General features: G+C 40.2%; 5 protein-coding genes and 2 long non-coding RNA genes across 9 annotated transcripts in view; 3 read left to right on the forward strand and 4 right to left on the reverse strand.

Moving 5' to 3' along the window:
* LOC122876238 overlaps positions 1-5,575 on the reverse strand; it is a 5,666-nt gene extending 91 nt beyond the window's left edge. Inside the window, exons 1-3 of the long non-coding RNA XR_006378041.1 lie at positions 5,454-5,575; positions 3,736-3,861; positions 1-2,822 (exon numbers count right to left, since the gene is read on the reverse strand). The exon at positions 1-2,822 is cut by the window's left edge and continues 91 nt beyond it. This is a non-coding gene — a long non-coding RNA (uncharacterized LOC122876238). The remainder of the gene's footprint in view (positions 2,823-3,735; positions 3,862-5,453) is intronic.
* Positions 5,576-45,253: 39,678 nt separating this feature from the next.
* prodhb (proline dehydrogenase (oxidase) 1b) lies at positions 45,254-60,634 on the reverse strand. Its single transcript, XM_044196638.1, has 14 exons — positions 60,077-60,634; positions 58,890-59,098; positions 56,351-56,385; positions 56,128-56,262; positions 55,807-55,871; positions 55,595-55,711; positions 55,337-55,410; positions 54,564-54,645; positions 53,575-53,667; positions 52,740-52,886; positions 51,620-51,795; positions 50,597-50,695; positions 50,359-50,447; positions 45,254-49,216 (listed from the first exon to the last, which is right to left on the reverse strand). Exons 1-14 carry the CDS (start codon positions 60,449-60,451, stop codon positions 49,026-49,028), a joined length of 1,887 nt encoding a protein of 628 aa, XP_044052573.1. The 5' UTR covers positions 60,452-60,634; the 3' UTR covers positions 45,254-49,025.
* A 1,824-nt stretch (positions 60,635-62,458) lies between these two features.
* On the forward strand, positions 62,459-81,400 carry scarf2 (scavenger receptor class F, member 2). Its single transcript, XM_044196336.1, has 11 exons — positions 62,459-63,196; positions 65,388-65,446; positions 65,544-65,645; positions 66,296-66,815; positions 67,349-67,567; positions 67,816-67,944; positions 68,283-68,386; positions 69,752-69,866; positions 70,187-70,284; positions 76,125-76,280; positions 77,556-81,400. The coding sequence occupies exons 1-11, from the start codon at positions 63,087-63,089 to the stop codon at positions 78,791-78,793; spliced, it is 2,850 nt and encodes a 949-aa protein (XP_044052271.1). The 5' UTR covers positions 62,459-63,086; the 3' UTR covers positions 78,794-81,400.
* Positions 81,157-87,120, reverse strand: LOC122876265. The gene is made up of 2 exons (XR_006378049.1): positions 84,850-87,120; positions 81,157-83,633 (listed from the first exon to the last, which is right to left on the reverse strand). It is a non-coding gene; the product is annotated as an uncharacterized LOC122876265 (long non-coding RNA).
* A 2,058-nt stretch (positions 87,121-89,178) lies between these two features.
* Positions 89,179-93,465, forward strand: selenoe (selenoprotein e). Its single transcript, XM_044196341.1, has 4 exons — positions 89,179-91,382; positions 91,716-91,792; positions 92,063-92,141; positions 93,105-93,465. Exons 1-4 carry the CDS (start codon positions 91,275-91,277, stop codon positions 93,246-93,248), a joined length of 408 nt encoding a protein of 135 aa, XP_044052276.1. The 5' UTR covers positions 89,179-91,274; the 3' UTR covers positions 93,249-93,465.
* Positions 93,466-93,594: 129 nt separating this feature from the next.
* Positions 93,595-96,352, forward strand: zgc:112294 (transmembrane protein 17A). Of its 3 annotated transcripts, none has more exons than XM_044196338.1 (4): positions 93,595-94,133; positions 94,678-94,784; positions 95,417-95,530; positions 95,731-96,352. In XM_044196338.1, exons 1-4 carry the CDS (start codon positions 94,007-94,009, stop codon positions 96,130-96,132), a joined length of 750 nt encoding a protein of 249 aa, XP_044052273.1. In that variant the 5' UTR covers positions 93,595-94,006; the 3' UTR covers positions 96,133-96,352. The 3 variants fall into 3 exon arrangements, with proteins under 3 accessions (XP_044052273.1, XP_044052275.1, XP_044052274.1); XM_044196340.1 differs by having other exon boundaries at positions 95,857-96,352; XM_044196339.1 differs by having other exon boundaries at positions 95,812-96,350.
* Positions 96,353-112,674: 16,322 nt separating this feature from the next.
* On the reverse strand, positions 112,675-138,477 carry LOC122876574 (calcium-binding protein 7). The gene is made up of 5 exons (XM_044197083.1): positions 137,196-138,477; positions 119,797-119,940; positions 119,550-119,662; positions 117,318-117,468; positions 112,675-115,565 (listed from the first exon to the last, which is right to left on the reverse strand). The coding sequence occupies exons 1-5, from the start codon at positions 137,302-137,304 to the stop codon at positions 115,435-115,437; spliced, it is 648 nt and encodes a 215-aa protein (XP_044053018.1). The 5' UTR covers positions 137,305-138,477; the 3' UTR covers positions 112,675-115,434.
* Between the last annotated feature and the right edge of the window lie 5,702 nt (positions 138,478-144,179).

The following is a 144,179-nucleotide window of genomic DNA, read 5'->3' on the forward strand; positions in this document are numbered from 1 at the left end:
GCTTCCTCAGATTTGCCATGTGGCTAAACCACACTCTTGAAGTGGTGTCATATTATCTTTTTTCCACATAAACTCAATCTGACTGCAATTTGAGAAGCACTGGGCTTCAATGGCCTGTTGATGGGGTCAATACTTGTGCTGTGTGTTAGTGTGCTGGATGGAGGGAGTCTGTCTCTTCATGGCTGCAGTCAAGATATGGTAGATTGGAGGCCAAACCGCAGGTCCTCTCAGGTCTCTGCTGGGTGCCTGGGGCATTCAGAGTTCAAAGTCCACAGCGCAAAGACATCTGAGGAAGACACAACGCTGGATGACTGAGAGGCTATCTAGTGTGTGTGAAAGAATCCATGGGGATATCGGGTTGGGAAGGTGAGGAGGAATGGAAGGATTGTGATAAGGATAGAGAAGGAGATAAGGAAGAAAGTTCATGTGTCTGTTAGAGAGCAGACTGTCAGAGGGATTGAGAGCCAGAAAAAAAAAAACAGAGGCCAAGTGAGTATGTACCATCTCTTCATCGGGGTCTATGGGTTGTGCTGTGTGACAAACATCATTTTTACACAACATGTACAGTACACTTAAGAGAACATGGAGACCGTGGGATTACAGTTTTCTGTACTGTGATTATATAGCGGAGAATTCTGCTAAAGTGTCCCACTTCTGGGGTTAGGGATTAGGGATTTGTAAACGGGAAAATGTGAGTGAAGCCTGTTGGTCAGATGCAAAACAGTGGGCTCTGTGTAGAGGGCTGTGTACCTCAGCGCTTTGCCCTGGTGTTGATCTGCTCCTAAAGGGATTTAATACATGTACTTTACCATCTCATCCTGTCACTTTGCACACACCAACACACACACACACACACACACACACACACACTTAATACAGAGGTTCTGCGTCATGCACCACTAGGTTTTAACCCCTTGCCTGATAAACAGTACTTTTCCCAGATGGTAATCTCAGTTTCTCTAATCTGCCTCTTTGCAGGTTTTGGAAACTGCGACCAGCTATTACCAATATGTTCCCACAATCCCTTTCTTGTTCAGCAATTAGAAGGCTATATTGTAATTAATTCTGCTTTAATGTGCTTCTCTGTCACAGTGACATTTCCCTTCTCTGTATTTTGTGCAGTGTATAGCTCTCTTCCATACACTCCAACCTCTAAAGGTCTGTCTGTATCATGTCAAAATGTGTATCATCCACTGACTGCAAGCCACTAAACTCATAATCTAACTCACAGCAGCAAATTCTATTGTAGTCATGCCATTGTAAGGGACACAAGTGAATATGCGGTGACAATTGACCTCTGTGTACTATGTTTTGGTAGTCATGGGGCATCAGTGATCAATAGCAGGCTAATCGTGAGCGCAGTGCCTGTCTTTGTTATTGACTGTGGAATGGAAAAAGTCTAGACAAAAAAAGCTGCTCTTGACCTCATTTTGGTGCACTGCAGTACATTTTGATAGCTGTAGTTGAAATTGAAAGTTTATATTTAGATACAGAATGTTGTGCAAAATCTTTTTTACTGGAGAGGGCAAGTACCTCACCTCTGAAACATTTACAAGTCGATGCTTGTATCAGCATGTTCCATCCTGTATATTGTTTAGGACAAGGGAACAGCATACAGCATTTGTCACTGAGGTGTCACTGGTGTATAACAAGCCGTGCCAGCTGAAAATCCCCCCGCTTCAAAGTCTATGTTGGTTTAAACCTGCTCTGCACTTGTCACCTTCAAAACAACAACTCTAATCTCTTCAAATGGAATTGCTTGACATGTCTCACTACCGTTACACAAAAAGTCTTTGCATTTTTTCCCCCTTTTCTCTGAGTCTTTTGCTGAGGCATGCAAAAGTGTGGACCACTCTGAGTGCCGACATTTGTTATTCTTTTTTTGTAATATAATTTAGTTGAAAAGAGAAGGTGCACTGGCGATCAATAGCAGGTCAGCCAATGATGGATGGCGCCGCGATTACTAATTTCACTGCGAGACAAATAACTCTGCACTCGGCCCTCAGAGCTGAGAAATGGAGAGAGAAAATGGCAGACCAAGCTACACGGGGAGCCTGGGCTCCCCAATCCACTTCCCTATTCACATGACCATTCATCTCCATTGCTTCTGCACTCCCAGCTTTCACTCTCACTCTCTGAGGGATCATAATGACTGCTGGGATAATCACATGTGGGAACCTGTGTGTCTACCATCGCTGCGCTGACTTTACCATGACTTACGCAGCTCTAACTTTAGTAGCTACAGAAAATCAGGTCAGCTCAATAGCATTCGATTTCCACTGTGCTATGTGTTATTGATGCACAATAATAGGAATGGTTAACAATGAGGTACCTGCATTGTGCTGCAACCCGAGACAGGTATCGACCGCAAATTGGAAACCAATATTCCATTTCAGGTATTGCGCTGCTTATAATTTCAAATGTTATTCTTTAACTATTCAATAAAAATAGATCCCAAAAGAGGAGAGAGTGACATCACAAATAAAAACAACAGATAATCTTCATTTGCCTTCATATCAGATCGATAGATGCAGGAGAGGATGAGAGGAAGGGTGGGGGACGGGACAGGTCAGAGAGAATGAGATGATGGGATGTGTCCAACTTTCTGGGTCTCTCAACGCTCAGATGAGCTCATTAGAAGTTAATTAATCACAGGTATTGATCCGTTGTCACTCTTCCCCGCACAAGGCTCCACTAGATTCCAGGGCTCGGGTTCTGCTCAGCCAGTTGAAATGCTGAGTTCTTCTGTCTCCCTGCCTTCACGACTGGGCTGTGGTATTCATCCTGGCGCCACGCTGTAGCATGTGATGGTACGGCTATGCCTGGGATGTGGGACAACCAATAGGTCTGAGGTCTGGTCAGGATGGGACCTTAATTGAGTGTTAATGCAGTATAGATTTCTGTACTGTATCACATCATTTTACACCAAACAATCCATATTCGCCAGTCATCCATCGGGGAGCAACAGCATTTTGCAGAAACAAAACGAACCCACAGGCAACCATAATGGACGTCCTGTAGTCTCTACAAATTTCAATAAACACAATTAAATTATAAACATAATTTCTGTGTTTTTTTTAAACAGAACTGATTATTTCTCTGACAAATTTAGCTGCTGGCTTTTCAGCTTTAACCATGTGTACCTTATTACGCTCCTCTTCTGTTTCTAATTAAATTAAAATTGACGTCTATTGACACTGACTATTGAGATCCATCGGCATTGTCTATTAAAGTCAATGTGCCAGCTCTAATGGACTTTCATGACAAAGAAACATGCGTAGTTGAGTCCAAAAAAGTCAGTCCCTCGACTCCAACAAGCTTGGGAGTTGGGTAAGTCTAAACAGAACTGAGTCAAGTGTACATAATTCAAAACATAATTCAGATAAATGGATCATTAGCTAAATTCTCAAGTGAGGAATAACACTTGACCAAAGACTCAACTACTTAAAATGAAAAAAGGGCAGGCATTGCATGCATAATCTAGTGCTTACTTCTGTAGTAACTCATTGTAGGTAATGACTGGTTGTAGCTGAAAAAAAAAGATAAATAAATGTGGGCAGCATGTGCAGTGCAATTTTACCAATACAGGTATCTTCCCTCTAATTGGACATCAAAATAAAATTACAATAACTTTGCTCAACATCCTTAAAAAATGCAGTGGGTCATTGCTTTTCTGCGGCCGTTCAAAGGTTTATGTCTAAAAGTGTTAGTGAATCAATAGAAACATCCCCTTACATAATTCGCATAGACTGATCATCATTTTGCAGGTAAAACCTCTGTTGGGGTTCAGTTGTGTCGCTGTGTCCCAGTTCAGGTATCCTCTGAAGGACTCGGCCCACAAAGCTGAGCCTGTGCTTCCTCCTGAAATTAGAAATGAGACCGTAACTAATGGTGTGTCCTGTTGTCCTCTGTCAGCTTGTGAAGTCAAAACTCTCCAAGTGTATCATCAGGATATTGCCCTCAAGTGGCTGACAGAGTGTGAGTACCAGTGCAAACTGGTTTCCTTGATACCTTTTGTTACAATATGAGCTGCGACATTTCAATTCGAAACAAGATGGAAAACTGGCAAATAATGTACCAGGTTAAAAGGTAAATATATCCACCTAATGTTCATTTATCTGATTAATCCAGGCAACTAACAAGTGCAAACAGTGGAGTTCTTTCCATTGGTCATTATTTGAAGAGTTTGAGTTTTTATCAAGATGTGATGATTAATTGCTCTACTGTGGCATGAATATCCTTAGGTACACAGAATTTACCAGTGACTGACTTACTAGTACCTGGACACAAATACCTGGTAATTATGACTTGATCGAATGATATTTCCTGGCTTTAAGAGTTAAAGATGATTGCCTCAAAGCTCCATTAAACAATTAACTGATGTGCAATGGATTATGTAATACTGAGGGCTGCTAAGGATACACCGATTGTGTCTTAATTCTAGCAAAAGGATGCATTTCTGCATGCAGAAGCCTTTGGCACAGAACAGGCCTTGTCAGCCTGTATGACATATTTGATCAACAAATAGGGTTTTTTCAAGGGTCGGCTTTGTGCCAAGCCAATCCGTGATGACATACGTTTCCACTACAGCCTCAAAGCAGGGGATATTCACGCCGAGCCACGCTGATGTGTTCCTGCTTGAGAGCAGGGCCGACGACAGCCCAAGTTCAGTTCACACAGATTTTTTCCTTTACAAAATGCTATGAGTTTTGCGGCTGTTGGCTCACGGTCTTACCCTTTAATGATTTCTTGTGATCATCATTCACTCAAAGATATTTCCCAAGAAATATCAAAAATCCGTGACCCAACGGATTCTGTGACCCAAAACACTGGCATGCCAGGTGCCATTAAACACAGTGTGTGAGCGCTGTTAACTCTCGCAGGAGTGAACGACGCTCATGTTTACGTTCATTAGTTGCAAACGGATACATTCAGTTCACCAAAAACACGTTCAATGAATACTGCACAGCGCTCCCCTTAGCTGTGTCCTCAGCGGCTCATGCATGTCTGTATTGGAGACTAGAGAGAAAGCTGTTTTTAAAAGTCTCTCTGTGTTCAGCTGTCAGTACATTTGTAGCTTCGACCTGATTCTCTGTGGTTTGGAGTTTAGTTTCTCTCCTGTGTTCCTGTTTGTACTTTCAGACATTAGCCTTATTTTACTGTTTACTGAACACTTTCAGCTGTGTTGGAGCTGTGCTAAGTTACTACTAATGCAAACCGAACCTTTCCTGCTGTTGCTGCTTCACACCAAAAGCTTTCCACTGGTGAACCGACAGGGTACTTTTATTATGAAGAAGTGATACTGTAGGAAATGCAATGTGTCTGTCACCAACTTAGTGAAGCTTCATTAGCGGTACTGTTCTTCAGTATAAACAGGTCTAATCGACCAGATATGGACATATTCTGCACTATTTGGCACACCTCCAACACGTCATCAAGGTAAACAACTGTACCTTGCTATGCAGTGCAGTGAAAAAACACTTGCACCGTGACAGTGCAGCTAGACTGTTTGCAGCTGTTCACGGCATGGCTCGGCACCACTAACCCCCCCCCACTATGGAAAAACCCTATAAATCTGCCCTTTGGTTTCCACTGGCTTCCTTCTCCTGTCTTATCTCCTATAGGAATTGCTATTGATCAATTCACCTACAAGGGGGTTTCACTTAACACTAACGTGCAGTCAGGTGCAGCTGATTAGTTCATCAGTGGTGAGAGGCATAAAAGAGACTCCATTGCAATGGTTTTTGAATGTTGGGGCAAAGTTTGGTCTCACTGAAGTGTGTGAAATGTTTTCTTTTGTACAAATTCAACAAAGGGGCTTAATTATCCCAACACTACAGCCTATAGATGTTCACTGTGTTTAGTCCTTTAACATATTAAACATTTTGGGTGCTATATACATACTTATTTTTACTCCATGTTAAGTGCAACCATCTCAGAACAAAATCTGAGATGTCTAACTGAACTTGCCTAACTGCTAATCACTTTATAATTATGGACTGGATTATGTTAACAGGTTACTGAAAGTTAAATAAAATATTGCAGTTTTCTAGTGAGGCATTTCACAACCAAATACCAGACAAATCTGGCAACGTCACAGGCAGTGTTGTGCATGAATGTGCTAAAAGAGCGCCGTTTATTGAACGAGCTCATATTTTTGGTGAACTAAATGTATCCATTTGCAACTAATGAATGTGAGTGCCGTTAACTCCCGTGAGAGTTAACAATGCTCTGTGCTCTGTGTTTTACGGCACCCAGTACGCCAGTGTTTTGGGTCACAGATTTTCGAAACAACATATCGAGCTGAACCATCCAAGCAGTCTTTTGAAATATCTGAATGATGATTACAAGAAATCATTAACAAATGGTAAGACCACGAGCCAACATCCACAAAGTTCCTCCACCCAAGTCAAACTCACAGCATTTTGTAAAGGAAAGTGTGTGTGTGTGTGTGTGTGTGAAGGGGAAATTGCTTTTGTCGGCAGTCTGACCTATCCTTGCTTCAATTCGCCTCAAAGATTTGTCATCTCTGTACAGACTGCAAATAGTTTGGGTTTTTTTTGTTAAACCCCATTGTACTGAACCCAATAGTACATGACACACACACACACACACACACACACTCTGAAACATGAATTTATTCAACAGTCCGATTAACCATTCAGCAGTATGTAATCTCTTGTCTTGGGAAGTCGCGGTGGGCAGGTGAGGGTCATTTCCAATTGCAAACAAACACATTATGTCTCAATGGCTGTTTCAGCTACTTCATTTGCTTTGAATTCTCGCGAAGAGGGATGCATTTTTATTTTATTTATTTTTTTGCTGACATTCTGTTGCACCAGGATAGAACTTAGTCTACATCTCAGGAGAGTGCAGAGTGGATGTGGCTGGAAATAGAACTGTCTGTGTGCTCGGTGCGAGAGCCCATACTGCTGACTGCTGCCATTTTTTTTTCTTTCATTTCATTGGGGAAAAAACCACCCCTCAACTATTTGGGGTTAGGGGAATGAATAATTAATCTATTATTTGGTCTGGTTTATTTGGTTATGCAACATAAAAAGGGACTAAGGTATCAGATCGTGTGAATCAGGAGCAGGTTTTTAAAAAAATAGTTTAACATCCCTTTTTCATCTAACATATCTGTATGACAGGACGGGGATCTGTTATATACTGGGACTGTGATACTTTAGATGCTTAGTCATGAGTGCCTCAGCAGCTATTAGATAATTCATAATTCACACAACAGTCACTGCGTGTCCTATTTAAATTGACCGTCCTTAAATTCAGCTGCTTAGTGTTATACAGTATTGGCCTAATGATTGGCAAAGTATGCTGATGACCACATATGGTTGCTGTTTATAACTCAGACTGCTGTTTAAATGTTTAAGCACCCTTGAGAAAAGCCTTGCTTGAATCAGACCCAATACACCTACTGTACCCTGTGATCTGTTTTAAAGTGTTTTCATGTCCACAGCTCTGGTTACACTGAATAACTCCCAGAAGTGAACATTAGAGTGAGAAGGAGGAAAAGTGCTGAAAAAAGGATCATGTGTGATCCATCCACCTTCCCTGGATACAAGAAGGTGAAAAGAAAAGAGCACAGAAGAAATGTTTATTTCAACAGCCTCAGTCTGAACTTATTACTTCTTTCATTATGTAGATCATCTCTTCTGGCTTATCTCAGCTTTTGTTATCTGAAAACGTGTAGTATTAATATTGACAGTGGACCACCGGGGGGGGGGGCTATTTTTTTTTCTACTCCCTGCAAATTCTTTTGCATGTTAGTTTGGATTCCTGAAAAAAACAGTTGACTAGCCCAAGAATCATTTTTACACCAAATCTCAGAATTTGCACACGAACACTTTTGGGATTTTTAGTATAATTCTAAGTTAAGTATAATTTCTGACCACAAATATATGACTGAACAAAAACAGTTTCATAAAACTGTGAACCCAAATAAACTCACATACATGTATAACAGACAGGAATAACGTGAGCATCTAAATTTAGCCTTAATATCTCGTACAAGTGTTCCAAAGTAGCCCCTCATAATTTTAAAGTCAAGCGTGTCATTCAGAAAGAACAGTCTTGTCTTTTAATACAGCACAACAAACAGGAAATATAAAAAATCCAGCTTGAGTCTTACTTTAGAAATAGTAAATGGACTGGACTTCTATAGCACCTTTCTAGTCTTCCGACCACTCAAAACGCTTCATAGTTGTGCTCTGCTCATTTCAACACAGCTGATTACTGAATTTGTCTGCCGCTTAAATACTTGTCAGGTAGTGACCCATGATCCTCGCCACAGAGCAGGAAATGATTACATCACATGCAGTTTGCAGTATGCAGCTTATTATGTGTTATTTCTAGAAATCTCATTGTTTATTACATTTTTTTTAAAGGTTTTGCCAACAATGTCTGAGTAGGGACTATTTCTTTGGTTGCTACTAGGCATATGAAATACTGGAAGGCTAAATAAAGTTTAAAGTCAGCGTTAATACTCAGTTTAGGGTTAGCAGGGTTAGAGTTGAAAAAACACTTATTTGCATTCATTGGAAATTGGGTTGCTGATTTCCATCCAACCCTTTACCCTCCAACCACTTTATTTCCTCTGCTCTATTTCATTGTCAAACTACTGCCTGTTTGTAGTCCATTCTCCATATCCTATTGTGGTCAAGAAAATGCACTTCTCTCAAAGTACATGCATGGACCATGTTATTTCCTGTATACACATCATGCTAATTTCATTTCACAAATTTCACAAGACCAGGCTCCATTAACTCTTTATACTGTTTTACATGGGTCATTAGGTTTGCACTCTAACCTTCAAAGATATGTTGTACCGAGTCTTCAAACCCATTATCTCATTGTCTACTCACACTTGACTGATTAATCGTCTTCTGTCTCCTGCTCATGAAAGTCGGGTTGCTTATTCCCAGGTATCCAGGGGTGACTGGCCTCGAGGCAGTGCCATTTCCCTGGGTCTAAATAGCCAATTAGCTGAGACCTTGGGAACCACAGTAAGGCAACCATTTGTAATTAGCCATTGACATTTTGGCTGCTGTAGCAATGGAATAGTAGCCTGATATTCAGAGTGAATTGCCATGTCATTGAATCGTTAGAGAAAATTTGAGACGTGGGTGGTGATTCAGAGCTCAGTTATGGAGGACCGGAACTGCGAAAATCAAGAATAAATAAATAAATGACTCAATAAATAAATTAACATGACATTTATTTATTTATTTATTCACTTGTGTATTTTTTATTTGTGTATGGGTATGTATTTATGTATGTAGTAGTTTCCCTTTGCATATTCCCCCATTCATTTCCCCAAACTTATGTATTTCTGTCTTTTGTTATTACATTTCTTTATGCATTTCTGCTTCATTATGCAAATGAGGAGGCTGTGTGTTATAGGGTTAACCTTTCACCTACTGGTTGATCGACATCAGAGTGTATAGATACACTCCTACATGCCTTGCTGTGTGTATTGTTCGAATTGTATTGTGTTTTTGAAGTACTCTGCATATTCTGCAGGAGGGATGGTAGGTATAAAATTAAGATGAGCAACCGGAACTCTGTCCCATTAGCTTTAATGTAATAATAATGGCTGAAGCTGAGAGCTAGCCTGTATTTGTTCTTACAGGGCAAATAAAAGGCAGAAGAATTACATTTCAGGCTTCATCTCTGAGGATGGCTGTGAACTTGACGTCCAGTCAGTGAGACAGGAGCTGTGACAGGCTGGGCAGCGGTGTAAATCTACCTTTCAGCAGAACGTCAACAGCCTGTCTCTGACCTACATTTTGGACAATAACAGCAGAGAGAATATTGTGGAATTAAGAGCAAGCAGGGCAATTTTATCAGAACGCAATGGCTGTGGGTACAGTTCTTCCAAATCTCCTGGGACAATCACTCATATTACTGGAGGCAGAGGATGATTTTTGTCAGGCATTTCCTGCCTCAATAATACATCTATTGTTATTTTTGCTATTCTATGAGCAGAGAGGTTTGGAGGCAGAGTAAAAATATTTCAAGGCTTTCAAAGTCTATTTTTCATGAGCTTCATGGCCTTCAGAGAAAATTGCTATAGGAGGTACTGTTCGTTTTAGTAGGACACAATTGTTCAAAATATTTTGGAAGCCTCAGGGTAAACTAAATTGCACAAAAAATGTGAATGATGGCTAATAAGTCAGTACAGTGCTGTCATCACCATGGTCCAAGTGGACCAGTGGTTATTCCTGGGGAAAAAAAGAAAATGTTAGGACATCCAGGAACCTGCAGTTGCAGTTAAAAGCATCCAAAGGAACATGGGTATTTGCATTCTGGGTTTGGGTTTACAAATTCCACATATTGTAGAAAATCCCCTGCAGTTACACGATGATCTGATAATGCAGTTGCTATAAAAATTGTTATGAACAGCTACCAACAGGTCCCAGCCAATATTTTAATAATAGTCTGACTGAAAATGGTCAGTAATCAAATTACGCTCATAAAGTCACAAAAGGATTTTCCCCACATGGTTTTCCTTGGGAACAGGATAGACCTGATGGGTTGTCTTGGGAATTCCATTGTGGTATTAACAGTGTGGGCGGAGGGAAAAGATGGAGTATTTAGCCACATAGCCTCAGTCTGACATTGTGTGAATGTTTTACAGTCAACAATCAAGATTTGTATAATGGGCACAACCCTGCTACTAAGAAAATAATACCATGCCTCAGAGTGTTATTTTCCTCTCCATCTTCTTTACTTCACCAGCTCTGATTTCCAACATAAATATTACTTACTGGTATTTCTGAAAGTATACAAGATTTAGATAATGTCAAATGTTAGTCTGTTCTCAGTGGAGCCTATGTAAGAGGAGACACAGTGTAGAGAATAAGTAAGCAAGGTGGATAGAAGGATGAAGTGTAGGAGGTGCATTCAGCTAACAGTCTCATCTGTAAAGCAGTGGACAAGTATAGAGCCTTCGCCTCCCTTTGAAATTACATCCCTCGTGTTTCCCTCCTCCTTCTTGTCCTCTTGGTCTTTCCTTTTCTGTCTGCACCAATTCTGTCTGCACACCTTCATCCTCTCCTGCCTCCCTAAACTCCTCTCCACCCCTCTGCCACTACTCCTGATCAGACGCACCACAGGCAAGGACGCTGTCTTGTGCAAGACGTGTGCCTGATAAATGAAGATCCAGACTTCTGCTACAGAGGGGGGCCTGGAGCTCAGGGGGGGCTAAATCACCACCATTGATTGTGCGGCTTCAATGCACTGACAAAAGGCCATGATCACTCATCTTGTTAAAAGCGGATTATAGGCCTGTTTGTATCTTGTTAACACCCATAAAGATTTTTCTTCCTCCCTTTTTCCTCCCATTTTAACACATTAACTGTTTTTCTTTGGCCTAATTTGCTGAATGGATAATCCTCCACGTTGGGTTTTTGTCTCCAATGGAACTATGGATTTGAATGCTGTTTAGTATTGTCTTCTACTGAACGGTGTGGAGATGTGCTGATTCATTAACTGGCTGCTTTGATTTTCTGGCTGGAAAATAAGACGGGTATGGCGGATGTGTTGATCAGCTCTTGGCCTTGTGTGCTTTTTTCAGCAGAGAATTTATCTATTCTGACCCTGGTGGTTGTCATATGAGAGCACTTTGTTGGTTCCATGAGATGAATTAATCAAACAGTATGCACCCCATTTTTCTAGTGTGTTTTCTAGAGTGTTGCAAGTTTGCAGAGCTTATGTAGACCACCTTTTGAACACCTAATGGCATTAGGTTGATTTTATCTGAAATGATTACCATATTTATTGATAAAGTAATAAGACTGCAATTTATAGAAAAAATAGACATGATGGTGTGCTGTTCATGGTGCAGGATTGAATTATCTGTGTAGTGATTTACAAGAAAATTAGACACAGATGGTGTACTGTTTTGTTTCTGTCATGAAGGATTGTGTCATCTGCATAATGATTTAGCTAGCTGTCCAAGATGAGATGAAAGGCACATGTGTGAATGTGTGTGTATATTGAGGAGCAGGGGTCTAATGACAGTGATATCACTGCCAAATCCTAAACTCCCTGGTACAGAACCTATATACCTCCTTGAGTTATTTTTCTGAGTCCTCAACGCAGACAAATGACAAATTAATCACAGAGAAAATGGAACAGCAGGCAAAGCTGTTTGTAAATAAATCCATTTTACAGAAGTAAAAAACAAGTAACAAAATATATTATGGCATATCTTGTACTAAATGCTGCACATTGCACACCATCAAACAAGACTGGGATGTTATTGAATGGATATTAAAGCAGTGATGTGACGTCGCCAAACTGGTTTCATTGTAAGATAGTGAGTAAACTAAAGCTTACAGGAAACAGACAAGGCAGTAAAGACATGACTGAAATATGTGACTATTCTTACAGTAAATGTAATGGCTAGAACTATAAATCATAAGTTGAAATTGTCTTTCTGCACCAGAGTTCTGAAGACCATTATTATAATGTGCATGCAGTGCACACACACTGAAACGCAAAGGCTGAATAGACATGAAATCGATAACCCATTGAAAAGCACGGGGGGAAAAAGACAAAAATAAATTTACAATTAAGGTCCCATACTGATAAGGTGTATGGGATGAATATTTAATTTTACTTGCCACATGGCAGCCACATCTCTGACAGTTATCTAACTTTTATCAATATTATATCTTGTATTGTCAGTTTGATCTGACTCCAATGATTAGTGTTACCGAAAACACATCAGTCATTGGTTATGGTTGTCTTTCTAAGGCAGATTTGCTGATGTTGAGCAGATAGGAATGTTCAACTGTTTAAAGGTGTATGAATATGTGCATGGAATGATTCCAAGTGAGCTTGTAAGGGGGGGAAGCAGATAGTGGCAGGAAAGTTAACCATGGCAATCAAGTAATGTTGCACACACTGGTCAACCTGCTGCAGGCTAGTCTAGCCATGTTCCAGATGTCTGAATCACCACCCACATTTCAAATTTTGAATAGTTGTTTCTCTCTTAAGCTCTGTGAAACAACTCAAATTGGAGAAGCAGAGGCTTCATAGGCTGGTGGTTATTACACCACCATCAGCACCAGAACAAGAGACTACACAATCAAATCAAAGGGAACAATGAGAAATGCAGAGCTTGTGTAGATCACCCTTTTTATGCCTGATGATTACTTTTTTTATCAGCAATGAATATTTTTTATTGATTGAAAGTAATTAAAATGTAATTTACAAAAACTACAGAAGTGACAGGGTACTGTTTAATGATGCAGAATTGTGTCATTTGTGTCATGATATATGGCTGCCTTTCCCAAGAAGGGTTGAAAGCACATGTTAAGTGTGCGGCTTCAATACACTGACAAAAGGCCATGATCACTCATCTTGTTAAAAGTGGCTTATAGGCCTGTTTGTATCTTGTTAACACCCATAAAGATTTTTTTTCCACCCCTTTTCTCCCATTTTAACACATTAACTGTATTTCTTTGGCCTAATTTGCTGAATGGATAATCCTCTACGTTGGGTTTTTGTCTCGAATAGAACTATGGATTTGAATGCTGTTTAGTATTGTCTTCTACTGAACGGTGTGGAGATGTGTTGATTCATTAACTGGCTGCTTTGATTTTCTGGCTGGAAAATAAGACTGGTATGGCGGATGTGTTGTTCAGATCTTTGCCTTGTGTGCTTTTTGTTGCAGCAGAGAGATTATCTATTCTGACCCTGGTGGTTGTCATATGAGAGCCTTTTGTTGGTTCCATGAGATGACTTAATCAAACAGTCCTCACCCCCTTTTTCTAGTGTGTTGCAAGTTTGCAGAGCTTATGTAGACCACCTTTTGAACACCTAATGGCATTAGGTTGATTTTATCTGAAATGATTATCATATTTATTGATAAAGTAATAAGACTACAATATATAGAAAAAATAGACATGATGGTGTGCTGTTCATGGTGCAGGATTGTGTCATCTGCATAATGATTTAGCTAGCTGTCCAAGATGAGATGAAAGGCACATATGTGAATGTGTGTGTATATTGAGGAGCAGGGGTCTAATGACATATCACTGCCAAATCCTAAACTCCCTGGTACAGAACCTATATACCTCCTTGAGCTCTTTGTCACTTTGATAATTACTTTTTTTAAAATCTGCAATGAATATTTGTATTGATTGAAAGTAATGTACTGTTGAATGATGCAGAATTGTGTCATTTGTGTCATTTGTGTCATGATACATGGCTGCCTTTCCCAAGAAGGGCTGAAAGCACACGTGTTAAGTGTGTGTTTTGTGATTTGGGGAGTAGGGGTCTAATGGCAGATCAGCGCCAAATCCTAAATTCCCTGGCACAGAGCCCATATACCTCCTTGAGCTCTTTGTCCAAGGCGAGCGCTCAACACAGATAAATGAATCACAGAGAAAATGGAGCACCAGCATGTTGGAGCCACTGATACACAAATCCATTGTAGTGGAGTGGAAGTGACTGCTCCATCTAATTAAAACCAATGGAGGTTAATCCCTGCTTTCGGGAAAAAAAATAAATAAATTCTCTGCGGCACTCTCAGTGTACCTACTGCATCTATCATGTCTGAAAATATGTGCCAACAGAGAGGATATCCAGCCCACCTTTTAACCACAAACCCTCATTCTGCTGCTTAATCCTAACAACATCCAGTTAGAGGCCTCAGCCTCTGTGTCAAAACAACACATCACTTTCTGTTGATTACGATGAGAGCGAAACCATTTTATATAAACTCCTATCACTTAGAAGGGTTGTCAGATATTTTTGAAATATTCCAAATTTGTCGTCAAGACCCAGATTGTGATTTAACTCCAACTGTTTCCCCTTGATTGGCTGATTCTCACTTATTTATTGCCTTTAACAAGCCCTTAATTGGACTATTATATGTTAAGTTTGCATCTACTCTGTCACTGCTAACTCTATTCCTATTATGTTAATATTTTAATGATTCGGATTTGTATTAAGAGTGTTTTGAGATAATTATGATGGCATTTAGATGTCTGAATAAATGCCATCTCCAACTTTACAAATTGCTGAGGACGCCAGAGTCCCAGCTATAATCATCTCACAAGGGCGCTTTTAAATTACTATGACCATGAACAATAAGGTAAGTCAAACTAGAAGAGCTCAACAGGATTGCATGATTGATGTTTCCCTGCAGTGCCTTGGGAAATGAAGACCTCTTTGGTGGAAATATTTAAAATTAATGGTACTGACTCGTGGCATATGGAGTCAACCTTGCTAAAAAATACAAAGCAACACCTCTTAGATTACGTTTCACAGATGCAGATGCTGCACTGTTGTTACATGTGATCCTGTGGTTTTGGTTTGTTTTCCACTTTTTCACAGTACTTTGCAACTGATTTTATAAATGTAATGGGTTCCTGAACTGAGTTTCAGTCAGAGACACATCACAGAATTGACAGAATTTATTGCAAACGGTTATACATTTATTGCAAATTGTTGTACCAGTTATAAGGCCCTGCTATTTGAGGGAGCTGGTCAAGAATTCCAGCAGCAACAAGAAATATACTGGGAGAACTAATATCTTCCTAACACACAATGGTGCAGAGTCAGAGATAACTGTAAACATACATGAACATTAGATGTTATCACGACAACAATACCAAAACTTCAATAACATAAGGAGGTTGGGTTGGTTGAGGCAGTTTCAGCAGCAAGCAGTGTTGGCTTTAGGAATCCACAGTTATAGTGAGAACTGACTTTTATTTTATACGGGGCCGAAGTCCTGACGCCATGTCCGTGGTACCCACTCTTCCACTAACTTTTTAGCTGAAGTCTCTACTTTTTCAAAACATCTACACCGTTCAGTCCTCTCTGTTATGCTGTTATACAGACATGTTTGAAGTAGCTGTGACCCCTCAACTCACCCATGGATTAGCCTCTTTGTTGAGCTGGGACGATTAACCCACAAGGTCTAGGGTTTATGGAAAATGGTATTTGTTAAAGGCAAATAAAAACATTTAAACATTTAATAATATTAAATATTTGTGGTGTTGTTGTTTTTGTAGTTATTATTATTATTATTATTATTGGTCTGCCCAGCACCAGCGGGGAACTCTATTGAAATCGTTCCGATTTTTTTTTATTTAGGGGTTCAAGCCCCGAAGGGTCTGAAACCCTTCTATGTTTGTGCCAGTTTATTATTATTATTATTATTATTATTATTATTATTTCTTGTCTGCAGCTTTGGCTCAAATTCCCGTGAATGAGCTAGAAACATGAAACTTGGCCCAGTAACAGGAAATGATGTGCATGTGCTTCCACAGAAATGAGCCCAATCGGCCACATGGTGGCGCTGTAATTCAGACCCAAAAATGCAATTTTTGGGCCTTAAAAAGGGAGATTTCACTGCTTTTTCCACATTAGACCAGGTCCAGATAAAAACCTTTAAACTTCTAACGGTCTGTGTTGGCTTGAACACTGGAATTGCCGCTTGTGGCTATATATACTTTTTTTAATTTTTCCATTGGTAAAAGTGGTACTGCAGCCTACACCATAAGAGTTATGCAAGTAAAATTCACAGGGTTGGTATAGACCCGTGCACATGAACATAATGTTCAGAATGTAACCTGAAACTTGGGCCTGTACTTTCCCATGCCCCACCGAGGTTCAGTGCAAAATTTGGCGCATTTTTGGTTGCATGGATTCATACGAAATTCGGTATGCACGATCTAGGGTCATGACTCAGCTGATGCATAAAATTTGGTAATGACTGATAAAAGTGGGCATGGCTAATTACAACAAATGGAAATTTCTAGACATTTCACATTCCAAACTTCAAAAAATCACCTGAACTTCCTCCATAGCTGAAATTTTTTCCGCACGTCCACTGATGTGTGATGAAAGTTTTCCTCACTGCAACCTATGGTTTATAAAGAAGTCTGTCACTCTATATTTTTAAAAATATGAAAACATTTATTTATATCTACATCTCCACATCTCCCTATATCTGTCTGATTAACACGATGGCTTAGTAGTTTTTTATGCCCCACTGAGGATCTGTGTAAAATTTGGTGCCAATCAGCCACTAGGTGGCGGTGTTGTTGCAAAATAATGATATATGCAAACATACTTTTTTGAACTCCTCCTAGGTGGTGAATCCGATCTGCACAAAACTTTGCACATAGAATCTATGGACCCTCATAATATAAAGTTATTAAAAGAATTTTGATACTCCAAAAAATGCACAAGTTATAAAGGAACAACTTCCTATAGGTTGCAGTGAAACAGGAAGTGATGTCATATCTACAACAAAACATTAAATAACACGAAACTTGGGTCAGTACTTTCCGTGCCCCACCAAAACTCAGTGCAAAATTAGGCGCTACTCGGCTGCTAGGTGGCGGTTTTGTGGCAAAATAATGAAATATGCTAAAATTATTTTTCCAAACTACTGTTTCTGAATTGAATATTTTCCAGTCTCCAGTCTGTGTTGATCTCCACCTGCGACTTCCATCACGCTCGTGGGACTGTAGGTCCGCCTTGTATTGCCTCCATTGGCCATTTTGCGACTTGCACCAGAGGCTTGGACCCTGTTAATACCTGCAGGTCTTGTTGTTGTTGTTGTTGTTGTTGTTATTATTATCCAGACATATGGAGTAAACCACATAACATACTGTTGAGTAAGTTTATGTTCCAAGGCTGGATTGTTAGTTCTTTTCATTGTTAAAAATGTCAATGGGATTTTTGAAGGTATGATGTTTTCTTCTTTCTGGAACAGACCCCGGAAGTTCCAGTTTCACTTCATCTCTCTATGCAGTAAAGGCTGCCTAGGACACTTATATGAATGTGATTGACTAGTCAGCTGGTAGCCGAACATGAATAAGCCAATGATGCTGAGCATGAATGAGACAGCTGACACCAAACCGCTGATGTACAATGTCAGTGCTCTGCACTGACTACCTCTGAACTACCACAAACACATACAATTCATCACAGTAATAAATACATTTTGTAGGAAATGTAATGCCAGCTGGATTACGTTCACCTGCAACATTTTCCAAGTGTGACAGTGGTGTACCGCAGAAGAGTCGAAGAGAAATTTGGGGTGGTTGGCTGGCTGTAAAAAGCACAGGACCCGGGTTCACATTCTTTTCCCCGTGTGTTGCTAGTGAAATTCTTTAAGGTGAAGAACGGTTCAGCGAATCCCGATGACAGTTTAGATCGCTCAAGTTGATGCTGAGCAGGGGAAGTTGGAGGTGTGTCATTTTCGCAAAAGATTAGCAGAGTCCAGACGTAGCAAGCTAACAACTCTAAATTATTCTGACAGCGTAGAGGAGCGGATGTCATGTCTATTTACAACGTCTTTCACAACACACACAGATGCACGCAAATACACACACACACACACACACACAACCTGATTCAAATAAATAACTGCTTTAAACACACTTTCTCTGTATGCTAAAACAGTAGGAGATAGAACATGTCTTAGTGTGAGGGTGTCAGACAGAAATGACAACGGTGTAGAAACAGTGGATGAGAGTTGACTCTAGCTTATTGCAGCTGTAGTTATTACTGCTGAGGGAAAGATATGTTGATAACTCCAGCGGAGCAGTAGGCAGTGGAGCTTGTCTGATTTATCCAGAAGACCATATGTGAGGCAGATTAAAGTACCAAACCACCAGATTAAAAGACTGCTATCCTAGCTGTAGCTGAGGTCTAATGAAGAAAATGTGACGACTTCTCTTTTTAAAGGGCGAGAGTAATATGTTTCAAGCCCCCTGACTTGACATCTGATATGCATGATACAAAGATTAATGGTTTCGGGGGAGATTTCTAGTGAGAAAAGGAACCAGGGATTGTAGCAAAAGGGGGCTTTAAAGTGGTTAAATTAATTTTTTTTCGCCCCCCCCTCCCCAAGGTCTATGGAACAAGGATTAACTAAAATGGCTTCCTTGAGGGAGTGACATGGGGAGGGTTGTAGTTTGTTTGCTGCTTTTGCTAAGCCCATAAAGTGTTCACAGTGGTTGTCAGTGTTGAACACTCACAGGGGTTTTGCAAATCACTTCCTGGTGTGCTTAAACACAGTGAGACATATCGAATATGGCTCACAAACTTGAATGAATTAAGCTTCTGTGTCATTTAGAGGATTTCTCAAAGCTGCAACACAGTCCTCTGTGCCTGTGGATGAGCTGAACCTGAGCCAAGTGGTGAAAATCACCATTTAAATGTGCCTGCAAAATGGAACAGCAAAACCAAAACCACTTGAATTGTAATGCGTTGCTGAAATAAAGTGAGAAAATGCATCCTGAATGTTAATTGGCAGTTTGCCCACATTAGGGAAACAGCAGAAGAAAGATGGTGAACTACAAAAGGTCTTACAAGCTGTGTGCGCTGTCCACGTGTAATTAAAGAAATGGATGTGTTACAATTTAATTGCTGGGTGTCTGTATCCATGCATCGATAATAAGATCATCCATGCTTTGCATTACATACGTCACTTTGATGTCAGTTGCTGTACTGATTCATATCAAAGCAATATCTTTCACGAGACAATATCTCCCATCTATCTAAGCTGCTTTGAAGTTTCACCACCTTCCCTCTCTCCTCATTGATATCATCAGACAGAGCTACTGCTGTCATGTTCCCCTCAACCCTATTTTCTGTGACTCCATGAGCCATGACCATGCCCTAGAATAAATGTAGCATATAGCAGGTCACTGGAAGTACAACATGAGACACACATCGTGCTGTGGCTGCAACCTGCCAGATGGCACATGTTTCAGATCACCACACACATATTTAATCACCCACAACAGAACATCCCATCTTTCAGCAAAGTGTGTTCCATGCATATCATCGATATGTCAATGCTCTGCCAATTGAAGGGTTTATTATCTGAACTATTTTTAATGTTTTGGTGCGTCTCACAGGCATCATTATTACAGTGGACAAAACTCAATGTTTCTAGTTAAACTGATTCTTGCCCAACCAGAACGAATAAATGGCAAACCTTTGATTACAGCAGACATTTTTACTTGTCAAATATGGTTTACAGAGTAATTAATAATGGCTGCATTGTATTTAACTGTGCTACTACCAAGTCCCTGGTATTATTAATGCTTACTTACATTGGCTCACACATTTGGGACCAAGCCGTTGTTAATGTTATTAGTTACACCTGTGCTTTTCATGCTATGACATGTCAAAATGTCTGCAGTGAAAAAGAAAATATTTTGAGCTGGACTGAGAGGAAATTAAATCAGAGTGCTTACACTAGTGTTAAGGATCAAAGTCAGTTCATTCACTGGGCAGTCAGAAAAACATTTCAGACTACGAGTTGCTTGCACTCTTGTCTACAGGCTGATCTGCAACCTATACAGCTAAAAACAGCAACCCTGTCTTAGGTCAAATTTGCAGAAATCCATCTTGCTACTCATGGCACGGTGTGGTCTTGTTCTTCTCATCTAAGGTAAGGCATCTTGCAAATACATTGTGGCTATAATTGTGCACAGCTCAGAGAAAGCAACGTTAGTTCAGTTGTGGAACTAGCTAAGGTAAGAAGTGCTAATAGAGAGCTGATGTCCAGACAGCCATCAAAGCTGAATGAAGAATTCATTTTCATGAGTCTGAGTGGCAACAATTACAACTGTTAACTGTTAAGTCATTAACTTGGTTTTTGCTTCATTAGCAATTCCATTGCATTTTATGTTCTTCCTAAAACCAGATCATTGCAGTCAACAAAATAAAACAGGTAAAAAGATATCAGTCAGACACACTCACACTAAGTTCTTATTGTCTTTGGAGACTAATTTGCAGAAACATAGTAAAGCAATGAAATTACTAACTAGATTTATCAAGGTTTTAAAAATATTATAAAATATTAACAGGATTTCACTTTATTCTTAGGAATGGGGCGGGAACCCAGACTCATAATCCATCCTACACAATGTGCAAATAGTCAACCATGGTATGTCACCACTATCTTCTTGACCTGACTCACCTACATCTATCAGTTAATAACTTCCGATCTTTCCTAGGATGAAATAACCTAAAGAGAACATACAGTACATAGATGTGTCACATTTTAGCTGCTTCCTGTGTGACAGTCGAACATCAGTGCAAAATTATGACACTAGAAAGAAGACTTTGCTGTTTGATATTGAGGGAATGACACCAAAGCCTATTGATGTTACAGACAGAAAATATTTTGTCCATTAAACTTTTATTTATCCTATTATAGATGCACTCATCCCACGTTTTTGACATGACTTTATGATTGGTTATCCCCAGTAATAAGAAAACACACACCACCAGATAACAAAACAGAATAGAAATTTAAGCTACATTGCCAATAGCTGCATTTTACCAGACTAAAATCGTTTACAGCAGATTGTTCCTTTTAAACAACCTGAGGGGAGGGCAGATGAGGTGTGTGTGAGTGTGTGTGTGTGTGTGTGGCATTTCTTGGCTGGCAGGAGGAGTTGCGTAACATCAACACAAGCGGGTAGTGCTGCCCAGCCGCAAGCACATAAGGATTAGGAGAAACTCACCCTACAGAGATCTGGGTTAATTAAAACTGTTTTGGTGAGCTTGGTGACCTACCCAGCGAGATGCAAAGAGATGCCGGCTCCATCTGTTTAACCAACGATAAAGCTGCAGTCCACAATCAATGACTCTGCTCAATGCATCAACATATGGTAAATACAGGCTGGATTGTACTGTTTTGGCAACAGTTGTACATCATGCAGCTTGGCATTGCCCCTGTATAGTGTAATCAGCATGACATTATGTGCTGGGGTTCCTTATCTAGACTAAGGATTTCTACAGATTGTAAAGGCCTTTGAGGGAAATTGGGGATTTTTGGCTATATAAATAAAACTGACTTGACACTAAGTACGGAAGTGTTTGTAGCATGCACAGGTAGCTTACATGTGGGTGACATGTAGATTTATGCATACAAAGGTCTACGTAGTGGGAGGGAATATGTATTGATATACAGTAGTGGAAAAACTATTTAAATTCTTTACTTAAGTAAAGGATTTTACTTCAGTAAAAATACATAAGAATTAATAATAAAATGTACTAAAGTATATAAAGTACATATTATGCAGAATGGCTCTTTATCAGAGAGTTATTATACTATGGCATTAGGTTATAATTACTGATGCAAATCATGTAAGCGGAATTTTAACCTTTTACCAACCAGTGTCCTATTTATGGGAGGCTAGCTCTATTTTTCATGAACTATTTATACAGGTGACTTTAAATTCTTGTCTTTTCGGTAACTGTTGTCACTTTTCAAAAAGACTGCTATGTCAAAAAGACAATCCTGTCAAATAAGACCTCTAAAATATGGCATCTCCCAACCTTTAAAGTCAACTGGCAGTCACAACAATGTAGTAAATCCTTGAAAACTTTACCTTATGTTGAAATTCTCTATAAGGGTATAATGATATAATGATTTTTTTCATTTAGGTGGGAAAATGGGGACAGATGGTAAAGAATTAGTGTTGTAGCTGATTGAGGTTAAACTATATTTTAACCACTTTACATACTGTTTGGTAGTTTAATTTATATATCTATATATAGTTTAAGATTCAAGATTTCCTTTATTGTCATTCCTTCATGTATTTGCATACATAAAAAAATGATATTGTTTATTTCAATCATAAAAACAGCAACAATAGATACAAAATAAATAAATTAGAAAGCATGGCTGAGAAATATTAGTTAGAACGAGCTCATGATACTGGTGTATGTAAAGTGTAATTGTGCAGTCCAGTAAGTTTACTTGTCAGGCGTCGTGCATGACGGTTCCGTTATTTGGTTTCAGGTGACATGGTGGGTGAATGAGACCCACCGCTGTTGTGTCATCAGCAAACTTAATTATATGATTGGAATTAAATCTGGTGGTACAGTCGTGGGTGAGGAGAGTGAACAGCAGGGGGCTGAAGACACAGCCTGGGCTCACTGGGATTGTTGCTGATGCATGGCTGCCCACTCTGACTGACTGCTGCCTCTGTGACAGGAAGTCAAGGATCCAGTTGCAGGTGCCAGCATCCACACCCAGCAACCTCAGCTTTTCCACCAGCTGTTGTGGGATTGTGGTGTTGAACGCTGCGCTGAAGTCGATGAACAGGAGCCTGACGTACGTGTTCCTGCTCTCCAGATGTGACAAGGTGAGATGCAGTGTGGTGAATGCTGCATCCTCTGTGGACCGGTTGGCTCTGTATGCAAACTGTCGAGGATCCAAGTTTTGCATGGAGGCGGGCCTTGATATGCTTCATGACCAATCGCTCGAAGCATTTTCTCACCATAGATGTCAGAGCTACAAGGTGGTAATCGTTCATACAAGCTGGGTTTGACTTCTTTGGCACCGGGATTATGGTGGCACTTTTGAGGCATGTAACTGCCTGACTGAGTGAGGTGTTGAAGCTGTCTGAAAAAACAGCTTTCAGTTGTTGCTGCACAGTCTTTCACAACGTGCCCAGGGATGTTATCCGGCCCTGGAGCTTTGCGTGGGTGGACGCTGGCAAAGGCCTTCTTTACTGCAGCTGTGGACAGCTGACGTATCTGGTCGCTGGATGATAGTGGAAGCATCTGTGCCTGGTTGTTATTAGTTGCTCAAAACGTGCATAGAATGGAGGGCTTGTAGTCAGTGATTGACTGAAAACCGTTCCACAAGCACCGCTTGTCTTTATTGACCATGAAAAGGTTGTTTATTTTTATATATATATATTCTATCATATTTTATAAACTCATATTTTATATGTATAATCCTTATCGTAGCTAGCTGGCAAAAGCAGTAAAGTACAACATTAAAATGGAAATATTTATTCAAGTACAGTACTTGATTAATTATACTTATAGTGTTACTTTCCACCACTGCTGATAGAAAGTGGTGTAAAAACTGAGCAGGAAAATGCATTGATACGTGAGAAATTTTTTTTTTTTTAAATGCACCGAGGAGTGAAGTTATGATTATGGAAGGTATTAGGAATGAAATGTGGCTGGACTTTTATATGATGAAAAGTAGGTTTGTTTATCTAAATCTGTCTATGTTTGCAACCATCGGGAATAGAAATGTGATGGATCTGGTATTCTGCCCCTGAATGAATTTCAATTTTTGAAGCAGGCATACGCATATATCTGCTGGATCTCTCTCATACACGTACACGTTCCCACCTTGCATCCTTTCGCCTATGTCGCTTGCTTCTCTCTACGCTGCTCTGCTACCTCTCCGTTCTCACATACATCCTCCTCCCTGTCTGTTGGGCTCCCTCCCTCAGCCCGTCGCAGCACTCAGTGTTCTCTCACACACATTTTCTCTGTCTGTCTCTTTCTGATTCTCTCTCTGATCTCTATCCTCCTGAGCTTGTCTTGGAGGCGGATTGGCTGCAGCCAGCCAGGCAGCTGTGTGTTGCTGGTCTTGTGCCACCACAGAGGCGCTTTGGCTAACCCGCTATCTATTTGTTTAGAGGAATTAAAGGATGCACTCTCTCCAGGGACCTCTGGCCTCTGAGTCGCCAGAAGGGGCCCATATCAGAAATTGCACTCAGTAAACACACACACACTCAGATAAAGCTGGACTCACATAGAGGAAAAACTGATAATCCATTACTGATCTTTGGAATGATCATCACATCTGATTTCCCACCACTGACTACTGCATCGTGTCGGAGGACAGGGGTGGGGGTTACACATGTGGGCTTTTGAGTTAGTTCTCATGGGTGCCATTATACTTACTACTTGACTGCTTTCATTTTTTCCTGTCTGTGCTCGTGGGGGACCACAGGAATGATTCAATATCCATTCTGCCACGCAGTGTGCACTGCACGTTAATGCAATCCATTTTCTATTTTCTCCAAACGCTTTTAGTTACGGTGCAGTGGGGAAATTGGTTTCCCTTCCAGCTGAATCATAGACTGCACATGTATATGTATAACATGGCGCAGTATAAATATGATTTGTGCAAACTTAAGTGGGTGAAAAAAGTAGTTGTGTACCATATCTGTAGCTAAATGAGAAAAATGAAAGTGCCAATCAGATGCCTAATATGCTTTGACGATGCTATTGGCTTGAAAATTGCCTCACTGCCATTCCCCAGCTTAATTTAGATGGCTCTTTTGAAGCTGCGCAACATTTGTTTGTTAATTTCAGTGTATGGACTAAAGCTTTCTGCATACATAATGGGAGGTATATAACTAACTTGGTGGGTGGTGAACCTAATTTTCTCCTGTCCATTCACCTTGACAATCACATGCCTGTATGCTGAGCCCACTGACTGTTATTTGCTGCTCCCACGCTGTGAGCCATGTATGCATCTCCTGCTCAGCTGCTGGTGGGCAATGAGCTGAGAGCACAGAGGCTGATATCTGCTCACCCGCCAGCAACTCTTTAGGGAATTGCATCACTTGGAGGCTAGCGACTTGGAGGTGAGATTTAATTCTGACAAAAGACTAGCAGAAACAACAGTTGTATTCTCGGGAGTTCTGTAAAATTTGGCAAGCCGGCGTGACTACAACATGCTGGGAAATAAAGCTGCATTTTACATGCAGGGCAGAGGGTAATAGAAAACACAGCTACAACTAATTAGCTGCTATCTTGTTCATTCCAGAAACTACACACATTCAATACATGACCCTGCTCCTTGCATAAACTGGTACCCAAGGCTCAAGTGAAGTAGGCTAAAGCTAAACTTTCTTTTCTCCACTTGATAGTTCACTAGAAGTAATTATGTTGTATATTGGTGGAAAAGAAACAACCATCTATATCCATACAGCTGGAGAGAAAGGGTGAGACACAGTGTTCAGCACTGACTAATCATTATTGATGGAGATTCACATTCACTTAGCAACCGAATGGCTGGCTGACTGCTGATGCTCGAAAGGGGAGGACTGCATGTGAACCGCCAGTGGCTGGTTTTCACGGCTTATTGAGCCAATCAAGGTGACAGTGTGAATGCCTGCTGTCGGATGCCACCGAAACCTATGTCGAGTATCTGGTGAAAATTGGTCCAGTTCCACTGCATTCATATTCCCCCCACTTCAAAGCGATGGATTTGAGTAAAGTGAGTGAAGTGACTGACTGTCATAGCACCGACCATGGCTCATTTTTAGGTTAATTCTAAGGCCTTCCTATTGTATAGGAATCTACAAACATCCCAGTATTTCTTTTTCTTTTTATTTTTACCTCCAAGTTCTATAAGTTTGTCTCTCCTCTTGTTGCCGTGAGAGAAAAGCCAGTCTGCACTGAGAAAGCATGTGCATAAATCATGTGGATGTATTTAGTGATGTATTCTCCTGCTTGTGTTATGCTCATGCTTCACAGGATTCCAGCATGCTGCATACTAATGAATATTCACAACTCATTCTACAGTGTATTTTATCTTTATAACCCTGTTAGCTGCATATGCAGTGCTCTAAATGTCCCCCTCCACTCCATGTCTTGCTGACCCACAACTGTGCACACTCGTATTGTTTACATGAAATTACTCTCATGCAGAATGTTTCTCTTTGCCTCTGTATATTTGTGTGATTTTATGTATCTGCATGTGCTCCCATAACACTATGTGCACGCCGTATGCCTTCTTGACTTTCTGACACTTTCTGCTCACCTGTTGTGTGCACACTGTAAGAACCAGTGTGCGTGCTTTGTCGCCATCAGCATGTTTTTGTGCGTGTGTGTGTGCAGGCCTGTGTGTTCACTGTGCACCAGAGCATGAAAGCATGTACCAAATCTAGTCATGCTTAATTCACAGGAACATCCCCACTGCGAGTCTATACAGGTGAGAGACCCGCAGATTTCTGTAAGCTGAAAATACTGTATGGACTCTCTGCACGCGAAATACAGTACTGCACCCTGCATGTTGTGTACAATTAGACTCATTCATGCCAGAGTCTGCATATTAAATGTGTGAGATAGAGAGAACGCGAGAGACACGGGGCCTCTGACTCTGAAGGTCATTGAAATATTTAAAACCCCACTGCTATGGCTGGGCAGCAAAAGAATATTATCATTTATAATTGTTTTAAAGAATTATATCTTAACAAAAAAGGTCAGCATGATATGCAGTTCTGTTGTCAAAATTTAAATTAAGAAAAAGGGGAAAAAACATATCATCTTACAATATTACGAAATTAGATATGAATGATGGTTTTTGTACCATGGCTGCTTTCTGATTTTATGCCCCTAAACTGTGAAATACTCTTCCTCTTGATCTTAAACAGCAAACTTGCTTGTTATTTTTAGAAAGAAATTCAAGACCCGTCTTTTTAAATTTGGCTTTTAATGTAGGAATAATTGTGCTTCCTTAGAATTCAGGTTTTTATAATTCTTCTTATTTATTTATCAATTTTGTTTTGTTCTGAATGTTTTAGGGTTATTCATTCGTTTCGTTCTAGTTCTCTGCTTAACATTGTTTTTAATCCCGTTTTTGTTTAACTTTGGGCTGCATGTATGTAGATATTATTACACATTACTGTACAGTATACTGATATTGAAAGTTTCTTGTGATTATCCAGATATTAATTTTATTCTTATCCCACAGTCGTACCTATTGTGTGAAGTTCATAGACAATAAAAGTGTTCAGTAAGAGTTTGTGAAAACCAAAAGCAACTTTAACTTGCATAATTGAATTCCTTTCCTAACCGGGTGGCAAACATAGCGGGCTCACATGACTGTGGGAAGAAAGATCCTTGTCACAGAATATGTGACTCCCTTGAGACATGGCAAGTGCATTAAAACAGAACACTAGGGTTTTATGAAGTGATACACCACCCCAAATCTATTTTGAGTAAAGACAGATCTGCACTCACACTCTGCAGCCTTAAGAGGAGGATTTTTGTCAAGTTTGTATATGCACCTTCACAAAGAACAGCGGCTGCGGTCATTTTGATTCATGTTGTTTACTGTATAGGGAAATCCAATTGTGACAAATTCTTACATCAGGGGAAAGTATCCACAGAAACGTCTCAAACCACTTTGGCTGCATAATCCACTTCTCTCATATCTATCCATGTCCTCAGTATATTCCAAACAATTTTTTCCATATTTTGGTGTACAGAACAGTGATGTGTCTATAGCCATATTTTAGCAAAATCATGACTGGAACACACTTATGCAGATAGACAGAGGAGAAGTGAATTATGATGTGGGGGTGGTTTGAATAGTTCCCCATCCCTATGCGCAGCTATGTCACCTTGATGTGAGGGAAACCCCCGCATTTCACATCTTAAAGCATATTTAATTAGCGACAGCCGGTCAATGAGCAACTCCCACAATGCTGCACCACCATCACGACCTGCTACCGCCACCTCTGAGTCACAGGTACTGACAATCTCATTTTACCTTTCCACTCCTGGCGGGATAGCTGTTTTCAGTGCGTTGCCAAATTAAGGACCTGGGAATTACTCTCGGCGCGGAATAATGATGAGACGGCCCCTATCAGGGCATGGAAGTGTGTTTATAATGAGATCGTAAACATATGCTCGTGCCAGCGCAGCACCTACCCATCAGCATAATTGGCTCGATGTGGAATCTCGGCTCTCGTTGGTCCTTTTCAGAGGAGGAGGGGTATGTGGAGGAGGAAAGTGCAGAGGTGTGTTGTGACATTAGTGTGACGTTAGGCTGCAAAGCGGTGTTTATGACTGGAAACACACAAAGATGATCCCGTATGATTCACAGGTCAGTTTTGCAGAGTTTTGCAGACACACATACACACTGCACTAACCAGAGAAAGCGCTAAGACTACCAGGTACAGTAACTGGCACCTGCACGGACAATATTGGGGGTAAACAGGCCCATTGTGCATTGTACTTTGCCTTTGTGCATCAATGTAATTGCTAAGCCAAGTGGGGTGCAAAATATAATGAATTGGCCCAACAATTGACAATGTATGATTTATGCATGTTTCTTAGCGTAATCAGTCTTGCAGAGGCTGGATTTGGTCCAGAGGGGAAGAGAATGAGCAGAGGTTAAATTGCACTAACCTCTGTCTGCTTAGGAGCTAGTGGGAACAATTTGGCAGCCTGGAATAATATAAAAGCCATTAATCATCACACACGTGTGGAGACACACATGAACACTGGCACACAGTCATGCAAACTGTCAATCCATCTATCTACCAACATGCTTAAATTGAAATATCCATGAATGAGACCAAACCGCAAAGAAGAAAACGCATTTTCACATCGACTGTCTCAGTCTCAATTGAGCCGCTTAAACTGGTTATCAGCTATCCGGGCATCCAATGCTGACGTGTTATGCTTGAGATACATGAATATTCAAGTTAAATCAAGAAAGACAAAACATTAATTCCGTATTTGACAATTTTCTTAGTGTCACACACTTGTATATCTGGTGAGCTTCTGTCCATGTAATTAATGAGGATCATGGTGCCAAACACTGAGAAGAAAATTAGAATTTACTTTCAGCCTGACAAATTAAAAATTCCAACTCATGCTCTCAACAGATGGACCCTTTGCATCTTCATTGCTCATCTCTGGCAAGCTGTCCACTCTCTTGGCGTGCTCGGTGCCCATGCATCCCCTGTCCTCCACTGCACCCATATAGCCTGGGTAATCACACATGCGATGGTGTTTATGTAGCCTACAGTACAGTATGGGCAGATTATGAATGTTAGCGTGTCATAGCTCCACTTATAAGAGGTTAACTCAGCTGTACAGGACTGATATGTAGCTTCCAGCCATCCATATAGAACGAAAGGTCATCATAAGCTGTGACACCAAAACCTGCTAGTATTGTCATAGATGTAATGAGCCTGTGAACACAATGTAAAGTGTTAACTGCCTGAAAATGTGCCATGGCATTTTAATGCACATAAGCATGGATTTGGTTAATTTGATATTGCGTTCTTTTAATAAACTGGGCTGTAAATATAATCAATTGTTGCATATGTGTTTATCAATTACAATTAGTGGCTAATTATTCATCAGAAGATTGCACCAAAGAGATTTGTGCGTTGGGTGTGTGAAAGGATTTGCCTTTTCTAAATGAAAAAAAAAATTGCATCAAAAACAACAAAAGGGTGTGAAATTAGTGTATCATTGATTTTCTCCACCCTTCAATATGTAAACATTAAATTGCTAAATGAACTCCTGCAGTAATTGATAGGTTTAGTCATGAAAGCTGTAAATTCAATATAACAGCAATTTGGCCTGCTGTAGACCATGAAGAGTTGCTCCACTTGCGTTTCCGATACAGACATTATGTGTGACTATTTTCATGATACGTTTGTATCAGTGTACTGTACTGTATATGCTTCTGTAAGCATGTCATTTAAAGTCTAATGAAAAGTGACTTAAGTGCCTTGGTTACTACATTAAACAATCCATTTTCTTGCACTTTCAAATTACAATCTTGTTTCTGTTAACTCTTGAAACCAGAAAATATGTAGTGGTTCCCTCATTTTCTACCAGGAGGAGTAAATATAGCGTTCAACCAATAAAACCATCCCACATTTCTGATCCTACACCCCTCCCTTCACATACACCCTCCTTTCCTTTAACCCCCCGCATGGATATCAAATAAAAATAGCGACATGCTCTCAAAATGACGTTTTATTGCGACTTTAAAGGGAATGCCAAACACCGAACATATGAGATGTTACAGCCACAAGAGACACTGTCAGTGTAGAGTTTACGACAGACAATAAAAAGGTGATTGAATGGCTATGTAATGAATAGGTAAATGAGTGAGGTTGCCAGAGGGTGCATTTGATGAATGTGAGACCTGAACAGGAGAAATTATCCCAGAAAGTTATTTTTTTCAAACACAGATACACCTCTCTTCTCACCTCTGGCGTAAAACTTTTTTACAGCATACTTGCTAAACTTATTGCTTTTGATCCGCCCCAAAGAAACAATCTGCTTGTTGCTATAATGTATTTAACGTGCATCTAGTAATCACCCTGCTGTCAATGCCAACAAGGGAACAGCTTCTACAACTAGTTGAAAACTAATAAGATGTGGTCACAACAGGATGATGGTACAAGCTAGCTAACAAGCTGAAAAAGCAGAAATTGATTTGATGCTTGATCAATAGTGAAATGAACAGCTCCCAGTCAAAAAGAGCACAGTAAGGAACCAGGTACTCAGTTCAGTTGAGACAGAGCCAAGTCATATTGTTTGTAAGACAACCACCTGTTCACAGATGTTGTTGTCCAAGAGCCTTGGGCCTATAACATGGCTGCCAGAAAGTGTGTCACATTACCTGATTGCTTACTTTGTGTCTTTAACACTTGACAAAGAAGTTTCTCACACTTAAACACGTGGAGCAGACTCAGATTAGCATACTGAATTAACCTTTTGCTTAATAACATTGGAAATACTGTCCAATCCTGTGTTCTGTACCAGCTGCAGACCTGATAGTGACTTGGACATACAAAGTTCTACATGAAACCAAAGAAAGAAGGACCTTTTCTGCATTTGGCTGGGGGAAAATATAAAGAAATGCATGATTTATTTTGTCCTTTGAATGACTATGACAAATGCACCAAAAGTGGATTAGACGGCATAGAAGAAGAGTATTACATAAATAAAAGACAGGAGCACGACATGTATTTTGAATCATAATCAAACTGGTCAAATAGGTAGATGGCATCACATCAATTACATTATTACTGAGTTGATTTCTATGTCAAATTTGAACCAGATTACACTAATGCAAATAAAACAGACACATACTGTTTTTGGACCAACCCTGTCTCCTACTAATTACATTATGCAACTAATTTGCATCAGAAAATACAAAGAAACGCTGCCCAGTTTACATTTTCTATCAACATAAAAAGAAAACCTTTTATATTGAACATATCTGCTAAACATTTACTGTCAACTAATCTGATGTGTTTTCTGCTACTGGCAATTGATACGGCATTAACTGATTTTTTGGACACTTTGGAGCACAACAGTGACATATCGTCACATTATAGAGTTAATAGTGTTAGCCAACAATTGCTTATTTACACATCCAGCAGACACAGAGAAACATTAGCATTCATTTGGAGTCATGTTTCTGGCCATCTGATTAACGTAAGCCCAATATTTACTGTCCTTTCAGCTCCTACCTCCTCCCGGTGGCCTTCTATGCGAGGATGGCGCACTTTTTGGATTGTAGAAAACATTGCCAGTGAATGTAATCCAGGCAGCAATTACATTTCCCCCAAAATGTATTTGGCAAAGCCAATTAGTATTTAACCATATTTTGTAGGATATAGGGTTGTTTTGGATATGTATTTTGGGAATTAAGAAGTAATATTAAAAATGGGCAAATGTATAACATGTGTCCAAATAAGTAAAAAGGTCAAAGAACATCTGTGTGTTTGAAATGTCACACACGTCTGTCAGTGGTTGGATCCAGTGTGCAGGGTTTGTTTTTTTCCCCAATCACCATTTCATTTGTCAATCAGATACTTCATTGGCTGGCCGCTGGTGGTGGCTGGGAGGCACTGTGTGTGTTAATCAATCCAAAATGAACAAATTGCTGCTCTCAGGCTTCTGCCACTGCCCTCTTCTGCCTGGTGTACCGATTCTTATTAGACAGAGAGAGAGGGATTGTGGGAGTTTTGTTTGAGAAGGGAGCGGAGGGAGTGGAGGATGGAGTCATATGCTGATGGTTACAGGGGGAGAAAGGGAAGATACAGAGAAAAGAGATGAAAAATACAGGAAAAAAGAAATGGAGGAAGGAGGATGATAATTATAATGAGACCAAGATGATGAAAGGAAGGAAAGCGAGGAATGACCAGAGGGTGAAGTTTTGATAGAGCAGGAGAATATTGCAGCAGTGGCCACACATAATCTGACACACACTGATGCATATCAGATGGTGGTAAAGTGCAATTTAGTGGGTTAATTTGTTTGGTTATTATGTTGTGATGTGGCTTTAATATAGATAGATAGATTTGATCACATTTTACTGGGTCAATTAAAGAGACTGTAAGATTTTCCCTGCCTCATAGCAAAAGAAATGAACAATTTATCTGCTGTGGTGCAGTACATTGCTGATCAGTACCGATGACTCAATTACTTTATGAAATTACTATTATATTTAACACTGATAGCTTTCAAAACTCACTTTGCAGCCTTGTGGTATGGAAAAAAAGCTCCACCTAGCTAATTCCACTCCGCTGCCTGTCTCTCAACCCCGAAAACACAAAAACTAAGCAATTACCTCTTTCTGACATGTTTTTGTTGGATCTTCGTCCTAATTAGGCAGCTGACTTTATTTCTTGAATGTTAAAATATGACTTTACTGGGCATGTCCATTACAGGATTTTGTAATTCACTTTGTTTGTGCTGTGTAGGTAAAAAAAAAAAACTATGGCGCCTGGAGAGTGACACCAGAATAATCATAGACTTATTCAGTGCCTAATTGTAATCATTTAATAAATTGCTAAATTAAAAGCAGCAATTACATTTGCATTTAAATAATGCATAAAAAAAGTAAAGGAGTGTATAATTAAATCTGCCTGTTAATAATTCAATTTCATTATTTGTCTTCAAATAATGATTAAATTTATTTTTGAAATGTAATTGTTGAATTAGTTTTTTTAATAATTAAAAAAAATATATTTTCTTTGTACCATTACCGTGTGGAGTTTTCTTGTAAACAAACACTTTACATTCAGTGTTTTTACCCAAACACATTGTGTGTATTCTAAAGCTGTAACAAACTGAATGCATTCCCTTCCTCAAAACATTTGCAAAGCCACTTTTTCTATTATTTTGAAACCTGCATTAGTCATTGCCACCAAATGAAGCTCTAGCATAAGTTCAGTTAGGAAGACTTCTGCATGCTTAGGTGTAGTAATTCTCATATCATTCTGCCATTCACTCTTCTCACGCATGCTCACTTATATGTCCTGCTGTCATTATACGGGGCTGTCAAATTGGGACGTCAGCTGTTCCATCAGCTGGTCTCATCTATCCAGTAGCACAGTGACACACCTTCATTGTCAACCTCTCATCCTACGACCGTCTGTGTAAATGTGGTTCTCTCTCTGCTTTCAGTATGTCCATGCAACGGTTACGCGCCCCTCCACCTCCCCATCTCCACCCAGATCCATCAGTTCATCATTCCATCAAACCTCTTCAGTCATAATTGCATTTTTTTAATGAATAAATTGCTTGATCATAATTAAACGCTGCAAATGTTTATTCTAGTGATACTCCAATAAAAATTCAATTTGATTAAACTGACATTACTAAATGCCACCTGAAATACCCTAATGGAAGAAGCCTATAATTCGCAGCCAGCCTGCTGCACTTTGATCTTAGCTCCAGCCAGGTGAGCCAGGACTGTATCCTGTGCAAAGACAGGATTTCTTGATGCAACATTACTTCTGACTGTTAGAGCCTGATTACAGGCACATACCTGACATACTGAAAATGCCACCAACGTGTCAAGAACAGGCCACTGCAGAATACTTTAAGAACAAGGAAGTAATGATGAAAATTGGCCCCAGGCTACCCTGTAGGCAGGGACATCAGACGCTGCATCTACGAGTGTTTCTCCCAACTCGTTTATCTATTGAGATGGGAGGAAGGCAGAATGGTGTCGGGAGAAAGGAGTTGTAGGCTTCTTTTGGATCAACAGTGATTGACTGACTCATATGTGGCTGATTGCGTGAATGGTTAATTCATGGGAAAATTGAATAATTGATTTGTGGAGTAATTGGGTCATACATTTATAAATGATGTGATTTTCCATCACCATGGAGTCAAGGATGTTAACCAAAACCAAGCAAAAGTGCATGGGGAAAGTGTGTTGTGACATTCAATCAAACATGGAGGAATAATGTTGAGATAACTCTACTATATGTGTGATTGTGGTTTATTAGATGATATGAAAGCAAGGTTTATATGCTGACAGCAGCATCACACCTCGACACTCAATACCTCTTTCATAAATAGCTACAATCTGACAAACATTTTTTTCATCCTACACCTAACCTCTCTCCTCCGCTGTGTGATGAGCAATGTGAGATGATGATGCATCATTTTGACACCTCACAGAATTTACAGCCTGTACTTTCACCGAGCTAAACTTTGCCACAAAATGTGGCCTGGCAGTGTGCCAGTTGTGCTGTATACATACAAATGTTCACAGTTCAGCCTGAAGCTGGTAATGAGCTAGTAAGCAGCGGAATCCTCAATGGAGAGTGAGACGGAGATGAATCCCTGGACTTCCACACGGCTCCTGGCCTCACTGAGAACACCCACTCACATCTGCACCATCTGCTTTGTGGCTCAGTGGAAATCCCTCCCACCCCCCTCACCACCAGCCTGCACGCACACACAAACACACCCTCTTTCTCCACCCACCGCCCTCCTCCTCGCCCACGCTTGCGCACCCACACACTCCTGATGCTCACACACCACTGATAGTGTCAAACGCTTAAATGCCAGACCACCTTCCACCTACCAGCTGCATCCCACATGCACAGAGGAAGTGAGCAGGATACAGATATGCCATCCCTAAACACACACACACACACACACACACACACACACACACACAAACAAACATGCACACGTACTCATGCAGACAGACACGCACCGTATCCTGCTGTCCTGGTGGAGAGGGTTAATCCGTTTCTCTCTCTGCCTCACACTGTTCTTCAGCTCAACTACTTCACTGAAGTCGAGGCAATAGATGACCTTTAAATCCGTGTAACTTTTTGTCAGGTTACTCCTACGTGCCATAGCTTAGTTATCCATTTTAGACCCTTTGTTAACATTTCACCAATGCTGGATTCATGAATGCTTCAGGCTTTTTTTTTTTGTATTTGCAAGGACTCTGGTTTTTAATTAGTGAGCTACATCATTTGATAGTTTAAGTTTCTGTTTTGGGTTGTTAAAATCTCAGCAAATTCAGCAGGGCATCATCTATAATGGGGAAATGAGGTGTTTCCCCCGTCTATTTTTCCTGTCCATAGTGGCCACTGCTTTTATTCATTGTTTGACATGCATTTACATATATTTATCATGATAAACGAACAGAACCCATTCAATATTCTGGATCAAAAATCTCTACCGCCTGAGAACAAGGCAGACAGCTGAAAAAGAGCCAAAGTTGATTATTTCCAAACACTCAAATGCAAATAGGTGTTCACCAAATATCAACAACAGACAGTTTAAACATTAATATTTATGTTTAACAAATATGTGTTTGAGTATGCACCACTTAAAAGAATGAGAGTATAGATTATTGAGGATGAGGAAAATAAAATGAGTATAAACATTGTATGTGTAGCATGAAGTGGGGGCAAACATAATTAAAAAATCAACATGTTTTTATGCAATGTACTGTATAAGACTGAGAAGGATATGAAAATATAAAGAGAACCAATGTGTGAATTTAAAGCATACTGTGTGTAGGATGTCCTAGAAGCGCTACTAGTAAACATAAAGTCACACCTATGTAATTAGCAAAGAAACAAAGCTCAAACTGTAATTTATTTTTAAAAATCTCTAGCATTTGCTTGTTAGCGCCTGTGAGCATAAAGTCCCTGTTATAAATATGGTGATAACATTTTTTTTAGCGTTGATGTGCAAGCGCAAAAGAGAAACACTTTTTTGGCATATGTACTCAGGATTGCCAGCTTTCATCGGAATGAATGAGATCCATCTTGGAGTCCAGTACCCAGTTCTCATTATACATCCAGACCTGTCAGATGCCAGGGCCTGTTTCGAGAAGCAGGTTTATTGAGGTATCTGAATACATTTCCTGGCTAAAGCCTGGAAAAACTTTGTTGTACATCAGTCTATGTACCAGATTTGACAGGGGTCCTGGTTTTACTGGGCAAAGTTAACCAGATAACTCAGTACACTGCCCGTAGGTTGAATCACTATTATGTATGTCAAATGACAATAGAGAAAAGCAAAAGAAATGTTCATTTATAATCAAGAAACATGTACATGTGGCAGCTGGTAATGGCAGGGAGGGACTCATTTCCGGTGTTACAATTGATGAGATTAGTCTAGTGTGTGTGTATGAGTGTGTCTGACAGAGGGAGGGAGAGGGAGAGACGGCATAAGAGGCGGACAGATTAGAGAAAACACGATATACTTGTATGTAAGCCTGAGTTGAGAGAGGGAAATTGAAAAACAAGTAGGCGAGAGTAAGTATGCGTTTACATATGTGTGTGAAAGCGAGAGAGAGGGACCCTTGCTGAGCCAGACAACTTTCTATATCACTCTCTAACACCACCTCAAGGTCGGCTGAGGTTGGGACTGCTGAGACTAGAATCTGCGTCGAGACTGCCCAGACAATATCTGCTCTCTCAATATCTGTATTTTTATCAGCTCTGTGTCCCACAATCCTCTGCAGTGATTAAACAACTGAAAGGGAGTGTGAATTGGGATGATGGGATAGAGAAGGAGATGAATTTGTGTGTGAGCGTGCGTGTCGGTGAATATTTTGGGGCTGTGTGTGGAAAAAGACACCGAGGCAGATCTGCAGACAGAGACAGATGCGACTCAATGGTCGCGAATGCCTCTGTTTACATTTAGAAATAGCCTCGAACACCTCAGCCACACCTCATCGCTCCTTTCCACTGGAGCTGCACCAGCGTCAGGAGAAATTTCCAGCACAGGTTCTTTGTCAAGGAGAACTACAAAAAGGGGGGGGGGGGACAACCAGAAAAGTGCTGAAACATATTCCATTTATTGTCCAATGAACTGAGAAAATAACCGCTGTTGCTGCCTTCTTGTGCCGTTTGGGTTCTTTTCTGTGCCACATAACACAGCGACTCAGTATTTAAAGACCAAAGAAGGTCTTTTTGTTTTTCTGCATTTAAAAGGAGAGTAGGATCAGCTCCAAGAAAGTACTCCCTGGGGCATGTGTTTCTATACAGATGTTAGCGAATGAGTGATTGATTGAAGTTCATCCATCGGATTCCGTGCATTGCAGCATAAGGAGGGTCTAAAAGTTCCACTGGCTACAGGCCAGGCTGTAAAAACGGTATGTTTAACAGCTCAAGTTCTCATTAAACTATGTTGAAAGCACATGAAAAGCATTAGTACTATTTCTCTGTCTTGCTTGTGTGGGCTGGTGGATCTTATTATTCTCTGGGTGTGCTGCAAGATAATCAGAACTTCAGCTGTTTGAGATGACATTATTTACAACCCACCACTTTTCTCAGTCAACATTAAATGTAGGTGAAATGTGATTTGATGTCACTCATGAATAATAATATGGTTGTATTTTTAAAGACTATATTTCAACTTGCAATAAAAAACTAGATGACAGCTTTCAGCTTTTCAAGATTACTTTTTGACAAATAGTGAAGAAGGGGGAGAAAGGTTCACTTTGTTGGTGTAACAAAAGCCTTACTTTGCTACTGTGTGGCATATATTTCATGATTTCATAGTATTTTTCCTCTTCCATGCTTCTGATGTGTAACTTGCCAGTCTCAATCTGAACAGTAGGGATATTTTTTTTTTGTATAAAATTGAGCCGAAGAACTCGGCTCCAAATAAAAACAGGAACCAGATCACGACAGTTGCATCAGTCAGAGTCAAAATTGGATGATGAAATGCACACTGTAGCCTCATGAACACTGAATTCATGCTTTAATGCATTTGTGCTGCTGCAAAGTGTGAGTTCTACACACAAATATCTTCATCTGACATTTTGCCTTTAAACCTTTAAATCACTTCCCAGAAATGGGAAAAAAAACAACGATAATATAGCTGAATTCACATTGCCATTATTAATATATACGTACAGTATAGCACATACAGCATTTGCATCACAAAGCGATAGATCTACTGTGCATCTTCCATTGGGGAACAATGCATTTGATGCAGAAAGTGAGATCAAGGGGTGAGCTGGCTGTATTGCCCACATGGGAGACAGAAAACTGAGAACAATGGGCATGAGGGAGGTCTGTGAAAGTGAAATTGTTTTCCAGAGACAGATTTGTAAACCGCTGGAGCAGCTTGTAAGCAGCTTTCACTCAGACGAAACAATACCAACAGCGGCATACGTCTTCCTGCTTTCGAGATGTGTGCTTTCTATGGATGAATGTGTTTCACTCACAACTAATATTTTGTGTTATCTTGCATTTTTCCTGATGGAGGCAAACCATCCCTGCTAGCCAGCCTCGTTTTATGTACAGCATGTGCCCTTTGCTGCTCGCTGCAGCCTACAGTGTGTCTCAGAGCAGTGTGAGTATTAGTAGTGAGTTACTGGAGGGAGGTAGAGGAGCCATGTGGGGCAGGCAAGGCTATAACGATGATCTTCACCATGAGTGATAATGAGTGCTAAGGTAATCCTCGCCTGGGACCGCGCACAAACACACAAACTAAAAAACACACATAATGCTCGCACACAGTCATGAACAAAATGCCACCAAGGTACCTCACATCTAGAAGCCCCCCACACTTTGTCTGTGTCTTATCAGTGTGGGTACACAGCATGCAGGGAAATCCGAGGCGCACAATCTTGCCCCCAGGAGCCGAACTTGTGGCCCCCCCAAAGGCTGTTATGATGATACGCCCCCACCTCCTCCTCCTCCTCCTCTCCTAACAGCTTTATTCTTTTATCACACAGGCAATCAGACAGATAGCGGTGCTCTGAAACCCTTCCTCCAGCTCAGTGATGGGGACCGTGGACCAAGGACCTCGCTAATGCAACCCCCCGAGCCCCGGGCTTGTTAGCTGGAGCCATTGCTAGGAAAAAAAAGAAGGGGAGATAGAGGAAGAGTAGGGGAGCCAGGAAAGATGAGTGCTGGAGGGCGGTGTGTTTGTGTGTGTAGAGCCGAGAGAGAGGACAGTGGAGTGCAAGGGTGTTTTTACAACCCTGTGTGTGTGTGTGTGTGTGTTGTGCGTGTAGAAGAAACACTGTAGTCCTTCTGCAGATAAAAGGAAGGAAAAGCGAATCTCTCTCCCATGTGTCATAAGTCTGTCCCTTTGAATGAGAGTTAAATCCATCAAGTCAAAGTGGAAGCGCTCTCTCTCTCTCTCTCTCGCTCTCTCACTCACTCACTTCCTCTTCCTCTTTGATCTGATTGTTTCTCTCGCTGGACCAAATCAATCTGCCACCCACAGATCATGTCATCACGGAAAGAAGACAAGGACACGTGTGTTTAAGCCGAACCCGCATGACACTTAATGGTTATTTGCACATGCCAGTCTGTGTATGTGTGTGTAGCCTGAGTGCCCCTTCACAAGCGCGACATCAGTCTTCCTGCTATGCTTATGAATAAAGATAATATTAATCCCTCAAACATGGAGGAGGGGATTACTGTTTACTACGGTGCATGTCTGTGGAAATGGAGTGCTCTCACCCAGTTATGGTGGCATGTCTGGACTTCCAAGACACTTTATGAAATGGCAGAAAAGAGGGAAGAAGAAGAAAGAGAATGAAAGTGTTATGTTTCTCTGTGCGTGCACACTGGCTGTGTGTGGGAGCAAAGCTGCCATATGTTCTTTAGGTAATTTATGGAAAATAAGAGACATATCGGGTATTATGGCTCTATTTTTAGCACCAACAGTCTCATATTATTGCTGGTGCTTCCATGTGTTTAAATCTGCACCAGCAACTTGCCAATATTTCTTCTGTCTTCTCAAAATCCTCATCACGATAAGAGAGAATATAGGGGGGGGGGGAGTGAAGAATTCAGAGAAGCCAAGCAACCAATCTCCCAAAATAGGTCAGTTTGAAAGCACGATGAATTTTCATACAGCCTTTTAAAAGGGCTTTTTAGGACTGAGGATTGTGGAGGAGAAGATGCTGCTGAGGATCTCTTTCTCACACACATACACACAGCTGGGTCGAGGTTCATGGAAGGGCCTTGAAGACTACTACTGCCCCCTGGTGTTTGCCACCAGGATAACATGTTTTTTTTTTTTTTCCCCACTTGGGCGTGCATCCAGAGGCTCTCCTCTACTGAGCATTTGGCGAGGCAAAAACGTGTGGGTTCAGTTTCCTCATATAGGCATCATGATCGCAGCTTCAATGAAGATGTGGGTGTCCAAAACGCTGAAGGAGAATGGATGAGATGTCCATTTACTTCCCCTTCACACGCCCTCTTTCTGTAGCTCTCAGAGTCGGAGCCTACACAAGCACAACGGAGAGGGAGAAATCAATGAAGATGTGCCAGACTTGGCTCTCTTATCCAGAAAATCAGTGCTCTTATAGGCTGCCACCTCACGTTCAGTCTTAGGTTGTGTAAGAATAGGGAGGTGCTCTCTGACTCATCATCCTGAAATAAAACAAGCAATTATTCATATCCTGTTTGGAGAAGATCAAAAAAGTTAATACTGCTGACACGGCTCTCAGTGCACCTCCAAATTACTCTTCTTCTCAACTCTATTTAAAGTATCCATTGTATATTCTCTATAGCATGTCTTTTCATCCAAAAATCTGTTCACAATGGGAAACCAGACCTGTGATTAAAGTGTCCTGTGTCAAATTAGCTCCACTCATTCAAGACACCCATTAAATTAATTCATCTATTCATTGTGTTCTGAAAAGAACAGCTCCATCCAATTGTATTTTTATTGAAGCTATCCTTTTTTAAGCTATTTTATTGAACAAGTCTGCCCGGTGAAGAATTCATATTTCACCAGAGAGGGGGAGAATGCAAGAAAATGGGGGGGGGGGTTAGCTCAGCAATGATTCAAAATCTTTGTTCATCAACTTTCAGTGCAAATGTATCATGCAGTAGCTGACATGGTCATATCGTTTACTCATTATAAAATAATGTGTTGCGCAAATGAGTGATTCCAAGCAAATTGAAATTAAAGTGGCTATGCTACATTTTTCAGTTTTAAATAAACAATGGATCACATGACTTCTTGTATGTTAAAGTTGTCACACTTCCCCTCAGCTCTGTGCAGTATTGAGCATTTCTGCCGTCATGTTTTGAAAAGCTCAAATGAAATTCCATTCACCTCCATTTTATTGGGGTGGAGGAAAAACTAACAAAAGGTATCTCAAAATCTGGACAAATAAAACCAAAACAATGTGCATGGCCCGATAACTACTGAGGTTGGTGAGAAAATATATTTGATATGGGTGAACCACCCTTTGAAGACACTGAAAATAATAGAAATCTAAAACAAATATGAAACTAAAATAAATGCCAGAGAGAAAGAAAGTGAATAATAGGTACATTTTGGACCCATAAGATTCAGTTTAACATGGTTTACTTTGGTTTAGCTCTGTTGCCTTCACAAAAGCACCTCAGTAATATCTCCAGCAAATCCCAGCACCAATCTGGTCGATTGTTGTTTGTCTGCTCACCGCAGAGCAGCGAGAAAACCAGCTTGGCTGCTCTACTCTCTCTGCTTCCATCTCAGCATCACTGGTCGGGTAAATGTTCCTCCTACTTTTCTGGCATGACGACTGGAAAAACCAAGGAGCACCATGCTGTGTTTGCCTGGTAACATGCTGCATTCTATAGGCATACACACACATATCCAATAACACACATGCAAAGAAATGGACAGAAAGCCACAGGCGCACATGTAGGCATAATCAAATGGCCAATGCTCACACACGGTGAGGACAATCAAATAATGTTGTTTACAGACATATTAATCATGCAATTTGACCAAGAGCAAAGCTGCCAGCTTTTGTCAAATAACAAACTTGCATGCTTAACTAACATAGGCATACAATTAACCCTATCGTCAATTCTAAAAAAATATATATTATTATTTCACGTGCAATTATTATTATTATTTTAAATTTGCACTTGCTACAATAACTGTGTGGCAGTTACGGATAGTTACGGTCAGCAAAATGTTAATAAACTATGGTTAAGGTATGATTATTTAACAAAAACACTTTCTTTTCGCCTCGCCACATATAAGACACACTCCTTTCTACACTGGCACTGAACGTTTGTACTGGATGTAAATCTTAAGGTGCTGATTTGTCCAACGTCAGTGTGATCCCTAGGTTAGTGGGCTGTTATTTTTTGGATACACATTCTCATTGGTATATTATTTTTATCCTGTCTTTAATAAACTGATTTCAGCTCATGATCAGGAGTTAGCTATTTTCCTTAAACATTATGACACACACGTTGTATTTAAATATACAAAAAACAGTAATTGATTCAGTTTTTGTAATGTTCCCAATCTTCAAATGTGACAAATGTAGCAGAAACCAGCAGACAACCAGCCACACTGTTAACTTTTGTTCCTGAGCTAACTCTCCTTGCTAGGCTACTTCAGCCTTGCTATATTTTTTTCTATGCAAGAATGCTAAACTTGTAAATGTCTGACTTACTTGTGCACTAAAAGGGCAACTAAATTATAATTAAGTTGAAACATTGTGTTATAAACCCAATTTAATTATCAAACATTTCTCACCAAGGGGCAAAAAATGTGTCCTCAGCTGTAACTCCTGGAAGATATGTGGCAAAGAAATAGCGGCTTGCACACTCTTCTACCTGATATATTCACACATATCTACTGTATGATCTTTGTTCTTCGAAAAGATTTATGTGTTACCTTTATGCTGGCTCTATTGTCACAGACATATATAGGCAGAATTGAATTCAGATGTATACGCATGCAGGCACAAATAAACACTCCACCAAGCGTGCACACACACAACCAACATGGTTTTCTTCCCCAGGCATCAGGTAGCCAATCCATCCTGTGATGGGGAATTGTTCTTTTTCTTATTAAAAGAACAGGTGGCCATGAGATAGCAGTCTCATTTTTCACCGCTGCTGCACTCCATGAGTCCAAACTAATGATCAAAACATTGAGCCGCTCCAAATCATCTCTCACCCCAGACTGATAGATATGGGAACTGATGGGGGGTGTGTGTGTGAGAGCCTATACTGCATGAATGTGTGACTTCAGCATCTACATGATTTCTGTATGTTTGCATGTGATCACGCATATGTGCCTCCATGTGTTTGTGGGCAAAGGTGTGACGGATCACTTGCTCTGCTCCAATTACACACTGGTGGCATTCTCTAAGCAGTTTCCTCTTCAACACACACACACCTCCCATCTTCCTTTTTTTTTTACCCAGTCGTGGCTCATTCGTGCTGCACCATGATTATCGCTTTCAAAGGGAAAACAGCGTGCATCTCAAAGAGAGGAGATGAAAGGGCTTTAATGATCTATAATACATGAGGGCAATTCATTGACACAGAACAAAAGGTTTGGGTGTTGGGGTAGAAACAGCAGACTGAAAGAAATCGAGATAAGATTCATTTCGTGTCTTTTACGTTTACCGGTGACCCTCGAGGGAGAGGCCTGGGAGGCCGCTGTCCTGGCCATTGTGTTTTTAATTCTTCCCGGACAGCTTTACTCGCCTCCAAATGAGATTACTAAAAACTTACAAAAAATTAATTTCAGGGATGTGTGAGGCATGTGATATGTTATTTGCATTTTTTCATCCCTCCCTGTCACAAAAGCTGTGATAAGTGACAACGCTCTGCCACACACATCCACTCGGGAGATTTGGCAGATGATTTCAGTGATTTGTGTTTGATAGCACAGCGATGACAGCGATGGAGGCGGCACGATGTGACGCTTTGGTGTGTGAAATAAAAGTGTTTTCCGTCCTGCACGCTGTGAAGTGTGCAGGACGGAAAACACTTTTATTTTAAAACACAAACTTTCTCTCTCCTGCTCTCTCCCCGGTTTTTGATCATCTTGTGCTACGTTCTGCCAATCCATTTGGGCCGATGACATTAGTCTTCGCCTGTCCCATCTGTTGTGTTTACGACTCATTTGTTTACTCGCTGGTTCACATCAGAGCTTACTGCGGCCAGGGGGATTCCTTCAGTGCAGGACTGGGTCCGGGCTCTGAGGTCAACTTAGCTCAATGATTCATCACATTTCTCACTAAGTAGCTGTGATGAACAACACAGATTCCCTCCATTTCTGAGCATAATGCAGTCGATGCAATGCAGGCAAAGTGATGGGAAAATGCCACATGACAGGGCCAAAAGGAGAACTGCAGGCAAAATGCAAGTTTTGACAGTGCTGTTTGGTCAGGTCAACCAACTATTTCACTACCTGTGGATCTACTACGTTGTTAACCAGGACTAACATGTCATTTACCAGACAAGGTTTGACAAGTCAAACTGTTTGCTTATGGTTGCTGTCTACAGGATACTAGCTGCGAACATGAACATGGCTTGACAGGGCAGGTGGTGATGTGAAGAAAGCCTGCAACAGTTTCACATTATGTAGATGAGCAGTAGCTACAGACGCAGCTAGAGACATTGAAAGACAAATAAAACTCTGCTGAAACCCAAAGTTGTCCTCCATGATGTTTTTAATGTATGCCAGACTGAAAATTAGCTCTTCGTCAGAGCTGTTTTCCACAGGCTCATGATTTGTCCATCCATTCCTTCAACCATTTTTTATACCCAAAAGCCAAGTCACATTCTTAGTAATAATAATTATTCTTAGTAACTAATTTAGACAACACCCCTTACACACACACAAAAAAAGAGTGAAAGCAAACTAATCTACATTAACAAATAATGTTAAAGACTTACAGAAATGCATAAACAACCTTTTGAAGAAGTGACTGAATGTTCCTGCATGGTAGCCTAGTCATCCATTCCTGCATTAAATTCAATTTTACTACTGACAGCTTTTTTTCTGTGTATCAAAATGATTTGGTTATAGTTCGATGAATAGTTCGATGGGTAAATATGAAGCTTCCACCAGCAGCTGGTTAGCTTAGCTAGCAGGGGGAAACAGCTAGCTTGGCTCTGTCCATAGCTAACAAAATCTGCCTGCCAGCAGCTCTAAAATTACAGGTTATATCATTTCGTACATTTTGGGTTTTTTGTTGTCTTACTGGGGGTTTTGTGCTGGACTATTTCTTTGCCAGGCGCAGTGACTTCCTGGAGTCTTGTTAAGCTAACCGGCTCCTAGCTTATTGTACAGCCATGAGAGTGGTATCAATCTTCTCATCTAACTCTGACCAAGACAGCAAAACAGTGAATTTAACTCTATGTAGACTATAGAATATAGCATTTCTAATTATTCAGGAAGTACTTGTGGGATATACCTCAATTACCACTTGGTTTCTGGTTTGTTCCTCAGTTGTTCTTTGGTAATTACCTGGGATTTTCTGTGTCCCTTTATTGTAAAGTGTTGCCAATTATTTTACTGGGGAAATGTCAGTGTATTGCAGAAAGTTAGCAACCCTTTCTCCTTGTTAGACATTTGAGCCAAGTTAGCCTCAGATGTTGTTATAAAATATTGACAACATGTCTTGCAGCTTCTTCACTGATGCCAGTATACTGAGTTATACTGTGCTTGTCATTCTGACTGGCCATGTAGACATAATGTTACAATTATGCTGCAATGTCAGGAAATACAGTCTACTGCCTGTTGTTGAAGGTCTCCTTTCTGAAATTTCCCTCCATCACCACTGTATTGAAGTCATATTTTTTTTTTTTTACAGAAGAACCAAATGATTTAAACATCTCAGCCAACCTGTTGTCATGCAGAATACTCCTTTTGTAACTGATGATAACTGGATTTTCGTGTTGTGGTTGAAATGAAATAGCAGCCAAAAGTCAGTCAGCAAGCAGTTAGTAAGTGAGTACTTCTACCATTGCTACAGTTATATGTAGGAGTATAGTGATGGACACACGCTGATTATTTATCTGTGGTTCCAACCAAAATATTGGTGAGTTGAAAGGATCAAATTGCTGATGTAAATGTTTAGGTGGGGTTACATAGTAAACATAAGCAGATAAAAACGCCCTTTCAACTTTTGCAAGAGGATGATTTTTATGAATCAACCTTCTACTGTATATTGAAAAGTGATTTCTCTAACCTTCTCAGCCCTCCTGGAGTGAAATAAAGTTTCAACATAATCTCGTCACTGAAGGTATGATTACAGCCGTTGAATTGAATGGGCTTGGGCCCAGTTTTCTGTTTTCTGTGCTGTGAGCCAGTAATCTGTTTGCTGTCAAAAGATAAAAATACACAATACTCCTGGGAGGCTCAAAGCCATCATACTCCTTACTGTCAGTTCATCTATTGGCACACAAACGTTGATTAGAGATTAAATGCCTGCTGGAATGCAGCAGCAAGTCAGTCCATCCATTGTGCTACAGAAGAACAAAATCTTTTCAAATTTCTAAACCTGAAAAACAATGCTCAGTATGTTTTCAAATCATCATATGTAGCTGTGCTTTGAAAAGCACCGGAATGCTGTGGTCCCATTAAAACCACAAAGCCAAGGGCCCAGCCAAACAAACAATCCAAGACGTCAGACCGTGTGGAACCAAAGGCCGGGGAGCCCAAAGAAATCAGTTACATATGCCATTTGCCTGTCATGTCTTGCATAATACAAAGTCAACATTCATTACGTAAAGTAAATTAGCCCCGGCTGACTCTATTACATGCCTGTGTGCTTTAATGTAGGGAGAAGTGTTGATAAGTCTCAAAGAATATGCTGAACCCATGCTGGTTTTGACTGACTTGGAACTTGTGTAGGATTTTTCACACTATAATGTGTCCCCTAAATTATCTTTGCAACTGAAGTTAACCAGGAAAACTCCAGCGCACTGTGAGAAGGGATTTGTTGGCAAATGTATACCCAAAGGCACATCTTAAATCAAAAGTAGACTTGATTCTTAATTAATCCAATAGAATACAGCAGCAGTGACAGCTCTGTGGTGCTTTGCCTCAGTAAAACTTAACAGCCACTAAAGTTTTTTCTGAGTAATGATTAATGCATCCAATTTCTGTGATCTGTATTGAGCGTAGCATCATGGGTAATTAAATGATGGTCTAGAGAGCACTGACTGCTCTCATAAAATGACAAGGCCATAATTATCATGAAGCTTGGTTACCCTCTGACTCAAATACTAATTGTGTATCAATAACCTAGCGGAAGATGTCACAGAATTAAAACCCAAAACAACCCAAGCTTTACAAATAGCTCACAGCTACAATATTGCAGTCAATAACATCCAGTCCTCCTTTTAACTAAATTTTGAAGTAGACTTTTGCTATTCATACAATACATATGTATTCATTGAGCAGTTCCACAGGTCCATAAAGTGAGACATGTAAAAAACCCAACAAATGGAATTACCTGCTTCAAACACATTTACATTGTCAAAGATATAAATTGCCCAGTGTTAATCCATCAAACTTATTATTCCCCTGCATAGTCTCTTGTGTCATGAAAAAGAAACAACCTGCCAGACTTGCAGGCATCTGTATTAAAAGGAGATTCACTCACTGAATACTGAACGCTGTATGTTCGCTTGTAACACCTCAGTGACCAAGAATATAGCTTGCTCCAGTAAATACAATAACAAAAGCATTGCGCTCTTAGAAGAAGAGGGATGTGCTGTGAGGAACCGTTTATACGTTCTCATTGATTCATAAACAGGCATCATTTTCAAACCAGCAATACAGCGTCAAACACAGCACACAAATATACAGTACAGAGACGCCTCCTCGGGGGACTGTGTGGCTGTCCACACAGTCAAAAAAACATAATATAGGAGGGGAATATTGATGTTCCCTTTACTACCATTTAAATCAAGCCTGTTATTTTTATTATTGTTGTCCCTCTACAAAATAAATAGGGTGATAAAAAGAGACGCCCGCACCGGTCTCGTTGACATTTTAGGGAGTCCTTTTGGAGCAGTAAAGATGCCCACTTGATGGATACCAGAGCTCTATAGACAATGGGAAGACAAAATGAGGGATGCTTATGGATGCAGAGGCGGATAAGGAAAAGAAATAGAGAGAACATGGGCAGTACACAGAAGAAAGGATGGGGGTGAATGTGGGTAACATCAACAAGGAATAGAATGGAGAAAAACAACAGTGGGAAGACAGAAAAAAAGAGTGACATGCCAAAACAGTCCATCAGCAAGAAAACTCCGGGACAGGGTAGAACAGGAGATGTACATCCAGGGAGAGCTGTACAGAGGGAGAGACAGAACAGACAGCCACAGCAGCAGCCATCAACCAGGGAAGATTAAAAAAAAAAAAACTTGACACATTGACACACTCTCCTCTTTGTCTCTTCTTCTGTGTTTTCAGTACACCGGTCTGTAGAGAAGCTCCCCAGAGGCAAGTCTACGTTTCAGCTCCTGCCACAGCAGCTCCCTCTCCTTTTGGGCACCCTTCATGAAGCCTCGGTTCTCCTGGGCTCTCCGAGACAGGTAGGGCATCACCTCATTCACCGGGCCATAGGGGACGTACTTATAGACGGGGAAGCCTGCCTGGCCTGGGGTTGAAGTGGATGGGATGGGAGAAAACAAAAGAAAAAGGGGCTTTGTAGCATGATATGGATGAAGATGATAAATGTAGATAAATTAGAATATTTCTCTGTTTATGTACAAATATCATCAAAGGGCTTCTCATGAACACATTGTTACGATGTGATTTTTGATTGACTAGTTACAATTTCAGTTGTTACAATTTCAAGAGAACATGATTTCTACAGTGTGTTTTGGACAAACTCCAGAGAACACATCACAACTGGCCGTCATCTGGATTGGCTTCTCCTCAGTGAATGATTGCTACAATCCTTCTAATCATGCAGGTTTGCTGCATTTGCACAGACACCCTGCGTTTGCTGCATTTGAATTAGAAGAGTTGCTGTTTGTCTGCCAGTCAGGCTCACATACTGTGACTGCATTGCCACGGCTTACTCTTCCAATTCATTGAAATAAATGTCCTTTTAACTAATCCACAATTACTAGCAAAACATCAAAACATGATACAATAAAGTCATGAAAAGAGAACATCCGGAGCCACGGCATATCTGAAATAAAAATCATGAAAACTGAATATGGCACCTTTTTAAAAAAACAATGAGTGTACACTGAGTGATAGACAAATAATAAAGATCTCAACTCCAGTCTGCTTTATTTCATAAAACAACTTCTTTATTGTTTCGAAATTCAAAGACACAGCACTGACTGCTCTATCCCTCTGGAAAACAGCAAAGAAACACGTGTGTGCCTGCTTACATCAATAACGGTCAAGACCGTTTCAACTTGAGCCTCACATTGACAGACAACTGCCTGCCGCCGCTGTGTCTGTCTTTGACTGACAAACAAAGTGGTAAGAGCCAGCAGCAGCCCTGTGTTAAGACAGCTTGTCAATACCGAGGTGTCTCAGTTCATATGTCACGTTATGGGCTGCAGACTGACTTCTACATGTGCACTTCATGCAGCCCAAGTGGTCTGTGGGCTATGTGTAGCTGAAAGGTCTTAAGCTGAAAGTTATAGGGGAGGGTGGCGAATAGAGATCCTGCAGAGGCTGAATTTAAACTGTCAAATCATCCTCATGTAGGGCGGGAAAGATCGGTGCCTACTCATTGCTGATTGTGTGAGAGAGCGTGTTTGTGTGTGTTTTTCTCACCCAGTGGGAAACTGATCTGATCACACATGCCCAGTAGTTGACCGAAGTACACCTTGTTCTCTGTGGGTAAGAGACCCAGCTCATTCATTCTGAATGAGAGCGAGAGAGAGAGAGAGAGAGAGAGAGAGAGAGAGAGAGTTGCAAAAATAAGTTGGTTTATACAGATGCAAAGCTGCATAAAAAAAATCAATCATGAGTGTGTTTTCAACAGCGTGTTTAGATAAAACTGTAGCCGTACCTCCTCAAGGTGTGTTTCACTGTGCCCTCGTTGTGGGAAGCCACCATTACGTTGGCATTTCTGTTGAGCGCAATCTCATCCAGCACATAGTCCAGACACCTTACACAAACACATAAGGAAGGCAATTTAACTGTGCTATTGTCTTTGACATAATTGGGAACTTTTGTCTGTGAAGTGGGAATTACCACATTTGTTTTCTGCTAAACTATTCACTTTAAAATATTAAAATAATAATATGTAGTATATTGCATTGTGTGGCTTACACTGTTTCATAATTCATCCAAACAAATCTTCCTCATTAGTATGTAAGATTTACTGTGTGGTGCAGGACTACACAACTAAACAGTAAAACTGTCCCTAAACACTGAACATGTTTACCAGAAATCTGAACCAATCCATTCAGGGAGGACCTCTGCATTCTGCTTTCCTGCTGCTGTAGCTATGTTAATGTGCATGCACTTTACCACCATCTGCATACTTTAAATCCCAACTTTGTGTCTGTCCTATGTTGATGTTTACCTCAATATCTAATAGAATGCTTAAGGATGGCCTTTCCTCCTTTTCTGCAAAACATATGGATCTCCGCAGGGTGATTTCTTTGAGCTTGCCTTAATCTAGGCAAGTCAGAAAATTGTTACAACACACCACCCCTGGAGCTGGATGGTATTCTGTAACCTGCACAAGGACAAGTCAACAGGGTGGAAGCTTGCTGACACAAGATGTTTGAAGAACCACTTCCCTCAAAATGAAATCCCCGTGCTGTCCATTGCAGCGGATTAGTGCCTAGAAGGTGGCCAGTTTAAATCTGTGAACCACGTGACAATTGGAGTGGCACAAGTAAATAAAAAACTGACTCTAAACTGTTCACTATCCAACAGCAAAAGGCTACAGTAATAGCGGACAGCTTCTCAGTGTGAATATGAAGAAATGAGAGCTTGGCTTGGCTAAAAAAGATCAAACTTTGCAGGTGCAGATTTGAACAGTCAACAGTTAATAAACAAACAAAAAAACCTTGGCTCTTACCTGTGGTACATTCTATTGGTAGACTCATAATCAGGGTTAATAGGGTCCTCATAACCAATCTCTTTGGCCCTCTCTCGCTCCTGATACATGTAGGCCCCACGCACCAGCTTGGCAGCGAAATGCCAACCCTCACGTCGAGACAGTTCTACATCCATGGTTACATTGTCAAAGGCCTCCTGAAGAGCAAAAAAAGAGGATGATTCGCTCTTTAGCAAAGATCAAAGAAATCAAGTCCTTCAAGTTTAGATACAAAATGTGCAATAATTTAATTACTAGTGTTTACTTACTACTGTAGATCTAACTAGTCAACGATCACAGAGCCAAATGACAGATATATTATCTTTACATCATGTATCAGCCCACCTATTCTACCTGACCTAGCCTACATCACCTAGCTTAACCTACCAGATGGCATAATTGGCTGCAAGCAAAAATGAAAGAAACTATGGAGACAAAGCCAGAGGGACAGACATTGGTACATCTCTGTATCACTTCCACAATCAGTAAAAATAGCATTTTGTTGACATCGCCATGGCTGTGTTTCCATAAAAATGATGAAATAAAAATTTAAAAAGCCACACATTTTGAGAACTTGCTCAAGATTTCTGGTATTAGCAACGTCAGCAGCAAAGCAGTGCTGTATTATTACAGTCACTAACGGTGATACAGTGGGACCCACAGTAACCTATATAGTTATATTATATCTGACAGGTAGTGTGTGTTATTTTTATTTCATAATACTGCATGTTTTAGGTGAAAATATGGTAAGTCTATGTACTTTTGATAAAATAATAAAAAGGAAGTTAATCACATGAATGAAACTGTACTGTGACTTAAACAGCTTCTCATTTGAAATGGTGTATCTAAAAGATATAAAATGAAAGCACCACAGTTCCCTCCAACATGATCCTCTTCTTGGCCATGTCGCTGTTTCAGTCTCTGAGTCAGCTGACTCATATAATCTCTTTACACGTTATAATTTGGAGTTACACGATTTGTCACAGCATGTTCTTTATCATAAGAACTATAAATGTTGTGTCTGCGTGCTTTGTGTGCGTATACATAATTTACACTTTTGATCTCACATCTGTGGTCTTTTTTGCCAATTGTGGCTTCTGACCTTGAGGTAGCATTGGTAGGTGTTGAAGATGACAGGCTTTTCCCTGTTGTAGATCCTCTGCATCTCTAATGTCAGTCTGCTGATAGCCGGCTGCAAATACGTTTGCTCTGCATCCACCATCAAGCGAACACCATTCTCCATGGCATGCTGGAATAAAAATAGGTCTAATTTATTTTGTATAATATCACCTAACAGTGTTCATTATGTTATAGTTTGATTAAAAATAGTTGAACTGACAAAACTTTCTTTAAGTAAATGAATGGGATTACTCTTTTTCTCTACACATACATTATGACTTTGAATACAAATAATACCCTCAATTTCTTATTGTGCTAATGCTTACAGTGGTTAACAGCCCTGCGGTGGCCATGGTCATATTAAAATGGGAACTGTTGTATAATACAGCTTTTACACAATAGCTAGAAACACAGTTGTATGACTGAAAAATATTTATGCATATTAGTAAGTGTATGTGTACCGTATAGGCATAAAAAACAATATAGATCATAAGGTGCTACACAAACAAAAATGCCACGGCAACCAAGAAAGCACAGCTTGCTCTGAATTATCACTACATTTATTTGTCAGGGATCATGTACCAAAACCATTAATCTCACGTAAAGAGAAGAGATGGATTGTACCAGATTTAGCTACCAGCTCATTTCCATCTGCGGTCAGATGTTTAACCAATAAATATGCCACCGTGTCGATAAACATGCCCCATTTGGTTCAACTATAAGTGCTTGCTCCTTGCAGATCAACAACAATGTAATTGCTACTAAGTGTGTGTATATTTGGGTACAGTGATCAGTCTTTGTAGTTTATGAGCGTTTACCTTGACTAAGACGTCCATGCGCTGTAACATCCTCTTCATTTGCTTCTCTTCCTCTATAGTGAACGTCTCCAGCAGAGGCTCCAGCTCACCTAGCTGGGCAAACAACCCAGGAGAGTGTGCACCACGAGATGCTAATGAACCAAATATCGCGCAGCATGACACCTATTAGTGCTTCTTACTTTATCCACCCTTAAGCAGTCTTTAGTTCAAGGTCAACAGATATGTTGAGGGTAACTTGCCCAGATTTTGTAGACATTCAATTAACCCAGGTCTTTCCTTAGCTCAGACCCAAATGATTCACACTTGAAATCTCAGTTATCCCAGTTTTAAAACAGAGACAGTTCACTTTAAATTTGGTCCGAATTGGGTGTAACCCTAAAATGACAAGATTGGGGGCTGATATAAGTAATAAATAGATGTGATGTTTCTAGAGCTGCAGCTGATACATCACTGACCTCATTAGGTTCAAGGTGTGGTTATGGCAAAAGGACCTCAAATTAGGCAACTTAATTACAAAAAACTGAAAAACTAGACTGTATGGACAAAACATTTGACAGCAAGGAATCAATTAGTAAAATCATTTAAACTACATCCAATTTTGTTAAACTTTATATTTTAGTTACTGCCAGATTTTTCTGAAATGTCTGTGTCATGAATGTGTCACGAGCTTGTTCGCATAAGAGGGAACAAACACATTAACGCAGTAATACATGGTATTAGGTACAACTCCAATACATGACAGGTGCAGTGCATTTCACTGAATTGCTTACAATTCAAAATCTGTTCAACTCAGGTGCTGCTGCTGATGCTTAAAATCTCCTGCCTGCTGTAAATTCTATGCACATCAAATTTGGAAAAGCAAATAGCATCTAAATTATTTTTTTCACTGAGTTTGGGTCTTGAATTATATTTAAAGATTCTAGGACATTCTTTTACCTGCATGTATTTACAGTAAATTTCTCTCTCCTTTATTGTTTTATGCTACTGACCTCTACATTTGGGACAACCAGCAGGTCGGATATCTTTGTTCTGTCATCGATTAGGGTGTTCCAGTCGAGCATGTCAATGGTTCTGTCAAGGCAGAGGATAGAAAGGCACAGTGCTATGGCAACAGCATATTGGTGAGGCTAAACAATTACCAGTATCTTGGTCAATTTTATTTATTTCAGTCACTCTGAAACTAAGCATGTCCTTAAAGATGAACTTTGCAATAGTTGTAATATGAAATATAAAACCTTTTTTCATAAGATGGTGTGACTTAAAAACTGAATTCCATCTTAATCCATCTGTGTTGTCATTGTATATTATGCAGCAAAATTTGAATTCTGAAAATACATTTCAGCAGTAAATGTTTGCAAATCAGATCACTTATTACTTTTTAACAAATCATTTGTAAAACAAATACTGTAAATATACATACGTAATGCATTGTACAATACTGTTGATGTACTGTAAAGTGAACTATGAAGATGCATAAATCAAGAAAAAAATATTATAAAATATGTATTTTGTTTTGCATGTTGAGAAAAAAGTTTTGTGATTTAATGATGTGACTAAATGATATTAAATGTTTGCCAATTATTACCACTGCAAATTGCATTGCAATCCATTAGGACATAATTTGTTCTTTTCATCATACATTTTTCATTGAATGGATTTTCCTTTAAATTGCCTTGAATATAATGATTTTTCCCCCGTTGTGCAACATGGACATTGTTTTACAGATATTTCCTGTTTATTTCAGTAGTCTGTTCATTCTTACCCTGAAGATTCCTCTTTCCTTCCAGTAAACCAGCCATAGAAGTCACCTTTTGCACCTAGTTTAGTCAGGAATTCCTAGATGGACATAAAGATCTAAAGTACTGCAAGGCACATAGTGTAGCAATATCCTCGTATTGTGTATGAAATAGGAGTGCGAAGATGATCTATAACATTGGATGTAACGTTTGGTAGAAATTACATATGTACCACTATAATTAAAGTTCACCAGGAGAAAACAGAACAGGCAGACAAACTCCACCTGCAGTTGTTTCAGCTCCAGCCTCTGCTCTAAGGCCTCCACGCCATCTTTCCCCTGCTGTGATGCCAGGAAGGTGAAAAATCGCCGCCATTTCACCAGGACTTCTGAGAACTGGAGCTTAAAAAAAGCACAATGTCAGTCCGCCACACCCCTTCCGCAAGAGTATCAGCTAAATTAGTCCATTGACCTTTTAATAGCTCCTTAGTGCCTACCAGAAACTGAGGTCGTCCTAGAGCAGTCATTTTGATGGCAGAAAAACTATCCATTGAACTCCCACCTAGAGGTCGAACATTTTTAGTTTTAAAATCAATCAAATGATGTAAAGACAAATATTAACACGATGGTAAATGCATGCTTAAAGACTGTGCTGCGTATAATAAATGATAAGTGGATTACAGAACCGGATCACATGTCCATTGGTTGAGGGATGACAATATTTGCAATATTCTGTAGAAAATATCAAGCCACAATGTGTCAAAACGGATATATTGTAAAGTTGTATTACTGATGTAGTTTCATTTCTATTTACTTACCAGATGCTTTGATGCATTTGATGAAGGTCTCCATATGCTGGTCACATTTGGCCTCATCGGCGTAGAAATATGTGCCGGTTCCAGTCACTCCCCCGCGACTGTCCCCAAACTGTTTTTTTTCTCTGTGGTCCTTGCCTGGGGGAGAAAACAAATGTGCATGCCTATTACTTCTAATTACTTCATATGCTGTGTCCACGAATAACAACAAAACAAGGCGGCTTACCTATGCTCTCTTTCTCTGCAGCGGATACACATGAGCTAAATTAGAAGAAATTCAAAAGGATAAAATAAGTTAATTTGCCCCGTATTTGGGCAACATTAAAAATGCAAGTTTCATTAGAATGGCCGCAAATGTCTGGCATTTTTTAGTTCAATTTGGGAACTTGCACTCTTTCTTTGAACATTTCGGCCTTGTGACAATGGTATGCCAGAGGCTGACATTGTGTTTAGTGACCCTATACAGTATATGCTGAACTGACCTGCTGTCTGCCCGACCCTCCAGAGAGGGCAGTTGTAGCGTCACACCACACTCGACCTATTCCCCCCTCATCACAGGGAACTGGGGAGCTCATGTAACCAAACAGATGACTGAGCACTTCAGTCATCTGTTGGACATCAGGGGCATAAATAGGATTCAAAGGCAGGAAACTAAAGGGAGTAATCTTTTAACATGATATGCCATTTGGCGGACACTTTTATCGTAGAACTCTGGATTTAACTGCAATGGAATCCATTTGACACTGACTAAATAAAATGTGTGTAAGACAATACATTTCACTTGTTCAGTACCGTTTTCTTCATGTAAATTTTGTTTTAGGGCGGAAACGATTAGTCGATTAATCGATTAGTCAATTGACAGAAAATTAATGATGAACAATTTTGATAATCAAATAATCGTTTATCAAAGAAAAATGCTTCTCAAAATGTGAGGATTTGCTCAGTTTTATATCATTGTAAATTTAATATTTGTGGGTTTTGGACCATTGGTTATATAAAACATTTTACTAGAAGATGTCAACTTGGGTTTTGGGAACTTGTGATGGCCATTTTTCACTGGTTCCTGACATTTTAGACTAAATGTTTAACAAATTAAGTGTAAAAATAATAGACAGATTTATCTAGAATGAAAATAATTGAACAGCTGGACTAAGTTACCCTGCTGTCAGCACTGGTCGAGTTGAGGTTTTAACTGTACCATGATTTAAATTCTGTTTCAAATGCCTTCTGTGTTATACTGCCAAAAATTCAAATTGTTCTAGAAGCGGTGATTATTGGTAATCTTTTGGCATGAAAAGGGACATGTTAATAGAATGTGACTACTGGCACAATTTATTGGTTATTGGCAGCATTGTTACAAAAATGTCAGTACCGGACTTCAAAAGCCTGCATTAATCAAATCCTAACTGTAAAATCAGGCGTATATATTATAAGTTTAAATGGCCTAAGCAAGTTAAGCCTGGCATTGTAAGTATCATGCTCTCAACATCAAGCCAGGACTTGCCTCTGTTCCTTATATCTTCTTTATGTTACAAGGAACTGACTAATGTTGTTGTTGCTATCCTGACAGATCACTGGAGTGCCTGTCAAACCCTGCTGTCTGAGATCAAGCTGGCGTTATGTGCCTTGTCTTCCTGCTTTACGGTTTGAAGGTGTATGTTCGCCAAACTAAAGCTTTGTAGGCTAAGGTTTGATACCTATTTTGATGTTTCCACGCAGGCATCCCCAAGACAAAGTATATCAAAGCAGTACAGTGATATCTTGTTACTAGTGATATGGTATAAAAAAAAAACATACACTGAGTTCAAGTACAAGAAGGGTCAAAAAAATCATAGCAAAGGGCCTACTGAGAGCTTTATCACCTAACAGAATGTGATAACACAATAAAACAGTAATAGAGGGCATTCTGTCTGGCACAAGCTGACATTGCAGTCAGCTGTCACTCTGCGTCAACAAACGTAAAATACTAGAGTAGACACTTAAATATACTGACTAACAGCCTCGTTTATCTGACCTTTATAAACCTAGAGATGTTGTGTGTGATTAAAAAAAAAGAAAAAAGGTCAGTCTTTTTGGGCTGAGTATTATACTTATACTAAGTAAATCTGACAAATGCATGTCTTTTTCACTTCAATGAAATGGGCATCAAATAATATTCACTTTAGCAATTTCATTGACTGATTTGACTGTGAAGCAATTCCTAAATTGGCCAAAAAGTCTCAATTTTATTTTGTACTACGAGATGTCCTAATTACTCATAATGCATGAAGCTACAACTTAAGTAACATTGCTACTGCGGCTGCCTAGAGAGACTGCTTGCATAAGGTTTGTACTGTCATCCAAGTTTACATCAGTTCACAGAACAAATACCCACTGCCTTGTGCTACCCATGTGACAGGATTCCTAACCAGTGAGCAATTCTCTCCAACCAGCCAATCCAGAACGAGGGGCCATGACTGAGCCAACAAATCAAATGTTGTAAGGAGTGTTTACTTCCTGAATCTGAGGCATATTAAATTAAGCCTATTTCTGGCATCAAACAAGAGGAAAATACTCTGCAAGGGAATGTACAGAACTCTGTCTATAGGTCAGTTTACATCAAATAATTAAAACTGGACAAGACCTATGCACTTATATGGCCAATTTTGATCTTAATATAACTGAACTGATTTATAATGACATACTGACAATGTAGCCTCAAAAACATACTCAAAAACATCTTTTTTGTATGTAATATCTACTGAAATGTATGGTAACTTTCATACTCCATCTCTTTCTGCTTGGCCTCATCCTGGCTGATGTCTTCCTCCACACTGTAGTCCAGGACAGAGCCGACGCCAAAGGCCTGGTTCTTTTGGATCAGCGGCCTGATGGCCATGTGGTCCTCACCAGCTACAAACTGGCCATAAAATGTCATCTTCATAAACTGGTTGAAGGCTCTCTGGCCCAGGATCTTCTTACCTAGATCCATTATCTGAGCAGAAAGGAAGAGGACATTATAACCAGCTTTTGATTTTTGACAGGTATATAATGTGCCTATAATTTATTCTACATGCCATTTAGCCTAGTTTATGTAATCATAATGTCCCAGAAAAGCCAGGCTGTGTCTAGGCAGGTTTTGAAGGCAACCGGTTTACCTGACAGACTATGAGAAAAAGACAGAAAGTAGCGACTTGATCTTTCATAAGCAAAGGAATTCAAATCACGTTCTTACCCCCAAGCTATAAACTACATATGGCATGTAAGAATAAAATAGAGGTAAAGGGTGAGACATTGCAGCTACACTGAAAATCAGAGTAATGCCATATTAGATTACTACTTCACATTTGGTGTAGCTACTTGCTTTCACAACCACAGCCAAGCTTTCCATTGATTCCATTGATTACATGAAGACGGGATGGAGTGTGGAAATAAGAACCTGCAGTGCTGCAAGTTTAAAGCACTGTACCACCATGCATCACAACATGGGCTGAAAGAAACTGCCTTTTATGTATGGAAATATATATATCCATTTATATATTGTGTACTAACATTACCAGATGAACCTGACGACCTGACGTCAGGCTGAGGTTAGGTAACAAGTACAGCAGAGAGGTTCATTTGCATGCTTGGAAAAACAGGTTGTAATTTGAGCGGTTGGTGTGAGTCTGAATGCAACTTAAGGTACAGCTTATTATCAATACAACACATAAGTAGGCCTATGTATTAAGACAGGGTTAATAATGTGCCCACCGCTACACTGCATGTTACTCAGTGATAATAACTTTTAAGCCTGGAGACAAATTTTTTGGCGTCTCGTGCCTTTTGCACTCACACCTGTTTTTGTTTTGATGACACTCCTTTTTCCCGCCTATACGGCCACGATAAAGTCTCCTGAACAACTATAATCACATTAACAAACAGACTTAATGGTTAATGGCCGTGCTGCACGGTAAGCTAGCACCTCCATTACCTCTTTATTCTTATCAACCAGGAAGTCATAGGTGCAGAGTTTGAAAACCACCAAACTTCTGAGCAGCTCTAATGAGTCTTTGCTCTTATACGCCTCCTGAGTCTGGTCAAAGTCTACGGAGATCTCATTAGCAGTGGCGGCGGCGGTGGTGTTGTCTCCCCCTCCTCTCCCCGGTTGTCCGGGACACTCCGACCGAGCCGAGTCATGTTGAGCGCCGCCGCGGCTGCTGACATCGTCTTGTTGCTCCGTCTGGTTCGCCGCCGACTTGTAGGTGGAGGTGACGATGGGCCGGAGTCTTCGGATGGAGAGTAACCGTTTAATGGGAATGTCCGCCCCTGCCCGTGTCAGGGCTGGCACGGCTTTGACATAAAACATCAGGCTGGAGGAGGTGGATGTCGGTGGAGCCGTGAAGTTACACCGACTGTCGGTAGCTGCGCACGACGCAGTGTTAACGGATGTGAAGCCAAACAGTCACAAATGCATCTCTCGGTTGGTGAAAAACCTGTGACGCAAGAGGTTTGCCTGTCACTCCCAAACTTTTTTCACACAGTTGCACACCCAGTTTTACTGTGAGACCATTCCCAGCTTCAGCAGTTTGCAGCGGTGGGTAATTAGTGTGTATTAGAAGAAGAGTTTGGTTCGTTGTTGTAATTTTAGCGTAGCTACATTTTAAAACAAGCCTTTACAGTCCTTTGCTCAGCTTCCATAGAATTGCTACAACAAGTGTACAGTGTATAAAGACTAAAGGTAGCCTACGCTAACATTTACGGAAAGAACGTTACTCAAGTAGGCTACAAATTTTACGTAAGCACTCATTTGTTTTTACTTTACTCAGTGAAGTTAAAGTATCGTTAGTATCTCTGCTCTATAGGCTATTTATTAAACAGTTTGTAGTTACCAGTTACTTTGCAGATTCAGATTACCATTTAAAAAAAATATGATGCATTGCTATTGAGTTAATGACACAAGGTAGATTATATTAGCTCTACCTCGACCAGCTTCAACAGAAGAGATACAGATAGATAGATAGATAGATAGATAGATAGATAGATAGATAGATAGATAGATAGATAGATAGATTGGGGATGATGGGAAATTGCAGTGTTACAGCAGTGAAGACACAACAGTCACAAAAGGCATAATTAAATAATGAATAACATAGCTATGACAATAGAAAGTGGACTGAATATACACTTAACAACGTGCACAGTAATAACACTTTACATCAGTACAGAAGTATGTTCTAGTTAATCCAATAATATATTATTATATGATAATAAATATCACGCTGAAAGGGGTATTTTGTATGATGAGTAGGCTTATGCTTGTAAAGTAGGCTACATGTAACCTACTTTTACTTGAGTAAAACTTGTGTCATGCATAACAATGCACATGAATTACACAAAAAACACAATCTGTATTTTATTTACCGTATGAATTACATTCACAACATCAGAAAGTGTTATTCATTGTAACTCAGTAGTTGTCTAATGTTAAGCCATTTATGAAAGACCTGTCAAACAATTTGGGGTCATAGCGGTTTTCTGTTTTGAATTTTGGCAGTGGGTTATGTTGACATATGGATCATGGGTTATGCCAGCAGAATTAAATTACAAACATGTCATAACATTTTGTAGCCGGGTAATGAATAACTTTTTGGACCTGCACTCCTTAAGACCCCTGAAGATCCAGCCCACGACTAGCCTGAGATGTGCTCTTGTGAGAAAACAAAGAGACCCCCAGGCACATGCACTGTGCAACCATTAGTAGAGAAAGGCATTGGACTGGATGTTATAATGCATCTGATGTAATGCATTAGATGGAATGAAATAATAACATGGTAAATCTCTTGGCTCCATCTTTCAGTGGTTCAGAGGCCTTGCACGTGCATTTTGCAGGAGGTGCCATATGCCAAAATCACTTCGTTTGTGTTAACAGATGGGGGAGCCATTGTCTAACATGTACTTATTAAACTGCTGCGCCCCCCAACACACACACACACACACACACACAGGCACACACACACACACACACAGGCACACTATCCCTATCCATCAGTTAAAAACTACATTAAATCAGTGTTTTTAAGTAGGTTACTTTTCTACAATTTGTATCTACAAATCTGTAGATTTTTGTTTGATGGTTGGCAGAGTCCTGAAATATGCAAGTATTAATAATAATAATTATAACGACAGTGGTGGTTTCATTAAACAAAAGAGCAATGCTTTTTTCCTTTTTCGTCCACATTAACTTTTTGTTTGTTAAAATAACAAATTAGGCCACACGACATTTTTTTTTTTTTTTTTTTTTTTTTTTTTTTTTTTTTTTTTTTTTTTTTAACCAAGGCCATTAAAACTGATCCCGCTGCTCACAGGCCCATGTAAATTTGGTGGCGCACGCATGGCGCACAAAGCCAAAGATAGAGTAACAAATCAGGAATTTCCCTCCTGCCACTCCTGAGAGCGCTAGTGAGGACAAAAGTTACGGATTAAGCGCTTCTCCTCAGAGAGGAAAAAGCGAAAGGCAGCTAATTTTCCGTAATCTTTTGTCAGTTTGTCTTCTGTCGTTTCCAGACGCGTTGAGGACATTATGTTTGGAAAAAAGTTGTTTGTATTTCATTATGAGTCTGGACCCATCTGCGGTGCACGATGGCCTCTTTTAGAAACTTTGATGGAATAAACGGCGCACTGCGGGAGAACAACGTTTTATCAAGAATACTGTGATTTTCAAGTTTTGGTTTTATGACTTTTCCAGCTGTTCGGTTGGGATTGCTGTCTGTGGTCGCTTTTTCGCTGCTGAGTTTCTCGATGGCGTAGGCTAGGTGGTGGCAAGAGTTTTTAAATTACCATTCTGGACAGGGATTTGATATTTACAATGCAGATGCATCTGGATTATGTGCCTAGAACAAATCGGAGTGTCTGAAATCCAGTGAAAACCCATTGTCATCACTTTTGGAGAAAGGGAAATGCGGAGTGAAAACGGCGTCTAGAAGGATGCTGCTGCTTGTACAATGGAAGTGAAGAACTCTTTAGCTGTTGTTGCGGTGGTTTGTCTCTTCTTTTGCTCCGGTTTCAGCCAAGAACTCAACCCTAAAGGCAGGAATGTATGCAAAGCACATGGGTAAGCATCAGTGCAGAAGAAAACAGGATTTATTCCAGTGGTTGTGAATACAAATCAGCTTGTTTGTAAGTTTTCCTTGTGACATTTTGTGCCTCATTCTCCAAATGCGACTGTCTTCAAAATCGCCCAGACAGAGGTGAAATTATCGGGTTAATAATCGGGTTTTTAAACGGAGCAAAAGACATCAATAACTTGATAAAACTGACATTTTTTACAGTGTTGGCTTTATGCATGAATAGCGGTTCTCACTAAAGTGAAAAGGTCGCTGTTAACTGTATGAAATCAACCACTGACTTCATTCTCTAAACTTTTCTTTTACTTTTATATCAAGAATTCTTATTAACACTGTTGTTTTCGATATATTATTTCACGGTGACCTCTTCCTTTTCTACATATAACGTGTTCCCAGTCCGCTGCGTAGCAGGAGGAGGAGTCCATTGAAGAAAGCAGCTATACAGATGTGTACATCTGGAACATGAGTGTTTTCATTGCTATGTAGGGGGCGCTCTAATTGCTCATTGACCTTCATAGCATTCGTGGCACCGTTTAATAACACATTGTGGTTGATAATGCACTTTTAGAAATTAAGTTTTGGAGAGTTTGGGAAGTTTATAAAATGTTTAAAGGAACATAGTTTTGTGACAGGTGATATTTCAGAATAAAGATCAATTATATGAAAAGTAATAGAATGATGTTATAGGAATCCACATATCCAGACGGCCCCCTTAAAAAAGTTAAGTTATCCAAAAAGCATTTCTTGATGACCTCTAGGATTATAGCCGAGCCTGTGGATGTCGGGTTAGTAGTGTAAAAGAAAAACATCCAAGTCCACAATTGCTGACTGCAGCATCCAAGCTTGTCGGGCTGATGTCTATGAATTTTGAAATTGTGGTAGGCAAGAAACAGCAAACGTAGTCCAGGGTTCATTCTCCACTATGCTGTAAAATATGTATGATAAGAAATCATGTGCTTATAGTCTGTTGGAGTATATCTTGTTTCTTGTAACATAACTTGACCTCCTTTACAGACTTTGGGACAGATGAGCATGAAAACTAAAAAAAAAAAAAAAAAAAGCAACAATGACTCAGTGCCTTTTTCTATGCAGTCAAAATGAAATATATATAGTACTGGCCTCCACTATCTACACGTTTGACATTTTGCCCTCCTTCCAGTATTCAGCATTCATTGCAGTGAATCTCCACTCACTTGTTTTTTCCCATTATGCCCATTATGTTTTTATTTTTTCTGACTTGAATGGGAGGCTTTCAGCACTGATGCAGAAAAATGTGTTTTTGAGTCATTGAAAGAGCAGCTGTTGAAGTCCTTGGCAAAGGTAGTTGGTACATTCTTTAGGTAATAATGAAAGGTAAACAGGACTGCAGCTATGATTCTAAACACCAAATTCATTTGACACAAAAGTGAATGCAATCTTTCTTCTTGAGTGCTGACATGGACTGGCTGTGTATTAAAAGGTCAGCAAGGGTCAGCTCCATACATGCTGACTGGATTTCGTCAAAACTGTAGCAGCACAGTTCCAAAAAGTTGAATCCAGTGCCGTATCATGTACATAAAATGGAAAAAGGCTTATTCAAAAATCATCTTCCTTCCAACAAGTGAAAGCATACAGAGATTAGACCTGTGATCCCTACCACGTGCCTCTTTTGGCAAGATAAAAAGCTGCGTTGCTCCCTGCTCATTGACTGAAAACAAACTGCCATCTACAAACACTGTAGGGGAAGCTGACGTGTTGCAGGGGCCCCACGGAGGTCACAGGCGTGGGAGGAAGAGGAGGTGCATCCGTCCTTTCCTAACAGGCCTAAAACTTGGCTGCAAAATATTGTCTCGGAATATTTACCGTCCGCCTTCAGTATTTCCCCAGAAGCTGGGGAAACCTAAAGAACCTGATAAACTACGCAGATTCAGGGGTTAAGGGCTATTGAGTGCATGTACTGTATACAGATGGGAATGACCCCTATTCAGATAATTATACAAGCACGTGCTAAGCATATGCGTCATGTACAATGCCCTGAATATGTTTGCAGAATTTGCCATCAGCCACATCAATAAGAACTGGGAGATCAAAGAGGAGTTGGGTGTGGATGCTGCCGCTTTGATGTGTTTGTTTCACTGTATTTTAGGCAGGTTCTTCATCATTCCCCTCTCATTCCGAATCTCCCAACTTCTTTTCCAGATCATCAGGATTTGTTTGCTGCAGCGGATGGGGGCAGCTAGGGGATGAATGCCTGACACGTATGTACCATACAGGGTGCCAACATTTATCAGTACACGTCATATAGCTCATTGTGCAAGCCAGTTGAATAATGTGGCCTATTCTTGTTCACCCAAGCTCTCTGTGAAGGCAACTTCACCTGCAAGGAAAATGAGGTGTGTGTCAGGCCGAACGAATGTCGCTGTCGTCATGGATACTTTGGAGCTAGCTGTGACACTAGTAAGATATTTATTTTACATTTTTTATCAGCATTTCGAAATTTTGTTTAAAGGTCAAATACCAATTTGTAGCTGTTATTAAAAATATAAAACTACAGCATAAGTAGAATTTACTGCACTTGAGTTTTAGCGGCATGGCTCTAGGGATGGCAGTGGTCTGTCAGTTGGTCCACCACTTTGTTCCAGACTGAAATATCCCAACAACTATTGGATAGATTGCCATGGAATTTTGTACTGATATCCATGGAGCCCAGAGGATAAATCCTAATGACTTTGGTGATCCTGTGACTTTTTGTCTAGCACCACTAGCAGGTTGACATCTGTGGTTGTCTCGGCAACTACTGAATGGATTACCATAAAATTGGGTACACACAGGATAAACTGTAAAAACTTTGGTGATCCCTTTACATCTAGTGCCATTATCAGGTCAACATTTGTATTTGAGATGGTGACCGTGGTAGACATTTTACCTTCAAAACATCAGCATGTTAGCATTGCCATTGTGAGTATGTTAGCATGCTGCTTAGCTGTGCCTAAGTACGGCCTCACAGAGCCACTAGCATGGCTGTAGACTCTTACTTTTGTTTAAGGATATTTGACAATTTCAGAAGAAGTTTTTCCATTTCCTGATTACTGATTGTCTTTTAACAGAGTGCCCTGCCCAGTTCTGGGGCCCTGATTGCAAGGGGAAATGTAATTGTTACCCCAACGGCCAGTGCGATGACTTGACCGGTGAGTGTACCTGCAACCACAATCGTTGGGGACCTAACTGCGAGAATCCTTGCTTATGCCAAAAGGGCAAGTGTGACCAAGAGACCGGCAAATGCACATGTCACCCCGGCGCCTGGGGTCCCCAGTGCAACAACAACTGCTACTGCAGCATCAACTCCGTCTGCGATTCTATGACAGGGCGATGCATGTGCAATCCCGGTTGGACGGGGAGGAACTGTGCAATCCAGTGTAGCTGTAACAATTCACCATGCGACCAGTTCACGGGACGCTGCCAGTGCCGTGAGAGGCTGTGGGGCCCACGGTGTGAACGATACTGCCAGTGCGTCCACGGCAAGTGCAACCAGGCGGACGGCTCGTGTACCTGCACACCAGGGTACCGTGGGAAGTTCTGCAGGGAACCATGTCCTGCTGGGTTCTATGGTCAAAACTGCAGGAACAGGTGGGGGAAAAAACTTGGCAGAGAGCAAATATACCATTTCAAAACCACAGGAAACATGCAGTTTTACAGATGCCTAATGTTCAGTTCCCTTGTCTGATCCATATTATAGTGCGGTTTTGTGGTTTTGATAGGAAATAAGATTTGATATATGCTGCAGCTGATAGCCCTTAAAATATCTGAACATGTTACTTAATGGAGCAATAACAAAGTGATATTTGGGAGTTGGTATTCACATTATCCCGTAATCATCAGCCAACATGTAAAAGCAATTCAGGTTAAGTGCTTTACCGTCCATCGACTGTGCCGTTCTCACACGATACAGTTGCTATAAACCAAAAAGAACACAGTTAGAGTTCAGTATTGTTTATCTTTTTATTTATTTAGAGCCACAATTTAGAGCATACGAATAAAGATTCTTTTTATCATGTTTCAGACCCTTAAACAGTTTTAGACCTACTACATTTAGATGAGATGGAGGATTTTTTTGTGTAAACAAGATAAATTAGAATTCTGTTTGCCTTGGCTGACCACAGGTGTGGGCACTGCAAGGGCCAGCAGCCCTGTAAGGTGACAGAGGGACGCTGCATCACCTGTGACAGAGGCTGGAATGGGACACGGTGTGACCAGCTCTGCTCCAAAGGCTTTTTTGGCGAAAACTGCCAGGAAGTGTGTCCCACCTGCAAAGACGGTCACCACTGCGACCCCATTCATGGCAAGTGCTCTCACTGTAACCCTGGCTGGATCGGGGACAGGTAAGAAAACACACACAGTACAACTTGTACAACAATGTGTAAAAGAAACATGCAATGTTCATATTGTTCTGTCAGACCCTTTTCTACCCTCCCGTAGAGATTTATAATTTTCAAAGTTAGAAAACATAATGGCAATGCCTTTAACTAGTAGCTACTCTAATACCATTTTCTGCCCTGTGATAATGTCTGACTCATACTGTTAAGCTTGAAAATTACTGTAATCATGGCATTCCTTTTGTGTATAATAGGTGCGAGGTGCGCTGCCCCAACGGCACATATGGCGAGAACTGCGAGAACAACTGCAGTCACTGTTTTAACGGCATCTGTCACGTTGTCACCGGAGAGTGCCTGTGTGATCCGGGGTTTTATGGCACCTAGTAAGTCAGAAGACACCTCATAGCCCAAAAACTTATGTTTATGCTCTAGGCAGCTTTACAGTACACAGGGTTTCATATTACTTTTGTCACACACTTATATATCTTGGGAATTGAATGAGCGAGCTTGTGTTTTGAGGCATATTTTTACAGATACTGATGAAGAACACTCTTGGAATAGAAAAATGAAATTCCGACAAACTTCCATCACAAGAAAAACTTTGGAACAAAGAACTGATCCCATTTATCCGTTTTCTCTCTTGCTGTGTCCTATTTTATGCATCTGTCACTTGGAATGAACCTTAAACAGATGTTGTTTTTGTCTCTTCTCTGTACTCAAGCTGCAATATGACCTGTCAACCTGGCCAGTATGGAGTGAACTGCAACCAAAGCTGCTCTTGCAATGACAAGAACTGTGATCCTGTGTCTGGTGCTTGCTATCTCCGTAAGAAAATCTCTTTTTTTTAAAGAGCAACCACATGCTTTGTGGTTATGATGTTTTTAAATGGTTTTCTGTGAACAGCAGTAGTCAGAAACTAGTGTTTTTCTAAATAATGCACCTTTTCAGAGACAAAAAAACTGTTATTTCTTACTCGTACTACACATACAGAAAGAATTATAACCCTCTGAACTGTTTGTCCAAAGAGCCAGATGCCACTAGTGCTGCCTGTGTATTAAATGTCTAATAGTTGGCTGTACACACTGAGTACCAACAAACACATCTATTCAGGTTACTGTGTGTAGTGGGAGAGTTAGCATAGCGAGGCCTTGATAGCGTTTCCAGACCCAGACCGGTGTCCTTTTTATGGCTGTGTTTGTTGGCTATGTTCCTGTCCAGCCAGAGAGAGCGAGAGCGAGAGAGAGAGGAAGGAAGAAATAAAGAGGGGGGTGGAGAAAATATAAGAGAAAAAAGAAAACTTGGAAGGGAGACAGAGGGAGGCAGAGTAAAAAAGAGAAAAAAGCAGAATGCTTGGAAAGAGGAGATCACTGGAGGCAGGCAGGGAGATTATTATTGTATAGGGCGCAAAGATAGCAGGGATTTTGGCCAGTGGACATGATGGGCGATGGCAGGTTGGTCAGTGATATCATAAGACCTTTTCACTTACCCCCCCTCCTAACCCATTTTCCATTCTTTATCCAGCTGTGAGGACAGAGCAATGACAACATGTCACGCCCAGACTGCCCAACAATCAATCTCAGCATTATGTGACAATGTAAATACATGAGGGCCACCCCTTAACTGATGGTTTGCTTCTCTTCTGGTGTCATCTGTCATTGCAATTGCCAAATGCCGTCCATACTTGCACAATACAGCACTTATTATCTTTGGGGTGTATCCCACACCTCAGAGGGAGGGGTGCTAATAAATCATTGATGAGTTATGGTGAGGGGCATGTAGTAAAGAGGGGGTGAGGGGAGGGAGATGCTTGCAGGAAATCAGCAATGAAAGGGTAAGTGGTCCCATGTCTTAAGAGATAAGAGATAAGGGGAGATAAGATTAATAGTGAATTATTTGTAGTGAATTTCAGCCTGTTCATGCCAAGCAGCTATTACAAATGTTTAATGCAACACCATGCTCTATCTTTATTATTACAAAGCTAACTAACACATTAATAAAGATTATATACAGTTAGCTAAACCCTCTTCTCAAGTCATTTGAATGTACTTGTACAGTAAATCATAATAATTAGCTATATGCCAAGGTCTCTTGAGATAGTGATGACAGAGAGAGAGAGATTTGTCAAAACTGGGATTCAGTTTTGCTGCACCAATGTGGCACACCCAGAATTCCCTGCATCTTGTCTTTCAGAGCCCAACCAGCGGATGGGTGTGATTGCGGCTGGAACCCTGGTCTCCTTTTTACTGATTGTCCTCCTCTCGCTGCTGTGCTGCTGCTGCCTCTGTCGACACAAAGACGACCACAAGTGAGTGACAGATAGGTGTCTTCACCTCTGTGGTCCATGATGGGGGCTCGAGTTCCTAGCAGGAGGCTTGCCCTGGTTATGAAAATATTTTCTTTTTACTCTCTCTCATAGGTACCAGGTTGTTAAATGAATAAATGCATATAAATTGTATTTTAACTACTTTTATATATTGACATTACAGTGTGAGTAGCAATGTGAGCAGCCCCTGAGCCCTCAAAAGAGGCACGGGGCAAGGTTTAAAATGCCTCTTTTGAATGATTCATTTGGATTTCCATGGCGTCATCCCTTTTCAATCCTAACCAAGACAACTCTACCAACAGCAAAAAAGCCAAGCGGATCCTGTGTGGACGATTCAGCCGAATCAGCACTAAACTTCCCCGTATTCCACTGAGGCGACAGAAACTGCCCAAAGTAGTCGGTAAGCCTCAAAACTCTTTCTCATATCCCACCGCAGTGCTGCCAGAAGCTGCTGTATTTTATGTAATCATTCTCTCTGGTGCTTGTACAACACAGTCTGCTAAAAGCTGCATCACGTTTAGCTTCATTAAATAGCCAATGCATAATTAGCACAGGTCTGAATGTACTGTATTGATATTCAGATTTTGACATACGATGGAGGTGTCAGCGAATATGAAAACTGTGATATCGCTGGCTATCAGTTCTTTTATATGTCTTCAGTTTAACACAGCAGAGACAATGACTGCAATGAATGGCAGTCAGAGTGAGCATTTTCCTTCAGTGTTACCTTAGTCTGCCTCTTAGAAGATGAATAGGGTTGAAAAGTGTATGGTGGCTGCCAGGCGAGTATGGGGTTTCATTTGAAAGGAATGCACTGGTTTTAGAGCCCCTTATTATTCTTGGCACTCTCAAATGCCATGTGTTCATATTATTACAACCCTAAACTGGGGCTTTTTTCTTCCCATTTTCTTTACTCGTTTCCATCGTCTTCTTCCCCAAGAAAATGTTTCTTGGGCTGGAGGAGGCCGTGTTATTAAAAGAAGGCCAGTGGTTGTCGGGGGGCCCGGGTGGTGCTGAGTGACGCGCTATCAAAGGCCGCACTGTTTGGGTGGACGCTGCAGCCCTGCTGCTCCATGCGGAGGTCTCGTGGTCTGTGACAGATCTGTCTCTGACCCCAGGCTTTTTTTATCGTAGACAGAGGAGATATGCTGATCTTTTGTGATCCACCACACACGGCTGTTTTTGTTCAGGGTTCATAAACAGTTGTAATGGTTTAAAAATACACACTTAATTATCTAAAATTCTTTAAAAATTATTATTCTTCATTGTTACAATATAGTTGCAAGCATTCACAAATGAAATATGAAATTGCCAATTGTAGCCTATATAGAGCCTATTTGTATTAATTGTGCAAATGTTTTTATTTACTAATTTAAGTAGGAGATTAATAATGTTTAGCTAACAACATTGACAGAATATAGGGATGACATTCACAGTAGTACTTAAGCAATTAGTCAATGAATCAATTAGTCCACTGACAGAAAGTTAATGTACAACAATGTTCATAATCGATTTATTATTAAAAGTCATTTATCAAGAAGAAAAAAAACATTCCCTAGTTCCAGCTTGTCAAATTTGCTGCGTTTGCCCGTTTTATGTCATTGTAAATTGAATCTTTGGACTGTTGGTCTGACAAAACGAGCCATGGGTTTGGGCTCTGGGAACTTGTGATGGGAATCTTTCTCTCTTTCCTATATTACATTAATTGATTAAATGATTAAATTTTTTTTTCCAACCAATCAAAGTGTTGCACGGCAGATTCCGAACTTTGCTTCAGCTTATGCATCATTAAGAAACAGTAAATTGATTCTTTAAAAGGGCTCTACGGAAGTGCTGTGGAAGGAGTTAAAACATGATGACCTGGTTTCTTTTCCATGTCTGAGCAGCATGTGCCTACTCAGTTATCCAGCTGATTATTTAAGCTAGAATCTGTCTCTGTTATGCCTCGGTCAAAATGCAATAGCGGGACAAAGTTGCCTTTGTCCTCACAGTGTGGGACATTAATATGCTTGTTTGTGGAGAGCTTGACCATGTGAAGCAATGTGACAGAGGAATAAAAATCAAGTCAAATGCCTTTTTAAACAAATAATCAATTATTACACATACATTTTTATATAAAGATACTGAGATGTGTTTGCACTGCAAGCAAAGAAACACAAATCCATTTTTGGGCTGTTACAGTCAAGATTTCTACATTTTCAGACAACATGCACCAGTCAAATTTAAGAACAGACCTCAATACCCAGTCAAACCTATTACAACTAGTATGTGTCTCTCTTGTCCTTCCTGGTGTGTCCTATCCAAATTGTTGCTACTCTGCTTTCTGTTGGGCTACCCACAGAAGTGTGGTCTGCCAACATTTAGAAACTCAAACTCTGACTGGGGCTACGCAGTCCTGCACACACACATTCCAGAGGGGGCCCATTGGGGATGGAAACAGGAAGTGGTCAAATTTACCCCAGCCCGTGTCAAAACTGTGATTTATCCACACCAGAGTCTGTGGCAACAGATGTGGCAAGACAAAATGAGAAAGGAACAGGGGGGGAAGTAGGGAAGGAAGACAACATTTACTGTACTCCTCTGTTAGCATAGTTAGCCTCAGAGAAATAGCCACACGAACACACTGTCACCTATTCGCCTCTTGGCAAAAGTAAGGCTGTTTGCTTGTAGTTTAGCATTCCATTCTAAGCATATTTACTCCACACCCTACACATACACGTCTGTCTGGCATTCCTTGCATCCTCTGTGTCCAAATGCTTCCCCATGGGTGAGGGCTGAGAGCAGCGCCACCTGCTTTTTTCATCTTTATTTATCCTGGGAAAGTTGGCTGGGATTGCAAATGTGTTTGCAGCAATGCTCAACCTCACATTCATGCAGTTGTGAGCTGCCTAAAGAAAACTTTCCCACACCCTAAAGTTACTCTTCAAGTACATTAATTACACTGAAACAAAGGGGAAAAGGGCTGCTTGAGTTTTAGTGAGAACCAACTTGCTTCTGCTACAGTTGTCTTACCCTTGGTTAATAGGCTCTGAGTTAGCCATGTTGGATGTCACTCAGTGTACTGTTTTGTTTTAGACTCTGCATGCAATGTTGTAACCCTGACACAGGCTATTTCAGGCTGAAACATATTGTTTCTTCTGATTATTGCTTGTAAGTAATATTCACACTCTATGCAGATGATTTCCACAGCTGGATCAGGCATTTGAACCAGCTACCTTCTTGTCCCAGCCAAGCTCTCTAGCCTTTAGACTACCTCTGCCTCAGGTCTGTTAATGCATCCCCCCACTGAGCAACTGTGGTGGTGGAGCTCTGCAGCTGGGATGTGTCAATAATGCCCTGTTGTGTGTTGGCCTCCATGTTGGGAGGGATCACAGTGGCGTCCAGTCTGCAGAACAATCTGCCCCACTAGACCCACAGTCTGGAGGGAGCAGCTTTTAAGGGCAGCAGTTGTTCATCACTACATACAAGTAATGTTGCAAAATGCCCATGTGTTAGCCTGTTGACTAACTTAACTGAAGTCTTTACATAGGTTAGCTGCTCTACATTCCTCAGTCACTTATCTGCCTGCTGCTGCAACAGTAAGGACCCTGCACAAGGGCAGAAGGGAAGACAGACCCTGTCTTATTCATTTATTTATTCCTTTCATTGAATTTGGATAAAATAGTTTTTTTGTCATCCACACCTCTGGAGAAATGTTTTGCTGGGTTCTGTATACAGTATATATTGTTATTAATCTACATCCACACAAAGCTGATTTCTTTTTTTACAGTTAATACAAAAAAGCAGTGCCATGTTAGGCTTTGGAGTTTCTGTAGCCACAATAGTCCAACATTAACTACACCTGTAGAGAGAGCAGGTTGGCATTATTCTGGTAAACAGGATATCCTTAAATAATCACATAAATGCGTGCCCTTGGCTGAAACTCCCCTCTACATATATATATATATATATCGAAATGCTTGTTATTCTTGGTCTTTTTTCCCCTTTTACACACATCTGTGTCTTCTTATTGTAGAAATGTTGCACCTGTGTTGACATTATCCACCCTACGAGTAACACAAAGACATTAGACTCCCAAACTCAAACACGTAGTTCAGAGGTTTAGGTGACTTGTTTTGGATAAATGTAAGAAAATCTTTTTTAAGGAACAATGTTTTTAGATCATTGTAGCAATAAATATTGAAGTAATGAGTCTTATTTCTTAGCATGCCAGCAATAATTTTAAACACATCTTCTATCTGAGCTTGTAGCTTACAATTAAAATCTATAATTTGGAAAACTGAATACAAGTCAGCAGCCTCAAGGAAAAAACAAATCAGGGTCCTTGAAAATTGCTTTGTACAAACATGTCAGTACACAACAAATTTCTGTGGCACACACACACACCATCTATGACCTACTTCTGATTTGACCATGACTAAATCTGGTTGTTGTTTGAGAAAATGTTGAAAGCAGTTGAAAGCAAGAAAGGCACAACAGAAAGTCACATGGTGTGAGGCAGATGGATGGACACGGGAAGCAAGAGAATAAACATCAGGCTGGTTTATGATGAAAAATAAACCAGACAAGTTTAGTTTACACTTTATGATGAGAGGAGCCGCTAAACGGAAAAAGTGCATGCATATCAGACACTAACAAGGGGAGATGCAGTGAGAATTTAAACAAAGCTGACTGACATAGGCTTTTCATACCCTGATATTACAGATGAAGTACAAAGTAAATGTAGTTTTTCATCTGATAGTTCTTCTACAAGTCACCAAGTCTGCAAAAATCCAGCCATAGATCTCTTTAAGTAGCTCATCTTTTTAGTTATAGTCAAACAACAACAGCTAAGGAGCTAGGATTTGTTCTTGGCCAGGGTCCTGGTACAGTTAGGGGATTTCTTCCACGGAGGGTTTATCTGAGGTCTAAACAAATGGATGGACCCATGTGTCATCAAGTATGTCAACATGAGCATCTGATGTGGTCGGTCATGTCGAGTTAACGCCCAGTACAGTTTAGCCCAAAACTGCGCCGTTCACGCCAGATGGGAAGTATCCCTCAGAAACCACAGCTGTCCTGAGACTGAAGGGTCAGCAGAATGCTGCAGTGTCTGAAGGGGAGGAAGGAAGAGGAAGATTGAGAGAGAGAGAGAGAGAGGCAGACTGTGAGAGAGAAACATGACTCGAACCACATACTGTTGAGGGAGAGGATTCAGTGAAACTTGACCAAAGAACCCATTTGTGGCTCATTTTGCTCAACACCTAAATACTAGAAAAGACCAGAAGAAGAGATGGCTTGACAGTAACATTGCAACAGTGGATCAATACGTAATTAGTATATCAGATATTATACTGTACATTGCTGTTGTAATGACAGATTCTCAATTATTACAGCTCAATGAATTTTAAAGGAATAGTTCACATTTTGGGAAATACGCATATTGTGTACAGGCTGGCAGGTGAACAGACTAACTGTTTCTCCTTGTTTCTCCTTGTTTATGCTAAGCTAGGTTAAGCATGTCCTTATTAGCTTCGTAATTAATGAGACTGGTATCGATCTTCTCATCTCACTCTCAAAAAAATACGTATATTTCCCGAAATGCTGAACCATCCCTTTAAAGAAAATTATATATTTTTTAAGGGTTTTTTTCTTATCATTTCATTGAATTTACTCACTTACTATACTTTAGCATCTCGTTGATTGAGAAAATAGCAATAGATAATAGTTCACATACTCCTCAATCATTTATTCATTCAGAAATTAATTAATAATTTAGTAAATTAATATCTACACCTTAGTAGCTTTATATGGTAATCTTTTAAAGTGTGTAATGTCTTGGTTCCCCTTACAACAACACAGGTAGTTTTGGTCAACAAGGAGCGGCTGACCCACCAAAAACAATGCTGGTAGTCTTGGGGTTGATTGAGAATTTCTGTCTGTTTCTGTCTATGCTGTTTCTTGTATGCCTTTTAACCTGCTAGGAATAAAACTCACTTTAGCTTTTAACATCAAAATCTAAAAATACTAAACAACTTATTCATAAAAATATCTTTGTTCGCTTTCCATAATGTTGGAGCCTTTGTTAACTCACATGCAAAACCAATAAAACAAAGTTTTTCCGTAGACACACTTAAACCAACACTTTCTACAACTCTTCAGCCGTTGCGAGAGTGAGTGAGAACAGACTGTTGTTCTTGTAACACGGTACAGTACCCTCTGGCTGACCTTTTGGCTTCTGCGTTTGTTTTCTGTTCTCAGTAGCCCACCACGACCCAGAGAACACCTTCAACTGCAGCTTCATCGAGCCCCCCTCGGTGGCCGAGCAGCCCTCCCCCTCCTCCTGGTCGTCCCAGGAGTCTTTCTCTTCCTTTGAGAGCGGAGACGAGGGACCAGTTTACTGTGTTCCCCATGAAGGTGAGTCATCGTAAGAATAAATAAACAGTTTAGTTATCTGGAATGACGCACATAAATCCATAATTTGTCTTTGGCATGTAGGAGCCTTGTCTCACACACACACACACACACACGCTGATAGACTTGATAGAAGTGGGTGCAGTGACTCACCCACTTCTGTAAATCTCATTAGGGAGATAGTTTCTTTATCATATGCCATCTAGGTCCAGGTTTTGCTTCAAGAACAAGTAAAGTATAAACAGGAAATGGAATGGTCAAGTCAGCACATGGCACAAATCCAAACAGTGACTAACTCCTTGAAGTTTGGTTGAAAACACCCATTCCATCAGTTTCTATTCTGGAAGTGGCAGTGCAAGTCAGATTTTGTTGTGGGAGATTTTTTTCTGTGTTGTATGATTGATGGATTTTTAGTGCTTTCTCAGTAGTTTGGTTTAGTTCTCATTCTCTCTATGAATGGTTCAAGGGCTTTGAAACAATTGATTTTGAGTAAAAAGCCTTGGGCACAAAATGATTACTGTAAACATCACAAAAGGGTTTTGAATTAGAGTTGTAACGATAAGATCTGTTGCGTTGGAGCCACTCCAGTCTCAAGTATTTGTATACAAATTAGCAAATGAAGTGGTACAGATATCAGTCATTAAATAACATGTGCATTAGTGCTTTTCTGGTGGGAAGAAAAAAATACAAACAAATTCGCCTCAAAGGACTTTGCAATCTGTATAGCATACGACACCCTCTATCCTTGGACCTTTGATTTAAAGGAGAAAAAACACCACAAAACACTATACTTTTTTTATTGATATACAGCTCTCTCATACAGCATCCACAGTGGCCACAAGTGGTAATTACAGGATAATGGTATGCTAAAACATAGTGTAATAGTAGCACAAGTACTGTAGAGAATCACCAAGTTGGCGAACGGACTGATATCAGTGACACAAGCAATATCCATTGTATCGGAAGTTGAAACCTTAGCAAACATTAGCTACTATAAGATAGTGGTCATACCAGACCAAGTAAGGCTGTGTTAGCAAAACCCCGAAGTGTATTGATTTAAGTTCATTTTATTGCTTATGAATCCAACTTTACATTTGTAAGAGGAAGAATGTGTTACATCTGTCATAAGTTACATAATCTCACTTTAATTGATACTGTGTATGGATATTTATATTTTCTGATCTGTAATATTTGCTTTATATTTGTTTAAAAAAGTACTTTAATTTTGAACATTGGATAGATAATCCTTGACTAATACCATATTCCAATGATCCACAGAATCTGTGAACGAAAGCAAAGAGAAGCACAGCCCTAGCCCAGCAACAGAGAGGCCAGAAGCTGTCCATAATGAGGAGGATGCAGGGGAGTACACCTCCCTGAAAGACACCAGTGTCACGAAACCAGAAGGCAGCGAGCAGCCCCTACTCAAATCCTCTGACAGTGAAGGTTCCACCAGTGGCTCTGAGTCCACCACTGCGGCCCTCTACGCCCGCATTGCACGCCTCTCCAAGCAGTCCAAGGAGGACGATGGCAGCGGCAAGGATGGGGATGGCACTCCTACACCAGAGGCTAAGCGCAATGGAAAGCCACCACCTTCACCTGGCAAGCCCAAACCTCGCCCACCAGACCCATCCACTAAGCCCAAAGTATCTTGGATACATGGAAATACTACAGGGTCTCCCCAGCCAGAGCAGCAGGGGCAGGGGGGAATGAAGGCACTTGCAGTGCCAAAGGAGAAAAAGAGGAGCTCCAGCGATGTCTCAGCCAAGAGCGAGGAGCGTCAGAAAATGAAGGAGAAGAGCCGTGAGCAACAGAAGAAACAAGAGGGAAAGGAGGCAGACGTCAATTGCTCCCCCAGCAAACACAAACCTCTGCGAGGTAAGAAGTCTGGGGATGACCACAGCAGTCCCAGTCACATGGAGCACATCAATGGTGTGGTTCAGAATGCCCTCAAGAAGATAAGTAACTTCCACAGTTCCTCATCTGAGAAGAAGAGTGCTGACAGTCCAAAGGAGACCCCCAAGGAGCCACCCAAGAGCCCCAAGGTTATCCACCCTCATATGAACTCTGAGGCTGCCACGCTCCTGGCTGCTCAGCTCAAGGAGAAAACCCAAAGCATCAACAGGAACGAGGGGACAGGTCTGATGAAGACCAATGGTCTCTCCACACCCAAGGGAAACAGGGAGAAACCAACACCTCCACAGAAAGCCAAGAGGACCCCTTCCAGTGGATTGAACCAGCAGGGCTCCACCAAGCCCCTGCTGCCCACCTCGAGCAGCCTCCAGAAGTTGGTGACACCTGTCACCACCGACCTCGGGACCCCTGAAGCCAAGAGCCCGGAGAAGCAGGACTTGAACGGCTCAAGGGCAGGGGACCCAGCGTTGGATCCTACACCAAAGAAGACTCCCATAAAAAAGCCACCCAGGAAGAAAGGCAAGGAGGGTACTTTGGATACAGCGGAAAATAAAATACCCCAGCAAAAGACAGCCATTATGCCACCACAGGTAGTGAAATAAGTGTTTTTAAAGACAAATGGCCAAAGTTTCTGATGGATTTCAAAGAGACTAAAATGGATTTGTTGGAAAGTGAACCACATAGTTTTTCAATCAAGGAATTTTAACATTTTTCTGTGTGAGTATGCTGTGACTCCAGGACCAGTCAAGAGTGAGAAAGGCTTTTAAATCAAGGGCGCAGTTGAATCGTATTGGTGAGTTGTATTATAATGACCTCTATACACCATTGTATTTCATTTCAAGAATCCTTTTTTGTGTAACAACTATGTATCAATCTCACACCACAACCTGTGGCTAAGCTGGACAGTGAGAACAGTGGTGCACAGACATAATCCATAGTTCATTCATCTCTATTCATCCTCTGCAGTATGTCCACCACTATATTTATATATGGATTGCTTTTGAGGTTGCATAACTGTAATTTGCTATGCAGGTATCGGAAAAATAGCTAGTTTTATGTACGCTCTCCACAGGTACTAAACGTACTGAAAATAACAAAGAAAATTAGATCCTCTGAGGATTGCAAGCTATTTTTAATGTTTTGTTTTTTTCTAATTTCTAAGGACCAAAATGCACAAATACAGTTCTACCTTAAGTCACCCTAAATTAGATATGATCCTCATTCTTGATGTCAAGACTATTCTTTGCGGATGAGGGTCTGCTTAATTATTGTCAATTAAGAGAAAGACTGTTCACATTTTCAGTGTGATTTGTTGGAGAACTTTGTCTTTAGCAGAGAAAGCACCTTTTTATTTTCCTCCTATCTTGCTACTAGAGCAAGTTTCACATTATTAGGAATGCTTCTCTTTAATCAACTAAATTCGACACCCTAAAGTACACAAGTTGGTTTTAAGGCTCTCTCAGTACAGAAATGTTACATTTTTGGATTTAAAGTCTTAGCTCTCTTTTGTCCAACTCTGTCAGACACGGTTTGTTGAAACCCAAACAAGCTCTTTGATCTTTCTGCAAAAAGGGCTGTTTTAAACCTCTTTCATGCTTCTGCTAACACCAAATCACCAGAATGTGCTCTTACTGTACGTTTTATTCAGTCAGCTAAACCACTAAACCAAAAGTGAAATCCCAAGCTATCCCATGTCCTCACTTTATGTCATGCTTATAATCACTTTAAACTCAATTACTTTCTTTATAATACAGCAACATCTGCAGTTTCCCTATTCTGTATTTAAGAAAACATACTGCAAGACAATATCCTCCATGTAAATCAGATGCAATAGATAGTTTTGTTAAAGTAATGGGTATTAGTAGCATTCTTTCCAGATCAGACTACAGAAGGAGACTGCCATGTGTCTTTATTTGCTCTTACAGTGTTGTCGAGAAACTAGGTCAATATTGCCATTTTGAGCTCTTCTCATTTCACATGAATTTGTTTATGCCATCGGGGTATTGTGTGGAAAACAAATCGTCAAAGATGTTTTGTCCCTTAAGGATCATATTATCTTAAGATAATAGATTCATGCTGAAGTAATATGGTGCTTTAATTTCATTGTTTTAGGGTAAGACTGTAAGGCTAAATGGTACCGTGCCTCGAGTGTTAAAATGTGCCTCAACTGTGGATCAGTTTATGCAAAAGAAACTATGTTTGCGTAATGTTGTTGCCAACTTTTATTTCAAGTGTCGAGCCTAAAATAAGTAAACCAAAAAAGGTGGTGGGGTGGGATACTTAAACTGGACTAATTCAGTTTGTCAAGAGGAAAAAACGTTTTATTTCAGTTGTTGGTGGATAGCTTTTTTGAAAGTAGCACTCAAAACATGAGCTATGTACAATGGATGATAGGTATGTATGCGGCAGGTTAACGTGCCATTGGCATTTTTTGGGCTGAATAATATTTTACATTCACAGCTAATTTGAAAAACTGTCCTGGTTTTATGTGTTTTTGTCAAGGTACAACACATTTCTTTGGTTATTTTTTCAACAGTTTCTACTTGTATACATTGTGTACTTTTTATTATCTTTGTAAGCTGTGCTTATATGACCTTTTTAGTTCTTCGGTTTTCCTTGGTGTCAACGAACTGGCTTTCATGTTGTATTTGCTTTTTTTTTTGGTATGTTGCTTATTTTTGGCTCTGAAGCAAATCTACAGTATGATTATTTTCCTCCTGTAAAGTTTACATTGGCTTTGTAATTGTTCTCTGTTGATGTTATTGTTTGTGTAACACTTAACTGCATGACGCAGAGTGTAATTATATGGCATTAATAGCTGCACAGGAAATCTGTAACCTTCTTGTTCCCTCTGGTTGTTATTATTGCCTCCCATAAAAAAATAACTCATACAGAAAGGATTGTACAATACTACTATGATACCACTGTTGAAACAATTGCATATACTTAAAACCATAACATTGTGTAATTATGAAGTGGCAATTTTTATCTGACTGGCCCGTGCCTGTTTTTATAGGCTTACAGTGCATTTTTGTAAAGAAGGGCCTGAAAAGCTGCAACAACGTTACCAACTGTAAGGTATATTTTGTCTTTTGTGGTTAGTTTTTAGCAACTTTGATTTGCATTTGTGTATGGTAATTAAATTGGTGTTTCCTCATTTACTTCTTTGGAATAAAAAAGCAATACATGTAGCTCTAGTCAAACCAGAACTTAAAAATCGGTCCTCATTTAATCGATTTACAACGACACTCATCATATACCAATTCACTAAGACCCCATTCGTTCTCATGGGGACATGACCTCTCCTTGGCATCTTCTCCCAGTGTCTTATTCCAGAGTACAATCTACTAGAACAACAATAAGGTCAAAGGGGATGTATTGGGTAATACACGACATATATCTCTTATTGTATTCTTCAAACAGATTCAGTTGAATGCTCATTGATATCTGACCCTTTCCTGTGACTCTGGGCTACTGTGAGTCCTCCAAAGTCGTTCAGTCACAGCAGCTCATCAAAGTGCCCGAGGGAACCAGGGAACTGTTCATTTGGCTCCTTCAGGATGGGGGGACAAGAGCTCCTTTCATGCGGGAAAAACAGTGGAAACTCTGTGCTAAGGAGTTAATCATGCGCTGCATATGTGTCCTCTTTTGGCAGGGAGGAGAGGGATATAGCAGGGCTGGGCCACAAGGCAATGAAGGAGGATGAATGGATGGATATAAGGATGGATGGATAGGTCATGTGATGGGTAATTGGAACCAGAAGGTGAAGTGGCTTTGTTTTGGATTCTACACTTTTGACATGGTGTGCTACTTACTATGTACATGTGTGTAATTCATGCAAAACTGTTTTCCAGGGCAACAGAACTTGTCAGGTACTTACTTATTTTGTCTTGTCTTGATGTTGGCAACAAATAGATGTTGATCTATGATCTATTGATTTATAGCATTTATACCATTCTGAAAAGATAAAAACTATTGAAAGGTTAGCTCAGCATGGACTGCCTTTCCTTGTTTTTTCTGTTGAACAACTGTTGGATGGATTTGGATGGACATTCATGCTTCCAGACAATGTATCCTTATGACTTTTGTGATCCCCTGACATTTCCTCTTGGGCCACCTTGAAGTTGATATATGTAGTTTTGAGTGAAATGTCTCAACAACTATTGAATGGATTGCCATGAAATTTGGTTTAGACATCCATGGTCCCCCTCAGGCTGAATTTTAATAACTTTGTTGATCCCTTAACTTTTTATCTAGTGCCATCATCAGGTAAAAACTTGAATTTGTCCAATACTTTGGTTTATGACCAAATACCTGCAGAACTAATGACATTCCCATCTGTATTTCCTTGTTTAGTGCTAATTAGAAAATGTTACCATACTAACACTAAGATGGTAAAGATTATGCTTGCTAAACATCAGTATTTTAATATTGTCTTTGTGAGCATGTTGTTAGCATGCTAATGTTAGCGTTTAGCTCAAATAACCACTGTGTACAGTCTCACAGATGGGCTAAACTGGCTGTGGACTTAGTCTTGTTTGGTTTTAGTCTTAATAGGTCACAACTTAATCTGGTTTAGGTCTTTCCTTTTTTGGCTCTGTTTTGGACCTGGTCTTAAGTCTGATTCAGCTACCACAGCCTTGATGTCTCCAAATCAATCTTCATTTTAACTTCCTTTAAAGACTGTCCGCCAAACCCCATACCGGAATCTCTACACTTTCCCCCCTAAATCATCCCAATTTTCATGTGACAATGGCTTGAAGTCTGATTCATTGCTAGGATGGAGAGGAATGTTGACACAACTGCCTCCATCTGCCCATCTTCAACTCGCAAATGGAGAAGATTCTCAGCTGAGCATACCAACACATGTTCTCTGGTTTGTCATCCTTGACATGTTGTGGGAAAGTCACAGCTTGGAAATGTGCATTGCGTGTCATCACTGTGCAGCATTTCAGGATAAACTGTGTTGACTGAGCATGTGTACAACCTGTGAGGGATTTCTGTGCCTGCTGCTTTTGAATGGATATATAAATTGGAGGGGCCTGTGTATGGAACTTGGCCTTTCCATATCCCCTCTGCAGTTAGCTAAGAGTAATATTTTGCTGGTTTTATTGACTTGGTATTGAAGGTTGACATAAATTCGCTTTGGCGCTGCAACACAAAAGAACACAAAAGAGCGACTATACAGGATAACGCAAAGCTTGGTCAAAAAGTCAGGGTTAGGAGTGTGGGAAGGGGGTTCAATGACATGTCGCTGCTAGTCTAAACATGACTTGGAGCTGGGGAGCCCTCAGTGTGCCAAGACTATAGAAACAGCGAGGCATTAAAACTCAGGCCCTATGAGTCAGCCAAAAGCCCTGGACTCAGAAAACCTATTCCAGTCCCTGTGTTTCCATGGCAACGGGAACAGATTGGAACCACATCTGGTAGCCATTTCAGTCCCTGCAAGGAGAAGAAGAAAGAAATTTATGAGTGAGGGGGAAAAAGACAAATATTTTCTGCAATGCAAAGCAGAAAGAAAGTGGAGTCGAGTTACACTTGAAAGCGGTTGAAAATATTAATTCTACCATGGACTCAGTCAAGAGCAGTTTTTCGGTGCCCATGTAAATTCAGGATAATGGATTAAGCTTTACTCCATTTAAGTTGAAATCTTGTAAAAAAACATTCAGTGGAAAGCAACTTCTATTAGCATACATGCATAGATATGCGCAAGAAACAAATGAGGCAAGATTTCCATGTGGTCATATAAAGCAATTTTCTGTGCAAATCCCCTTATTTGTTCTGAAACCTATTGTTGAAATGCTTGCAGTGTCCATGAGCTTAAGTTATTTCTCAAAAAACTCCATGTAAGAGTCTGAGGTTTTGATGTTTACAATTGAAAAGTAGCTTTTTGTTTTAGTGCTCAAACCGATTGTTTGACTGTCTGACATAAATGTGTGTCTGTTGCAGCATTATTTCCTAAAATCATTTCCCCGGCTGATTCATTGCATCAGACACGGCCAGAGGAGATTTGAAAATGCTGTTTTCGTCTATTATCCCTGTCGACGCGCTGTCTGCGAGAAACGCTGTCTAATTGCAGTCCTCCTTACACGTTAAATGTTGTTTCTCAGCCCTGTGGAAATGCAGTAACTATGAAATGACATTTACTGGAAATGAAGCTGGTGCTTTTCTTGAGCCAAAACCACTGAGAACTGAGGTCAGCGCGCAACCAGAATGGGGAGGAGAAACAGGGCCAGCATCAAAATGTGTGTTTATAGATTTCCAGTGACATCTACTCACTAACTCTGCGATTTAAGACGGCCATTATAATAGACCCGAAACTCCCTTGCAGTGGCACTGAATGAAAAAAGGCCGCTCTTAATGCACAAATTAAGAGCAACCACACAACAAGTCGACCTCCCAAATAGATCCTCAGACAAGCTGGTGAAGCGCAGAAACTAGATGAAAAGAACGGAAACTGTCTCAGTTTGAGATGGATAAACTTATCAGTATTGGGCTTGAAGTCAATGTACGACACTGAAAACTGTTAGGGTGCAGTGTTAGGAAATAAAGCTTCTGGAAGACAGACACACACACACACACACACACAGTTTTCATCTTGACTAGTTCTGTAAATGTGGAAATACAAATGAATTTGAATAGCCAGAAATGTAATTACCTATAGTTTCTCTCTCTATCCTGATGGAGATTTGTCTTTCTTTTTTTCTTTTCTTCCACATGGAGGGGTGTGCAAACAGTTGTCTGGGACTGCAAATTGCCCTAGATTTTTCCCCCTTTGTCAGCATAATTCTATGGAACGAGTGTATCAGGGGAGAAGATTTGGATGGCTAATAGAAAGCAGAACAGTCAGATGTCCTTTCTTTCTTCTTCCTCTTTCTTTTAAACCCTCTCTCCTTCTCTCATGTTCTTCTCTGCAGCCTATTTCCCTTCTCCCTCATTCACTCCTTATTCTCTCTCCTCCTCCCCCTATCCTTTATTCCCTCACACACCCATCCATCCGCTATCTGCGCAGTAAAGTGGGACTTCAGACTTCATAATGTGGCTTGAGGTTTCAGCTTTCACATAATTCCACAGGCTGACTCAAAGTTTTTTGTTTCCTTTCTGCTTCTCACTCACTCCAACCTGGAGCAGCAGAGACAGAGAGAGAAAGCTGCTGCCTTATTCCAGATATCGGGATGGAAAATGATCACAAGACCGAATGTGTCTGCCCAAACCCAAGGAAAATAAGCAGATGGCTTATGTTTTTATGCACTGAACCCCAACTGTCCCGACAATCAGTCCTGTCTGCGACCGACGAACTGTAGCTTACAACAGCTTTGTTGTTTGAGACGCAAACTTTCACTACAAATTTTTGCCAAAACCAGTCACAGAAACACATGTTGATGAATGAGTTACTCGCCTTTACCCTGCAGGAACATTTCCCTGTTTTTCAAACCTTATCAGATTTTGCTTTATCACGTCTTTGTGACTCAGAGGTCAGGTCATGATTATTCACACCTGTCTTATCCACGGCCTATTTGGTTAGACACGCTTTAATAACAGCTTAAAAAAGACAGAGAAGTTGCTTTTACTTGCATATGGATGCCAGGATTTATTTACTGTATGTGGTTGCAGTGCTCTGGCATGTGAAGGGAAGTGTTTGCTGTAAATTTACCGTCACTGTGGCTGTGTGCTGGTGTGTACGCGACCCTCACAGCCCCGTTCTACTTCACAGAACAACACTGGAGCCATTATGGGGAGCCATGTGTTTCTGATTACCCAGGCGCAGATTAGTGGGAGGGGAGCAGCGGTTGCTGTCTGCTTGCCCCTCGGCTCCTCTGATGTGGCCAGCAACTGGACATCCATCAGTGCAAATCCCTCCGCCGCCCTCGCCTTCTTCCCACCTCTGCTCCAAACCTTCACATCCGCCTTGATGTCACTACCAGACCTATCTATCACCTTAACCTGTTCCCCATTTATATATGAAAACACTAGAATCTTTGTCAGTGAAATTATTCCTACTTGACCTACATATCATGCCAACAGCACCAAGCTGTCACTGCTGTATTCTTAAAAATGTGCTCTCGTCGCTAAATCATAAGCACTGTTGCGGCTGTGGCGTGTGACCACAGAAGACAAGACTTTGTGTTTGTTGCTGCTTCAGAAATGCGATACTTATTTGACCTCCACAGGAAGGCCCCCCCTCTAGGGAGATTAGACATCAGGGACAGCTACAGAACAGCATCCCAGAGAGTGTGAGGAATCAATGATTTACTCAAGGACACTTGCGCCTGAAGGGACACTCAACCAGTGGTCAACAGGCCACCCAAAAAAGCGACGTCATTGTCCTATTATCATCAAAACTTACTTACAAATATACTTGATTACATCCCAAAAATCAGAAATGATCATCAATGAAGTTTGACAGAGAATTTGTCAATCAGGCACTGTTGCTTGTAATTTGAAGTCTTCCCATTTGCATTTTATGTGAATGGAGTTTCAGTCTCTGTAGGTCTTTTTTGGTCTTTTCAGAAGCGGTCATGATCATTGCTAATGCCAGTTTTCCATCATCCTTTCTAATGAGCCAGATGGTTTTAAAAACAACAATGTAAAAGCTTTAAACTTTCAGCCAAGTAGATGCAAATTGTATCAAAATACTTTCTTCATGAAAAGTATCCTGAAACCTATATAGGAGCACTCACGTGTCAAGTACCCTGATCTGTCCTGAAAGTAACAAAACAAGAAATAAGGGAGTGAAAGACAAGCAAAAACTGCTTCCGAAGAGAAGAGACGAGATCAATGATCTTGGTGAAAGTAGAGCCACCATAGTGTTATTTCAATCAACAGTAGAAAGTAGTCTATCACTCAGACAAATATATCACAATCACTGTTTTAGGTATGATTATTGAGATAGTGAGTTCACTACTGTACAGAGTAGTGGAAGAAGTATTCAGATCTTTTAATTCTGATCGGTCTGATTTTGGAACATTTTTGGAAATACGCTTATTCACTTTGTTGCTGAGGGTTAGATGAGAAAATGAATACCACACTCATATCCATTAACTATCAAGCTGGAGCCAGCAGCCGGTTAGATTAGCCTATAGACTGGAAACGGGGAAACATCTAGCCTGGCTCTCAGCGAGGGTAAAATCTGCCTATCATATCATGACTTCCTATTCCTGTTCATATCAATCTCCTCATCTAACTCTCGGCAAGAAAGCAAATAAGTGTATTTCCCAAAATGTTGGACTATTCCTGTAAGTTCAAAAGTTTGCAGTATCCTGCAAAATGTATTGAAAGTATCTAAAATAAGTACTCATTATTGTTGTAGCTGGTCGAGATGGAGCTAATTTTAACTGTAGAAGAGATGTCAAATTCTCTAGCACATACTGCACCACAGCTGACTAAAGAGGCTGTAATCCTGTAAAAAAAAAAAGCAGCCGCCTTCTCTCACCTTCACCATCAACACGACAAAAACACTGCAAACAAGGTCACTGGCAGCAAACCATCCTCATCATCCATGCATGTACAACACAAATCCTCTGCCAAGGCCAGCAGGGTCTCACAGCCTTCTGCGGCCTCCCTGTTTGGGGAAAATTGGAGCCACTTATTTTAGGTCGTAGGTTCAAGCCAAACGCAAGCTAAATCAAACTCAGTGACATTCTCGTTTACTCCATGAGCTGTAAATTTGCTTACAGTTACTGTCACGCATAGACATCTCACTCCACTCCCCTGTTTTATACCGCTTAATTTACTGATTATTTTTTATTCAACCTATAAGTTATCGCTTTTTTCAAGTCACGGCCAAGAAAGCAGCTTCATGACGATCAATTATCAGATTAGCAATATTTAGAACTTTGACGTGATGTCATTTTATTTATTGTGCTGGAAAAACAAATTTTCCAAGTAGAGGAAATAATGTTTTGCGCCTTGAACATGAACCTCCACACTCATTAGCATTGTATTCTCATTGAGTGAAACCCTCCACATGGCCTTCACCACAGTCAACACTGCCTCTCTGCTTTATGAGCAGACTGGAGCACAGCAGGCAGACAGGCAGCAGGCTTCCCCCCAGTTGCCCCACGACTCCAGACAGATAAGCACACACACAAACACACACACACACACACACACACAGATAACTGTTTACGCTCATATTTTTATTCATCTCCCTTGGTCATCTTTAAACATACAAATATATGTCCATACTAAAGCACAGAGAAAGAGACACTAGCCAAATAATTCTCACAAATGACTGTGCACATCATAAGAGAGCAGACACACACTCTAATGTCCCTCTGGCTGGTGGGCAGCATCCGGTGCTTTGGAGAAACAGGAAGTGTGTGTGTCTTCATAACAAGCTCTCCGAGGGAGGCAGGATTACAGTGAGGTGTTTTAGCTTTTGATCTTTTGCCAGCTGCAAGTGTTGCAATTTGCAAACTTCCCCTGGAAAAAGTTGCTCGGTACGAGTTTGTAGATGTTTTCATCATCTACTTCTCAGTGGTTATAAATGACTGCAGTTTCCCCTTTGTCAGCAGATTACTAATAGCAACATCGCCTTTTTGGCTTGCACCACGTGATGTAAGCAGAAACATGCTGATTGTGAACACATATGGTATACATCCACACATATAGACTGAGGAGTCAGCCGCAGCAAGACCACCCCACCCCCACTCCTCATTGTGTTTTCTCCCCTCTCTCGTCAACTCTTTCTTTCTTTAAATCAACTATTTAAGTTCTTTCAGGCCGAACATACATTGTGAGAAACACGACTGGAACTTTATAAACACAAAGATGCAAAAACTCCAGCAAGAGAAGTGCACAGGCCCCCGGATTTATGATGGCTGCCAGGGGGAGGAAACCCTGTTAAAAGGGGGACTGTTTTACTGCCATTTGACACACAATCTCAAACATTACATGCAGAGCGCAGGACTCTGAGCTGCAGAGCTCTGTGTCTGGAAAAGATAGAGACAGAGAGATGGTTTTGCTTCAGCATTCCAGGCAAGAATGGTTTATTTTTGTTGGAAACATAATTGTCTGTGGCTAGGATTTGGAAGTACATTTTACCCGCCAAACTGCCAGAAAGTGTAAATGTGGGTGTTACTGCCCTCTTGTGGCGACCTAATGTATTTGCTTTTTCACGACACAGATGAGTTGAGTAAACTTGGAGATCAGAGACGTTTTCCTTTTTCAGGGTGTTAACACAGTGCAAATGTGCTGTGCTGTCGTGAGGTCTGATTTCACACACAATCGAATTAAACACTACTTCTCATGCAACTACAACACAGTGAGACAGAAAGAAAGAAAAAGAAAGGAAAGAAAGAAATGCACTGGAGGTTTGCCATGTTGTGTTACTGTATCTGTTGCTGATGTTTTGGTCTGCAAAACTACTTTAAGATATAAAGAATACAATGGTGAAAGATTAACAAACGTGTCTTAAGACAAACTTTTTTGACAAGAACCCAAACAATGCAAGACAGGGGGATACTATTGAATTAAGTTCTGCATACAGAATTTAGAGTTAAAGGAATAGTTTGATATTCTGGGAAATATGCTTATTTGCTTTCTTGCCGAGTGCTACCGCTCTCATGTCCGTGTGTTAAGTAACTGGAGCTAAGCTTTGCATAGACTGGAAGCAGAGGGATTTTTAGCATACACCTACTAACACTTCCAAAGCTCACCAAGTGATCACCAAGTCTGAAAATGAATACCTCGGATTTCTAGTTGGTGGAGAGCAAAACAGAGCGAAAATTAGAGTGAATGTTGGACTTACCAGAAGTTATCGCAGCTTTAACATGAATCTTATTTGTTTAATCAGTAGTGTAACTATTTCTTGATAAACTAAAGTTTGTCCATCCACCCAGCATTTCTCTGCAGCGTGTTCTGCTGGTTGCCTGGTTCATGTTCACAACAAGTCACAGTGCCCGGTTTGCCAAGAAATAGTTACAGCATGTAACTCCCCGTAACAATGGTCTTTTCTTCCATTGCTGTCTGTGTATGAATTAAACAAACAAGATGCGGCATGTTAAATTGTGAGCTTTAGAGGTATGTTAAGCATATTTTTTAACTTTGGACGGAGCAGGGCTAGTTGTGTCCCCCTGCTTCCAATTTGTATGTTAAGCTAATGGCCTTCATGGAAATGAGAGTAGTATTAATCTTCTTATCTAACTCTTGAAGAGAAAACTAATAAGCGTTTCTCCAAAAATGTTGAACAGTTCCTTCGTTTAAATAAACAACACAGTTTCAGAAGACGTCCATGAGAGTGGCAGTTTTTGGTGCTTTGCCGTTACAAAAATTGGTTAAAGACTTATTGATGTTTATTTACAACAATTAAGAAGTCTGATGTTGAGAAAATTGTTGTTCTACATTTGAGAATGACATTTTCCTAAAAGAATCCTAAACTGCTCATGAAGTGACTGATGTTGCCTTCACCACTAATCAATAACAAATCTATGAGTTTAAGTTGGAGAAGGCAGCAATGTTCTCCTAATATGGATCCCCTGAGATTTAAAATACCTTTCTTTTTAGTACACAAGTCAAATGAGTTTCTCAATATTTATTTTTAAGAAAAGGGACAAATAAGGACAAGTGCAAGTCCTTCCTTTCTTTTCCTCTTCTTCTGTCCAAATCCAGTTAGCTAAAATTTGCTTTTCAGCAGTTATGAGTGTGGTTAGCTCTCAGTGGCCATCAACCACCTGCAAGGTAACTGTATGGGAAAAAGTGATAAGAGCACAGATGTTCTGTGGTCTCTGTGGACCCCCAATGACATCTGATGTGGAAGAAACTATAAACTCTAAAGCCAGGGGCCTCTGCATGGCCTTTGAAAAATCAAAAACAGCCTAATAACCAAGACTACAGCAACATAAGTATATGTATGTAGACCAGTTGACTAACCGGTGACCTCTCAGATTATAAAGAATTTTTGATTAAAAAAAACCCAACAAGAAACAGTAAGAAAAATCTAACACAGGAGGACACTGCTCCCCTATAGGAAAGTGTCATGGTCTTGTCCACCCTGCGAAACTGTCCAAATGGATTAGAGGGTTACATATTGTTGGTAATAGCTCAGGCAAAAGCACTCAAAGACATTAGGTTGTGATAAAAATGTGGGCCTTCTTGGTGCTCACTCTTGCCCTCGCTGTTAGGGCATCAGACACTAACAACGACACAGTGATGGAAGAAAAGCTTGTTATAGCCAGAGGTAAACTGATGGTGAGTACAGATAGAAGTCCGCACACACGGATACCATAATGACTCCGGATCTCTTGTCATGACCATAAAATGTGCAGGATTGTGTGATATCGGCGCAGAGAACAAGAAAACTTTAAAGGTCTGAAATTAAATAAACACATGAAAAGAGGACAGGGGACACAGTATTAGCATTCAACAAGCAAATGGGGAAATGAGTAAGATGAGGGATAAGCCATGTGCTGTCATGTCAGTATGTATTCTTCTGAGACAGGAAACCTATTTCTGGCACCTTTGATCACACAATGAACAAAGCGTGCACGATGCTATTTGTCATGCTGTCTGTTGTCCCTGCAGGCCCCCAGTGTCGTCGGATGAGGCATAAAGAAAATGCCGGAGCTCCATCATTTTCTCATGGAGCGCTTAGCTTTATAGTATCCTTGTGCTCTTCTGTTCCTCAGGCTTTTTGGTAAGACCTGACTTTTCCCAAAAAATACCACAGATTTTCTCATGACCTCTTTCATAAACAAAACAATGTTCCTAGCAAGTTGCCAAGCCCAGTGCCAGCTCTGTGAGCTTTCCAGAACTCTGCTCTTCCAAGTTGAAATCATGTTGAGTGAGGCTAAAAATAGCAAAACAGATGGATGTGCTTTATTCTTCACTGCCTACCTGTTGTTTCCCTTGATCCATTCCTTCCTGTGTAGCCACAACTTGGAATATGATTCATCGGAGGAGAAGAATCCACGTCTGATATTCTATAACGAAAAGGACGAGGTTGTAAAGGTGAGATGTGAGTTCAGGGATCTTTTACTCATCCGCCTTGTGATGGGGCTTATCTAGGGAGAGCCAGAATGTCAAGACAGATTCATGAAGGGAAGTTTTAAGACTGCTGCATCTGATTTCAGATCCTCTGTCAGACACCAAGTCAAGACAGAGTGTGTTTGAACGAGCGAGACAGTTACAAAAAAGACACAAAAAAAACAGATGGCAAGAAAGAGGGAGAGTAAGAAAGAATATAAATTAGGGTTTCTGACAGTTGAACAATATTTTTTGTACTTAAACAGGATAGTTGGTATGAATGCTGATATGAATTAGAACATTTTTATGCCTTGAAATTACAACTGTTCAGTGTTTCCCACAGACTTTTATTTTTGGAAAAAGCTCCTGAACCTGCATTTAGGCCAGCATGGGACAATAAAACTCTCCACTAAAACCAGTACTAATGAATTTCTTTAGCGTTAGCCTCTTCAAAATGTACAAGGGCTCAAAGAGCCACTGCTCTGATTTGAAAGTAAACTGCTCACATGCTTTACTGCTTTCTTGAGGTTTTCACCGTTTATTTGACCTTATAAAGCTTAAGTAGGAGTTTTTCTTTTGTTACATTCAGAGTCTAATGTTTGTTGTTTTCATTCATTGCTTCATAATGTAGGAGCCCTTTGAGACTGTAATTTGACTTTGAATGAAGAATTGTTTCAGAGACTAAATTATTGAACAAATAAATGAATACAAATGTGTAGGAGGAACCTCTATATCAGCCAGTGACTGAACAAGTTTTAATAAAAATCCAATTTTGGTAAACCAAATTAACGTTTCAACTAACGTGAATCAGAAGACACTGTATGTCTGAAAACACATACTTCTCTGCACACATCTAATTTACACTGCATCACTGCTTTAAGCCTTTAACCATGTGTCCAAATGCATGTGTGTCTGTACTTGTGTGTGTTTTCCTGCCCGACACGTCAGACTGTTCCCGTGAAGAAAATGAAGGCAGACGAGATCAGCAGCCTGTTAGACTCACTTGGTTTCTTCAAGAGGTCCCAAAAAGGGGAAGAGGTGCCAGAGGAGTTCCAGCATTTCCCCCTGCGCGCCCCCAGGGATGAGCTGTGACGACACCTTGTGGCCAAACTCTGCTGCTGCACCCCAGCCACATTAATGATGAGTGGGGCCCAAAGGCGAAAACGATAAGCCAGACACCATTCTGAGGACTTGCTGGCCGGGTGTGGTGTGCAGTGTGTTAGTCATTGCTGTGTCACTCTGTTTAATTTTGCTGAATTTAAATGAAAAGGCTATAACACCACAATAAATGATTGAGTGGGTCAATGAGTTTAATGTGTCACCTGCAGTGGTCTATATGAAAGCAGCACAGAGTATGTGCACACACCGAAAACAGAAACTTGAACGAGTTTTATCTGTATGGGAGAACAATTCTGTTTGTGTGTAAAATTAGGGAAGATTTCCTTTTTTTTTATCAACATGCATGTTCTGGTTTTCATTTTGGTCCCTATTCTGCTGGCCCTATTTTTTCCCTATTTTATCTTTGCAGAGCTTAAATAACTGTTAAATTCTCTAATTAGATAAACAAACTGAGCATCATAAATGGCCAGTAACTTCCTAACAAACTGGCATGCCGCTGTCTCAGCCTTAATCCTCAGCCCGCCCCCTTCACTATAATCTGATTAGCAGTGGTGTCTGCCAGCATGCGTCTGTGTGTGTCCATTTGTATCTGTGCCTTCGTGCATTTGTGTCCTTGTGTGATTTAATACAACAAAGGATTAGTAGCAGCAGACACAGGGACACAAACGCAGTTTTGGACTGTTACACTTCCTGACTCCTTGGCTTGGTCATGGTCCCCAGCTCTACCCACAATGCCTGTGTTTTACTCACCTGTTCCAGAGAACCTGCAGATGGGTCTGGCCTATATGGGAGGCTCTGTATTCACCAACAACAGGACAGCAGACAGCGACTTCACCAGGGAGCAGGAGGACACCTCTGGTTGGTTACTGGTTCCACAGACTGTTTACAAGTACAGTGTAGTTTACTGCTGTATAATGGAAGATACCATTTTAGAATATATTATAATATAGTATAGTGATAACATACATGGGAAATATGTGATTATGTGTATCTGAAACCAATTCTGATATCATATAACTAATTGTGAGGGGTAGACAAACACTACACTACACAAAAACCCCTTTAATGCCGCTTTAAAAAGTCACATGACAAAGTTCGGATTTCCTGACCTCATCTATAGCTGCTTACTGGCACTGAACCGATGATCAACGTTTGCGGTGCAGGTAACTGTGATTGTGTAAACCTATTTTTGCTCTATATTTTTACGGTGTCTGCAATATACAGACAAGGCGTACCCCTGACATCTAAATTGTGGGATGTTGTATTCCATGCAACTGTCTGCGATGATGAGTGTTGTGCAAATAAAACATTATTTTTGATTGTGAGTGTGTTCATAATAGTGATTTAAAGATGTAATGAATACGAGTGTTTATATACTGTGCTCTTGTTATTTGTATTGCAGCGGTCAATGAGTTGGTTTCTCACCTTCCCCTGCAGATGCTACTGTACTTCAACATGTTTTATTTTCCCTGTTGGTGGTTTTCTGCTGTTTTCATGTTGGAAGTAAAGGTTAGTTGGTGATCTGCATTTTCACAGACTAGATCCTTCATGTTTTTATTTGTTCTCAGTTTGGTTCATATTGTTTCCTTTTAGTTCCAGTCTGCTCTGGGTTCACACTGATGTATTATTAAACAGGAACCAGGCATTGTAAAAATGAACTCACAAGGATTGATAGGTAGCTCATTCATTGGACAGTTTTGATGATCTGTCATGCTGCATCATTAGTGTCAAATGGACAAACATAGAACAATCAAAAGGTTTATGCTGGTGACTGAGAGCAATTCATGCTGTATTCCACTTATTAAATCCACTATGCGTCAAATTGGAATACTTTTGACTTTGGCGCCATCTAGTGATAGCAGCTAAAATGGCAACCCCCTCAGATCTAACCTGGAAATGAATGGAGTGAAAGCAACACATACAGTAAACTGCACCACTTTTTACTGGGATTACCCAGTAAAGCCAAATTTATGCCATCAGAATAATTTGAAAGATCTTATAATCACATCATACTTTTATCTGTGGTTTTTAGGCATGTTTGGCCACTAAACAGCACACTGTCCTGTCCTGTGAGCTGCAAGTTAAAAGGTGTTTTCATACCTTCCTGACATACTAACATCCCAGCTCTGCTTCATTTCCAGTTCTGTTATCTTCCCGGGTACTACCAGGCTCTGCTCATAACCGGGATGATCCTCCTCACAGTAATTGAAGTGATCCGACTTTATCTGGGCTACATTGGCAACCTTAAAGAAAAGGTAATTCAAACCAACATCCTCTTTGAAGCCCAACGCAGAGCTCTTTTATGAACCCATCTCCTGAATAACACAGCGGAGGAAGTGGCTGCTTAAGTATTCTGGCTGCGTGTGTAAACAATCAGCTCTTGGCTACAACTGTCTATTGAGTTTGTGTGTGTGTGTGTGTGTCTGTGCGCGCTTTCATGTGGATACAACTGAAGCACTTGATGCCTGACTGCTCTATCTTTGCATCGCCTCCATCCACCAACCCAAGTTCTCCCTCCCTTCCATCCTGTCATCAGATGCCAGAGTTGGCAGCCTTCTGGCTCCTGTCTTTCATGTTCCAGCTGCCAGTGCTGCTGTTCTTCCTGACCGATGAAGGAATTATCATCCTGCCTTTCGAGAGAGCTGTCCACTCCCTCTACCTCCTCTTCCTGCTAGCCCAGATCCTGGCCTCCTTCCTGGCACTCAGGACCATGACCCGAAAGCTCACACTGCTCTTCCATCTGCGTCAGTTTGGCAAGGTGGAGAGCTTCCGCCACGCAGGGATGAGTCCTGTCTACGGGCTGCCCTACCACCGCAGCGTGCTGCCCATGTCACCCACCCGAGATATGTACCATTAAAGTAAAAACCAATTTTCACTTAGCCTTACAGTTTTAGATATTTACGATTTGGAATGTGAATTCTAGTTTACAGTACTTTTGTTTACTTACTGGTCCTAAAACTGCATTGTGTGCTTTAAGTTTCCCAGAATGCCTCTCAACAACTGGCAGAGAATGAATGTGAGTTTGTTACTTGTGAGCATTTAAATACAGCTGTCCAACCATTTCGTAAAAACTGAGTTGTGTCGTTCTTTATGTATTATGACTGCATTGCATTCTGGTCTTTTGAGGCCAGTTAGTGTAGAAATGTATGTGTACCATATCTTCCTGTATGACTTCAGACAACTAGTGTAAAATGACAACACTGCCAAATCCTGACATTTGCTGTTGATGTTTTAAAAAGACGAAAAACATCCTTTTAGTCCCACTCTAAATGTCAAAACCTGATGCCACGTCAGCCAAACTGTCATGGAGTGACATGACTTTACAGGGTTTACAGGTAATACGCCATCAAGCAACAAAATAGGCTCAGAAACACAAGGCAGTACATTGCCAGTAGCTGCTTTTATCAAACAGTGTTAAAGGGTTTAATTTTTTTCTCTTCTTTAATGATAATGGATGATGGAGGCTGGAGTGTTGGTAGAACAGAATTGTTATTGCAGAGGTAGATTCAATTTTTTGCTCATGAGACAAGATTAGAGTTCCCCGGGTATAAAGCAACCTGTTCTTTTGTTTCTGGAAGGAACAATGTGAGACTTACATTAAACGTTTCCAGTTTATCTTTAAGTCGTTCCTACAGTATATGATATTGCCATTACTGTTTCATAAGTGGGGTGCAGGAATCACATTTCTTAAGGCTTGTGAAGTGAAAGAGTTTAAACCCAACAGCAGCAGAATTGTGTTAAATATTTATGACCACACAGTGGCAGTCAGTGACCAAAAGAGGGACGGGGAGTATTTGACAGTGCTGCAAAGTCCAATGAGAACAGATTATCATGCAGCACATGTCTTGGTCAGGAAAAACCTTTTGGCAGCAGAATAAAGGTTAGGCATGTCCACACTTGAATATGATGTATTATTTGATAATCTATTACTCCACATTGTGTCTACATGGAAATCGATTTCATATTTTGTTGTCTACACTTATTTTCCCCTCTGTTTGGATACAAGATGTAGCCACTATAGATGTGACACTTGTTTTACAACAAGCTTTCAGCCAGTATTTGGTGCTCTATTATTTCTTTGCTGTTGAGAAATTATTTTGAATGAACAACCTGGTTATGTGAGAGAGACAGTTTCTGTGATACAACATGCTTATTCTGCTCTACTTCACATTCAGGGAAGACCAAGCTGCAGTGGCTGCTGCACTGTTCATGGAGAGCAGAAAATGGAAAAAAAATGTAGAAGTGGATGCTCAAAAGATACCCTACGTGAGGTCACATACTGCTGCAAGGAAGATGTGGAAAATCTATCTATTTACTTTTGTAAATACTTTTTGTACTTTTGTATGTATCTATCTATTGGTTGTCCTTAGAGGTAAAACCTAAAGGCTGAAAGGGTTGAAACAAGTTTACCTTGACTTAATAAGCAAAGTGGTGCCAAACACACGGAGGGTCTTACATGAACCCTTTAACCTCAATTAAAAATGCTGCACATGTCTTGAATTTTACCTGTGTGACCTTGTAGAGTGGAAGAAACTGCCACCAGTACTGATGATGAAGCAGCTTGGTTTGATGCTTCGAGCACAAAGATAGAATGAAAGAAAGCAATGGAGACAAAGAGCAGTTTACGCAATGTTTTTTTAATGTTAGGTACTGTATCTGGTACATATCAGGCAAGTACAGCAGCAACATATTATGCCACATATGGAAGTTTAGTTAGTTTGTTAGTAATCTTTATTGAGGTCTTACTGGCCTCGCTAACTAGACTTTATAATTACATTTTTGGTAACTTCTGGCACAGGGTTACATCGTGCAATATAACTTTTAACTTAAGTATAATTACATTCATTTTGCACACCTTACTGCAATTTGCACACTTATATATATGCATGTGCTTAAAGGGCATACTTTTTTACTTTTATGTTAGTACTTGTATTTAACATTTTTTTTGCACTATTCTTTGTACCTTGAGGTTCGTTCACATACTGCTGCTGTGATGTGTGAATTTCTCCCCGGGGAGAAATAAAGTATCTATCTATCTATCTATCTATCTATCTATCTATCTATCTATCTATCTATCTATCTATCTATCTATCTACACATCTCATATATATATATATAGTTCAACTGGGAATTTCATTTAGGACTTATACAGCAAGAACCTGCCAAAGCAGTGAGCCCTCCACCATTTTAAAGTCCTGTATGTATCTGCGACTAAACATATCAAATGTGAAGAGTAGACTGGGGGGGGTGATCCGTGTCATTTGCTATTCTGAGTGCTATGCATGTAGTTATCATAAATAGTATTTTTGATATATTGTTCAGGTTTTTCTGATAGATGAGAGATGTGAAGTTGTGATAAGTTAATTTGGCAGGAAATAAGGCACAAGTTTAATGTCTGATCATTTCAATTGTGTCAGGCCCTATCATTTTTTTCTCCTCTTTGAGGTTTCTTCCTTAGTTAATCTCCTGATTTTGTTCACCTGCCTGCACAGCTGCACCTTGTCACTCATTAGCTCTTCCCAGTTTATATATAGAGGATGGTTTTCAGTTGCTGTTTTTCAGATTGTTTGTCTGTACCTGATTATTACTGTTTCCTGTGGCACTTGTCATGTGTAGATACCCTAACACTAATAATCACCATCATAAAACAACCAAGTATTTACTGGGATTGGCTGAATGTTCACAGTGCAGATCTTGCTGACGTTTGGCTACTCCATCACTGAGAAAAAGTTTCAAAATTATCATTACCACATTAACTCTGAGACCTAAAATCAAACTAGACCATCACTGTGTAGGAGCTGATTCTAACGTCTATTTAAATCGGATCACAAGAAAAACAATCGCATTACTTTACACTCCATAAAATTTGATTCACAGCACATAACAGGAAGAGTACCAAGTGACTGTTTGGCTTTTTGACTAGGTTTTTCAGTGTAATCGGAGCTTAAGCTGTCTCATAATGCCAGATGTTCAGACGAAAAGTGAAGTGCTCATAGAAAAATGAGTTTCAACATGTTTATCTTCTTCAGTAAAGCCAAAGAGAAAACAAACCCATGCAGACAGACAGACACTGAGAATTCTGAGAAACACTGCTAAAGCTGCAGGCATCGTGTAGAGCTATGATCGTCTCAACCTTGTTCTTATTTGTTGATGGTAATTATACCAAGGAGTCACAATGAATCTTATTGTCATGTATTGATTTGTTGAAAATGGTACAAAGAGCATCTTTCAATATTTTTTCTCTTCTCCAACTAATAATCTTTATTGTCAACACAAATATAGTGATCAAAATAGATAACAGTCCTGTAGTCCTATCTTTCTCAGAGTGACACTGGTCTGACGTGTTTTGTATTCTAGCATTGTTTTCACGCTCCCCGCTCTCCAGAGAGTACTGTACGTTCATCACGATGCTTTGACCCATTCAGCTTCTCTTGTATCCGGTTTTAATAAGTATGAACTCTATTAGGTGCTGGTGAGGAAGAAGATTAACGAGCTGGTGGTGAAATAAGGACACATCTGAAGCAGCTCCTCACACCTTTCGCTTCATCAAATTGCCTTTCTTTGGTGAATAATGGCCTCGGATAATCTGGGGACATAATGTTCTCTAGCTCACTAAACATTGTTTCCCTCATGCTTTTTTAGCTTCCTTTGAAAATGTGCTCCTGCAAGTTCTGATCAAGTTTACTTCTTCGCATCCTTTCCACAATACAGCAGCGTAGCACATCGTCAGCTGGGCTTCGGTGAGTCACCTTAATTATGATTGGGTGCAGCTCAGAGGTAATCACAGAATGTGACTGACGAGGCTGTGCTGAGCACTGGCGGGACGCAACATCCAAGACATCACAGCGACATCCTCATCCCTTATTTCAGTAATCCCTCGTGGTGGTGGTGAGCTCGCCGGCCCCTGCCAAGACACCTGCAAATGTTGCCATCCTCCTAATCCCAGGTGGTTAAACAATGAGTTTTAACCCTCACACACTTGTTGTTGTTCAGCTTCATTCATGTGATGACAAGTTGCTAAAACACACCATGATTATTGTTTAAAGGTTTAATAAAACAATTTCTCACTTAAAGAATAAGGCTGGCAATAGTCAACATTTTCCTTAGCAACAAATTCCATGAAAAGACCAAAACCAACTATGAATTGATCCTACTAACAAGTATTGCCTATATAGCCAAAGCCTGTAATCATTTATTTCTCTGTGCCAAAGACCACCTTTGTTATCCAAAAACTTTTAAACACATCAATGAGCCACTGGATGACTCGTTCCTTCATTATGATGAACATGGGCACTGTAGTTTATTGAGTCAATCCCACATACACAGTCATGCTGCTGTGAACACTCGCTAGCGTATCAAATTCGCAGCTGGAAATAATCCCCCAAAAATGCAGTATTTACTCCTGTTTGAGTAACATTTGCTAAAAGCTACAGTTGCCAGCTGTTTTAGGAAATTATTTTGCCTATTAAAAAATTTTAACAATATATTTTGTTGTTTAAAGATTTGCGTCCTAAGTAGCAAGTAATGGGCTTGAGGCTGAGTGCCAAAGGCAGGTTAGGGAAGTCTTGAGAGAAACACATTGTTTGTATTGATCTTTTCATGGATTTTGTAGACAATAACGAAATACAGAATATCACCACACTTTTACCTTGTGGTATCAAGCCATGTAGACCGAACTTTGCTTATATTTGGCCAGGTTATAAGGTGTGTGTGTGTGTATGTGTATGTATGTATGTATACATACCATTGGGAACTACTTACTATCAAGCAAATGGTCTCCATGGACCCGTTTTTAGCTAGGTCTTTCATTGCTGTAAGCACCACAGTTATTTTTCAATTCACCTTTATTATATTAGCGTAGAAATATCAGAGACAGATACCTCAAAACCTGGGAAAGTAAAAATATCTGCTTCTGTACCTTTTTTTGTTTGTTTGTGTGTTGCTTTTTTAGATTTCTTTAATGATTCTTTAATCCACTCTTGTTGTTCATTTTGTTTTGTTTTTTGTATTGGGTAGGACCTTGCCAAACCTATTGCCAGAATAATGCAAAACCCAAAATTACATTCGTTCCATTTCCCATTTAATGTATGCTTTTAAACTTCTCAGAAAGGAAGGAAGATATGGTTATAGCAAATAAACCATGATCAAAGTACAGTTCGGATATGGTTAACATTAAACACTTGGTTGAGCTTAGGAAAAGATCATGATTACATTTAATAAAAACATGAATGTTAATTGCAGGTCTGTGACAGTAGGCAAAATCTAGTTGGGATTGGACATTAATCATGAGGTGAAGAATCATCCAATATGGACCTAATTCCTATTGATACGGGGGGGGGAACCAAACCTTCAAATATCTGAATCTGCTAAGCTATTAAAGAAACTCATTAAACCAGTAATACATCCACAACTGACCCACCTCTGTAGGCCCCTGCTATTCCTCCATAACTTGTTTCCATTAGCAACTGAAGGAAAATACCGTGAGCCTCAGTTGTGCAGGCGTGCAGGGAGTGTCAAGCTGCGAGCCTACCGCTAAATCCTCTGGGACATCGTTCATATATCCCCCCAGATATGGCTGATAGAATAGGACCTGGCATCTGCAAAGAAATAGCAATATGATAGTTGACGGGAACACATGTATGGTTCCATTATTTGACGCTATTCCTATGACCCAACTGCTTCCCCACTCAGAATGAGCGGAAGTGCCTTTTAAGGGGACAGAATACATATTGCCCAATTACTGACTCTAAATGATATTGGGCCATGAAATTCAAATCTCATTCCTTAGCCACTTATATTGTCTCCACCTTTACAGCCAGCAGGCACCGCAGAAAATGTGACATCATACTGGCAGGCAGGGAATATTGAAACTCAGACTGAAATTGGTGGCTGGATATTTTCAATTTGGGTCTGATTACCTGGGTGAAGGGGAATGGCAGGGCAATTCACTTCTCCCAGTGGTTTAAATGGCCACTCACCAATACAGTACAGATGAATATTTTATCAGGAGCGACAGTATTAAATCTGGAGAGCTTGATGACACAGGAGAATGTACTGCCTTCAGAGCAAACCACATAAAAGCTGTTATATTGAATTTATGGTTTTTTAGGTTTTTTTTTTTGCAATAATTTGAGACGGTTTTGAATAGAGCCATTTGCATGTTACCTGAATTTGCTTTTTGCATGAAAGGGAGGTTTATTTCATTCTGGGAGCTGGGTTTCTAATCTTTTGAAAAGCTCAGGCTGGGTTTGCTACTGTCGTGTATATGAAGGAAATGGAAAAGTACAGTAGACTCCATCTCTAATGCACACTTGTTATTTACTGTCCACATTTTTACCTAAAGCTCTGACTGAATTCTGAAGCAATGTTTTTACACAATGATGGCAAAAGGCCAGTTACTGCCTTACATCTTTATTAAAATGACAATAGTTTGTTTTGCTGCCCCCAGAATTCTGTGACCTGTAGTATTAATCCTCATATGCTGTTACCACCAGTACAGGTGTCAAGGATTAGCCTACATTTTCAAATAACATCCAGTTAAGTCACTATTTGCCTAAACTAAATTCTGGTATTGGTTATGGTCATTGGCAGCAAAATATGCCTAGAAATATGTGACCAATTGCATTTCATCCACAAGAAACCTGGGCTTTAGTCCCTTTTGGCTTCCTTAGTTAGTCATAAAATTATATCAGACTAGCCAGGTTGGTAAACGCAAAGATGTTGTGGTAAATGTACTCACATTACATGATTTCTAGACACTGTTACAAAATGTTCTCAGTTATCTCTGCTGCAGTTAACTTCAGCCTTCATTCAGAGTCACCAGTGTGTCATATCACAGCTTTAAAGTCATTGGTGGCTTCTTTTGCTAAGACCACTGATTTAATTTGTAGACATGTCAATAATTCAAGGTTTGTGAGACAACAACCACTCTGACCCACAGTGTGTTTAGTTCAACCTATAAACTAACAGCTGACAAAAACATCAGGTATGAATTACAGTTCAGTCTTGAGTCTTCAGTCTTCAGAGGCTTGACTATAGTTAGTAGGCAATTTGAGGGAGGATGCCATCCACTTTGTTAGCAAAATAATCAAAATCCATCCCCCTTGTTAACCTGATAAAGATGCTTTGTCTCGTAGTGGCGCTTCACATTGCCGCTTTTAATAAATCGCCATGGTCTCAGAACATATGAGACATACTGGTTTTGAACTGCCTGTGGAAAGATTGAACATGTAAGAGTCTGTCCATTCTTAAAAGCTCTGTCGCTGTCTACTCTTCTCTTTTTAGTGCACACCATGTGAAATTATTTCTCAGATTCGTGTGTGTGTGCGTGTGTGTGTTTCATGTTCTTATATCCTGGTGGGGACTACCCCCAGTCTCTTTCTCATGGTGGAGTCATGAACACTGACCTTAACTGAGGCAAGTGAGGCCTGCAGTTCTTTGGATGTTGTTGTGGGGAGTCTGAATGGCTGAAGAAGAACAAAATGAAGACTTTGGAGTGGCCTAGTCAAAGTCCTGACCTGAATCCTATTGAGATGCTGTGGCATGCTCGAAAACCCTCCAATGTGGCTGAATTACAACAATTCTGCAAAGATGAGTGGGCCAAAATTCTTCCACAGCGCTGTAAAAGACTTGATTGCAGTTGTTGCTGCTAAGGGTGGCCCAACCAGTTATTAGGTTTAGGGGGCAATCACTATTTCACACAGGGCCATGTAGGTTTGGATTTTGTTTTCCCTCAAGAACAACCTTCATTTAAAAACTGCATTTTGTGTTTACTTGTGTTATCTATGACTAATATTTAAATTTGTTTGATGATCTGAAACATTTAAGTGTGACAAACATGCAAAAAAATAAGAAATCAGGAAGGCGGCAAACACTTTTGCACACCACTGTATATATAAATATTTGTGGCATCTGCTATTAATCTACGATATGGACAACTTGTTTGAGGTCAGAAATATTTTTTTTTTCATCTCATTGTGAATTTAAGTTCTCACACCTTACAATTATATTGCATATTCTGTATAAAGTTTGAATTCTTCAATTAAATCTCCTGCCATTTGTGGCTTTTGATTAATGCTTGCTTTGTGCTCGAAAGAAATTTTGATGATATGACTATGATTATAAATAATGAAGGCTCATTTGGACTCTTCACAGCAGAGCAGCAGAGTTCCACTTCCAAGCTGGGATGAAGCAGTCGCAGGCCCGCCAGGCGTTTGATTCAGGCAGGACTCTGATATCCGTTTGAGGTGTGTTCTGACAAAAGTATTAAAGCTTTTGGTCTGTGAGTTTCAATGAGGATAAGAGGAGTTACGCTAATTGATCGATGTGATGCGAGCATGTGGTGTGTGTGCAAATACACAAACATTACAACTACTTTTGGAATAATAATAATAAATTATTCAGGAAAAGTATGACTTATTACCTGTAACTCTCTACATGTTCTCTCATGTGAACTCTATTTTCTGCATGTTCTGGTTTGTTTGTATTTTTGTCCTGGGCAGCAACAGCAGAAGCCACTGTGCTTCTGAGAATTCTCCACAGGTGCTTATGGGAAAACATGTTTTAACTGTGATAGTTAAGACGGATGATCGAGCTGCCTCCAAGCTGACGAACAGTTGAGGGAAAACATGGCGGAGAGTGATGCCAGGCTTTTGAAAGAAAACTAATAACTGCTTTCCAGCCTGACAATTCTTCATGTGAAGCCCAGCACATCAAGGAGATAAAAAGCGGAAAGTATTTGACAATCAAGATATAGAGATTAAAAATGTATGATCCGAAAAGGGCACAACTTCTATCTCATAGAGCCACATTAGTCTTCTCATTTTTCACAAAATGTTTATTCAGGCTGTATAGTTTCCAAAGTAATGGTTTGTTTATATTTTCTTACTCAGTCTGAACTACTACGAAAATGTCGAAGAAAAATGATGTAGGCTATTGATATTCACTGGCTATTAACCTCTTTAAAGGCTCCAGTTAATGCACCCAAGCCATCTCATGCATATTCTTAATGCTCTGCTTAGTATTTTCTGCCCACAGGCCACTGGTAGACTCCTGGGGAGAGAGCAGCTTCAATTCAATTAAAACTGGAAGTTCGGTGACTCCTGATCCAATCAAGCTCTTGGCTCCGGTCCATGACCATGACGTGAATTATAATGCCACTGAAGACAGAAACATGATACACTGGAATCTGGCAGGTGAGGCTGTGATGGAAGTTTATAGCATTGAGATGAATTAAAAAACAGTGAGACCAAGAATATGTCTAAGTCATTGCAGCATGATGGCCAGATGTCTAGAGACTGCAATGATGATGTTTCAGTTTGAATGCTAGCAGGAAAGGTTGGGGAGGAAAATTCCGCCAATGCTGCACTGTGTACTGCACTGCTCTGTCAGGCTGATGGAGAAAAGAACCGCAACATTAACTGATGGCAAAAAGAAAAATGGGGCACAGATATGAAATAGAAATGTAAACAGAAAAGCAAAAAAAAAAAGAAAAGGCACAACAATGAAATAATAACATTGTCGGACTCACGATGGACAGGTTTTATTTTTTTAAGTATCAAAATCGATGCAGCAGAACCAGAGATCATTTCATATTTCACACATTCTTTCTTATCAAAACCTGGCACCTACATTTTTATTTTATAAATATATATATATATATATATATATATATATATTATTAAAACTAGTGGTGTTGTGCAATAACCACTGCAAATTTTGAATTGTATCTGTAGTCACTCTGTAATCCTTCAGTGCGTCCTGCAGCACACAGCCGCTGAGCCTCTGAGTCTGCAATCGAAGGACTGGGTTGATGGCCACAGGCAGGCAGCGGGTCACGTCTCTAAGTGTTGAGATCCAGGCTCCCTACATTTAAGGCATTACAAACTGCTTATAAAATGGATTAACCGTGGCCTTTCGCTTGCTGTGACCTTAAGTTTTCAATTAAGAGCTTTGTAAAGGTGAAATGATTAGGCATTTTCCCAACTAGATCTCATTAGGTACAAGAGAACCTTTCAGCCGTTTGTGTGAATGGATACAGTACCTCATGCACAAGCACTGTTGCTAGGGTTTACAACAACTTTCGATAAAATCACAACTTTAACAGGCAAGCTTGTGTGACAGCAACCCTAATATGAAAACAAATCTACCATTTTAGCCTGCTCACTGAATGTGTAATGAATATAATGAATGAAGTGAATGAATACACAAATCAACATCCAGGTACTTAAACTCTTTTTGTGTAGTTTATATACATATTTCCAGTTTGTTAAAGCCCTTCTCAAGGTACACCACACAGGTGTTTTTCCTTATTTGGGCTGATAAGACCTCTTCTCAGGACTGTGTGGACATGTACAGGCTGTTCTTGATTGGCATTTTCCCTTACTCTCCTGTGAATGTGTTGCACCTGTTAGGGTAGGACAGCTCACTCTTTCAGTGCTTTTTTGGAACCCAGAAATGTTCACACACAATGCTTGAAATACTATTTGTGAGGTGTTAATTTTCTTTTGCCAGGATGGTTTTCTTTCGTAGTTTCCCCCCCCAATGTTTTCTTGCTTCTTCACTGAATGTCTTCCAAATTCCATTAAAATGTTGAAGCTAAAAACTAGTACAAAGACTTTACAACGTCAGCCAAAAATATTTCCCAACTGCAGCCAAAGTATGGTACAAACGTGGTCCAGAACTGAGCACAAATTTGGATGTGTCAAATCTATAGAGGAATACAGACAAAACACTGCCCTTTAGCATCACTATGCAGGATTTTAGCTCATTCAGTTAAATACTTTGAACTTTCACAATTTAAAAGTCAACAAAATTTCACCTTCCTGCTGAATCAGGTTAATAAAATACAAAGACACACAATTCAATAACATTTGCTTATACCCATAAGCATAGATTGAAGACTGCCAAGACTACCAAACATTTACAGGAAATATGTATTTCTATCAGTAGAAAGGAAAATAAGCAATCAGAACTTTGTGGTATTTCAACAGAATATTCTATTAACAAAGAGGCTTGTTCATCAACTTAAAGAGACAAGAAATGTGTTAATTGGACTTCATGTAGCTCCTCTTGCCTCCTGACCTCTGAGCAACCACACTCAGAAGGGTGGGTAAAACTACACTCCCTGCTGTTTGAAAGAGCAGCACTGCAACGGTAGATTGTGCGCAGGGTTTTTGTTGTTTTGTTAAATCTTTTACTCACTTCATAGCTATATAGAAATATGTAGTTTGGTGACCTCATGTGCTTCCAGCGGAGCTCCAACCAACTCAAACCTAAGCGTAGGTCTGAGCAGCTAAAATAACTAACTCCTGTGTTGCTGTCCAGAGCCATTAAATTATGTTGTTTTTCCTAAATTGCAAAATGTCTCAAATTTCTCAAATCTCAGTAACATAGCCAGATAGGACATTTGTGATCCAATTGCAAAGCCTTCATTGAAGCTCTGCCACATTATAGCTGAAAAACAAAAAAAAACAAAAAAACACCAAACATCATGTCAAAAAAGAACACACGCAAAATGAAGGAAAACATAAATAAATAAACAATGAAAAGATAAAATGAAACTTGAAATTTCTGGCAGCTGCAGCTGGCCCGACATCAGCAGCAAGCGCTCAGTCTGCTCCCATCAAGTCCAGCACTGATGGCATCAAATAGGTCCCCAGATCCTCAATCACATGAGCAAACTTGGCGTGACCTAGGGGTCGACTTGAATGACATCTCTGCTTGGCAGGAAATATAACATTGTTTGATTTCCTGGAAGTCTGATGAATACTCTTCATCTCCTGAGCAACATGCTGGACGGGGCACAGGGAGGGAGGGAGTGGCAGCCTGATTTCTTGGTGATTTCTAAGTGGAAAGTTTTCGTATTTCTTGGGAGGACAGCCTCCTTGTGTTTCATTGTGTGGAGCAAATGTCCTAAAAATGACAGTCACATGAGGAAAAGCCTGTAGTTTGGGGCCGCTTTGTTTGGTTGTCACTTTGACCAAGTCAGCTGAGGGTTATTTCTGGTCTAAGATTATGTTTGGGGTTGAGGTTAGGATTTAAGATTTACATCAGTTTTTTTCAAGATTTTCAGTTAACATTAGAGTTGTAATAAGACAGTGAATTAACGGTAGAGTTAATTTTAAGAGTCTAGAGAAGCTTGAACATTGTTTCACCTGTGTGTTTGAGATGAACCTTCACAAACATTAAGGGTTGCATGTTTAATTAGTGTTCAGCTCAGCATCTGACTGATCTCTTTTCTGGTATTTCCCTCCAGCCTCTTCCCTCTTCCCTTCTCCCCTCTCGTCTCTGTACGTTCATGAAGCAGATTCATAAAGTTTAAACATTTTGAACTCTCCCCTCTATTTGCGCCACCCCAGACTAATTTGAATTTAATCGCGCCTTTCCATTGAATTTGTATGCAATCACGTCGCCTTGACAATTCACCTAGTGTTCTATCTGAACACACAGTTAGAGTGTGTGCAGAGGTATTAAACATCTGCTTTGATTTATACTTGACCCTGACTGAAGACATTTAGTTTTGACCAAACATTTGGATTTATTGGGAGAAAAAAAACTTGTCTCTCTTTCCCTCTCCACAGGGTCAGTCAGGATTAGTTGGCTGATCAACAAAGCATGTCTTTTTCAGCATTGTGCTAAACCACTGCTGCATTTTGTGCTCAACCCCACAGACGGAGTTTTTGGAAGAATTGTCTCATCTTTCTTTCCAACTTTTGGCTGATACAAGAACAGTTTTGTGACTAAGAGGCTGAGAGACAAAGTTTGGTGTAACAATATGATACATTTATTTGAGGGAGGTTGAGCAATGGCCACTGTACATTACGATTTGTGGTACAAATACACACAAAGCTTTGTGTTTTTAGTATAGAGAAAGTAAAGGGGATCGATTTTTACAGAGATGTGTAATCATTTGTGGCCCATAATAACTTGGGTCAATGCAATTGATCACTGAACTTTCCTAAATGGTTTTAGTTTTCTGCACTTTTGTTTACTATCAATTACTGTGGATGATATAATGACTTGAAAAACCTCATTTAACCAATTCTAACTCTGCCCTCACTGAAATTTGAGACTGAAAGAATAAATCATTAATAAGCTCAGATCTCTGGTTTCATCTATGGAGGCTAAACAGGCTCATCAGTGATGGATGAAAAATGTCTCAATTTTTCTGCCGCTGCTGTGAGAACCAGTCCTTTTAATCACTCGCTCTCCGTGGGAAATCATTGTGTGGCCTGATGTGACTGCTAATGTCCCTGTTGAAAACAATGCTATCTGATGCTGCAGTACGCACAGATACAAATTACAGTACTGCTGCATCAGAAAGATTGCTGCATGTATAGATCACAAACCGGTAATCTGTATGCAGCCCGGGCTGTCCATATTGATGGTGATTGGCAAGCACTATAGACGGTCCCTTGACGATTAACTTAGGTGGATAGTGCAAATGTGTTTAGCACCTTATTGGGAAATGATAATCATCTGTTGTGCTCAGACGCCCAGGAGAGCGAGGACGACTGAAAGAACTGGCTGAAGCAAGAATGTGCAGCCTTTAATTCTGAGATTGAGCTTCATTTCGAACCATCGCTTTGCAAACATTTGCATGCACATTCACTATCTGCACACTAATACACATTATGCACCTGACTGGCAAACAATCAAGCAATTTGCAATTTAACATTGAGTTTTCCTGCATGAATATTGTTGTCCTCCCATGTGATCATTTGCTTATCCATTTCAATATGCCTTTTATGGATTCGGAGATCCCCAGAACAAACTTTTATATGCTCTCTAATTCGCTCCCTTCCATAAATAAATTTGATTACCTCTGTTACTGCACCATGTCGGCTTAGCTCTAGTGCTTATTTAGGTATGGTAGAAAGGAAAACATGCTCAATTGCCCATTTTGTTTGTGCAGCTGTGATGAGATTACCAAAACTTCCTCTAAGGGTTTCGGTAGCCCTTAGGTATTATCTTGAGTATTTTTGAAACATGTTCTCATGTCCTTTCTCTACCACCCATTGGGCTCATGCCATCTCTGGATTTCAAGTCATATTAAGAACCATGTCAAACCTTGGCTTGTTCTTTTGAAGCAGCATCAAGATATGTTTTAAATGAAAAGCCTTTAAGCTTTGCCAAGGAGGGAGATCGTCCCTGGGTGCACGAAGGCACTGGTGATGTGCAGAACTTCAGTGAAAGCCCTTTGCGGACTGATGCAATAGAGGTCTTTCTGAACCCTGCAGCTGAGTAATAAAGTTACTGTGAGTCACTGATCCCACAGAGGACTCTGGGATAAATCTGGCTTCTCCCCTGAAAAAAAAACCAAGGCTTTTGACTTTGGCGCTCCACCACCATGTAGAAATTGACAAGTACCTCTTCTTCCTCCATTATGATGTATGTGTTCATGTGAAACTTCATTTTCTGACTGGCATTGATCAGCAGGTCACTGTAATGGCTGCTGGTCATTGGCAGCTGCTTGCTGAGTTTTTTTTTTTTTTCCTTTTTTTTTGTTTCTCTGAGATTTTTACGCAGCACACAAAAAGATGCCGGTTATTTCCTTTTGATTACCAGCGTTCACCTTGAGGCATCCAGCGATTGATTAATGTTGAGACAAAAGGAATGAAATACTTTTCCTATTTCCTCTCCCTCTGGGAATGACAAAACCGTTACTCATTCTGGCAAGGGCTTGTGCTGCCATTTGGAGCTAGAGCATATCAAGCGGGAAAAATGTGGTAAAGGACACGCAAAATAATAATTATTAGTTATCTGTTATCTGTCTCTGATGTGTAGTATAGTGATGTCCTTACAATGAATTAATGCATGAAACAGCTCTGCAGAATTGACACTTAAGGGATTTGAATGGCTTGTGTGGCGAAGATAGAAAGATATATGGAACTGCAAATAGAAGCTGTGCAATATATAGTCTATAGGAATATGTATTCATTTAGTGACCTTAAATGACCTTAGATAAAAATTGTAATGATTATAAAATTTGGTAGGGCCCATTTTGAGTTCAAATATCTTGTTGAAAATGTGTTGTACCTAACTCAAACTGACTGAGCCATGTCTAACAATCAGTTGAAGTGTGTTAGACCCAAGGGGACACTGCCATTTCAAAACCAGACCTTCCGTGAAGTTTGAGGCAGTCTTGACATGTGACATGTTTATGGTAGTGGAGTTTTAAAGGTAAATATATATTTTTTTATGTTGATTGTTTTAGAGGGTTCATAGAATGGTATGATATAAATGCATACCCCCCAAAAAGTCTGACAACTTACAACCTACAAATACCACACAGTGAAAATTCTCTGCTACAAGTAAAAATATTATCAGCAAAATGTACCTATGCATATCTATGCAAATTGTTCAAGTGCACCTTTACTGTTGAAAGTACCTTTTTAATAGACAAATGGAATGTCAACTCTTTGGTAGAGGCTCATTAATCGTTAATGGTCACACCAGTAAAAAGCAAAAGCAAAGGGATAAATTGTTTAAACCAGTGAAGACCACCCAAATGCTTTTGTCAAGTGTCTATAATGTAAAATATGTAGTAAGCGTCATCCTCTTGCACAAAATGTTCAAAACTCTACGTAGCAATGATTCCACAATTACATCAAAGGGAGCTTAGATCTTCAGCATATCGGTTGGTTTAAACTCACTTTTGGCACACAAACTGTCTGCCTCCTGGCAATTCAAGACACAACCTACGTGCATTTTCAGCAGCTCAAAGACAGAACATGGTGCTGTGAGCAAGAGACACAACATACAATATATCATCGCAACATTTACCAGCTAAAATGGCTGCGATGTCTCCTCCTTCAGCCAAAAAAGCAAATGTGCATGCAGTATTATTTTTTTGAGAATTTGTATGTTGATGTATTACTGCCTCACAAGATCTTTCTCATGGATTTTAGCTTACTGGCCATTACTGGCAACCATAGCTCAAGGGAATGTCTCTGTCCTTGATTACTTAATGCACCTTTTGCAATTATATTCACAAGAGTCTGTCTATTTAACTTAGGTGGACAATTTTATGCAGTACGTATAAAGCAACATTTTTCTTGTGAATGACTGCTGCAAAAAGTCTCTCCCAGTCTCCTTTAGACTGCCAGAATAGAACAGCCTGACCATCGCTAGTGGACATAAGAGATAGAAAAGGCGATTTTGTTGGATTAAATGTGACAGATGGGGCCCATAACAGTCAGCTAAGCCAAGGGGCATTTCAGAATGGAATAAAGCAATCCACGGATTCAGCGAATTCATCACTTTCTATAGATTTCAATCTGAAATGTCAGGATGTCAATCAATACAGCGAAACTGATCCTCACCATTCCATAGAGTCACCTCAAGCTTCCTGACTGAGGATTTGATGAATCGAAAATAATTTCACATGTACACAACATGGTCGTTACATGATTTTATTCATGTGAAATACCGTTCCACAGACATAGAAGAAGAACATCGGGTGGAGTCAATGAACAGATATCACACGGTCAAACATTTTTGCAAGATCCAAAGACAAGTATCAAAGTACAGTACAATGGAAATAGAACATTCAGTAGACTATCAACATGTTCATACAGTTATTTTCATCTGTAAAAAGAAAGAAAATATTGGTTTGTACATTTTGCTCTGGTGATAAATAATAAACCTGTGATTGGTGTGTTTTTATGTGTATTCACAATGCCAAAGTGTCTCAAAGAATAAGGCAACAAATCAAATTGTTGTTATAACTTTATTCCCCATGAAAATGTTCCCTCAGTAATGATATAATATAAAATTAATGAGAATGAGTATCATTTGTCAGTTAATATTCTATTCCATCACGTTCTTATCACAAAAATAGATACATCTATGGTTAAGTAATTCGAACTATATCTGGAAATGGATGAACAATCATGGCGGTGAGTTGTTGTTGTGCACTGCAGCAAATCTTAAAGTGCAAACTGGAAACAAAGGTATTTGTTAATAAATAGGCTTTTTTGTTTGTTTTTTTGTTTTTTCTGAGTGTGTTCCCCACAGAGTTGACACTTTTGACAAATTGCCTGGGTGCATCAGATAATCGTTATCCGCCTGGCTCTGGGCGATAGTGTAGTCTAATTTTGTTGCCTCTATGAGGTTCTGGCTCTTGTGTCAGATCCAAGTTTGGGGAGCTGCCAATAGCAATCCTAAAATGGGATATTCATAACATATTAATTATTTAGATCTCTATATTGCACTCTTGTTGTAGAGGGCATTTTGAAGGGCTTTTTTTCCTTTTGACTTTCCAAATATGCCTTGGCCCTGTCAAAAATTCAAATTTGGTTTTAAAGCAAAAGTTGTTTTTTTTTTAACCTGGTTTCAGGTAAGATTAAATCTTTGACTTCTGGTTCTGGCTTCTTCTCAATAATTCAAATGTTGATTTTATCAGTTGTATACTAAGCTTGCTCTCGTTATATGGCCCAGTTGTCTTGTCACAGATCCCTCCAAAGCTTTGGTTAAAGTTGGTTTCTATGTACAGTACACATCGATAGTGACAGACATTACCCAGATGCATGCACAACAATCTAAAGTAGACCCAATCAAATTCATGTGGTGCTTCACAGATATTAATGTTTTATTGCAACAGTTTACACCATTTGGCCCCTGTCAACTGGGCAGCTTCTGACACCCAGGTTTCCACTCATCTGTCTGATCTTTGTCTCTCTCTGAATAAGAGGGTTGTCCCCTGTTTGAACATCCGAGCCAATGCCTCTGTTGTATTGCCAAAACCTTAATTTGAAAAGTGCTATAGAAGATTTTCTGACCTCAACAGTTAGTAGGTCCATTGGTGCAAACGTTTTTGAAGGTTCACGTCAGTTCAAAGCATTGTGAGATGTCTATTTTACACACATTTATTGCTCCATAGCAACGCATCCTGACGGAAAAGAACTAAAGAAAGAACAAAATACATTCCCGCACGTGTGTATCAGCACTACCAACCAGATCAGTTTCGATGCATATTCTTTAAATAGTTGAGTGGCACATGTTGAAGTCGTTTGCTCTTCAGTGGCAGTGAGAGATGATCATCAGGCGCCCGGTGAGGCAAAAGGTCCATAGCTTAGCAATCCCGAAAATAATTTTTACGAGCATGTACTAAAGCAGCCCTTCTTTTTCATGCAGTTGTATGCTTTACTTTTGCTGTAATTGCTGATACCCCCCACCATACACAATTGCTCACAGTTGTCATTAAGTAATTGAAAACAGCTCTGTTACACAGTCATAATGATTAATACATTGATAAGAACTTTTACAAATGTGTCAAGACAACTGTTTAAATCCATGCATTTCATGCATAGATGATGGTCATCCTCTGAGGCCTTCAAAGCCCCACTGTAGAGACAGAGCGAGTCGAGTGTTTACTGCATGTCCAGCCACTTTCCAGTCAGTTACCTGTCCAATCAGACCTCAGCACCTTCCTACCGAGAGCCGCCAAGCAGCTGCACCCTGCTCCATCCTTCTCAGACTGAAGCCCTGCAGCCTGTGAATGAGTAAAACTATCCACACAATCACATGCACCACCCTGCAAACCCTTTCATCTGTTTCTTCCCAAGCTATTGTTATTCCCAAGTGGTTTCTGAACAATGTTGCACCACATACAATATCTCCACAACGCTGTGCACTCCAGACCTTGCACATAACAACACTTTCCAGCCTCAGGAATACATTTTCTCCAATGTCCCCACAATGTTTCACAGATTTCTTTCTACTCGTTTATAATAAACAGCATGGTACACTGGACATATACAAAACTGGACACAACACTTCTCTCTATAGCTGCCACCATACTGAAAACACTGCTCAAATGCACACAGCTAATGAATACTAAATGTTGTATTACGAAGAGTGATATGTATAAACAACTGTCCACTTTAAACACAACACTGTCTCTTTGTAAGCGAGGTCCTGTTTTCCTTGAAACTCTGTAAGTTGTCCGCATGTCTCTGACACCAAGACAAATTCTTGCACATGTGGTGTCCTTGGTGACTCCAGTTATTCTACAGTCATATGTTGGCCTGTTTTACAGCTGTGTGATTGTCTGTTGTATTTGTTGTTTTTTTTTTATAACTTTATCGCCTCAGTCATTTACAGTTTCTGTAAGACAGCCTTTAGGTGGTGTTCAAGGCTGCAAATGCCGCAGCTCCTATTTCATGCCGCTCCGCAGCACTTGATTGGCTGCGATGAGCATGACGCTGATGATGAAAGCAATAGCAAAGGCGCATATCAGGCTCTTGCGCACGCAGGTTTGCTTGACTTGCTGCGTCGGGCTGGAAGCTGGGGGGAGGTGAGGGAAAGAGAAAACAATTACCTGAAGGTCCATTGAATCAGGTGTTATTTAATGCTTGAAAGAGATCTGATAGTAATTTCCGAATGAAAGAGCTCATCACAAAATCTTACAATTACATTGAACACAATTATAAAGGGATGAACACTGCCAAGAAGATTTGTTTTCACACCTGTACGCTGCATAACTGCATCTAGACTGAAATGTTGATTGGAGTTTTGGAACAACAAAAAAATGGATTGGCACCTGACCGGCATATTAACGGATGCTCATCAAAACACCAGTGCTCCAAGAAAAGGTGTTGTATACCTGCAGAATCATCTGGAGTTTTATTTCCTCCAGAGGTCATTGCTGTTCATTCATCATTAATCATTATCCTTAAACCTACACATTAGATAAATAACCATAGAAAAAGCAAAGCATCCTCCTAACAGCCCCCTGTAAATTAACCATTAAAGGAAAATTCCACTCTTTGAGCAGTTTGCCATCTTCATTACAAAATAGACTTTTTCACTGTGGATATTTTCCCTAAACCTGTCTCTACTTCTACTTCAGTTAGGGATTTCCTGCATTTCTGACAATGACTTTCAAATGAGCTCCAGAGAACTGGGTTCTCCATGCATGAGTCTGTGTAGGCGGATGGAGTTTTAGCAATAGTGTAGTAATTCTTTTCAGGTGAGGGGACAGTGCCAATTGTTGTGCACAGTTGCTCAAATTACAAAACAGCTGCCAAAGAGAGCACAGCATTTCATACACTGCTGATAACTGGCTGGAGTACATTATGATCTATTGAGGCTGCTGATGATTGGTATCGCTGCTGTTTCAACAACACAGTTCTCTACAAACATTATTATTATTATTATTAATATTATCATTGTCAATGGAGTGTGGTGAAAGACTACAAATGATGTCTATTTTTACTATGATTAGACATGCTCTATTCAATACAGTGCAACTGAGGAATGTTGATCAGGTTTGCTCAAGTGCTGAAAATCCCAAAGCCATCATCCCTTCCATAAATAATATATTATCATATATGGTGGCTTGTGATGGCCATAAAATCTCAGTAAAAGCTATATCATCTCTGATGCAGTTTTAAGGAGAGGTGCTGCTTGCATCTTACTAACTTATCCCTAGCGGTATCTAGCCATGCGGATAGTTTCTTTCTTCTGCTGTGAAGTTGGGCATTTTAACATGGGGGCTTTTGGAGACTGACTCACTTTTGGAGCCAGCTTCAACCATTTGAGGAATTTTTGAGGGCTTCATTTTTCAGCCCAGGAGGTTGCCGCTGCTTGGTTAAGATGCATGCAACATAACCGCAATGTCCCCGGTTTAATTTCTCTCTCTCTCTCTCTCTCTCTCTCTCTCTCTCTCCAATGTAGGTAAAAGCTGTGGAGAACCAGGATATTATTTATGGAGAGTCATTACTTAAAATTTTCAAATGTTAATTTTGACTCCAAATAAAATTCTATTCACCTCCATTGTATTTTGGATGGTGGCAGATAGTTCAAAACATTGGCAAATAAAAAACATATCTTCTCACTTACCCCTTGTGGTACTGGACCATTTTCAGTCTTCTTATTTTGGTGAAGTGTATTTAACATGCACTAATATAAAATAGACATTACATCATCTAGTTTTGGCCTGTTATCAATCTGCGACAGGTATGTGAATATTATATCACCACATGCAAAGTGCATCAAACAGCAGGAGTCTGTTGAAATATAGGAGGTTCTTCTTACTGTCTATATCCAGTTGGCACTCCTCAGGGTTCTCTATGTGGTTCTCCTCAGTCATGATGATGTTCTCGATGTCTTTCATGGAAAGGTGATCACAGAAGGTGTCGTACAGTAGCCTCTTCAGCTCTTCGACTGTTAACTTCTGCATGTCACACTGGAGATACACACACATAACTGAACATTAACATGGACATGGGCTGGCAGACACAATAACAAACACACATGCATGCAGTATGTAGACACACACACATAACACATGAAAAGGAAGTGAACAATAACAGCAGAAATAGCAGTGTATGGAGAAGATTTAAGTTGAAAAGTTTTATGCAGATGGAATTTAATCACATTGTGGAAATATAAATAAAGTACAGAAACTTAAACTTCTGACAAGGTTGACCCCTATTGGATGATTAAGCAGTGGTTTGCCTACTGGACAACTGAGTTCAAACTCGCAGCACGGTGGAAAATTCTACTTTATTCAAATCCTTAGTTTGTTCACCTGTAATAGAGATGTTTAAAATGCTAATATTGGATTACCTTAAATGTTGGATCACTGGGGCACCTTGGTAGCTCATCTGGTAGAGCGTATACCATTAAGGCTGAGTCCTTACTGCAGCGGCCGGGGTTCGATTCCAACCTGTGGCCCTTTGCTGCCTGTCATCCTCTCTCATCCTGTCTTTCTCTACAGCTATCACTATCCAAATAAAGGCAAAACTGGCCAAAAAATATACTGGGTCACTAATATGTTGGAGAAACCAATGGAAATCTCACATCTGACGAAAATGTTAGTAACAAACTTCTACCTAAAATGAAATCTATGAATTAAACATGTGTTTTACTGCATTTTCAGAAATACTAATGCATTATGCACTGGTGGAAGAAGTATTGTGTTATGGTTAGTGCCATAACTCCAGTCTTTCCTGATGTTTCCAGTGTTTTTGTTTCCCCCTCCCCTGGTGTCTCCTGTCTCCCCAGGGCTGTCTCTCTGTGCGGTGTGTGTTTGTTTTGAGCGTGGCGCTCCTCTGTCTCTCGGCTGCCTGAGTACCTGATCGCCTGCCTGATTGCCTCACACCTGCCATTCATCAACTCATCAGCCCAGCAGTACTTCTACCCTGGTCATTCATCCACTCGTCCAGATCGTTGTTTCTACCAGCTTGGTGTCATTTTAACTCCTTTACATACTGTTAGGTAGTTTGACCTATAGCAATGCATTGTATTTTATAAGCCATCATATGCTTTGTATGTAAAATCTTATTCTGTAAAGTAACTATAGCTGTCAGATAAATTCAGTGGAGCAAAAATTACAGTTTGCCTCAAAGCATTTGTGTAGTATAAAGTAGCAAAAAATTTAAATATTTAAGCAGAGTCCCTCAAAGTTCAGTTTTTGAGTATATGTACTTTAGTTACATTCCACCACTGGCATTATGTAAAATTTGAGTTAAATGAAATAAAGAATCTGTGAATGACTAAGACCAACAAAATCCCTGCAAAAATGCCAATCCAGGATCTGTGCCTGTTTGGAAAGCTCATCTATGTTACTCATTTTCAGCTGGGCCTGAGCAGCGCTCACCAGTGTGACCGGAGGCTCTGTGTGATCCATCCAGCAGCACATGCTTGAAACTACTATTCACATATTATGTGTTATGTGAAGCTATTCAGCCTTTGCAACAGTCCCTCGGGTTTCTTGACTCTCCCAGCAGGTGTCTTTGGTTGTGATTCTTTTTTCGTACACTGACTGCACCAAGAATTCCCATAAATCCCCTCTCTTTCACACTCAATTTGGAGCCTCAATTTCTGACAGCCACTCTGGCACTGTTATCACCTAACTACAACAAGGCGGCTTCAACACAAGCTCCATCCCATTCATTTCTTCCCACTGTCAAAGTGAGCAGTTGATTATCTTAATGAGGTGTCTGTAAATAATTTAATATCTATTATCTATTTGACTTTAATGCACTCAGTAATAAGACTGTTGCCACACACAAAGAGGCAGAGATATCAACTCAGACTTTGAGTTGATGAAGGACACAGTTCTTAAGGGAATCCAAACCTCTCCAAGATTAAAATCCTCCCATTAACGACCCAATGGACGTGGCAATTGAAAACTGGTTTTCCTTTAAAGCCCTACAGTGATGGAGTCGAAATGTTTTTGCACTTGGAGGTTTGCTACAGCTGCGACTCTGCTGTCTATCTTCTCTCTAATAAGCAGGAAATGAGTAACTGAATAATGAGCACCTTCCAAAAAACGGAGTCAAAGTCAGTGCCGTTGAACTTATCTGGCATCCCGGCTGCCGTCAGCTTTGGGCCCAGAAGAGTGACAAACTCCTCAAAGTCCACCTGGCCATCGCCTGCGGAAAATACAGTTGGTATTTATTGTTGCTGGTTTTACTGCCTACTACAGTCCACTTTTGTGGGCAAATAGAGAGCAAACTGCTTCTGTGCTTTGTGACTTAATCAAATCCAAGCTGTGTGTTTGCCTCACCATCCATGTCCAGTCTCTGGATGATGACCTCCAGTTCCACCTCGTTTGGCATGTAGCCAAGGGAGCGCATGGCCATTCCCAGCTCCTGCTTTGAGATGAACCCATTCCCATCGCGGTCAAACACTTTGAAGGCCTCGCGGATCTCTGCAGAGAAGACACACACACACACTCGAGTTGAAGTCTTACGGCAGAGCAGGATATGAAAGTGGGAAATGTTCCACTCACCAAAGACACATTTGTTACGCCGCATCAATGCTTGAGTCATAGTTATATGGAGGTTGGCAGCTCAGGAGAACACATTCCACCAGTAAAATCACAAAAGAAACAGCCAAAGTAAAATAAATACCCCTGAACAAGAGGCTGAAATCAGGACAAAGTGTCAACATTTTAAAGGGCAGTATTCTCTGCCATCCTTGTATTTTAAATTGTGTGGGGATGAATCAAACCTATGAAGTCTTACTCTCTTGGCTGCCAAAAAAGGTTTAATGCCAAAAATAACCTAACAAGAATATGTTCTGCTGTCATACCAACTGGGGAAAGTGTCATATTCTGGTGGTTGCATTTCCTAAATTCCCATCAGTCGAAGAATTTCTTAGAAAGACAAATGAATGACAAGGTTAGAATAAGATTTGAAATAATTACTGCCAACTCAAAGTGATTGCTGAACCCCTATGTGTAAGAGTTGACATTAAAACCAAATAATAATGTGAAAGGATTACACATACTACCATGCACTGAGCTCCACTGCACAAAATGGGTATTACAAAATGGTAACTACGTGGATGATGAAGAACATATAATAGCCAAAGAGACCCAAATGTTTGAAAAAGTCCCTCTGGAGGTCAGAAATTTGTATTTTTTAATGTCAGTATATCAGTTTTGAACCCTGTAACGTCAAAATAAGGCGTGTTTTTCAAGTATTTGATTAGATTCTCAACCTAGTTGCTGAAGGTGAATTTGTGTTGATATGAGAAGACAAGGTCAAATGTTTCCAGTCCAGAATCAATTACATAATCAGTTTCTTTTCTTAGTGACGGTTTCAGCCTGTGATTTAACTGAAGATTGGAGCGAACTGTTTGCTTTTTCGACAGATGTGATGTGGTTGCGTACGAATTCTGGGCTACTAAATGCTAAAAGGTGCTATTTTTTTATTTAGAATAACCAGGAGACTAAACTCAATTTTTGTAGTTTGAAGCTCATCTATATCCTCGGAAGAGTTCTGCTTCTTTTTCTTTTTTTTTTTATTTTTTGGATGATTTTGGTGTACTTTTGATGGATTTGGAATCCCTGTTGCGTTGTCTATAATAATAGCGGTTAATGAAAGCTTCCAAGTCCGTTAAATCCTCCACTGTGAGATTATTCTGCTCTGGGTTTAGAGCAGCAGAAGAATTGTAAGTGTGGTGCTTTAATTTTCGCACATAAAATATGTTTTGTTTGAGTAGCTGCTAGCTGCTCTGCCTCTAAGACGCTGCCATGTTGAATCTCACCTCCACTGTCCAGTTCATGCGATAGTCAAACTACCATGCTCCTCCCAAGATTCTCAACCTTACGACGAACTAGCTTAACTTATACTAAGAAAAAGTCTCTTGTGCAATACTAAACCACTGGAATACCCCTTTAACTTAACTCGATAATGAGAAACTGGAGTAATGTGCTTTACGTTATTAGCAACAGTAACAGCAGTTAGTTTGAGATAAACAAAAGAACTAGAGGGCCACCATACCCGAATAGAGAAAGAAAACAGCATCACCTACAGAAACTCAAACCTCAGCAAAATAAAATCCAATGAAAAGATGTCACGGAAATGGACACAGTTTGAACTCTGAGGAGTGAAGAAGAGTAGAAGATGCTCCCCTGCTTATACAGAACCACTACAGGAAATCTTTTAAGCAGTTAATACTCAACTCAGCCACCCTGCACTCTCTGCTTGTTTACTCTTCATGAGGGACTGAAAACCTTCATTTACATGCAATAACATCCACAAACGTGTCACCTGCAATTTTAGACTTGTCACATCTTCGTGTCACACAACTGATTAGCACACAAAAGAGCAGAGCAGGAGATGAATCTCGAAAAAGAGATGATGTAAATCTTCAGAAAATCACATGAAATATCTGTAATCTCTCTAATCTAATGTTTGTTGGAATCAGAAACCTTAAAATGCATCATTAAATAATCATGTAAGAGTCCTACTCAGGCTTTGTAATAAGGTTCAGGGAAATAAGGTTATTTTCCAGAGGTCTGACAGAGAATTATAGATTAGGTCAGTGTGAAGATAAGTTTGTAAATTAATTGTGGAGTGGGTTTTGAATGAATTATGAAAACAAAACAAGAACTGAATGCTGTTGCTAAATAATGCATAACTTGTCACTGTTATAGAAATGACTGACAATAACAGCATTCTAGGTAGGCAAAATAAAAATTCAAATGTGAATTTAAATGACTTTCCCTTCTCAGTTTACAGCCAATTAACTGTTGTTAAGTTACTGAAGTGTAATACTAAGCAAACTTTATCATTCCACTGCAAAGCCCAAAGTCTTGTAAATTGGGAATTGCTGCTCCGGTGATTTGTGTCAGAACAGCGACGAATGGCCGAGCCTTGGGCCAAAATCCACAGCGTGACAGTCTGTGACTAATATTTCAGTTGGAAAATAAAACAAAATATCAATGATGGCAGGAAACAGTGTGTGTCATTCTGTGTATAATGTGGTAGCGGGGCTTCAGGAAATAGTTTGTTGTAATCGAGTACACGTCCACAGAACAGAAACCCTGCCACAGGGACATGTTTACTTTGCAATCATGTATTACAATGGATTACATCTGGGCATGCAATTTATAAAACCGAGCAGAGTGACATTCACAGCACCTATTTTTTTCACATCGCTTTTCCCTACAAAATGTCTTACTGGGGGTATAGTTTGAATCATTGAGAGCCTCCAGCTGTGGTTTTTTTTTTTCTTCCCTGGGTGTGATCTTATTGTTTATAGAATAACAATACCTCAGTATCCACCTGAGGTCTCTGCTCCATCTGTTTACTTTAGAAAGAGGGGCTTTCCAGCAGACGCTTGCTGAAAAAGACATGTTGCCGACACACAGGAGGCAAACACACTCTTAAATAAGGTGCCAAAATAGTTTTAGCCAATACTCTGTCTCCGCTGAAAGCTTTATTTATTGATCAAAGGCCAAGGTAAGCAAAACACCCCGACTGGTGAGTGGTGAATAGTATATTTGATATAAAAAGTTTGTATGGTGTAATGAAATACGGGCACAATTTGTTGCGGGAGGATTTTATACTTTGTCACAAACCATTTACAGAATACAAATGCCTCAGCATGGGCCAGAAATATAATGAATGGCTTATCAAGTCCAGTGAGATATAAAACCGAAAAGCTGGAATATGTATAGCTATTACAAATATATTATCAAAACCACTTGGCTCTGCTTAAAATCAGGACAGAGTACTACTGGAATGAACTAACAGATCTATAAAGAAAATACATAATCCCCTCTCCAATTGATCAAAAGAGGCTGACTAATCATCCTCTAAAAGAATTAATTTCTCTTTTTGACCACACGCCATCCAGATAGATAAACTCTCAAAGAGATAACACTATCTTAATTGTCCTCAGGAGAGACAACTATATTCTCCCATTTTCATTTTACTCTGTGAGCCCAAAATGGGCCAAATTCATATGTATGCCCCCACAGTGACTCTATTGTAACTGAGAAACTGCCTCTCTCAGAATCCAGAATGTTCTCTCTCCCTGACTGTAAATAGGTGCTCTGGGAAAAAAAAAGTGAATAGCTCTTTTATTAGTGTATGTCAGCACAGATGACCTGAATTGTCCTGCCCAATCAAAGAGAGGCAGTTGGCAAAACTTAACCACCACTTAGTCATGTAGCCTTGAAATAAATGGATCTAAATACGAGGCACACATAATTAAAGCGACAGTGGGTCAGTAGCTACAATCCACTTTCATGTTCTCAAACTAAATCATTGAGGCAGAAATAATAAAGCAGTGGATAGAGATCTGTTTGCTTGCCACAATGACAGCCAAAAGTCAAATCTCCTAATTTCTCACATTGTATCATAGCAACTGTTTCACATTACACCTGTTTAACAATTCCTCTTGGATATAACATAATTATCATTGTTCATTAATCTGATGATTATTTTTAATTATGTATTCTATAAAATGAGAAAATAATGAAAAATGCCCATCACAAGTTCCCACAGCCTAAACTGACATTGTCAAATTGCTTGTTTTGTCTGGACACTTGAAAAGGATAATCCGTAGAGAAAATCCCCAAATCCTCACATTTGAGAGGCTGAAACCAAAGAATGCTTTGGCATTTTTGATGATTTAAATGATTATCAAAATTGTTGATTATTTTCTGTCCATTGGCCTAATCAATTTATTGACTAGCTGTTTCAGCATTAATGTGATCTTGTGTTTGTTTTGTGTTTATTGAAATCCCACTGTCACAATGGTGCACAAACTAAGGACCCAAATGCAGAACACAGGAAAGAGGAGAACTGGGTAGTAGTAGTGACAGTCTTTATTAGAATATAGTAAGCAATGACAGGTTGATAAACGCTCTTCCAAGAGCGGGTGATTCCAGTGTATTCCGCTGTACCCAGTAGTGACGTTAGTAGTCACAGTCCGTGGAGAACTGACTGGACTCAGAGGACAGAGACGGTGAGTGTAGGTTCTGGCGTGGCTCGTGTGGCGTGGCTCGTGTAGCGTGGCAGGCAGAATAGGAAGGGTGGCTGGCCAATGCAGCGTGGAAGGCAGAACAGGAAGGCAGCCCTGCAGACAGAGGACACGGTGGCCACGACCACCAGCAGGGAACAACCACGGGCCTCAGCCAGGCAACAGTCAAAAACCAGGGAACCAGTCCAAACAAAGCAAACATATCCGTCAGGGAGCAGGTAAAGTAAGAATCCACAATACAGGCATGGTCCAAGGAAACAAAAAAAAAAATAAAATCAATAAAACAGAACTCACTGGTAAGAAATGCCGGGATGCTTGACAAGGGAACAAAATACAACCAAAATGCACCTGACAGGGGCAACGACCCAACAGTGAACAAAGGAAAAGACCCGGACTAAATACACTGAGGTAGGTGAGACAACGAGACACAGGTGCAATCAATCAAGGTTGGGCCAACAATCTAAACTGGAGAGAAAGCAAACAAAGACAGGATGTAAAACCACAAGACACACAAGGAGAAGAGAACACTACAAAATAAAACAGGACAAAACCCCAAACTATGACACCTGCTAGCTTTAAAGTTGCAATAAGCTTGTTGTGCTGCACTTGGGGGGCAACACAACACGCTGTAAACATAACATTGACATATTATGACCTTATAAAGTCTTTTATGAGGAAAATGTTCAAATATCCAACAGACATTAAGCATCACATTCATTTGGAGTCGTGTTTCCGGCCACCTGACAAATGTTATAATATTCAATCTCCTTTTAGCTCTGTTTTAAACTCTTTTTTGGTAGATTATCTGACTCTTTAGATGCTAAATCCCCCACTATGTTCACCAGCTAGTCGCTAACTTTGTCCGTCTGTCGTTTGGTGCTGAGCAGGTAGCATACAATGGGTTTTTAGAGCATTTTTGCTGAAAACAGTTCCAACCCTCACTTTGAGCTTTAATTACATTTTACTTTATTACCTTATTAATAAACATATGAATTTATTTTTTATTTTGAAGCTGCTGTTGTTACATGTTGCACTCGGTCTCTGGGACCACGGCTCCACCAGGGAGGCGTGAATATTTTTGTTGAGAGCATGTGGTATTTGCTTTGATGTAGAGAGGTGCTTGTTGGTTTTCAAAGATACGATGCCATGCAGTCCCCTGTGGTGTGATCTGACAGAGGTAGAAAGTTAAGATCATATCCGAAGCTGAACTCTCACAAGAGGAAAGGTGCAGTGTACTCCCTACGCACTACACTGTTGTATTTCAGTGAAGTGCACTGGACCCTTGCTGTAGCACAGAGATACTGAACAGTCTGTGAACTGTACGCAGCACTAGACAAAGCCAGAAATCACATGGAAATGGAGCTGGTTCATGCAGACAAATAGAAAATGCTTGGATTGATGACAGAAAGTGGATGTCATGCCCCTTGTCATTGATGTGTGGTGTTTTCTATTAGACTCTAGACAATATAGTGATAAAGTATAGAGGGTTTTAAGAATGTCATCACCTTTGGCTGTATACATATCAAAAAAAAAGTAATCAGAAAAAAAAAGGTGAAATGAACTCTCCTTCACACATCACATGGGAAATATTTACATGGATTTGTGAGGCATGCCTGGAGCAAAGCTTTACCCCTTTTCAGGCTAAATTTAGTATCAGTGAAAACTTTTGCTAATTACACATGGTACACTTTGAGCAGAACAGGGTAATGCCGGGGGCTGTGAAGTGTCTGTGAATGTAATCCAGGGCCTGTTTTCCGGAGCCAGAGATCCTCTTCGCCTCAGTCAGACCTGCATCTGTTGAAGGCTGCTTTGGATCGGTAATTGCAGCACACCCACTCTTTATGTAAGACCTTATCAGTGTGAGAAAAACACAGCTTTGCTTTGTGTGTGTGTGTCTGTGCGTGAACCTCAGGCGACTATTTTTAAACACCCATAGCAACCTTAAGCCATCTTTAGCTGGATAAGGGCTGACTTGGGCACCCAGAAGATTTTAATATTACCATAACAGGCTTCTAATCAGGCTCTGGAGTATTCAAAAGGGGTATATGGCAGAGTCTAAGTCGTCTGTGTCTTAAGGAAAAATCCCATCTCTGGGTTTGGATAGAAACTCCTCCCACCATTATGAAATATGATGCGCTTTAATGTCGCCAATGCAACACTGACATGACCACAGGGAGAAACTGGTAGAGAAAAAAAGTTGGAAAGATTGAGATGCTTTCTCCTCAGTAAGAAAAAAATCCCCTAGCCAACTTCTTAAACCCCACTTGACCCTGAATGATTGAAGTCAGTGAAAGGCCGTAAAATTTTAACCCATCTCTGTTGCTTCTTTCAGGGGTTTTTCCAGCAGGGAAAGGGAATCATTGATCTGTCTCCATTTTTCCCCCCTCCCTTGCTCTTATCTTTTCAAAGCTGCAAGTTTTCATCATCACTGCCGATATCAAGCTGAGCCGCGGCCCATATCCACAAGTCAAAAACCCGTGAGAAGCACCTCAAACAAAGGTCAGATGTGAACAAACCTCTGCTATGCATTACAGCTTATCCAACACTCCGTCATCAGTTCCACCACGTTAACAGTATGCGCTTGCTTATGGATCCCGTTTTTCTACTGCTGGATTTTGTTATTGTCTGGTGTAGACTTTGCAGTATTGTTCATCAAAGGGAGGAAATATTACCCAGGAGAAAAAGCACTTCACCTTCCAGATCTCATCACAGTTAATTTCACAGGTAATAAAGTCTGCTGGATTCACTGCTTAGTGGCAATCGATCAAAATAGAAATAAATGACTTAACTTTAACCTACCCAACAGCTGTAATCACAGTACTTCACGATATACTCCGCTAATCTGCACCACATGCTTTCCATCAAAACCCAATTTGGCAAGTTAGGATGTCATGCTAGATTACAGCAACTGACTGTGGTTGCTGACGTAATCTGGATGTCAAAAATGTTCAAACCACATTATGTGGTCACTATTGAAAAGGCACAGGGAATTATCGAACCTATTTTGGAATAAATGCAAAGAAGTAAACAATTTTCCTCTGTTTTTATTTTAAGGGAATAGTTCGGCCTTTTTGGAAATATGCTTATTCTTTTTCTGGCGGGAAAACCACTCTCCTATCTGTGTGGTAAATGTGAAGCTACCATGAGCAGCTGGTTAGCTGTACAAAAACCAAAACATAAAAACGACAAAACGCCATTTTACATGGGGTAATGTGATAGATTATTTTTTGGCCAGGCACAGTAACTCGCTGTAGTCTCTAGTGGTTGCCTGGCAACTGCTCAGAGCCAACAAATAGACCAATACATAACCCACTGTACAGATTAAACAAACGAGATATAACGTTTTAATTAGTGAGCTTCAGAGGTGCTGGTAGACAGATGTTGGTACCTTTAGACAGAGCCAGGATGTTTCCCTGTTTCACCTGTTGTCGGCGGTATCTTCATATTTTCGCGTACAGACATTAGAGTGATATCAATCTTCCCATTTAACTCTCCTATAGAAAGCGAATCAGCATATTTCCCAAAATGTTAAAATGCCATTAATTTAATGAAAAACAATAACTTTTCAGTGGCTATTTCCAGAATACCATCAAGTTTATATTCAATTTTAGTCAATAATATCATCACAAACATTTCCACAAAACCACAAATTTTTAAAAAAAAGCAGTTTTAGTGGACAGATACAACCTGTGGCTCACCAGCTGTGGTGCTGGGTCACTTCGCCCTCTAAGAAACAGCTCATTTCATCTCACATCTTTATCACCATCCATGTCAAGTAGAGCTTTTTCTTATGGTGCCTGTCTCATCCAGGCAGGTGATACATGTGCAACCGAGAGAGCCATTTTGAAATCCATTCCTGCCTGCCTGTCTTTCTGTCTGGCAGATTGTGTGAGACGACCCTCCATCATGTAGGTAGAGCGGGAACAGTTAAGGATTAAGCAGAGTGACGGGAAGATTTATTATTCTCAGCCTGATTATATACAAGCAAGATGCTTTCATGGGTGTCCCCAGTGCCGCACATCTGGAATGTCACAAACCATGTTCTTTTTCGAAATGGGTGAAGTTAATCTTCATGTCTTGCTTGTGTTTCTTTTCTTCACCCAGGTGTGTAGCTTTTTTTTCTTTGGTGGGCTGATAATCAGGAAAAGCCTCTGGCACTTAAACAGAACAAAATGATATTTCACTACAGGTCCGCTACCTTCCCTCCACCCTCACACAACGTTATCTCACCATCCTGCATCAGCGTTTCATAGAATAAAAAGTCGCAAATCCAAAGTCAAAATTCTGAATATGTCGCAGGTTTTATAGGCATTTAACTTTGGAGTAATTTAACAATTCCAGCTGTTAATGATTTACAAAGAAGACATGCGTCATCAACAGCACTAACAAAAGCCGTCTGAGTTATAAACTGAGGTTTGCCAGACTTGTAACATTGTCAAAAGGATTTCAAAGGCAGAACGTGGAAATGTAATGGTGTTGGTAGTGTAGAAACACTTCATTTATTGGCTTGGTTCACTTTTTTGTTTCAATATTGTTTCTGATGCATGTAATGCTTTGTTTGTTTAGGGGATCTAATTTAAGAGGGAAATGAGGTGTTTTTCTGTAAGACAACAATAATTGAACTAATTCTGGCTTCCTGGGAGAGAACCTTGCTAATAGCAGTCAATAGCTGAAGTGAACAGGAGAGAAAAAGTAAACACATCTGGATCACTCCACACTCCTGAAAATGAGCCAGAAAATCTACTGCCATCATGATTGGTCATTTTGTTATGTGTTGTTGTCCAAATCTTCTTAGCAGCACAAGCTTTAAAATGGTCTCAGATGACCCCTTGGAAGTACACCCCCATAACGCCCACTGATTCTGCAGCAGCAATATGTTTTGTGCATAATTTCTGTCTTGCCAACCAGATGCCGGTGTCTTTAAATATCTTCATTTGTATTCATGTAAGTATTTCCAAAGGAATGGAAGTCTACCCTCCACCTCAGGGCGAAGGAATGAGTCAATGTTTTCTGCTGCAGCTACAGTAGGAGTCGAGCAGGAACATCAAGATCGCCTCACAGGCAGTTTATGCCATTAGGAACACAGTGGTGTCAGTGTTTTTTAGAACAGCTATCAGTCAAAGCGATTTGCAAAGTCGCAAAAATCTCTGCCAAGGGAACGACTAAAAATGTTGAAAAAGAAGCCCCAGTAGCACGTGTTGAATTTTTACTACTGAAGGCAAACTACTTTCAAAAACAAAATGCAGTGTGGAAGTCAGAATATCTTATCTAAGAAAATATTATAAAAAGAATATTTACGACTCAAGGGGACAGGAGGTCTGCATGTTGTTGTGATAAATGGTCTAACCAAAGGTACTCAATATCCCCTTTGGCAGACTGATTCCATTTATTTATGTGCAATTCTCATATGTTGTTGTAAAGCGAGATTTATAATTGTGCATTAAGGGGTTACAGAGCCTACGCACGTAGGCACCATAGCTGACACACAACTCCCCTACTATCGCTAATTGAAGTATAGCTGAGGCTGATGGAACTGTTCTGGACAAATTAAAAATTTGACCTTCTGGTGGCGCTAGATGAAAAGGGATCACCAAAGTTATTACAATTCATTCTGAGGGGGACATGAATGTCTGTACCTAATTTCATGGCAATCAGTCCAACAGTAGTGGTAGATATTTGAGTCTGGACCAAACTGGTTGACTGACCGACCAACTGACAGTGTCATTCCTAGAGCCAATGCCGCTAGCAATACTAAATGTATGTAAAAATACTTGATCTACTATCAGTCTACTGTGCACCAAAATCGGCGAATCTGCTACGATGTTACAGTGTGTTCACATTGTTATTACGTAACATTAGTAAATAGTTGAAGGAAGCTCCAGGGTCCAGTTTACATCCAGACATTGCACACTCTACAGACATCTCCCCCTTCAGTAGAGGAATGTGAAAACACCTCTAGTGACAAACTTTGCACAGATACAAGTCCGTAAAGTCAAGGTCTGACATTTGGGGGGCTTAAACATAAGAAAAAACGATTTTTGAGTGGAGGAGTACTTTCAGGAATTTTAAGAAAGTTTCAGTAATATTCTCCTTTTCAGCAACACACATCTAGCAAAGCCATCTCCAGTGCAAACCTTCTGCACATCGCAGTTGTCGCTCTCTATCAAAGTGAATGACATAACGTAAACACGGCGATTGCATGCTAGTCTCGTAATCAGTAATAAAACAAGACCTTCCCACCATCGCTTATATCACAAAGCAAATGAAAGAATAAACACAGTTGCTATAAACCCAGCTTTACGTTTCAGTGACTTTGGTGCCATTATTCCGATCACTTCCTGTTTGGAACAGCTCGGCTTCCTGTCTCCGGGGGGAGCGACAGACCAATCTGTGTTTGATCTGGAGACGAGGAAAGCCCCCTCACTCTGCCACGAGCGTAAACAAATGGAGAGATAACTTCGTAGGCTGCACTGATTTCGATTACTGCAGACATTTACTCCGTGAGTTTAAAAGGCTCCTTGAGAGATTTGTCCCTGCTGGGGCTCTGTGACAGGTTTGGCTCAGGATACACTTTCATGTTTCTTTGACAGTGATTAAAAGAAGGCTTACATGCCCGACCAAACACACTGGAACTGGAACTGAGCGAGAAGAAAACAAGTTTCATTAAACATGTTTATGGAAATGAAACCATAATTTTGGCGTACATTGACATTTTAATCTGAGGAATATTTGATATTCTGGTTCCATTTGCAGAAAAAGGGTTCCTGTTTCTAATATGATGTCCATCAAATATGGTTGCCATGGAAATAAAGTAAATCCCCATGTTTGCTTCTCTCTGTCGTTATATTTATGCTGCATTTGTAGTGTAATGTCTGCAAGCGTATTAAATGACTCAGACAGTAATTTGTATTGACATTTTGCTTCCAAAAAGAATAACTAGCATATAGATTGGGATGATTACAATATTTAGCTTTGTAATGAATTAATTTATATTTGTCTGCTACTTCCCCAATAAATTGCAGCTATTATGATCCTGTTTTAAAGCATAAATTATTAGACAACAGGCGAATTATCATTTTGTTCAGCTTTTTCTAGTGGTTCGCTCATGTATGTCGAATGGATTTATTGACTATTTATGAATAAATTCTGTTTTTGCTGTTGGTCCCAAATGAATAAAGGTGTTTTGAGGTTTTTGGGACAACTATCTTGAGAATCTGTCAGTAAGAAACTGAATTTTGGCCTAATTCATTAAATAAACTCCCCTCAAGCAATCTTCAAAGTTTCTTTGTACATAAGACAGAGTGAATGAACAAAAGGCAGACACAGGAATATGTATCATTCTCTCTTAGTAAATTTGAGGTAGGTTTTCTATGCGATTCTACGACTCTGAAAATAACAAAAGTGAGAAACAATGAAAGGAAAGCCAGAGAGCTGATCACTGCACTGATCACAACCTTGTAAAGATGCAAACATTCTGCTCCTGACTTATCTTTTGCTTGTGTCTACAGTAAGCTACTGGCGTCTGTTTACATGAGCCTCACTCTGGGACCTGTTACAAATGCTTTAAGCTCAGCCCTGGGACTATTTTAAAGCTGCTTCCAATAGGGCTGTTGTTAGGCAGTGTGGAAATGGGCTACCCACTTAAATTCCACCTGGAGTGATATCGACGACACTGAGGTGTGTGTGTGTGTGTGTGTGTGTGTGTGTGTGTGTGTGTGTGTGTGTGTGTGTGTGTGTGTGTGTGTGTGTGTGTCTTTTAGTGGTGGAGGAGGTCTAAACTATATTGAGCTCCTGTAATATGACCAACTGTTTTTTTTCGTCCCTCTTGTGTAGGAGGGGAAATGGAGAATATGGAGTCCAATTCAATTTATGCTGGCATCTCTGTACATTAAGGTACTTGCTACCACCCCCCACCTTCTACCTCACATACATACACACACAGAGGCTTATCAAGCTTCAGAAAAATATCATTTTGTTCCAATTATAGCTTTGACAGCCTTCTCGGCCGCAAAGTAAGGTGCCATTGGTGCAATCCCTGGGGTGTCCAAGCCAGTAATTGAAAATCAAGTCTTTGGCTATGCGCGCCAATAGGGCTTGAGCCTCCTGTCCCTATACATGCTCTCGCACACACATATTCACTAATGTGCAATTTCGTTTCGTGACAAAGCCCCGTCTCCCTGACGGCCGAGCTGATGTATGTGACACTTCAGACTTCCAACCAATTCTCGTCCATCTCTCAAGAGATGAGAGCGGTGACGAGACACGGAAACTGTCCCTCGAGCAGCGTGTTTCTCATCTGATCGACATATACTCGAGATTGTTCAGTGCATATTATAATGTAGAACTTATTGACCTTTACAGTGTCTGCAGCCCAGGAACCACAATAGCATCAACCCTTGTGTTTTATTTACTGTGCTTCCTCATTTTTTTCTTTCTTCTAACCTTTTATAAAACCCAATATATTGAAAAGTTGGAAGTGGTAACCCTTCCCTTTGCCACGTACTGACCTTGCACATTTGATAAAGGTAACAAAATGTGGAAATGGCTGGAAAGCATCGTTATCACATTAAATTAGGAAATGAATGAACAAATACATATTCCTTTTTGACATTACTTAGGTTCGGGTCAATAAGATCCCAGAGGGGTCTGAGTCCCTGTTAGCCCTCTGTGTTATAAAACTCCAATAATACAACTCCTAATAGATTTATTTGGGATTTCAGAGGATAGGGCTGCATAAAAAGGTACTGTCAACACCAATCACAGATATCACAGGCTTCTGTATAAGCCTGGGAGAGGTGTCAATGCAATGTTAGTTATTTTGAACTCTGGAAATGAACATTTAGAACAAACAAGCACTTATGCAAGATTACTTTTTGTTGACTTCTCATCAGCCTTTAATACAACGCAACCTCACATACTAGTAAGAAAGCTTATAGCTTATTTCCATTTAGATCATCCACTCATCAGATGGATTTTTCAGTTTTCTCACTAACAAAACTCAGACAGTAGCATCTGAATCAATCTGTACTTCCACTGGCTCACCGCAGGGTTCGGTCCTTTCTCCTCTATTTTTACAGACGACTGTCATAGTAAATATAAAAATAAACATTTGTAAAATTTGCTGACGACGTGTTATTATGTCTCTTCTCAAGTCAGATCAATCCCATGGACCCATAATGCAAGAATTTGTGGACTGGTGCAATACATATTTTTTGGAATTTGTATTTATTTATTTATTTATTTATTTATTCACTCTTAAGCCCAAATGTTGAAATTGTCCATACATACAAATACTTGGGAACTGTGTTTGATGACAGATTGAGATTTAGTGAAAATACAGATGTCATTGTGAAAAAGACTCAGCAGCGTCTCTACTGTCTACATAAACTAAACTCCTTTGGAGTAGGTCAAAGAATATTGACAATATTTTATTCTCCATTTATTGAAAGCATTTGAACTTTTTTCATTAATTTGCTGGTTTACATCCCTTTGTCAAAAGGACACTGCAAGGTGTTGTTAACGTCAGCTCTAAAATTATTAGCAAAACACAAAGATCCCTAGTACAGCTTCATACTGAACAAGTCCTCAAAAAAGCTTATAAGATTATCAACAACCCCACACATGTCCTCTGTGATTACGCTAATCTGCGTTATAGATCGCCTGCATGTAAAACAAATAGAAGGAGGTTTGGTTTTATTCCAGAAGCCATTCGACTTGTGAACAGTTGCAGTACAAGAAATGGTAAGTTTACTTTGTGTATAGACTGATAAATGCACCTGCACTTTTGACCTTATTCTAATCCTTGTGTATGTCTTCTTACATATGTCTTATTTGTATTTTTAGATTAGTTTTTTTATGTGTGTAAATGAATTATCTATGTGTACTTCTGTTTGCACACTCTCCAGCCTTGAATTGTCCCTTGATATATATAAAGTATTTTGAATTGACATGAATTAAGCATATAAAAATCCATTTAACCATGTTTTACAGCTGAGGTCTCTGAGAACCCAAAGCAGAAGTAATTGAAACAACCTCAGTTCAAAATCATGCTTATAAGCAATTCTCATAAAATGAATGATTAAAATCAAGCAAATAAAACAACGTTAAGTATGTTTTGTGCTGTTAAAGAGGGTCTGGCCCCAAAAAGGAACATTCTGATTTAGGTTACTGTCTCACTATCCAACATTATATTGCTTGGGAGGATAATGCGTTATGATCCCAGCTGCTCGCTTGTAGAATTGTCTTCCATCTTTGAGCAACTGAAAATATGTTGACGGTAAAGGCAGGATTGTTTCCAAAAGCCCCAAAAAAAGTTTTTAAAGCACATATCTTGGCACGTAGTAAAGTGTTTATGTAGTCACTTTTTTTGAGCAATTTTTTTTAACAATCAACAAATCAATCCGCCCTGTCACATTTATATTATTCCCATTTTGTACTATCTGGCAGGAAAAGCTGTGAATCTCAGTTACACTCGTGACGACAACAACAACAACATTCAATCTCCTCAGTGACAGTCCGCCTCTTTCACAACCTGTAAGACATCCCTCACACGGGATCACTAATGCTCTAAAACAGCTGAAAAAGGCTCTGTCACTGCTGTTAACTGTGCATTACCTCAGGCTCTCCTGTTCTCGACACAAAGCATCCCATTGCTTCTCCAGTCAAACTGCCACTATAAGTTGAGCCGTAAAGCCCGAAAGGCTCACTTTGTCCTGCAACAGAGTGACTGCAGCAAGACAGTACAAGTGGATTTGACTAATTAAAGTCAAAATGAAGTGTTTTCTGTTTATCACACCCAAAAGCTGAGCGTAAATTAAAGTGGGAGGGTGAAAAGGAAACTGAGATTCCTCAACCTCAACAACCAAAAGTTTCTTCCGGAGTCAATAAAAATGACTGAAATACTGTGCACAAAATGTATATCTGTCATGCAAGGTTTCTGTGCACTGGAAATCATGTTGACAATAAAGCGCAGAGTGATGCAATGCTATAATCATAGCCATGACATCATGCAAAGATCACTTTTGGTACTGACATGTTGACACTGTCTTCTCTTTTATCGCAGGATCAGTTTGTTGGGTGTCAAAGCAAAAATGAAAGGCAACAGAGTGTAAAGTACAGAAGGCACAATGGCACCTTAAAACAGCCTGATCTATCTTGCACCAATTCTTGTCTTTCCTGGATGATTCTGGCGCTGTGAAACAGGTGTTGTGTAAAAGGTACTGAGGCTGTTCATTGAAACCCAATTCATATTTGGCTTCTTCCACTCAGCTTTTCTAATTAATGTCAACCTCAGCACTGAACAGCATTTCCCCGCCAACCTTATTATGTGTATACGAGTGTGTCTTTGTGCGTATTGCAGATGCAAACTTCTATGTGTGTGTGTGTGAGACAAAGTGTGTGACTGTGTAATTTCAAATGTGTGCAACTCCAGGTTCAAGTAACGGTTCATTTCTGATTTCTCCCTTGGGATATTCTGCACCGGCACCCACTGACAAGATTTCTCACAAGCCGCAGCTTGTCTGCGATTCACACATATGCATTTCAGTCATAGCCTGATCAGAAATACATCACTTTTAAAGACGGGTGCACACTGATCGCTCTGAATCTGTCCAGCAAAGCATTCAAATCTGTCAAAAGTGTGCCTCTGCTTTGTTTCCATAACAATGTGTGCATTGTTAAGGTAGCAAGGATGAGAGGTGCAGTGAGCAAATTATTCAGCAGGGATACGTCAGCTACCACACTGCCACTGCACTGAAAACATGGCAACAACGCAAGAACTTACTGTCATCACACATGCTTTGGGACTTGAACAATGTCCCAGGGGCTGCTGCATGATAATGTGCAGATGTCGCAGGTTCACATCACAAGTACTCCAGGCATGAATATTCTCAGGATGCTAAAAAAAACCAAAATTCTTCAGAATAGTTATGTGTCAGCATGTTTGTTGGGGGATGTCACTTCTTCTGCTGTTGGGTGCCTCTGCAGTGCTACAGAGGTTGAATGTGTATATTGATGTAGAAAGATGATTTTCAGATTCAGACTTATTTAAATCAAGAGAGGATTTACCCTGGATGTTTGGTTGAATCATTAAGTCGCTGTGGTACAAATATTTCACAGTCCCAAGAAAAGATGGGGAAAAAAAGGATGGCATATCAAACACTTCTGGATCATCTGACCATCAGAAAGTCTGTGTGGCCAGATTTAATGGGCCAGTGAAATCTGCTTCTAGTTAGAGTAAATGCATCATTGCTGTCCTCAGGAAGCAACACTTTCTGGCAGAAAGGGTGCAGGGATGCCTGATTTTATTTAACCCAATCAGCTTCACACTGAGGGCATTCGCAACCAAGCCTCTGAATGAGCTGCAAATGTATATTTTTTTTTAATCAAGGAAAGAAAACTGAAACAAGACAGTAACACTGATATCAAAGTGGGTGATTATTTTTGCACATTCTGTTTCATATAGCATGATCAGACAACCGGCCTCTTTTTAAGCTCAAAATCAATTATTTCAAATCTTTATCCGCGTGATAAATCGCGCTGTCCAGGGTGCTGACCGTGCGTCTGAATGAGCTCCACCGCAGGAGCTGACCATCACAGCCGCACACACACACCACCACTACATGAGCCTGCTATGAACAGCTCCTGTGAACACCCTCAGGTATACACGAACAGGTAACGTCTCACCTTCAACTTCGTCTTCGGGAAGGTTCACCGGGGCGCTGTAGGAGAGGATGTCAGGGATGGTGCAGATCCCCCGGTACATCAACGTGGAGGTGACTGGATGCATCGGCATGACTGCGACCTTTGGTTGCCACCTGCGCCCTCGTCATACAGAAACGTCTACAGAGAGGATCCCAACTTCCCCCCACGGTCACCGAGGGAACGGAGAAGCAAGTCCATGGATGGGGGGAGAGGGTTGAGGTGGGAGACGGCGGATTCCGCAGCGTGTCCGCCGAAATCTTGCTTTTGGTCAATGACGGGAGAGCAGGAAAAAAATCTTACCTCATTGCAGTTTTGTCACTTGCTTTAAAAACAATTTCCTGATTAATACACAGTCACTAGATACAAAAAAAAAAACTATCTCAGACGTGACATTGCGCACATACTGTATACACACCACCGTCAACCAAGACAAGCGCCACATCTGAGGTAATTAGTGCAGGTTATTAGTCTCTGTTGTAAACCGATCAATCGATACACCGATTTGTAGGTTATCAAGCCAGTGACTGTGTGTGGTTTTAGTGCCAGCGTTTGTCTGCTGTGAGCAAATTCATGCATCCACTTGTTGGATACCTGCGCTCACTTGACGCACTCCGTCCTCAAGATCCAGCCACCTTCATATAATCCACAGAAACGACGCGCTACACTTAAAATACGGATGAGGAAAAAGACCTAAATGTGTCTCTTGAAAGCGTTAAAAGATGACAGGTCAGCGCGTGTCCGGATCCTCAAAGAGAATAATTACTCGCTCGCTCTTAATTGGTCGTGGGTACGGGGGCGCAGTGCGATCCAGTTGTTCCATCTTCAGTTGGAGGAGTGAAGGAGTGGTTTTGTGAAAGGAAACTCAGAACTGTGGATCTGATATGTAGTCAGTCGCCCCCGTCACTCTGTCTCTCTCATACATAACGTCCGCACATGTCTACACACACTCTGTGTGTTATTCAGGGAGTTTGCCTACACCCATACAAACACCCCCTTCTCTGTATGTCTTTTTCTTTCTGTTCAATTACTCTACCCCTGCGCCTTCCTGTTACTCACCGATGTTAGGCTAACACCATAAAGTGTGATTGATGACCAAGTGTGGTAGGTGTTCGGTTGGTTTCCTCCTACTGCAAAGCTATAAGAGAAATGAATGCCTTGCAACGCCACTTGCTTGAATTTTAATCCATGAGGCGGATGACCAGGCATCATTATGCATTATGTATTTGAAGTTTTGTTATGACGCAAAACTGCATCTAATGCTGATGGGAAGTAGGAAGTATTTTACAGATTCTGAGAGAGAAAGAAAGAAAGAAGAGCTTTCTGTCTGATCATCTGCACTATTCTTTCGTCTGCTGCTGCGACATGTGAATTTGCCCTCGGGGATAAATAAAATGTCTGTCTATCTATCTATCTATCTATCTATCTATCTATCTATCTATCTATCTATCTATCTATCTATCTATCTATCTATCTATCTATCTATCTATCTATCTATCTGCTTTGCTGCACCACTATCTGTGCACAGCGACCCAACTGAAATGAACGGCAGTACTGTTCAGTTGGCATGGCTGGCTAAGCAGTTCGGGGTAAGATGTAGGGCGACGCTGAATGGAGACACTTGAATTTGATGACAATGATGACAAGTCTTCTTGCTAATTCCCCAACATGCATCTGTCTTTTGGTAGGAGTCTGCTTTTCAGGTAGATTTCCGACATGTCTGTCTTTCTTTCTTTTCAAATCACTTAGCCAGCCATGGCCTTCTTGGGGCCCTACAGTGAGATTTTGTTTTGGGGGGGCCTCCATCTACTGTGTTCATGTTTCTTTCATGATTTCTACAATGTTATTGCATTATTATGGATAAAACTATAGTTGACTATAAACTACAGTGGTGTCCTGGCTATATCTTGGCAAAGCATGTTATTTAACAGGTGTATGGATCGGTTTTGGGGAACAAAGCAATAAAAGTGATTTATTATTATGTAAAATGGTTATGGAAACATTCATAAAGTCGATTTACTGGCTCCACAGTAACCCTTGTGTGTGTTTGTTTTTTTGGACTGGCTTTACTTCGTCATTGTTTGGGGTCCAGCAGACCTTCCCATTGCCACAAACTGGGCTTGCGTTTTTGTTATTTGATTAAGGTGACAAACTGCTAAAATGACCATAAAGCAGTGTCATTAAACCAAATAAGGAAATATTTCTTGTTTTATGTGTTACATGGGCTGTGCATGAACAAATATATATTGCTTCTGTTTGCCAAAAAGTAATTCACAGACAAAGACAAAGACAAGGGACAAAGACCTACATAGTGATAAAACCTGAGATCTTTCTGGGGTCTATAGACCTGTAGTCTAACTCCCTATTAGACCTTATGTGAACAAACTGTTATACATTTCCAACAACAGAAATCTAAATTGATTTATTTGGGATTTGGGGGGGAAAGGTACTGTCATCACCAATTGCAGATAAAGAGCATAGGGACATCCACTGTATTTAACCATGTTTTACAGCTGTGGTCTCTGAGACCCCAAACAGTAAGTAACAGACTTCTGAAACATGCGATCAGTTCAAAGTCGTTCTTATAAGCAATTCTCATAAAATTAGGGAAAGTAATGACGTATAAAGATAATAAAACAACTTTGAAGCAGCTGCAGTGGATATTTTAAGGATAATAATGCATCAAATTACATTGTGAAAACAAAATGACAATGTGAAAGGGCTTGCTCGTAGTGACGAACCTACAGAGAATAATCACCTGACTGCAGCTTCCTTTGGTTTTACAGAGTTTTATAGTAAGATTCAGTTTATTGATTAGCGGTCCAGCCTACAACTTTTATATGAAAAGCTCTGAAAACCCACTGTACACTTCCTGTTCAGCACCAAACAGCAGTCCGACAAAGTTAGCGACTAGCTGGTGGACACATTGAGCAGCTCAAAAGCCAGATATTTCCTTCAAGAGTTGGTAGAGATTAATGATAATATTGCTCCGTAATTGCTGGATGTGTAAATATCTAACTGTTTGCTAACAAGTTCGCCATATCAGCTCAATAGGTGATGGTATGTTAAAGTTGTGTTCACAGCTTGTTTTCGCTGCCCCCAAGTGGCCCAAAAAAAATCTTTTTGCAGGTTTAACTGTTTTGTGAGCTGTGGAAGAGGGCCTGGGGTCTCCAGGATCCAAAACAGTACATTAGGGTTACTAAGGGTTACTACCTCCATTCTCTTCACACTTGAACATGGATGCTATCCCAGAAGCAGGCGAGGACAAAAAGCTTAGTATATAGCAGCACCCAGAGAAGGTTGGTGCCCTACTGCAGGAATTTGGCTACTTTACCTATGTCACGTATGATCAGTTATAACCTGCCATGTCTGAATTGGTTATATAACCCCTGAAAGAAACTCTTAACAGCTCCAGAATTCCACCTTTACCCGGACACTGAGTTGCAACATTCTCCGAGTCCCCACATGAAAACATCCACTGTGCTGGCTGGCATTTTCTAATGCTCAACAGACCACTGGTCAGCCTGACAGTGTCAGCAGTGTCCAACAACTGCTGGCTAGACACAAAAGGGCACCACCAACTTTGTATCCTCAGGTGACATGTGGCAATTTTTATTTCTGCAAAAACAGTCTACCTAAAGCCCTCTCAACAGGAGGAAACTTTGAAGGTCAGACCACTTTCAGAGCCGCAGTGTTCAGACTCCAATGCGTCACAGGCTCTTTTGTCACTGAAAATGTTTAATGATTACCCCCTGCTAGGTTAAGGTCTCAGATTCTGTGCATGTGAGAGGTGAGCTGGTGTTAAAGCTGGCACTAGATGGCAGCTGATCCTGCCAACCCAGTGCCTTCCCACTCTGTTGTTTGGACATGAAATGCTGCTGTGACTGCAGATGAAAGAATGCGTAAGAAAGCTTAAGTCAAAGTGATATCTACCTGAAAACATAAACTATATATATATATTTTTGGATTAGAATTATATTTGAATTAGTAATGATGCCAGTAGAGAAAAAGCAATGTCATTTTCTTCTCACCCTCAAATAAATCTTAAAACCAAGTTTTAATATCCAAATTAATTCAGCAGGTGGAGGTCTGAATCAACTAATTCCTCTTGAGTTCCAAAAGTGCGAAAAATGACCAGCAAATTACCCCAAACAGTTCCGCACGATCCAAGTGTTCTGGAGCCTAATGATTACACTGTGGATTCAAGAGTCCAATATTTCCCTCATTAAGTCCTAGATTTCCCTCACTCACCATGCATCACCCTACAGCAGTCTGGCGGAAGAGTCTTGCTGCCTTCATCTGCTCATAAGTTCTTTCCAAGACAGAAAGTTTTAAATATGAGCCGAAAACTCATTGTGTATTCAAGTGCTTATAGTCTCTGAATAATCACTAAAGAGCTACTTCTGTGTCATTTATTATTGACTGAGAAGTGCAGAACTACTGTACTTGTGCTGCAGAACGAATCATATTAATTATTTTGTCAGTGATTTCAATAAAAGTGTGCATTTTTTCATTGTCAATATAAAAGTACCGATTGGCGCAGCTTTAATTATTGTAAAATCAACCTGTCTAACTACCACAACATTAGACTGTGAATCTATTATAGATTTCAAGCAGAAATTATTTATATTTCTGTCTTAATAGAAAGGTTCGTGTTGCCGCAGTGAATTTTCAGCTTTGCGATCCACACATTCCATCCACCACAGCTGGTTTGACAATAGCTTGACAGGAGACAGCCTAAACTAACTAACTGCACATTGCAGGAACATTAAAAACCTGAGTCGTGCTGATTTCAGAGTGAACAGATAACGTCAACATTTTTATTATTGTGCCTACCAACACTTCTCAACAAATCAAGAGGAAATGTGTTCCAATTAAAAATTCTGTCTTTAATTTTATTATTTCTAACACAAATGCTGCAATGTTATACACGTAATTTAGTTCAGACTGTGACAGGGTTCTACCTTCACGCCTCTCGGATTTCTAATGACAACTTGGCTTGACAGATGTCATTCTCAGCTCATCTGACAGTAGTCGAAAAAACCTGAAATCCTCACCCTCTTGCTTCATTTTTCCCCTGCATCCCATCCTCAGATAAGCAAAGAGAGAGTCTTGATGAGATTGTAACAAGGACAAAGCACAGAGAAGAGCCCGGGTACCCACACAAGCTGCCTGATTGAATTGTTGCAGATTAAAGGGAAAGGGAGAAAAAGACTACAATTTCATGAGGCTTCCTGCCAGAGTTATTACTTCTGAGAATTTACCCTATTTCAAAATAAATAACATAAATTCCTTGGGCAACTAAAAAATAAACAAGCAAATGCATATGTGAAAAACGTGGACATTTTTGTTCTCAGTTCTCTGGAAATAAAGCTATAGAGTCCATAAGTCCTTGTTGTGATGCTTCCCTTGTGGTCAGATCCATCTGCCCTCCTGGAACAAATAAACCTTTTCAATTCTGACTACATCCTTGGCTATTGACCACACAGAGGAAAAGTATTGGAGTGAATAATAGCCCATATTGCGAGCCCATTGAGCTACTCCAGGATTATAACCATGGAGCCAGAGAGAGCTGGAAACTGAAGGGGGTAGGTGGAGGAAAAAGCTTTTACTCTCTGTTTGGGAGAAATGGGAAAGACAGATGTGGTCATTTCACAAACCCCTGAACAGACTTGTGTCATTAAAGCTCTGCATTACAACTAGTTAATGTCATTAGGTGAGGCATTTACAAAAAGTCCGCATGACAAGAAGGATGTTTTGGGAGTCTGAAATACTGACAAAAGTCTGCCATTACTGATTAAGCTCTACCTTGGATCACTCCAGCATCCCCCAGTCCCATTACACATCATCCCTCTCAAAACATGCCTGCCCCAGTGCTGCCATTCTTAAAAGTTTCTGGCTGTGGGAAGAGGAGTTCCAGTCTATGAGGGAATTATGGATGCCAGTGGGCGCCTGCGCTGAATCCGCCTCTGAATGAAGCTGCAGGATCAACATAAGCTGCACTGCAGGCCCAAACATGTATTCCCTCTGTGTTTTGGCTTGTGTTTGTAACCACGATATGCCCTCCTCGCTTTCTTCCCGCTTTTCCTTGCTGGGCAGCCCCGAGCTGGACCCTGTCGATGGTTTTCAGAGGATGTCAGTGCCTGTTTGAAGTACTGCTTTGCTATTTGTGGAGCTTCCGCCGGGAGGAGATGTAGGAGGAAAAAAAGATTGGATTTGGAAGCAAAGAAAACCTTTATATTTGAGGAAGAAACAAAACAGCAACCCCTGGTGGCAAACGGATGCAGGCTGGTTCCTCCCTGTAGTAACTCTTGATCTTCCAACTAAAAATCATGCAAGCCTTTGTAGGAGCCTGAGACTTTGAGGGTATTTGAGGTACTGTTGTGAGGAAAGACAAAAGAGAGATTGCAGTCTATTGTCAGTCAGAATGGCATCATTCAAAATATTTTATATATGCTATTATGCCTTGATATTCATGTCTGGCAAAGTGTATTAATTCTAGTTTTGTATTCTCATATTGGGCATACAGCTTATGTATCACCTGAATCACGTCTATTGATTGATGCTTATGTGCTGAAAAGATGAACAACCCCTTACTCCTGTAAAATAAATGTTCTTTATTTCTACAAAATAAAATTTCTGCAGGTGATATGCTCAATTTACAAAATGTATGACTTATGTTCAGGTACTGTTCCTAGGCACAATTATGAACCCTGTTCATTTGACAGGGTTGACTTATGACTGAGGACTATAAAAGTCAGAGGGATTCAACAAAGCACACGAACAAAACTGACAGACTTGACAGTTCCTGACAGGCAGGAAGACCAGAAAAAAAAATCTGGCAGATTAAATTATTAAATGAGCATCAAAAAAGAAATTCCACAAACAGTGAATGAAAAGATCGAAATAGAACAAGGAAATAATAAGGAGAGTATCCCTTCCAACTGATGTCCACTGTGTACTGTGACT

This window comes from Siniperca chuatsi, linkage group LG5 (genome assembly GCF_020085105.1).
Source record: "Siniperca chuatsi isolate FFG_IHB_CAS linkage group LG5, ASM2008510v1, whole genome shotgun sequence".
NCBI lineage: Eukaryota > Metazoa > Chordata > Actinopteri > Centrarchiformes > Sinipercidae > Siniperca > Siniperca chuatsi.

Coding starts and splice junctions, on each gene's coding strand:
- LOC122876574 (XM_044197083.1), bottom strand. CDS start 137,304: ATGCCGATGCATCCAGTCACCTCCACGTTGATGTACCGGGGGATCTGC. Junction 117,469..119,549: donor TTGACTCCGTTTTTTGGAAG/GTGCTCATTATT, acceptor GTGTATCTCCAG/TGTGACATGCAGAAGTTAAC. Junction 115,566..117,317: donor GTGCCAACTGGATATAGACA/GTAAGAAGAACC, acceptor ACCTCCCCCCAG/CTTCCAGCCCGACGCAGCAA.
- zgc:112294 (XM_044196338.1), top strand. CDS start 94,007: ATGCCTGTGTTTTACTCACCTGTTCCAGAGAACCTGCAGATGGGTCTG. Junction 94,134..94,677: donor GGAGCAGGAGGACACCTCTG/GTTGGTTACTGG, acceptor TTTGTATTGCAG/CGGTCAATGAGTTGGTTTCT. Junction 95,531..95,730: donor TTGGCAACCTTAAAGAAAAG/GTAATTCAAACC, acceptor ATACAACTGAAG/CACTTGATGCCTGACTGCTC.
- prodhb (XM_044196638.1), bottom strand. CDS start 60,451: ATGTTTTATGTCAAAGCCGTGCCAGCCCTGACACGGGCAGGGGCGGAC. Junction 59,099..60,076: donor TGGTTGATAAGAATAAAGAG/GTAATGGAGGTG, acceptor CTTTCTGCTCAG/ATAATGGATCTAGGTAAGAA. Junction 53,668..54,563: donor TGGTTGTCCCAAATGTAGAG/GTCAGTAGCATA, acceptor TTGTTTGCCCAG/CTAGGTGAGCTGGAGCCTCT.
- scarf2 (XM_044196336.1), top strand. CDS start 63,087: ATGGAAGTGAAGAACTCTTTAGCTGTTGTTGCGGTGGTTTGTCTCTTC. Junction 65,447..65,543: donor AGGGGATGAATGCCTGACAC/GTATGTACCATA, acceptor TGTTCACCCAAG/CTCTCTGTGAAGGCAACTTC. Junction 67,945..68,282: donor CCGGGGTTTTATGGCACCTA/GTAAGTCAGAAG, acceptor TCTGTACTCAAG/CTGCAATATGACCTGTCAAC.